The 144,179-nt window shown below is 35.0% G+C and overlaps 1 protein-coding gene and 1 pseudogene across 3 annotated transcripts; one reads left to right on the forward strand and one right to left on the reverse strand.

Moving 5' to 3' along the window:
• The first annotated feature begins 41,536 nt into the window (after positions 1 to 41,536).
• Positions 41,537 to 113,826, forward strand: GNAI1 (G protein subunit alpha i1). Of its 3 annotated transcripts, none has more exons than XM_016159621.2 (9): positions 41,537 to 41,554; positions 42,068 to 42,232; positions 86,505 to 86,547; positions 86,646 to 86,787; positions 94,838 to 94,995; positions 98,453 to 98,581; positions 104,332 to 104,461; positions 105,794 to 105,947; positions 111,774 to 113,826. In XM_016159621.2, exons 2-9 carry the CDS (start codon positions 42,115 to 42,117, stop codon positions 111,962 to 111,964), a joined length of 1,065 nt encoding a protein of 354 aa, XP_016015107.1. In that variant the 5' UTR covers positions 41,537 to 41,554; positions 42,068 to 42,114; the 3' UTR covers positions 111,965 to 113,826. The 3 variants fall into 3 exon arrangements, with proteins under 3 accessions (XP_016015107.1, XP_016015106.1, XP_016015108.1); XM_016159620.2 differs by lacking the exon at positions 41,537 to 41,554 and adding an exon at positions 41,567 to 41,581; XM_016159622.2 differs by lacking the exon at positions 41,537 to 41,554 and adding an exon at positions 41,800 to 41,885.
• Positions 105,096 to 105,214, reverse strand: LOC118611011 (annotated as a pseudogene).
• Positions 113,827 to 144,179: the final 30,353 nt, after the last annotated feature.

Genomic DNA, 144,179 nt, shown 5'->3' on the forward strand with positions numbered 1-144,179 from the left:
ACCTATAAAAGTATTAGCTCCCTGAGGGACAGGATCATATTTTGTTCATCTTTGCTTTCACAATGACTTGCACATGGGAAACAAATACGTATTTAGTTGTATTCTCTTAATCGTCCGTTACTCATGAATTGCTTTTCAATGGATTTTTCATTATCCTGTTTTTCTTTTTATGTGCATTTCTGAAAGACATTGACAAGATGTTTCTGAGTGAGCTTTGCCAGGTGTTGGCACATTTGTGGAGTCACCATGGATACAAGTTCTGCTCCTCAATTTTTAAGTCAAGAATCTAAATTTTACCAGTTAATCTAGTGGCCAGGTTCTACTCACAGCAACCAAGTTTACCAAAAGGAGATATATATATATGTATATATATATTTGCATGTTAAATATTCTAAATTAAATAATAGTTTGCATGATTCCAAAATATAGAAAAATAATAAATATTTATTATTTTCAACTTTTATATAATTTCCATATTTAATGTTCTGACAAAAGGAAACAAGGTGAAAGAGAAGACAGAATCTATAGATACAATAAAGCTGTGTGATAAAGTGGGACAAACACAGTGTTTTTTAAGTCAAACAGACCAGGGTACCAATTCCAACTGTACTTCTTATAATCTTTACCTATGAACTAGGAAGAATGAAACCTACCAAATAAAGTTATCATGGGAATTAAATGAGCCAGTTCATGAAAAGTCCCTAAAATGCTATCAGTAATATTAGATGAAATGTAATATAAATATTGATTCTCATTCTTTCAGCCTTGTTTATATTAATATATTATATGTCCTTTTGTCCCAATTATCCATTTATATGAGGAAATGTGTATTTCTTATTCACTTCACCTAATTTTCTAGCTGAAGTACTATTTATCTATCAATGTTTTCCAGAATCGTTGAAGTAGCAAATTACAGAGACTCTGCTGTAAAAGGAGAGCAAACATTACCTTCTACAGTCAAAATCAAATGTAAATAAATACACAATCAGTCCATCCTACCTGACCTCTGGCCCAGGTCATTAACACCTGTTAGAAAATCCAGAAGTTAACTTTGGCTGGGAAGACTCTGTGCAAGTAAATATTTTAGACTTTTTTATTTTGTTGTTATTATCTAGAGAAGCAAACTTTGGGAGAATATTGTGAGAGGATGTGTTAACACAGTCTCTCAGGCTCTGATTCTCACTAACCTACTATGGTGGTTAATTTTATGTGTCAACCTGACTCGGTCACAAGATGCCCAGACATTTGGTCAAACATTATGCTGAGCATCTCTATGAGGGTGATTCTGGGTGAAATGAACATTTAAATTGGTAAACTGAGTAAAGGGGATTGCCTTCCTTAATATGTGTGGGCTCATCCAGTCATTTGAGAGCCTGAATAGAACAAAAAGGCCGACACTACCTTGGGTTAAAACTTCTCCTGTACAATTGATTGCTTTGAGCTGTCACATCGGTTCTTTCCTGCCTTCAGACTCCAACTGAATTATTGGCTTTTCCTGGGTCTCCAGCCTTCCAATTACAGATCTTAAGACTTGTCAGCCACTGTAATCGCATAAGGCAACTCCTTATAATAAATCTCCCAATAGATAGACAATGCATATATCTCTATATATAAATCCTATTGGTTCTGTTTCTTTGGAGACCCCTGAGTAATACACCTATTTTGGAGAAATTAGAAAATGATACAGCTTAGTAAGTAGCTTCTCTGTGGCCCAGCTAATGAACAAACTCACTGTAGCTTATCTTCAATATTTACTATCTCAAGTAATGTCTCCACCTATCTCGACTAGTATAACATGTTAAAAGCATATAATTACTAGAAATATTTAGAACCTTTGGCCAGAATTTTCAAGTAAACAGATTTCTGAGTTGTTTCTGCAGAAATACACATTGCAGATTTTTTCTGCTTGATGTATTCAATAGTAACTTGATTTTTTTTTAACCTTTGTAAAAAAATGTTTAACTTATCCTGAAAGTATTTATTAAAGACACTGTAAAAGCTAACATGCTTTTTGAAATTCAGTTATTTTAAAAATGTCACTTCATGTAGTCTACTCTAAAAATAATTTGAAGTTTGATCAATCAACTGCTGTCAAAATCTGTACCACACATTTTTTTTGGGGGGGGGGGGTGGGGAAGGGTAGTTTATTAGCTGTGAAACCTTTTTTCTGTATAAAAAATAAAATAAAATGTTACCAATGGTTTATTTTGCACAATATTTTGGAATTTTAGTAACAAATGAACCATAGTATAATTTATTAAGCATATGTTACATATATGTATGTGTATGCGTGCATGTGTGTATGTGTGTGTGTGTGTGCTTCAGTTGACAACATAATCCTTATTACAGAATAAACTTTCTGATGTGAATCTTATCCTAACTGGTAAACAGGGCTCTATAAAGAACAAACTTAAAAACATTCCTTTTGTCTCCCTATCTAAAGGAAAACAAAATTCTCTTGTCCTTGCTAACAGATAATTTTCCACTTTTAGTAGATGTGCTGCCAAAGCAAACACTACAGATAATTTTCAAAAAAGATAAAATCATGATTCTCATACAGATATAAAAATGAACAGATATTAAAGATGTTACTTAACTTGTAATCAATGAGAGAACTAGGCAGATGTCATAACTCGATCAAATGAGAATCCAAAGCTTAGACACATTTATAGATCAAAAACATTAAAGTAAATATGTAGATGGGTGCAAAATTGGTTTTTCCACAGAGAGGGGAAAAAAGAATCGAGTCAACTGAACTTCTACCCAGACAGGAAAAATTTCTTTGTCTATAGACAAGAATTATTTTGCATTGTAATCTACAATTAATGCAATTGCAAAATAGCTTCTATAGAATCATAATGAGATAATTCAAAGAGGTATCCTCTAAGATCTAGACAATCCAGTTTTTTACTAAAACATAAATTTTTTTTACATCAAAAAATGTAAACTTAGCCTGGTTCCTATAGCTGTTGATGAGCAAAAATATTGGCATTTATATCCATTTGGGTTGTTTCAGCTTATACCAACTAAAAATTTCATGGAGCTTTAAAAGAACTCCTTATCTATGGTCTCACTCCTCCATGTCAGCCACAGGTAGCCAGTAATTTAAGGGCCCAGATTAAGTCTTTTTTTTAAAAAAAAGTCTAAATGCTTAATTTTGTCTGGTTGGACTCAGAAGAGTGGGCAAGGTATCTGATGAGAGCTCTGGTTCATGAGAAAGAGAAAGAAGGGAGATTTTGATGCTCTCTCTCATTTCTCTACCCCTCAAGAACTAATCCAGTTTAAAAATATGTAAATATAAACATGTTTCATTATTTAGCACAATCATATTTATGTGGGAATCTATTCTACACCCAGTAATCTATTTTGTAAACTGTGGTAAAATATATATGACATAAAAATTTTCCTTTTCAACCATTTTGAAGTATAAAAATCAATGGCATTGAATACATTAACATTGTTTTATAATCATCACTCAATAATCCATTTTTATCCTAGATGTTTATAGGACATTTCTAAGAGGAAACTAGAATGAGGTAAGGAAAAAGAAGGAAGTTATATGTTTAACATATAGAAATCTTATCAGCATGTGCTTTTAAAAACATCCGCTTATCACTAATATATTATCTTCTGTGAAATTTTATATTTCCACTAAAATTGGCCTGGAACAAAAGTAGGCTGAAATTTTGAAAATTATAACAGACTTGGGATAGAAGATTTATTTTCAAGTGACAGTTTTTCTATAAATGCACCTTTAAAAGACTCCCAAACATGTCTTTTGTCTACTAATATAAAAGGATAAGCTTACTGCTATACAATAATAAAAAATAGCTAAGACTCTATAACAAAGATCATGTATGTGACTGTTATTGGCCATAATGATGTTTCCTATTAACCTTGGTAGAGTACCATTTAGGACCTGCCATCATAGCTGGAGGTTTACTGTCTATGCTTTCTCTGTTGCCTGTTTGGAGCCCACTACATACAAATGTATCTCTAAACAGATTGATATCATTTATTTAAAACAATAATAATAACAGTTCCCATTTATAATGTGCTAAACATTCTCACAACAATTTGCCAAGCAGATAGTATTGGATTAAAAATGTAAAATAATGAAATTGGGCCTTTAATTACCTAAATTATTGACCTTTGTCATGAAGCTTTTAAGTGGTTGAATTTTAACTGATAAATTAATTCTTTCATTTCTTCACCCAGGCCTTTATAAAATATTTCAACTAGTCACTGATTAGATGCTAGAGCACACAAATAGTAATAGAAGAACCATTTGAGTTTTAAATGGCTCAGTTGCGTATAGAGTCAAACATGATTAATCAGGTACTTGATGGATCTGGACTGGAAAAGTTGTGATTTAAGGAATTTATAACCAGTTTTTCCCTTTATAGTGGATGCTAAATTTCTTTATGTAAGTTCTTCACTTCGTTTTTAAAAATGACCCTTTGATGCTATCCTGTAGATGAGAAATTAAAGCAATTCCTCATGCATTGTTCTTACAAGTTCTGATTATTAGCAAGCTGATTTCAAATCAGATGCTTTAAATACACATGTAAATGTAAATAATGTGTGTCCTTGAATATTTAGAAAATATTTTCTACTTAAATCTTGATTTAGGTTGAACTATATCTGAAGATCATTATTTATTCTTGGAACATTTTTGAATTTTTGTCCATGAATTTTTTCAAGTGATAGATTGCTCTAAATTGGTTACCAGATAGATGCACAAGGATCTTTTTTACTCAATAACAGAGCAAATATTGCAACAAAGAATTGAATGAGATTTAGAGAAGGACTACCTAGAGTGAGTGGGTTTCATCCTAAGATTAGTGTTATTAAAAGCTGTATTATGCGGGTTTTGGATATGTAATGTGAGTCATTGTGTTTGTGTTGATCAATTCACTATGGTAAGACACATTCTCCAAAAGAAAGTAAATAGACCTAATGTTCATCTTCTCAGATAAGCATTGGACACTGGTTCAAAGGGTTGTTGGACATAGGCTGTAGAATGTATAAATGCCTGCAGGTTCACACTGGTGGAACGTGACCTGCAGTCTGTAGGTAGTGACCCTGTACATAGCTTTTATCTCATGTATTCTAAGACTCACAACTTATTTCAGGAGATTGGTTGTTCACTCTAGATGGTGCACTCTGGCTATTCCTAAGCCTTTTGTAAAACAGTTACATTTCAGACCGCAGTCTGAGTTGTACTGTGGTGAATAGGCAACATTGCTATGTCCAGAAAGCTGGATTGGGAAATAATTTGCAGAGATTATCATCAGATTTTGGCTGTCTCTATGGAGCTCAATCGCAGCTTTTAACGTGTTTCTTTTATTTGTGTATTTTCATGCCTATTATTTTTTAGTTTATATTTATGTGTTTAATTCTTTATTATCTTCCTCTGCTGACCAGACTGTAAGACTGTAAGCTCCTTGAAAGCATTATCAGTGAGTCAGGAAAGAAAGAGCACATTGCCTTGATGGAGCTAGAGGGTATTACGCTAAATGAAATAAGTCATATAGAGAAAGATAAATGTTGCATGATTTCACATACATGTGGAATCTAAAGAACAAAATAAATAATGACAACAAAAATGGAAATAAACTCGTAGATACAGAGACTATTTTGAGGGCTACTAAATGGCGGGGGGGCGGGGGTTGGGGAGATGCTGGAGCCCACTGACAGAGATCAAACAGCACCTGAAAGAAGGGGGTGAAGCCTAAGGGGAAAAAAAAAAGACAGAAAAGTTCGTACAGGAGGGTGTACAGTCAGAGCTGCAGCCTCGAGTTTATTTAACCCAGCCTATTTATACCTAAACACAGAGTACATCACCATAGGAATGCTGACATTTACATAAGTTCTTATACACCCTTCTCTCAGGGTACAAACATTCTTGCTTTATGGGCTGTAAAACATTCCACCATCTTAAAAGGATTTCTTTAGGAGGCAAATCTCCTCACCAGGGTCAATAATGTTTAACTTAAAACCCTGCTTAATCTCCTCACCAGGGTCAGTAATGATTAACTTAAAACCCTGCTTCCTAAAACCATCGTTTAAACAGATTTAGCAGCTGCTTCAGTGCCTCTTTATGGCTCCCGACAGGGAAAATGGCAAAAAAAAAAAAATGCAAAGGCATTAAGAAGTACAAATGGATAGTTACAAAGTGGACATGGAGAGATAAAGCGTAGCATAAGAAAACTAGTTAATAAGTTGTAATGAATATGTAAGTGGGAAGAGGTGTATTAAATTTAGTGGGGTGATCACTTTGTGAGTTATAGATCTCTAATCACTATGCCGTTCAACTGAAACTAATATATTGCATACCCTCTATAACTGAAAAAAAAAAAAAACTCATTGAATGGTATAATGTAAATACAGCAACTAATTGTCTATTACATTTCGGTAAAGCCAGGAAAAGGGGGGGGGCAGAAATTGTTCCTTTCAGGATAATAAAGAGAGTGGGCAAAAGGATTTTGCGGACAGAAAGGTTTATTAAAGCAAATCTTGAAGTACCAAGGAAGCACACTCCAAAAGAAAATGGATGAGGCTCCCCAAGGTCAATTGGCATACAAAGTTTTCATGTTCGTGGGGTTAGGGCCTGGTTTAATTTTAATTAAGGGGAGAAATATTCATAAGTTTCCCTGAAATGGCATGAGGATTTCTGAGAATTGGGTTCCCACCCACTCTTTGGCCTTGTATGGGCCGCTCTGGATCTATTCTGGTACTGGTGAGTACGTTATTTAATATGGGAATGAGAATAGGTCAACCAGAAGACTGTTTCTTTTGACCTCTTCTGCAGTTAGTGTTTCAATCATTTTGGTTTCTTATCTGTGGGAAGATATGGCTCAAGGTTGCTTCTCCAGGAGCAGGTTGCAGCTGTGCGAAGAAGGGATCATTTGGGTTTGCCTAGCGTACTAACAATAGAGAAGAGATGCTCCAAAAATTTCTTGAATGAGTAAAGCAGTGTTATTTACAGCACAGGTGGCAGTAAGATGACAGGAAATCAGCAGTAGTCCACAACCTTTTTGGCACCAGGGACCAGTGATGAGAACCTAATGCCTAATGATCTGAGGTGGATCTGAGGAGTGGCTGCAAATATAGATGAAGCTTCATTCCCTGGCTTGCCTCTCACTTTTGCGGTGCTGCCCAGTTCCTAACAGGCTGCGGACAGGTACGCATCCACAGCCTGGGGGTGGAGAACCCCTGAGCTAGAGGAAGAGAGAAAATCTCAATTTAAAATCAAGTTTGTTTAATTTTGGAATCAAAATGGGAAAATGCCTACAGGGGTTTCAATCACCAAGAAGTCAAGTTATAGTTCAATATAAGTTCGCATCCATATGCAAGGGAGGACATGGTCCCACTGAATAAGCTTAAATGAGTAGTGGAAGTCTGAATAATAAAATTACTTTGTGATAACCTTGCATGAAATAGGACAATTCACTGTGCATATAATAAATATACATATACATGTATGAGGCTAAAAAATTGTATTCATATTTTATACTTATTATCAAGTCATAGAGCATACTAATAATTATAATTAGTAGATAGCAGGAACTAGTGTTACCAAACTCAAGAGGTTCATTTTGCTTACACAAGGCAATGTCAAAAGAGACTGAAGACAGGAGTTTGCAGCAAAGAAAGTAGAGGTTTACTTAAAGAAATGGTACCAAGCCCAGAGATACAGGTGAACTGGCACTCAAAGTCCTGGCTTCCCCGATGGCCTCTAAGGGATGGGTTATACAGGGGAAAACTCATTAGTAGCTGAGGAAGTTGGGGTCGCGGGCCCTACCAATGGGTCAGGGCTAGGGTAGGAGGCAGTTGATCATTGCATCCTGATGTCAGTCATGGCGTCATTCTGTCTGGTTTTAAGGGGATGCTGTCAGGGTCTTCCTTCATGGGTGTGGAGCTGCAAGATTTTACTTTAGTTAGATCTAAAATTTGTTTCTGTGGTGAACAGACCTGAGGCTTTGCTCCTAAGACCCTTTGATGCTAGCCTGAGGGCTTAACGATTAAGGTAGTAGTTACAGCAGTATGCAGGAGGATAAGGAAAGAAGCAAGTGAGCCCAAGGCCAGTTTGAATCAAGGAGAGAGAAAAAGTCATTTTAAAGAAGTGACGATTTACAGGGTTACCCTAGGTGATTACTAGGTGATTTAAGAGAAGACAGTTGACCTTAGAAGAGCTCAGGGATTAGGGGAGTCAATCCACTCGCCCTGCCCCGCCCCCCTGCCTTTCTATAAACATTCACGCTAAAGCACTTGGTTTTGCCATAAAAAGGAGGGTTAGAAAAGTAAAAAAAAAAAAAAAAAAAAAAAAATTAGGGCAACTTAAAATAACCACAATATTTTACGGCCCAGAGAGGAGCCACATCGATGTTTTCATCAATAATAGAGTCAGTCGACAAAAATGTATCACTTGAGGCCAATGGAAGCGTACTTCAAGTGACAAGTTGTCCCCCACTCTAAAACTACAATTATAAATTCCAATGTGATTGTGCAGCCATTGCAACTACTGACTAAATATATGGAGAGAGGGAGGGAGGGGGATGGAGAGAGAGAGAGAGAGAGAGAGAGAGAGAGAGAGAGAGCGAGGAAATAGTTTTTGCTTTGTTTCTTTTGATTTTTTCACAACCTCGTATTCTGAGTATTTGCATTATGGGCTTAGTTGTCACACTGAGAAGTGAGAAGCAGCAGAGAAATTCATGTTAAAGTTACAAAAATGTAAATATAAAGATTAGGTCATCTCATCCAATCTTCAAGGAATTTCTGAAGAAAAGAAAACTGTAAGGGAATTAACACCAAGGGCATTTGTTTCCTGAGTCTAATTCACCTCCCTTGTTGCAGGCTGTCTTGTAAACTAGATGGAGTGCAGAGGTTCCTGCTTCTTCGGATCCTGACATGTGGAGCTTTTCTGGAAATAACACCTTTATTATCCTCAATTACATCTTTTCTTTTCATTTTTTTCCCCCTTCTGTTTATTTGTTATCTCTCTAGTAATTCAACTGAGTCTTCCATGCTCTATAAACTAAATCACGAAATATGATTTGGTAGGTTACACACATGGATTATTTTGTGCAATGTAGAAGCAGAAGTTTGCCACCCTCTCCTCACTCCACCCCTTAACAGGTTTTTCAGAAAATCCATCCCCAGAAAAGCATTTCTCTTCTGTGGCTTAATCTTCTTAAGAGTTCCATCAACAATCTGAATAATTACCATATTCTAGTTCACTTGTTTGATTGCCTTTTGTACTCTTTGAGGAAGAACAATACAGCCTGTTTTCTCTTAGTGTTTTCTGAGAGCAATTTTGTATCTTTAGAACAGGCTTCCAAATATCTTCTTGAACACAAAGAACTCTATTCTTCCATTCAATGTGAAAGAATTATACAAATAACCACCCATACACATTGCTGGATTGTGAAGAATAAATAGCACCCTTAAAATATCAAACACATTATTTAAAATTACTCACGTCAATCATGGAAAATCTGTTGTCACCCTTCAAACATTTTAATTAAAAAATTTAAGCATTAACATTGTAAAATATTAATAAAAGTCCCAATATGAACAAAAAAAATTATAAAATTTGAAGTCCGCAAAGTTCCAAAAGACTTTAGAGTTTGTTCTATAAATTTTCATTGTGACAGAATTAATACTTGTAAAATTGAACTTGAAAGATATCCAACAGAACCTGATATCTTTTGTGAATTTCTAATGCTCTCTAAAAAACAAATGAATTGGGCCCTGAGTTGCTGTCTATTCAGACATAATTTTATACATTTCTAAACCTCCTTCTTAGGTCACCAACATATTGACAATATTATTATAGATTATGTATTTAGATTCAATATTTTTCTATTTTAGTCACTATATCATTTAGTATTTATATTTATAAGATGCTAAATCTGATCATAATATTTTTCTATTTAATTGTTCAATGAGCCTTACTTAGGTTTATGTCTGTGTTAGCAGAAAGCTTATGTTTGAATAATAAAGTAAATATTAGACTAAATATTGATTGTGTTTGATTTTTAGCTGTCGGGAGTCACATATAGCTATTTAAGGTTTTGAATTTTTTATTATTTAATTCATTGGAAGTTTACTTTAAAAAAACATTTTTATCTATGTGTGTATGTTGAAAACCCAATGGACTTTACTGACTAAACCTCATTGTCATTTCTTTTCAAAATAAAAAAGGAGGTGGAATGAAAAGCACTTTTACAAATAAGAGGTATTTTTAAAAATGTGTTTCAATGGAAAACTATGCATCTTCTATAGTATCCTCTTCTGGCTTATCAAGTTCCAGCCCTGTTCATTGTCTTTGAGTTATTTTGCACTTCTTTATAAATTGTAGCTACTGATAATTGGATAGTCTCTCTCCTCCAGAAATGATTTAATTGATTTCCTTTACCCTGTGAAAAAGCTAGTTTTGTTTCCATTTGCAATTAATATTGACATACGTTTATTCTATATTAAATTGTACTGTTTTGACTTGTACTTTCTATCAGTTGTAGCCTCTGCCTCATACCATGAATAAAAAAAAGGTTTTTTTTTTTGTTTTTTTGTTTTTTTTTAACATCTGTTCACTTTTATTGTACCAGGGTCATGATTTTACCATTTTGTGGAAATTATTTTTTAACAGAATTTTCTAAACTAAGATTATTGCCACAAATTGGATTATCCAGAAGCAAATGCAGAGGCAGAGGTTGGGGCATGAGAGATTTATTAGAGATTATTAACTAAAAGGAAAAAAGAGAAAACAAAATTGGGCTAAGGAACAAACAGAATTACATAGCAGGCCCATGATTACCTCTGCCAATCTGGTGTGTAACTCTTTAAAGAGTCCTAAGTGTGAGCCACTTACCTCCTCCTGCCTCAACTCCTAGAGGGAGGCTGTCCTGAGGAGGGCATCAGGCAAGGAGGCTCTCTGTCACTGACCTAGACCCTGCATCCTTTTTCCTCTTCCACGCACAAAGACTTGACCAAAAGACACCTACATATAACTGTATAACTACTGATCTGCACTTTGGGGATGTTTCACAAGACTGGGTGAGCCTACACAGGAGACAGCTGGAAGCTATTTCAACATGGAACTACTAGGCTAACAATAACACAACTGCTCTTGGAAATGACTGTGAAGCACATAAATATAGCCTACTAATTCCAGGCTCAACATATCACCTCAGTCAGATCCCAGAAACGCCTGCAGCTTCCCTGAAACCATGGACACTGGAGAGATGCAAAGTAAGAGAAGGTGGAGTGAAAAGAGAGGTGACTTATCCAATTGGTTTTTAAATATCTTATATTTGTCAATATCACAAAAACATATAATCTCATGAACATGTAGTAGGGTCCTCCCTATGGCTTGGAAAGGCTTCATCTTGAAAAGTAAGGATTATTCTCTTCATAGCCAATCTATTTCCAAGTATATGTTTGAATGCAGTATCATAAGGGAGCACAGAAGACAGAGTGACTAATCCTGCCTTAGGGAATAAGAGGAAAACTTTACCAAGATCTTGCTGGCAGAGAGGAGGCAGCAGGTAGAGAGAAAATACTGGTCTTAAAAATCAACAGAAAACACTTAGGATGTAGCTTGAAATATTTGGTGTGGATAAACATTCTGAATTTAGTTCTAAAATTCTGAAACAAATTCAGAACTATTTATCTTAACTCTAGCTGTTTTTTGAAAACCAACTGTATTTAGCAAATGGGAATGTAAATATTCAGAGAGTAGACTCTTTCATTAGATTATTTATTCCTCTTTGAACTTTTGCCTTTTGCCTGAAGAACTCTTGCCTTGCTTTGCAGTAAGGATGAGGCAATAATCTAGGTTAGACAATTTTTTAAAAGAAGACACAAGTTATCAATTGTTTGTTATATGGATCAAAGAAATCAGTGTATCTTTAATTTGCCTCCCAGACTTTCTTCTTCCTTTACTGTTCTTGTGTCTCTACTTACCATGCTCCAACTATTTCCTTCCTTTTTAATACATATTTGTTATGGATTGAATGTTTTTGCCCTCCGCCAAATCCATATGTTGAAACCTAATCCCCAATGTGATGGTATTTGGAGAAGGGGCCTTTGGGAGGTAAATAGATCATGAGAGTAGAACCCTCACGAATGGAATTAGTGGTCTTATAAGAAGAGGCCCTAGCAGTAGCTCTGAAGCTTCCCCCATGTGATGACATGATAAGAAGTTAGCATCCTGCAACCCAAAAGAGGACTTTCACCAGAGCCTGACAGTGCTGGTGCCCTGATCTTAGACTTCCAGCCTCTAGAGCTGTGAGAAATCAATTTCTGTTGTTTATAAGCTGTCCATTCTGTGGTACTTACTATAGCAGCCCAAACTGTCTAAGACATCATTAAATAAGAATTCCACTGCTCTTCCTTCCCAGGGCTTTTCTAATATGCCCTCTGGAAAACCTCCTCCAAAACAAGAAACTTCTTTAAATTTTCTTGCCATAGTTTTGCCCTGAGATATATGATTTCTTATTCTATTGAGGGAGATCATTGTTTTAGCTCCTACACTTAGGATAACCACACAGATTATTGTACTAACTGGAACACTTAAAAGAATTAAAAAGGGGATGAGGGAGCTGTATTTATTATACCAACTGTGTTGCTGCAGATTCGAGGTACTGAGGTAAGGGGTACGAGGCTTGGGCAGTTGGAACAAAATCAGGGGAGCCGTAGGCAACCATGACATAGCTCTTTATTCCAGCAAGGGCACACCCAGCCTCGCAAGGCGGAGGCACCTTTATATACACAAGTTAGACGATATTAGAATTAAATTCATTAAATCCTTTTGTACTATTAATGTTAGTAATCAGAAGAAACCCAATATTCCTAGATTATCTGAGTTGTAATGCTCCCTAGTGCCTTTTCTGACCCTATATTACACTCCTACCATCTCTTGTCATAGTGACTACTGAACTGAAACTCATGATAGCTTACTAAAAAATTAGTCTATAGTCTCAGACTGTTCTGCGAACCTTCACTTTACCACCTTGCTTTGACGAACTCCTGGATTTTCTCTGAGAACCTTCCTTATTTACAGTCTTCTCAAATGATGATTGATTTCTTTTCCACTCACTTCTTTAAGTGGGCCTAGTGAAGTGGTAGGTATCCTCTTTGCTTCCGTTTGCCACTTTCAGCCCATTTTCCTTTTCTCTGAAAGTACCCAGCTTCAAACTTGTGTCATCAGTTCATGCCTTCCATTATATGCCCTGGTTGCGGCCATCTATAACTCCTAAGGTCAGTTCGTCTCCCTTTATCTTTAAATAAGAATCGTTCTCTCCTTTGATCATTGTCACACTCTCCAACATTACTCCTGTCAAATTTTTTTGTTGATTTCAATATCCATGCAGATGATCTTTTTGTTGCCCTGGGCTTTTAATGCTGGATTGTATGGTTATTTCAATTTTAATTTTTTGAGGAGCTTCTATACTGTTTTCCTTAGTGACTGCACCTATTTACAATCTCAGCAATAGTACCCGAGGGTTCCCTTTTCTCCACATCTTTACCAACACTTTTTGCTTGTTGACTTTTTAATAATAGCCAACATGTGTGAGGCGATAGCTCATTATGGTTTTGATTTGCATTTCTCTAATGAGTAGAAATGTTGAGCATCTTTTCATATAAATTTTAAATATCTAATCATAAAGTAATATTTTTCTTGATAAAGTTTTCAATTTGAACTCCTGCAACAAGGATCCTTTGTCATTTGGGTTTCTACTCTTTTTGATACCAACGGAACAGAGAATATTTTTATGTAAATTAGTTGTGAGATGTACACAGATTTATAAAAAAAAATCACTGTTAGAAAACTTATTTTGGCGTTAAATTTTGTTTCAAGCTACTACTAAGTGGCAATGTTATGTCTTTAAAGTTACCTCAGGGATAAATGTGCTTACCTGAGAAATTTAAAACCTCAAAATTTGGTTACAACCCAGTGTTAAATAAATAAATAATTCTAAATTCTAGGGATAGATTAATGTTAAAAGACATACAAGTTATTTTTCATACAAATAATTGAGTTATTATCTATGCAGAAAGTATAAAAATAAATGTTAAAATAATACTGATAAGAAAGTTTTAATATTAATTTTTAAAAGAGATTGCAATAATCATTTCAAAATATCCTCTACTAGGCCTGTAAATTTCAAATCATGCTTAAAATGCCAAGATAAATAAGTCGTGTGGATATAATGTACAGCATATGAAATATACTCAATAATATCATAATAGCTTTATTCAATGACAGATGGTTACTAGACTTATCATGGTGATCACTTTATAAGGCATAAAAATATCGAATTATTATGTTGTACAATTGAAACATATAATATTGTATGTCAACTATGCTTTAATATAATAGTTAAAAATTAAAAAATTTAAATTAAAAAATAACTTTCTAGAAATATAATCAATTTTTGCCTCTCCTAGTTTTTAATGTAAATTTTATTTATATATAATATGCATGTTATGAATAATATGCAAGTATATATCTCAATGAATTTATACCAAGTATAACCAACCTCTATATCAAAAAAAAGAGAATATTATAGAGTTCTTCTTGTTTTATATAGTAAGTGTGAATATGAATATAAATTTATTTAAATGAATAATTGCCATTAACTCTGAGTTTATTTTCAGTCAGAATTATTTAAAATCATTTTAGAGTTAGGGCACGGTGATAGTAAGATGTGACTTTCTAGGTGATAAACTAGATAAACTATGTGAAGGTTTACATGTAATGTTTATATGAGTGAACATAATATTCTCAAACAAAATGAAATCTTTGGATTTAAAAGCAGTTTCATATTATCTTTTTTGGCTATATCATGCAGATAAATATATATAAAAGAATTGTGCTGATGGAAAAGTATATTCTATTGTTACTAATTAATTGGTTTACATGTAAAAAACAGTATTTCATTTGCCTTTCTTAAACCAAATTGGTGCACATCATACTCGGTCCTAACAAGTAAAAGATAATGCCAACTTCTTTCTTCTAAGGAATGGTATTTAAGAAAGTTGAAAACATTTTATGGTCAGGTTTATAGACTTTTAGGCAACAGATGAAAGAATATTTATATAATATTATTACCAAGTAGTGATAAAATAGTTTATGTTATGTTTTTCTGCTACATAAGTTAAAAAGTCAAATTTTATTACTTCCAAAGGTGAATCTCTTTTTATAGCTCTTTGTTCTAAGGTAGTCTATTGTTTGATGTTTCAAAAATAATTTACCTATTTTAATAGCAGTAATCATTAGCACTATCTACATATAAAGATCTGTATTAGAATAACTTCTTTAGTAAGAAGAATGACACTGTGTACATTAGGCTAAGTACACAACTGCTAAATAAAAGATCAATTTAACACTGCAAAAAGTTTGAATCAGCAAATCTAGTAAACCATACTGGCAATTGAACCAGCTGTAGGCAATTAATGCCAGATTCACACTAGTAACAGACAAGACAGAAATAGCTAAGAGGAGGATTTTTATAGACCACTAGTTCCACTCTCATGAAAAACTCATTAAATTATATAAATGATCTCTAATTCATACCAATTCCTCTTTTGAAAATCATATATTGAATTGGGATACAGGATTATCCTATTATAGTTCTAAAATGAGTATATTTCTTTGCCTGGGGTTAGTCAAACTCACATCACAATAAAAGCAATACAATATTTGAAAGAAATAATAAAGTAAAATCTTACCATTATCAAGATAAATATTTGGCTGTTTGAGCTGAACTATCATTGATCAATAGCCAAGGGATTTATGAACTAAAAACTTAAGTGATTTGAATATATGTAATTAGATGGCTGCATGAGCATTTTTAAACTGTAACATATTGCTCAGTTCCAAAATGCTTTCTTTTCCTACACAATTGCTTATACAAAATTAGGAATGGGATCCTACATAGTTTAATGTAAGAAAATTTCTTTCAAGTAATATTCTATAATGTATCAATTGGCATTGACCCAAAATTGGATATAAATAGATCCACACCAAAACTAAAAAGAGTAGATTATTTTCAGAAGTAACCAACCCATTGATAGCCAAATACATATGACCCTTTTCTTATTTATGTGCTAAGTTTTAAGGGCTATTTTTTCCCCTAAATGCATCTAAATAAAATTATTACTACAATCTCTTAGTGTCAAGTAAGACTGTCTGAGTTCACTGTTTCTCAAAAAGGAAGTGCTCTGGTATATAACATGATATTTTAATACCTATGGAATTGGTGGAAAGTTGTAAACAGATGAGTTTTTATACTTTCTAAATAACTCTACAAGATATTTGTAATGTATTCCTTTAAATAGACTAAAGGTTTTCCAAATCTAATACGCTAATTGCATCAACTAATGTTGACTAAAACCTGTAATTTTATTAGACAACTCATGTCTAATAAGCTGTCATTTAATTAATTTTTTAAATATTCAAGGTAATATTGTCATAGCACAAGGATACCAATTTCATGGAGTCTATAAAAAAGAAACAGTGAATTGATTCTGTCATTGTATCTTTATACTACTACCCATGCAGTTTCCTTGACTAACAGAAATAACTCAATTAGGATACAATAGTTTGATTACATTGTTGTCTGAAATCACTTAGCTCTCTTTACCATGAATCTGTATATTGCAAACAATATAATTTTGGCAAAGTGATAGTCTATTGCAATCCTGTCTAAATATTTGCCTTTTATTTGAATAATACGAAAATTCCTGACGAACCCTCTTAAAATATGATTGTTTAACAGCTTTATTTCTTAATAAACTAGAATGTGAGGGAGATCTGTTGTCCCATGATTAATGGCACTGATTGGATAGTTTTTCACACTTTGAGGGTTACCTACCTCCCCAAACTGTGACCTGGGGGAAGGAGATTTCTCCAGAAAGGGCCATTTAAAACTTTTACTTTTTATTTTATTTATCTCTGGTAATTCATATGAAATAATTTCCCAAGATCCTAATAATCTCTGAGTAATCCGATAACATTATGACTGGTATGTAATACATACACAGTAACTCTCTGGAATGACTAAACATACAAACCTGAAAACCAATTTTACCATACGTACCCTTGTTTCCCCTTATTTTAAAAGACTTCTAACATCCTTAAAAAATATCTGAGTTTTTTTTTTTTTTTTTGCTTGATAGTTGCTATAGTTTCAGAGTATATCTTACTATAAACACCTAGTTGTCCCAACAGGCCCTCCAGGACACAATATGAAAATGGAAGCGTTTTTGTAATCTTACAAAATTAGAAAAAGGTATTGGCTCGAAAAGATAACATTTGATCCTACTGAATGTTGTGAATATTGCCTGATAGTTATAAATGTCACGCAGACTAAATTGAACAAGGGTGAAAGAGATCAGCATTGTTTCACTTGTCCTTGCCTCCTTTGTCTAAACCAGTTATGGCATGTTCGTCCCCAAAGTTAGCAAAGTCCAGCCAGGTTCAGACCAGCACTAGCCTATCAGAATCAGAATAGCAAGGTAAAACACAGTGGAGGAGACAGAATTTAAAAAGACAGAAAAAATAAATAAAGAAGGGAAAATGTGAATGGAGCTTTGGTAATTATACACAAAACACACATACACGTAAAGAGGGCTGCCATTGAGAGGGGAAGAAGGAAGAATCTTTGTGTCCCTTCACACCCACTTCAAGGACTGACATTTGTCCATGTTACTTTTCTAGCTATACTGAAATTACCTCCCCTTCTCAGGAACAACTAGGAAAAAATTATAGCTGTATTCACTGTAGGTGAAAAGTAAAATTAATTGACCTTAACTGGGTTCCAGATGGTAAACTGACACTATCAGTTTTGAATAAAATAAGAAGCCACAGAAGAAACTGATATTGTCTTTTGAAATAAAAAAAAAAATCACAACTAGCAATGTAGAGGGTGGTTCTTGAAAACACACATGCGCGCTCACGCACACACACACACACACACACACACACATAAAATTTACAGTCCCAATTATGTTCTTTTAGAATCTGTGAATGTGACCTTATTTGAAAATAGAGTCTTTGTAGATACAATCAATTTAAGATGAGGTCATGTTGGATTAGAGTGGGACCTATAGCCAGTATGTCTGACGTCCTTATGAGAGAGGGAAATTTTCTCTCAGAGACGTACATACACAGGGGAGAAGGAATGTGAACACAGAGAAAGAGATTGGAGTGATATATGAAACAGCCAGGGACCATCAAGGATAGTGAGCAACCACCAAAAGCTAGAAGGGCTAGGAAGAGATCTTCCCTAGAGTCTTCAGAGGGAGTATGACCCTATTGGCTCCTTGATTTCAAATTTCTAGCCTCTAGACTGTGAGAAAATAAATTTCTTCTTTTTAAAATCACTGTATATATATATATATATATATATATATATATATATATATATGAAATGTATACTCTTTCTCCACTAAGAAAAATGTAGAATTTAGCAGGAGCAGAAAGACTAAGTTGCTTTTTAAAAACTTGTCTCAGATTAGTACCTTTTAAGCCTTCCTTTTTGAGAAACAGTGAACTCAGACAGTTCAGAATCTAACACCTATTCCCTATAATCAATTATACAGTGTTGAAAGAGGTCGTTCAAGTACCCAATGATAAGTGCAGAGAACAAAACAGTTTTTCCTATGCTGATAAGTAAAGATAAAATTATAGTTTTATATAGTTAGCTAATTATAAGTATAGATACTGAGTGATCATCATATGTAATTATAGGATCTGGTCAATTTGATGCCTTTTTATGTACAATGAGATTGGCACTCATTTCACTTTTATACCTAAGAATTTGTTTACCTATGCATATAATTTTATTTAAATATTTTTTACTCAAGACTAGGTAGAGATAGATGGAAATGTAGAAACAAAAAAGACAAGCCAAGGGAAAGATGTGTTCAAGAAAGGAAGAGTCAACTTGATCAAATGCCACAGACCCTGAGTAAAATACTGACTGGAAGCTATTTTGTGTGGAGTGAGTTCTTGACATCTTGGGTGCCTTAAGGAGTTCTGTGAGCAGAGGCCAAACTGCAGTAGGCTCGTGACTGAATTAGAGGTGAGGAAATAGAGAGTGAGTGCTCTGTTCTATCAAGAAGTTTGGTTTCGAAGGGAAGGAAAGAAAGGGGACAGTCATAGGATATTATTTTTAAAACAGAGACTAGAAGTGTTTAAATTCAGAAGGGAAAAAGTCTGAAAAGAAAGAGCAGGTGAGAAGGAAAGATAGAGAAGAGTTAGAGATAAGAACAGAGAATTAGAGATGGGAGGTAGAGGGAGAAGGAGAAGCGGGAAGAGAGAGGTGGGAGAGGGAGGGAGGAAGGGAGAAGGGGAGAAAGAAAATGAGAAAGAGAGAGAGAATTAGTAAAGACACTAATATTCAAAAAACAGTATTATTAGCATTAGCTTTGGACATAAGCACCATCCCTGAGACTAAAAAGCAAAAATAAGTGATGTGGATAGAAGCAGCATTGTTTTCAGGGAGGTAAGTGAGAAGGAACAAGAATTTGAGAACTCTTGATTTTTTGTGAAGTTAGAAGGCAAAGTCACGTGCTCTTTTTATAGAAACAACTAAATTTAATAAGCTAAAATTATTGCTTTACTTTAACATCAAAACAGGAGAAAAAAATGACTAAATAAATACTCTAAGGGCTGTCTTTAAAACAACATGGAGAGAGAATCATTGAGTAACATCAAGTGTCCTAACACATGGCTTCTTAGCAGGCCATTAACAGAAATTATGGATTCCACACAGCTCATCAATCTTTTATTTTTAGTTCATTTACAAAACAATATATGACAGGTACAAACTGTGGTTTCAGATGCTAAGAGACTGGTAGGTTCTGTTACTTTATCTCTGAAGGCCGTAAGTATCATGTTTCAATTTTTTTTTTTTAAAGTACTTCCTCTAAAAGACCTCCGTTGAGGATGTGGCTTTATTAGGCACACATTTACTTTATTTGGCTAAGTGCTTGCTTTTCAGGGTGTAAGAAAAAGCTGCATGGAAATTCTATTTGACTTCATCTGGTAACACTGCCTTATTTCAGGAAAAACAAAAACGAATAAACAAAACTAATAAGTATGTCATACCTATACATAAACTAAAAGTTCCTGACACAAATTTCAAAATCAGTAAAATGTAGATAAGTGACTTAACAAAGTATTTTACGTCAATCTGCTTATTTGGAAGAGTGCTTTCCTCAACTAAACATATAACTCATTCTATCCTCTCAATTAAATGAACACATTCACACTCGAACATGACACAAATATTTACTAGAATGCCAAGAGATACACAAAATAAGACTCTTGTTTGAAAAGAAATTATGTAAAGATATTTGTGAAACACACAAATCTAAGGGGAAAAAAGTATTTGAGCATTGCTGTTCATATTTGCAACTTTTCTGTTAGATTTTATCATTATATTTATGATTTGGCAAAAAGGGAACGTAATGGCACAAGTACAATATCTGTGCTCAGCCCAGGCACATAGCTACTTGTAGCTGGTTCCATTTCCAAGTGAAATCACATAGTACTCGGTTTGAGCTAATTTAAACTTGGTTGACAATGATGTCTATTTCTAGCAGATTGATCAATCCTGCCCTTATGGTGAACTACTTTGGATGCTTTTCCTTCTGCACATTGGGTTAATGATGAAAGAGCAAAGCTGCATTAAATGTAGTGCCTGTCTTTTCAGTTTTTACTTTTTACACCTAGGATTTTGATTTCTGAATGGTTTTTCATTTTGCGAACTGTAGCACAGCGTCAGGTTCAAGAAGACCAAGGAAGATAAAATATATATATATATATATAAAATTATGGAAATGATCCTAGCCACACTTAAAAACATTTATTATGCTCACGTAAATGAGACTGCTTTAACTCAAAACTTAGAGACTGAGGTTTCCGATTACCATAAAAATAGAATACTGTGGGTTTTAAATATTTTTTTTCTTGATACAGCAGGGTACTACCAAGGCATTTCAAGATTTACTGAGAGATAGAAGAAGTAGTATGTGGTATGAGAGATCTTGTACACTTTAGTCGACATAATTAATTGATAATAACACATTATATTTATGATATTTTGTACTTTTATATTAGATGTGTGTCATTTTCCTTTAAAGAGAGCAAATTTATTTTTTAAACATTTATGTTTAAAAAATGGAAACACAATGGAAATCTTATTCTAAATATATAATAATTAAACCCGGGGGAAAATAACAAATATTAATAGAATATGTTAAATGGTTTGTAATAGAACAAGAGCATACATATAGGATATTAATAATGCTACCTTTCTAGAATTTTTGATTATTTTGCATATTCAAAAAATTTTCCACAAGCATAGTGAATTTTATGTTTAATTTTATTTAGGCAAACTGAATTTTATGTTTTCAGTTAAGAATCCTAGATAAGCTATAAATGTATCACTTATACTGATTAATAGGGTTATATATACCTAAATTTCTGATAATATGTAGCATGATTAACTTACTGGTTTTTAGTAATTTAGATAAACTCTCAGTTTTTAAAACAAAGGACTCATTTCTATGGTTCCATATTCCCAGCAATGCTGGGCACACAGTATAGGCCCTAAGGACACAGGATTATTATCAAGATTATTTATCACAATTTGCATATGTTTTTATTTGTAAGAATTCTCTTCACAAAACATTACAAGTTGTTACTATCTTGATCTGTCTCCTAGGGCCTTATTACTCAAATGTGGTCCCTAAATCAGCAGTATCCACATCTCCAGGAAGCTTGTCAGAAAGGGAGCCTCTTGGACTCCATCCCAGACTTGCTGAATCATAATTTTCACTTAATAAGACCCTCAGATGATTTGCATGCACATTAGAGTTTGGATAGAAATGTTCAAGGAATTAAAACTCTAGTAATATAGAAGCTTTAAAGGTCCCAGGTTGTATGGGGAAAAAAATTCCAAGGAAATGTAGCTCAATTATATTCAATTTTACTTTTCATAGCTTGGATTTTCTTTAGAATCAATATATTACAATTGAGTCATTGAGTGAGTCAGTTTAAACAAATAGGTACAGACCAGAATTGGGTATAAATACAAGGCTTTATTTGCATAATACTCTAAGTTGGTAAATGTAAAAGAAAATAAAAAAATATATCAAGTGGTTATTAGTGACATATTTTTTAGTTAATATTTTATTATTTAAAATCATAATTTTAATAATATTCAACATGTCACTGAACCAAATGTAAAACCCTTAAATATTTAAGTGATTGTGTATGCAATTCACTTTCTTTATGTGACTTGAAGATCTTCAAATCTAAAGAACCTGTAGGAGAGTGGAAAATTACACAGGACTCTGTCTTATTTTGGTAGTTCACTAACTGTATATGCCAAATGGTTTTCTCCCTTTACATATTGAGTCCTCTACCAAAAATTCATTGAATAAATAAATTGGTGATGAATCAGAGACAAAGACTATTCTTTCTAGAACAGGCTGTAACAGAAAAATATATAAGGCAATATCGAAAAGAAAGATATATCCAAAGTGTTTTTGTTATTTTAAAATAAGAATTACATTATCAAGACAAAAGGATACTCATGTTTACTGGTCAGCATGTTCTCTTCCCAGGGCAGATACATGTGAGAAACAATATTGTAATCAGAAAGTTATTGTGAGCTACAGACATTAGCTGTATGAATGATTGTAATGGTTGCTGCCATTAAGCCTGAAAAACTGATACATAACTTTTTACCATAAGAATATGCTGAACCCATGGAAAAGATATGTGATTTTCTGGGTTCAAGGCAAATCTTCATCTGATCAGTATATGAAACATTTTGTTATTATTTGCTTTTCTGATTCTTCCTTTTATTTCCTTCCTTTTGGAGAAATGCTTTGGATGGAAGGAAGAATGGATTGAGGGAGGGCCAATTCAATTAGAAGCCTGTTGCTCCAATATGTGCGTGTGCGTGCATGTGTGTGTTTCAGCCCAGTTTGGCTGAAACAGTCGTCATTTACACCTACTTAGCATTTTTATAGAAATTTTCACTTTTCTCAAAGTATTAGTATTAATAATTATATTAAAATACTCAGAGATTCATTTGTAAGATCTACTCTTTATATTTCGATCTTCTGTCATCGTCCATCAGGAACATGGTTATATGGTAGTAAATATAATAGAAATAAAAAGACTATTGTTACATATTAATTTTGCCTGAGACCTATACAAATCAATTATGAGTCTAGTAAGACAATATACAGAAGAGAATTTTGTAGTTCTGTTACTCAGTAAACATAATACATAATTAAACTAAACAATAAATCCATTGAAATTAAGTGTACTAAGAAAATTAAAAATTAATATATTTTCATTTTCTATTGACTTATTTTATTACATACTTATAAAAAATAACACTTTGTTTTGTCATATGCAAAAAAACATACACACACATGCATATACTGAAATTACAGCCCATATAATTTCCCAGTTGAAAATGTATGGATACAACATACAAAGCTGGGTCAATTTGGTATTTTAAGGGCTTAAAAAAAAGACTATTTAAAATTTTAGCCTGGTTAATTTTATTCATTTCATATATTTAGTAAGACACTAGATATTGCTTTAGTACATATTAGGTTTATTATTTATCTGATTTTATTATTGTTACTAAAATCTGGTTTTGTGATTTTTATTTTTCAAGATCTCAAATTATTTTATAGTTTAATTCATTCATTTATTTGAATATTTTGAAAAAATTTTTCATGTATGTTCATATGTGTGTATTTTGGAAAATCCTTGTGGAAAATATGATGTAGAATTCTTCTTCAATAATATAACATCTGCATTTATAGAAAGTAAATGGTAGTTCTAAGACTTCTCATCATATCTTCTCATATAAGGGTCTCTATTTAAATATCACTCTTTATTGAAAACATAGTCTGGCTAGGTGCCAGTCAGTATAGACAATTGCTTCCCAGATCACTAAAAGTGGAACAGAAAATAAATGACTAAATGGAAACAGAATCAATTAGATTCTAACCATTATTAGAAAGCTATTTCTAAAATTTACATGGGTCCTTGTTTTCCTAAACCCTTGAAAATGTGTCAGTCATATTACTTGATGTGTTCATCTTTCATGTCTTGAAAAGTAACCCATTCGTTATGACATTAAAATACAACAGAAACATCTCTTTCTGCTCCTGGTGAAAATGTCCCCTCCCCTACTCCACCCCCAGTTTACTGTTGCCCACGTAGTCCTTTTATTTGCCCCTCTCCCTCCCAGTCTTTAACTCTCAGCTGACATACACTCCACTTCATTATTCACTGAGAAAAGCGACTACAGGGAAACTCCCTCACATTCTATTCATTTTCTCTGCACTCCTACATGTAAAAGAACTAACAGTCCTTTTAATTTATTTTTATATGCAGTGAATTGCATTCCCTCTTGCCTTTTCAAGGACTTCACTTCCTCAATAATTCCTCCTCTCTCTTATTTCCTTAATTTCTTTGTCTCTTTATCGACCTCTTCCTTTGTACTAGAATAATTTTATCAACAGAAATATATTTTCTACTACAGTATTTCCATTTGTAAATGTTTTACCTAATCCATTATCTTCTCTAGTTACTGTCCTATTTTTCTGCTCTTCTTTCTAGCAAACATTCTTTAGTCGTTTTACTTTTTCTCTTCAACTTCTTTTCTCCAACTGATTGATCAAACTACATATATTTGACTTTATTTTTCCCCTTTCCACTGACTCTGTTCTTTTCAAAATCAACGACTACCTCGAAGTTGCCTATTCCAACAGGAATTTTTCTGTTTAACCTACTTGGCCTCTTAACAGTATTTAACATGTTGCAATACTGATCTTCTGGAAACCTCCCCTCCCAGATTCCTTGACCTAATAGTTTTGTGCTTTTCCTCTTATTTCACTATATACTCAAACTCATCTGTGATTTACTTCCTCCTGTTACTTCTGCCCCAAGATTTGTTTGCCTCTTTCTCTGCATTAACCACATCTTCTTCCTAAGGTATCTTTTCATTCTCATAGATTTAGATAGCATTCCTGTGCTCCCACATCCCAAATCTGTTTCTCTATATTGGACATATTTCCTTGGTCAGAATTCTAACTCGTGAATTCCAACTCTTATTTCACCTGTCTGTCTAAATTGAAATGTTCAAAGGATAGCTGATGATTCCCTCCACAAATCTATTTCTCTCCCTGTTATCCCATCTCACGCAATGGCTCTGGCCTGTTACTCAAGCAAAAAAAAAAAAAAAAAAAAAATTAAAAATCATACTTGATTCTTCTGTGTTCCACACTGTCATTCCTGATACCCAATTGATTATCAAGTCTTGTCAGTCTAATTGTAAAATATTTCTTGAACTTAACTAAAAGATGTTACTTCTAAACTGCACCTGCTCTAAATTATCTTCTGGTATTTCCTACAATATTGCAAAAACCTCTTAATTATAATCCCTGCTCTCAAAAACAGATTTCCCATTCTCCAAATTGTGGTAAGACTGATCATTTAAAAAAAATACAATCATATCAGTTCTCTTTATTCTCTTCTAATTGTTTCACATTGCGTTCCTCATTGTGTCTTTTCATGATCAAACTCCTATTTACCTCTGCAAACACAGGTCTTCCATATTATTTTTTGGTTACAATCCATGCTTCAGCTATCTGATCTCCATATTGCTCTCCTAGTATCCATGTTACCTTGCTTTGCTTAAAATAATCCTCCTCTCTCCCCTCCCCTTTACCTTGCTCATGCTCATCTCTCATATTTCAGCTCAAATGTCTCCTTTTTGAAGAATTCTCTCCTCCCTCCTATATATCATTTAAATTGGCCTCTGACTATTATTCTTTTTTTAAAAGAAATTTATTTATTTAAATTAGTTTCAAGTATACAATACATTGGTTAGACATCTATAATGTTCATAAAATGACCTCCCCCACTTTGCTCTCTCCCTCCCTTGGCCCTCCACTTAGCCATCATATTAATGCTAACTGCATTCCCTCTGCCCATTATTCTTTATCATCTCACTCTGTTTGCTTAATCCTACATTTATCACCACCTGAAACATTCTATTTGGCTTCTTGTTCACTACCCATTTGAATGTCCATTTGAATGGAAACTCCTGGAGAACAGAGACATTGTCTCCCTAAAACAGTTTTGTTTTTTCTTAGGCCCGGGCCAGTATCTGCCTTGTATAGCACTTGATAAATAGATAATTGTTAAATATATGTAAGACTAAATTAATAGACTATTTGTAAAGTATGTTATATAAAAATGATCAAGGGTTGTGAAATTAGATGGCATCATAATCTAATCCAAATTAAGCAATCCAATACCCTCAATTGTCTAGAAAATTCAGAAAATAACAATGCAGGGGTTAGGGGTGTCAACCTTCCATGCAGTCAAAAATCCACGTATAAATTTTGACTTCCCCAAATACTACCAATAACCTGCTGTTGACCAGAAACCTTACCAATAACATAGTTGATAACACATTCCCCCCCCCCCCCCAAGGGAAATTTGGGTCCATGCCAAATAGTAATGGAATATTAATTATCTTCTGAAAGAAATTCAAATTATCTGGGCCTACCAGTCCCGGGGAAGCATCTGAGCCTTTGCAGGGGGGGTAAGAAGGGGCTTCCCAGGGCATTTCTTTCTGGGGCCTTTGTGGGAAGATACAGCTCATGGAAAAAGTCTGAACCTCACCAGTCTCTGATTGAGTGAGGCTAAGGGAGTCTCTGGGGTTACTCGTTGATGCTTAGAAGGAAAGATGTCAAGGCTGCGAGGTCATTCAGCCTCTGTACACCTGGTATTTTGTTTTGGGTGGCAAAATTATGCTGAGAGGTTGAGATTGTCTTTGCCAATAGTTTATTTAACACAGGTTCACTGCAGAAATAATAATTCACAAGTTAATAGCATACAGGATAATGTCTCTTAATCAGCCAATACAGACATAATATTCTTCAAAACAATGATAGACTAATCACACTGTCATTCCAGCAAGGAGAGATAAAAAATAATAATAATAAAGTCCAAATTTGGTTTGAAGTGTACATTTTATGAGTTGGTATTCGGGAGAGATGACTTAGACAACTGAGAACTGACTTCCAGCTGCCAGTGCAAAAATCTCAAAGCCCCTTGTTGCTAGAGCACGTTGCTAGGGAACGACATTGCCGGTGTTGATGAGTAAGTGGATGTCCTTAGAGAGGTTGCCACATGGCTTTTACTACTGCCGATAAAGAGTAGCCTTTACCAGGCGAGAGCTAATACCCTGAAGATCTTTAGAGAGCTATTTAAGCAACGAAGAGTTGCCTTGCCCAGAAGGAAATTCAGGTATGCCTCACAAACTATGATATTTAAAGTCTAAATGTCCCCTTGCCAGAATTGCTTCTCCACATGTTCTTATCAATAAGCCCCCAGTGGGGCCTCTCAACAACGGAGTTTCTGAGTGCTTATCAATGGCAGTAGATGAGATGATGACATCTTGATACAACTTACTTCATTCTTATATCAAAACTACTAAAAAAACCTTTTATTTGGTCTTTGTCATAAACAAATGGATTTGAAATCATATCAAATCAAAACGCAACACCTGAGAAAAATAAGTCTTAAGAAAGAAATGATTTCAGTCACATATTTTGGATATTTGTATGTATTATATACAGTAGTCTTACAATAAAGTAAGAGAAGAGTGTTAAGAAAATCATAAAGAAAAGAAAATACATTTACAGTATATATTGAAAAAAATCTGCATATCGGTGGACTCGTGCAGTTCAAATTCATGTTGTTCAAAAGCCAACCATATAAATAATCCAAGAAGACATGAAGCAATAGCACAGCTCAGAGAATGAAAATAAATATATTAAGTTTAAAGAAATGCTTTTGTTCCTTTTTTAAAAAAATTACAAAGGAATGTTTATACAATTGTAGAAATCTTAGCAACTATATATAAGAAAAAATAATCTTAGATTACCAGCTCATCAACTGAATAAAATCTCAGTTAATATTTCGTTATCTAATTTTTAGATTTTATTCTTTTGAAGATCTACTTACGGTTATTGAGTACTTGTGGCTAGTGCAAATGAGTAAACTAAATTTTTAGTTTACTTATTCACTTATTTATTTTTAATAAAATTAAAATAAAACGGAACCAATATAAAGCATTTTTTCAAACACAATTTTATTATTTGGTATGACAACATTTTGCTTTATTGAAAATATAACATTTAAATTAAGATGTGCTATAAATGTAAAATATATACTGGATTTTAAAGATACAACATAAAAAATGCAAAAGTTCTTAGTAATAACTTTTATGGGCTATGTGTTGAAATAATATTTTGGATATAATGGATTAAATAATATATTTTTAATTTAATCTATTTTTATTTTTCTAAAGTGGTCATCAGAAAATTTAAATTACGTAAGTGGCTTACATTATATTTCTATTGAGTAGCACTTCTATATACTTCTACATATGTATATACACATATATGGTTTCTTATAAGTCATAATCTTTTATAGACTATTTCCTAGACTTAGTAAAATACAAACATTCTTTGAAGTCAATAAATACAGATCTATATTTATTTAGTCTTTTTGAATGATTGTTCAGTATTTCACTGTGAGGAATATTAGATAGGTTCTTTATTATTGGACATTTAGATGGTTTCTAAATTTTCACTTTTAGATGCAATGCTAAGGAAAACACATTAAGGAATATTTTTATTCATGAAAGATGGCTATAAAGGCCAAGTATTTTCTATGCTAAATTTTGGAAGAATTGGAGAAAGCCTAAGAATATTTTTAGAAAATTGTTAAAGTAATAAGAATATGGAAAACAAAAGCAATATGGAATTATTGTGTGTAAAAGTAAAAGAATGGGATGGAGAATCAGTCACAATGGGTTCCAGTGGGAGCACAAATAGAGGCAAGAAGAGTTTTCAATAATAATGGAAGCTGTGACAAACAGAAGATAGAAGCATCTTAAATCAGGGACATTAGGGCTTTCTAAAGACATTGGGTCCAAATGATCTTACCTAATTCCTACACATGTTGTTGTAATAGAAGAATATTCTTAGGATATTAAACAATATATCTAATATGTTTCATACCTTCTGTTTAGTAAGACAGAAAGTAAATAACATATTATGAAGATTTTTATCAACAATTATTTTTTTAAATTGTATTTAAGGAAGTTCTAACTTTCTGGAAAAATACATTATATGATGATTTCATTTCTCTGAGAATTCTTTTATAATTTTAGGTGAATGAAATACTATCATTTAAAAAACAATAGAATACAAGCTCATGGATATAAGGGCTGAAAGCTCTGGCCTATAATCTGTTATTTTTGCCTGTGTCTGAGAAGATAGCCTGAGCATAGTTTTAGAAGACAGAGAGCCTACATGGACAGGTAACCTGGATCAGCCCTCCAGAGAAAGTGTGTGTTATCTCTATTCTGATGTTTACCCATCTGGACTGCCCCACGAATGTGGAATGAAATAGTTCTTAGACCAGTTTGAAGGCTTTACCCTTTGTGCTCCAAACTGTGAGACCCGTTGCAGGTGTCCAGAATCCACAACAATGTTGTTTCTAGAGAATTTACAAGACACTCCATATTAGGGGAAATAAATAGAGTAAAACTTTCTTGTTTTTCCAAGTGTTCTGAGTACACGATATGTTCCATGTTTCAATATTGTGTAAGTTAAATATTCTTGTTCTCAAGCCACTGTTAGGCTCCTAGACAGCAAAAGATTCACGTTTAATATAAAGAAAATTATGGATGCAGGAGAAGAAATATTTTATGGTTTTATAAGGAAACAAAATATAAATCCCATATTTAGCATTGTTAGAAAAAGTATTTTAAAATATGAACCAGTAATGGTACCAATTCTACCAATAAAATCGCACAACGTTCTTAATTAACAGTGCAATTGAGTCTTTTTCATTTATTAGTTCATTTCATCGAAAGGGTTTTGACTCCTATGTCCTACATTAAAATTTTATTACGATTTTAAACACTTTAAATGGATAAGTGGATCTAAGCATTGTTAAGTTTCTAACAGTTACATCTTTTATATAAATATCTTGGAAATTCAGTTAGAAGCCACTCCTCTCTATATCATTTCTGTAGTGTCAGAGAAGCAGCGCCTAGAAGCTCTGTCCTCCTTTCTGACTCTTCCAGTTACTGAATATTTTACAAAGGGTCTGTCAATTAATCTCTCTGAAAGTCAATTTTTTCTTATATACTATGGGAACAATAAATCTTATACTACCTATGTCACAGGGTTGTCATGAGAATCGAAGGAGCTAAAATATATAAAAACACATTTTGAAAACCAAAATATATTTCTGGAAGCTTAGAAAAATTTTAATAGTAATAACAATAATTCCTCATTTCATAAATATTTATTATATTGGGAATGTTATGATTGCAAGAAACAGAAATCAAGTAGCTTAAGGTGGAGAGCAGAGGGAGGGGAGTAGAGAAAAGACTGCTTTATAAAGATAGAAAAACATCTCCTGGTATCTTAAACCAGAAGCACACCAAAGTCTCTGGAAAAAGTCTAGAACTGGTTACTTTTCCTCTCTCTTCTCTTCCATTTGTTTTGTTTGTCTGAAGCATTTTTAAAAAATATCTAGAGAGATTTCTGCTGATTCTCCTTGAGTGAAAATTTGGCTATCCGTAAATCCAGAGCATATATTTTATAGATCCAGCCACCTAAGGGCATTGACATCTCTTTCATTTCCAACTACCAATACACAAGGAATGTGGTTATGCTTGGATTATATGCCTGTCCATAGCCCTGTATGGTGAATGATTAAGGACAAGATGAGCTTTTGGTGAATACTGCTATTCTCAATAGATAAGAAAAAGATGCCCTTTTTCCCTCCCAAGAAAAGGGGTTGTAGAATATAAAATCCCTTAAGTATCCACTACTCTCTTTACACATTTCCAAAGTACTTTTGCATATGAATAAAATGGGGGGGGTGCCGCAGGGGAAGAATTATCTTAACAAATAGAAACAGTATTTCCCTGAGGAATTAAATTTTTTGTTGAGGAAGAAAAAACTCCTCGGCAAGCTATTTGAAAGAGAAGTGAGATCTTGAGGGTATGGGTGCCCGCTGAGTCCCAAGAACACAAGAGTGTTCGAGGGTACTCTGCTTCAGGAAATGAAAGGCATTGGATTTTGCTCCTAAGAGGAATGGAGGGGAAAAAGAAGAGACTGGGAGGCAAAAAGACCAAGAAATGCTTTGCATCAAAGCCGCCCGGAGTAAAGAACATGTGAAAAATCTTCCAGATGGTAGGATACCCTCAGCACTTCTCTCACTCCAAAAAATATAAATTAAACAAACCAACCAACCAACCCTTAAGAAATATCACCTATTTGTGATTTGCAGTTGTTTCTGTGTAATTTGGGTGATATGTCTGCTCTGTGGACATTGCATGAATGAAGTAAGAGAGTGAGAGAGTGCATGTAAATTAAGTATGTAAATTAAGTATGTCTGGACTGAATCAGTACAGAACAAAGGAAATGTGTGTGAAAGCAAAAGCAAAGGCAGTACACAAGCCAGAAGCTTAAGGGCAGGGAGGCAGCAGCTGATTCAGAGTTATAAATGCATCATTCCCTATGATCGGCCCAACAACTCGTCAAGTAATTAAAACAGATATAATTACCGTTTGACAGATGAGGAAACTGAAGATATCATTTATCCGATGTCTTATAGCAAATTAATCTCGGAGAAGGACTCAAACCTATATATCTCCTCACTCCTTGGCTCATGTTACTGGATTGAATTTACTTTATTTTCTTCAACTGTTCCGACGACCACAGAATAGTGGTAGCATACCTTAGTGGCAAGAATCAAGAAGACATTTCCTTTAATGAAATGCTTTTAATGAAACCACTAAGATGACCTTTCATTCATTTATCCATTCATATAATATATATTTATTGAATTCCTACCCTGTGCCCAGCAGCATGATAGGTGATAGCTCTTTGCTTATGAGTAAGAGTAGTTTGACCAAAGTGAATCTTAAAATTGTGATAGAAGAAGCTAAATTGTAGTAAAGGACCATGCAATTCACAGTGTTCTCGACCTTTAAAATTTATTTATTTATTTATTTATTTATTTATTTATTTATTTATTTGGTACTCTGAAATTACAGTATCACATAAAGTCTTATCTGGTGTCAGGAACAGAATTGAATAGTTAAGAATCCCAAACTAACCACATCTACCCTTATATGCTGCTGGTGGGAATGCTATGGTGCAGCCGCTTTGAAAAACAGCTTGGCAGTTTCTCAAAAAGTCACACATGAAGTTACCATATACCTGAGCAATTCTACTCTTAGGTGTATGCTCAAGATAAATGAAAATAGGAATTCAGACAAACATTTCTACACAAATGTTTATATCAGCACCATTCACAATAGTTTCAAAGTGGAAACTATTCAAACGTCCACCAACTGATGAATGGATGAATGGAAAAACAAAATATGGGATATTCATACAAGGGAATGATATTATTCAGCAATAAAAAGAGATGGACGCTAACCACACTGCAATCACAGTACTTTCATTGCTATATTTTCCTTTTCAAAGTTTTTCTGTGCTTTCCAAAATGTGTTTTAGTCAGCCACTTTATGTTAAAAAGGAGTCTCGATAATCTAATGGAAGTTGAACTGTTTAGATACTGTTCTAAGAATAAACTTGTTGCTGAAAAAGCAATCGTTAGTGGTTTACCTTAGTACAGATCAGGTGTTCATCTCTGCTTTGAGAATTGTTAGAGGGTAAGGGTCAAGCTTTGATAATTATTTTCAATTTTACTTTCTAGGACCATGAAATACTTGGAAAAGTGCCCTGCCAATTCAAACACTCTTATCCAGCAGTTCCCAAAGAGCTATTTAGAAAAGGAGCAGGAACACTCTGCGAATCAAAAAACCACTCCTTCAGTAGCTGTGCATCCCCTGACATCTAAAGTAGAGGTTTGTAAGGATGAGGTTAAACTTGTGGCTAACGTGTGAGAGGTGAGCTACACCTCCCAGTCAACACAGTGAACACATGTTAAACATTTGTGGGCCAACATGCTCAGCCTTGCTTGTGAAAACTGTGCCCCAGGCAGGCCTTTTACCCTACAAAGTGCATCAAATGGAAAAAAGAAGCTCTGCAGAGGCCTTGCCTGCATCTGCCCACTCCATGGAGATTAGAAGCACAATGTGTAAGGAGTACAAATGGATCCCAGAGACTGTCTTAAAGAGGAAATCTGTGTACTGGAACCCATTCCATGTCTAGGTTTCTGGACTACTGAGTTACTTACTTATCTTCCTGGGTATTAGGGGGAGAGTAAAAGCGAGCTGAAAATAAGGGGGCAGAGATAGGCCAGGCAGAGGAAAGGTAACAAAGATTTTCTTCCAATTCACATATTTTCCCCTCTCACTTTTCTCACAGGAGATTTAGAATCTGATCTTTAGCATTTGACTGATTGACTCTCCTTTTTATATGCTACTGTGGTTAGGTATATGGAAATACAGATAATTTCATGTCTTAGAGCTCCTCATATGTGACTATGACTCTGAATTCTTACAAAGAGTTCCTTAGAACTTAGTATGAAACATAATTTACCCTCTTTATCCCCTAGCCCATACATAGCCAAATAAGGTCTTGAAAGTTAACAGATGCTTGCTAAACTCATTACTACATTATTTGGAATAATATTGCCAATAACTGTAATTAACACAGTAAAGCACTCAGTGCTTCTCTGAATCCCTTTGGCCTGGCTCCTACCCCCCAGTCCTGGATCAATCCTTCTGCTGCAGTTCCTGCTGGGCTGAACAAGAGATACACATGTCAGTTTCACAGCTTAAACAGAAAGCTACAGTGAAAGAAAAACAGCTGAGCCAGCAGGAAGCACAAACTGAAGGGGAGGTGTTAGTACAGCTATTTTTTTAATCCAGCATAGTAAATAAAAACATAGACTCCAGGTATCTCTTTCCTGGACAAACTAGCTTATGCTGCAAGCTTGGCCCAAAGTTTACACGATCCTTTATTAGAACAGCATTTTGGAAACATTGTTAGTTAAATAAATATAGGAGAGAAAAAAAAGATATGTCCTCATTCTTTGGCTTATTCTCAAAAAGAAAAGGAAGAAGCTTGTGCACCATGAAAAGACAAGGCAGATAGAAGTCACAGAAATATGAGCGTACAATATGCCAGGAACTGTGTTATGCATCACAACACGTCTGCTGATATACCCAATTTTGATAAAGAAACTGAGGCTTAAAAATTCTAATTTAGAATGAAATTAGAATAACTTTTGACTACTGTAGCGTGGTCTGCGTGGCTCTATAGGATCTGGCCCCTGCCTACCTTGCAGCCCTCACCTCTCTCATCCCCTACTTCTCTCATCTTCACTATTATGCTCTGTTAAACTGACCTCTGAGCTCCTTGATTAGGCCAACCTCAGTTCTACCCTAGGGACTTTGCACTTGCACTTTGCCAATGAGAGACTGAAATCTTCTTCCCCCAAATCTGGTTTCTTCCAGTTCTCAGCTCAAAAGCTTTTCCTCCTCAGGATAATTTTCCTAAATATTCTGTGGAAAATACCTAATTCTTCCCTCACAGAAGCTCTCTGTTGTGTTGAGGTATATCACTCAGACTGTGGCCGTGAAGGTGTATCACTCAGATTGCCCTTTAGGGGAGTTTTGTTGCCTGATTGCTTCGAACTGCCCCACCTTTAGAGTGCTTACACATAGGCCTGAGGCCTCTTTCCAGGCTGTCCAGAGTCTCTGACTGAGCAAGGTGGGGGTTCTAGACCCAGGCCATTTCTGCCTAAGGCATGCTTCCTCTAATGAGCAAATTTACTAGGGGGTTAGGGAAGGGGTTCCTAACTGCCTGGTCAGGTAGGGTTACACCTTAGTTATATCAAAGTCTGAGGCTCTTCCTAGCCAACTTTTTCTCTTTTTTTTTCTCCTTCCCCAGGAGTCAGAGCTGCATCCCACTTGATGGTTCTCCCCCATCTCTTTCTGTTCTTCTCTCCTTTTTATCCTTTATAAGCACTTTCCCCAATAAATCTCTTCCATGTCTAATTCCTAGTATCTGCTTCTCAGAAGACCTGATCTGATACATTCTCTTGTAAACAGTCTGCCCCATTCATTATCTTTATAGCACTTAAAACTATGTTTAAATATATCTTGTTTGGTTCATTTACCTATTTATTTAACATCTCTCTCCTATTACTGCCCCCATCCTCACCCCAATCTAATAGGTCTTATTTACCACCTTATTCCTAGTGCTAAGAACATTGCTTGGCTTATGATAGGTTTTCAATTAATATTGTCAAATGAATGAATGAGTAGTATAGATGCCTGGATTTATACTCTAAATCCAGCTCCCGACCATTTATTCATGTACACTGCATATTTACTATTCTAGCTTTTGAAGATTAATCAGTAAACAAAAGAGAAAACAAAGTCTCTGCTCTTTTGAATATATCTTCAAGTGAGGGAACATGGGCAATAAAAAAAATAACCACCAAAATGTGTTATGTGGTAAGAGTTACAAAGAAATGGCAATGCATAGTAAGGGAATGAATGTGACAGGTGATTGGTTAGGATGTATATCTCCCTTATGAGGTGATATTTGAACTGACATTTGAATGAAATAAGGGAGTAACCAAGTAGATCTAGTGGACGAATGTTCCAGGCACGGGGAACAGAAGTGCAAAGATCCAATGAAGTGCACACTCCAATGATGGAGTGTGCTGGCAAGTTCAAGGAATAGCTTGGAGGTCAGTGAGGCTGAACCACAGGGAGCTAGAAAGAGAGTAGCAGGAAATAACAGGTGAAAGAGGTGAACTTGATAAATTAGGTACATTCTTGAATATTATCATAAGAACTTTAGGTAAGATTTTTCTCTAAGTAAGATATAAAGTGTATGGATAGTTCTGAGTAAAGGAATGACAATATCGGATTGAAATTTTCAAAGGATGACTGTTGTAGCTATGTAGAAATTAGTAGTTGATAATGGTGGAAGCACAAGGACCAGAAAGCAGGCTACCGTGATATTCCATTGATGTCTTGAACTAGGGTATATCAGTGCATGATGTTATTTGGCAAAATTCTGGATATATTTGAAGGTAGAGTTAACAGGATTTCCTGACAAATTGGATATACAGGGTTTGAGGGAAAGGGAGGAATCAAAGATGACGCCAGTTTTTTGGGCCGAGCAAACAGAAGAATGGAGTTACTGATGACTATGCTTTCCTCCAGTCAAGCTTAGTTGTACAGGAGCAGACACAGATAGGCTAAAAGCTGATTTTTAAAAAGTTGAGGCTTTTCTTGTTGACTACAATGATGGGAATGTTTTGAGGGTATTTCCTGGTGGGAGATGGAACATAAATTGCAGAAGGTGAGAAATTAGCATGTGACAGGGGTGAGAGACAGGGGAAAGACATGTGGTTAATAGATGGAAGGTCTCTGTGGTATTGAAGAATTAATGGTAATGAGGTATCAGAGGGAGTAAGATGGAAAAATCAGTGATGGAGGTCAGAAAGTGTGGCAGCCATGTTCTTTCCTTTGTACCATAACGATTCCCTTTTCTATCCCTGCACAACACTTGAGAAGAAGAGTCATAGCTAAAATGAAACAATAAAAGAATCCCAAACCCATTTTTCCATCCACCATCCCATATGTTTACCATTCTTCATAGTTAAAATTCTTAAAAGATTTCTTATTAACCTCTGCATTCTCAGCATTTACATACTTCTTAATTTTACATGGCATGGTTTCCATTCACGACAGTACATTGAAATGCTTTGGTATATTTGCCAACTATCTCCTGTTGTAATGATAAACTCATAGGAATTAAGAATTATTAGGACCTTGCAGATGATCTAATTCAACACACTCACTTTTATAGATAGGGAAATTGCATTTTATAGAGGTTAAGGGACCTTCAAAGACAATGACAGGCGGGTGAAAAAAGAGCTTTGAATTGGTCTAAGGTTATCTGATTACCTGCCTAGAGCTTCTTCTACCATACCACTATTGCCAATTCTCTTTTTCTTTATACTTGTATCTGCGGATATTTTCAATGCATATGAAATTATGTTTCACTTTTTTTCCCCCTTAACCCCTCTCTTCTTTACTTACATGCTGTTATATTCTTCGATACCCCCTGGCTTCATCAACAATGATCTCAAAACTTACCTGCTTCAGTAGGAAATTAAACCTCCTGTAAATATTCTCCAAATATTTCTGAAAGTCCACCAAGGTGGCATTAAAGTCACATGTGCTCACAAAACCAGTATGTTGGTTGAAGTCACTGCCTAATATCTTGCATGTTTTTCTTCTTTTTCGGTTACCTTTTGTCATAGGCACTGTCTGTGAAGCTACTTGAGGGAGACCAAATGTAGCTAATGGTGACGTGCCCTTCGGGATATCCAAATCCGAAGCTCTGTCTTTAGATGGATTGAAAAATCCATTAATGTTTGGGTGCCTGAGAAGTGATATGTTTCATGCAGAGACAATGGGCTCTACTTTCTCTCTGTCTCACTATGTTGTAACCTGCACACTCAAAGAATGCTGCTTGCCTCAGTAATAATTCAATGAGCTTTTGTTTTTCGAACTTTGCCTAAGAATATCATAAAATGGTTTTGTTTTGGGGCCCTTAGATCTATAACTATAGAAAGGTACAGGTACCATGCTACCCTGTCTAGTCTCCTAATTATTCCTAGCCTCACCTCAAACCAAATTCTCTTCTTATTTAGAAAGCTAAAACCTCAATGTAGGTAATGGAGAGGTGTCCATATGCCACATCTGCTCCCAACTTAGCCAGCCAAAATACATACTGCCCTTCTGATCTCTCTCTCTCTCTCTCTCTCTCTCTCTCTCTCTCTCTCTCTCTCTCTCTCTCTCTCTCTCTCTCTCTCTCTCTCTGTATATATATGCCAGGCTGTTGTCCTGTCTCTGTCTTCTATGGTTCCTCCTTATCCTCACACTAATCCATCAACACACCATGCCAACACATCTCAGATACACAATCCTTTCCTACTTGTGCTTGTTTGTCTGATGGCAGGATGAATAGGGATAAATTTGAAGGCCAGAAGTTTCTGAATTTTAATCTCATGTCTGACACTAACTCCATTAACTTCTGAATAATATAAAATATCAAAGGCGGAAGAGATCCTAAAAATTCATCTCTAGATCATTCCCAATATGCGACCATCCTGTCTAGATTTTTACATCTTAGTCAAGAATTAATGTGTTTCTGAGGTTCCTTATTTTCCCTGGAGGGAATTTCACACTGTGTTTTCTCACATCAAGGTAAAACTTGTTTGCTATAGCTTTCTTCCTATACTTCTAAATCTACCACCTTGAATCTAGACAGAAAATGTCTATCACCTCTGATTTATGATATCTCTTCAATCACTTGGAAATGTCTATCATGTCACTTTAGATCTTCTCATTCCTATATTAAATATCCCCAGTTTCTTCAATTACTCCTTATGACACAGTTTGGAGTTACTTTAAGACCTAAATGCTTTCAGCTGAATGTGTCCCAATTTATGTTTTAATATATGTCCCTAATTCCCTAATACATGATGCTCAGTATTATTCAGCCATAAAGATAAATGAACTACTGACATATGCTACAACATGGATGAATCTTGAAAATATGCTACATGAAAGAAGCCAGTCAGAAAAAACCACATACTATATGTTTCCTTTTACGTAAAATGTCAAGAATGGGAAAATCTAAACAGACACAAAGTAGAGTCATTGTTGCCTATGACGAGGGGAGCGGTGGTGGTGAAAAGATTGGGAGATGACAGCTATGGGGTATGGGGTTTCTTTTTGGGGTAATGAAATGTTCTAGAATTGTCATGATGGTTGCACAACTCTATAAAATACCAAAAGCCATTGAATTGTACACTTAAATGAATAAATTATATGGTATGTGAATTATATCTCAATATAGTTGAAAAATATGATGTCTAGGAGGGAATCAACAGTAATCTGAATTAGGATGCTTTAATCTCTGTATTTCAATTTCATTCTCTATAAAATAGGTGAGTTAAGAATATCTGCTCCACCTCCTTGACAAGGTTGTTGAATCACATTTTGCAACATCATAATTATGTAAATTATTACTTTGAGTGACTCTTACTACTTCATATCTGGATTATTAACATAATCAACTTGCTCGTAACTCATTTGTTTTGTTGGGTAAGAGAATTTTTAAACACCTATTACCCAACTAAAGAGGATGTAAGGAACATTTTGTACCCATCGTATAAATTCCAAATCTGCTCCTTAATATTTAAACCTATATTCCAACTTTGTCCTACACTTCCTAGCATTCTTCACAGTGAAACTACATTTCAATTATAAAACAATTGCTTTCTCCAACATCTTCTTTGCATATTAACCTTTTTAGCTGGTTTTCCATCTCAAAATATACCTTGTTACGAGCTGAATGTTATGTCTCCTTGCCAAATTCATATGTCGAAACCCTAACCCCAATATGATGGTATTTAGAGATGGGGCCTTTGGGAGGTAATTAGGTTTGTATGAGATTGTGAAGGTAACCCCCCCACCAATAATGGGTTTAGTGTCCTTAAAGAGGAAGAGAGACTAGAGCTCTTTCTCTCTGCATGCGAAGACATATCAAGAAGGTAGCCATCTGTAAGCCAGAAAGTCCTCATTGGGGAACTGAATGGGCTAGTACTTCGATCTTGGACTTCCCAGCCTCCAGAACCATGAGAAATAAATTCCTGTTGTTTAAGCCACCCAGTTTACAGTATTCTGTTATGTCAGTGACAGTTGATCAATACATACCCCTTGAAACTCCCAACAAATCCCCAGTCATGGCTTCCTTCAAAAGTTTTTTAAGAAACTTTCTTCTCTTGGAATTCCCTGCCCCTGCCCCTCCCCCTCCTCCACAGTACTGATTACTCCATTACTCTGTATTTTCTCATATAAAGCTAATTTTCAGTTCTTATTCAGCCATGTATTACATTTTAACTACTTACTTACTTACTTGACAAGCTTCTCAAATGAGAGGTAATGTGTATAATTTTGTTACACCTTTTTTTTTTCTCTCCGAAGAACAAGTTCTGTAGTCATTTACCAGTACTCAATTATGATTGCTTCCTCTTTTCTCACAATTGTTGGTCCCACACCCTACATGGCTTGAAGCTTCTAGGACTCACAATAACAGATAATCCAATATGGCTGATACACAAAGATTATAAATTCACTCCATCAAGTTTAATTTCAGAGTTTCTGCTGAACACCAACATTCAGAATGCCAAGAAATACAAAGTAGAAGGTGATTAAGTACAATTTTAGGCTTGCTCTTTTTTGTTGTTATATTACAAAAGGTCATAGCAAAAGTTGAGGCAGTTCTTGAAATTGTATCTCTTGAGTCCAGCAGATTTGACTTTCGTAGAACAGGAAAGGACTTGTCCAATAAGGAAGAAATTGACAATTTCTGCTAGCTCACAGGCTTGGCTTAAGTGACTCACTCTAAAGTTAAACTGCCTGTAGCATCAGCTCGGGCTCATCTTCATGGAAACAATTTTTACTAATCGTTTTTAGAAAATAAGACTTCCAGATGGGAACCAAAGAGCAATTTCTTAATTTTTAATACATTGAAGAAAATCTTTTTCTTTACTACCAGCCCCATCTTTTAATCAATGAAAGATTCCCTGCAAAGACTGTAAGGGAAAGGTAATGTGACTGACAGGCAGAGAGACCAGACCTTAAACCTAGGTTTATTCTTTTGCTGTTGGTGCTGCTCCCCCAGAGTAGTGAGCTAGAAGAATGTAGCAACAGTATGGATCAACTTCATCTCATTTTATGGGTGAGGAAGCTAAGGCCTACAAAAAGAAATGACATGCCCAGTGGCTTATGATTTACTAACACATTCATCAACATTGGTTCAAATTCTGGCTTGGAAACTTAAATGCCGCCCCAGAGGAAGACGGTTATGGTGTGGAGCAGATTTGTGTGGGTGTGTTTTATTCCTCTTGTCATTTTAAAATATACTCTTGATTCTTTGCCTCACATTTTTTCAAGTTATGAGGAAATCCTTCAAAAATGTTCTCTGCTTGTGAAAAGAAACGTGAGGATGGAAGGAGGGAATGTTAGAAGGAAAGAAAAACAACAAGAAGGAAGAAGGTTGCCCTCCTCCAGTCTGGAAAGACTCCCCCTCTCCAGACTTTTCAGTTCCCCAGTGTCCCCATCTCTGCTTTCTCTGCTTTCGCCACGGCTCCATTCCCTTCCCAGCTCCTTCTATTTCCCACAGTCCTGAAGGCCAGCCGACAGAGGTTTACATTTCGAAAACCGGAGCTGGGCATGCTCAAACGCCCAGGACTGGCTTTTTTCGGCTACCAACTTTGGCAGCTCTCCCACCCTCACTCCGAAGGGTCAGGCAGGTCCGCACAGCTCCCTGGGTGTGAGTAAACGGGAAGAAATTATCCCACTCCGGCGGAGAGAGCGAGGTAAGGGTGTTCGCTGGACAGTTCGAGGTGCGGCGGGCTCCTACGAGGAGCGGTCCCGGGGGTGGCGGGCCCTGGGCCGCCGCGCTGTCAGGGTTCCGCGGCAGCGCGCGCGCCCGTCCGAGGGGGCGCTGTCCGAGGGCACGTGCGCGGGAGCGCGCTCTGGGAGTGGTCCCCGGGCGGCGGGAGGGGCGGGCAGAGGCGGGCAGGGGCGGGGCCGCGGCGGCGCTAGGACGCCGATCTCCGCCGGGCTTCTAGAGGCTGCAGCGCGGCCACGGCTGGGAGGGCAGCGTCCGTTGCACCCAGAACCTCCAAAGCTGGGACTTCGGGGACGGTGAGGGACGCCGAGGGACGCCAGGCGCGGAACCCGGCCGCGGGGAAGAGCTGCGCGGCGCCGCTTGCTCCTTCGCTTTCCTCGCTCGGGTTAGGAAGTGGGTGGGGGTGGTGTGGCCAGCGTCGGGAGGTCCTCGAACGCCCGCGTCCAGAGAGCAAGAATTCACCTGTGTTCCGCGACAGCGCGTCGGACTTGAAGGGAGCGGCAGCAGGCTCTCGCTCCTGGCACAATGGGCTGTACGCTGAGCGCCGAGGACAAGGCGGCGGTGGAGCGGAGTAAGATGATCGACCGGAACCTCCGCGAGGATGGCGAGAAGGCGGCGCGTGAGGTCAAGCTGCTGCTGCTGGGTAAGGGCGGCCGGGGCGGACGCAGGGGCCGCGGGCGGAGACCCGGGGCGCCCCGGGGGCGGCCGCTGCGCTGGGGTCGCTGCGGGCCCCTTGGCCTTCGGAACCCCGGAGGGGACGTGTCTCGTAGCGACCCAGAATGGTTTCCGAGCGTGAGCTTGTCTGGTTGGGTGCGGAGCCGAGGCGGGTACCCATCTCCCCGGTCCTCTCCCTGCCTCCTCCTGGCCAGTGAGAACTCGCCGGCGGTGGGGCGGGAGCTTCACCTCACTTATGTGCCTCGGTGTGGACCCCGTGGGGAGCCGAAGAGCGGATCGCGAGTAACCTCTTTTCTTTGAAGTTAGTTCAGCTTTATAAAGATGAAGGGGCATTCGCGACAAGAAAATAAAAGCACCTCCCCCCCCTTCCTTTCCGGAAACCTTTTCGTACGAGATGTTTCGCGGTTGTGGTTTTCCCATGTCAAGAGTGCCACGTTTGGTGAAATCAGTGCACCTTTTGTGGGGCCTCCGTGGGATTGAAATGTGTCTTTCCTCTTAACTTCCTATGGCGCTTCTGTAAATGTTAAACGAGCACTAATTATATTTACCTGATTATGTTGCGTAAGGAAGTAGGCTACTCTGGATGCTTGGTTTTTTATTAGTGTGGGGGCATGGAAACCACCAAAGTTGGGTAACATTTGCTCCAGTAAGATAGATACTCGAGCGGTAAAATCCAATGTGAAGGTACGAAAGGGTCAAGCCGGACTACACAATTCTCTTTTCGCTGCCATGATTTCTGATGAATGAGATTTGCCAGGTACAACGCCAAGGCTTTTATTTGTTCTTAGTATTGTTCTCTCGGTGAACGCTATGTGGAGGTCTTTTCCAGTTGTTTGATGGATGGTAATATAAAAAGAGTAAGCCAGGGTTTTGACTGAGGGATACATTAGGAAAATATTCAGCACGTAAGATTTGTGGATGTCGTGAGTTAGGATTTTCTTTTGTTTATTTCCATTGCACACCGTATAGGTCTTAGGGTAGATGAAAGATTTCTCAGAGTCTTCATTTACACTCTCAGGGATTGCTTTTATTTTTATAAGTTATAATAAAAAAAAAATTGCACGAAACCTGTTTTCAGTAAGCGTCTGTTTCATTGGTTTAGTGACTGCAGGAAAAATGGTGTGTGTGTTTTTTTTTTCCTCCATTACTTGTAGGCTTAGAAGCAGTAAACTTGGCATGACTAAAAGTAATAATGATCTGAGTCATTTTGCAAGCAAACTGTGAAATAACTTTGCATTTTAAAGACCTGCGTGGCTTTCTGCACCCTCACTCCCAACATAAATACTCCGTTAATACTGTTTACCTAAGTTTTTACATTAATGAGAAATATTGTATTTCACCAAGGTCAGTGTATTTTTCAGTGTATAGAGCATAGAAGAGAAAGACCTTAATACAGAAACATGTGGGTGCTCCTTTTATGAATTGAATGTGCTTGAGACAAAAATGAAACAAAAGAAGGGTTAAAAGTTATTTTTCTACATTTCTGCACTCCTGATAATATAATTTCAGTGTATTTTAGTTTGAGCCAGTCATCCACCATGTTTAAAGAAATTGAAAAATGAGTCCTTTGGTGGTGTCCTATGCTTTAATTAGGTGTCTGTTAGAGAGATGACTAGGGTGAAGGTCCAAGTTGGTTTTTGCTAGTATTCAGAAAAGATCAGTGTTTCTCAACCTTGACATTGTTGGCATTTTGGACAAAATAATCCTTTGATCTGTGCGCTGTCTCGTGCATTGTAGGTTGTTCAGCAGCATCTGTGGTCTCTAACCTGTTAGATTCCAATAGCAGCCCCCTTAACCTGTGACCCTTAAAAATGCCTCCAGATATCCCCCAATGACCTGTGGGGGCAAAAATTAACCTCTGGCAGAGAACTATTGTTATAGATTAACAAATATAGCTGAATGTATAATGTAGAACCAAGAGTTGCATCTCTACAGCCAACTAGTGAGAATTATGAGAAGAGTGTAGTGAGTGGTGATTTTCAGAAGAAATTATGGAATTTTTACTTCTCCATACCAGTAACATTAGAACAATTTCAAAATGATTTTTAAAGATCTTTAGGTAACAATTCCTTAAGCTGTCTTTTGCAGCTTTAGTCTTTTGTTTTCACCTTTTCTCTATGTGGAAATTCTGTCTTATTGGCCCACTTCTCCTCCCTCCTCTCCTTATCTGTCTTACTCTCACTCTACCCTTTTGCCCAGAGTTCCAACACCCTAATTCCTACAAACGGAATGCTGGCTTACTTACTTATTTCATAAATCTCAATTCTTAGACTGTTTGAAAGCATTTTCCCACCTAATTTGACTTTGGTAGTGAAGTGTTGACATTTAGTTCTTTCTTGGATGTTTAAAGTGTGTAAGCAGCTCAGTGAAATCATTCTCTATAAAACAGCAACTGAATCAATTAGAAATATAAAATGGTTTCTAAGTAACCTATAACCAATGTCAGTTCCATTTACATTAGATCTTCTTCCTCTTCAGTTATTTTGTTTTTCTCACCAAAAGATTTATCTTTTAAGACAAAATGCTTCCAAAGTACATTGAAGATGGTGGATTAGTTTATTTTATTGCATTTTTTTCTTAAGATATCTATTATGTTTTTAGACATCTGAGTTGAGTTAGTAAAAAAAAAAATTTGGTACTGGGTATCTATTATAATTTTTTTTTTTTTTTTAAATCAGAAGTATTTCATTATCTTTATTAGGAGCAGGACCTAGTAGTGTCATCACTGACCTACAGGAAATTAGGTTAGGGTTTGGGTGTTTCAAGTCTTAGGTTTAGTTTTCAGACTTTCGTATTAGAATAAGATTAGTAAATAAGAGAAACATTTTAATAAGGAATGTTTTCTTTCCATCATATATGGGTAATTGTCTCAGAGGAAAACTTTTTTTTATTGTTATATCTTCGAGGATGTTACAATTTATTATCCTTCTAAGTCTCATTAGGCCTAGCCTGTTGTTTTTGTGAGGCTATATTATAATACGGGTACTTATTAAATATTATTTTATTATAATTTTCAAAGACACGGGAGTTAGATGTGTAAATTTTTATGAATTTTTTTCATAAGTCATTTAACTCTGAAGCTTTCAGTTTTTATTTTCTTTCATTCCACCTGATTATCTTTTCCTGCACTCATCCTCACACACAGAAAAAAATAAAAATAAAAATCCATATCCTTATCTCCTTTAGTTTGGTTTAAATATTATAGGTTGAGTGAATATTAGATGAGAGATTAGATTTCTTTTGCTTGGTGAATATTTTTCTATTGCTACCACTAATTACCTCTTTGAAAAGCTATATCATGAATCTTTTTGCTCCCTTTAAACTTGCCCTATGACTTCTTAGTTGAGAAATTCCGGCATTGCAAGACTTTTGCATTTTGAATTGCTTTAGTTATTTCCTTAGAATTGGCTCAGGATCTTAGATGTCAGAAAATCTGTTTCCTTGAATAAATGAACCTGGTATTTCAACATGGGTTACATGCTCCTTGTTCAACTCACTTAGCTTGTATTAGCAATTAGCCATTACTTTAATAAGAGCCACAGGTGGTGTAATGGGTGGTATTAAAGTATGTTTTAAAAGGGATGATTTTTCTGTATTTTCTGTCTTTCATTCTCACATTCATTGTTCAAGTTCTCTTTTGCCTCTGGCAGCCTAAATACAGGTAGGCTTTCCTGTTGCTGTTCTTTGCTTTGAACTGTTCTTCCTACTATAGGTATCCTGTTCATTCCTTGCTTAGAAACTTTTGTTGACTTCTCCTTTGCCCGCAGAATAAAAACTTTCTTCTAGACCTGGAATAGGCATATGGTAAAGCATATTTGCACTCTGGTTTCTAATGTTGGTCAGCCTTCTGCTCCACCTACTTCCCCCACTAATATGAGCACTTCAGAGTCAGAATCTTTGTAAGTTATTCTGTATCCCTAATGACCCATTTACTTTGTCATGTGCATAATTAGTTCTTAATTGTGTTAATATTTTGTGTAGGATAAGATTTACCTGGAATATAAACCGTATACTCTGCCATTTTCAGTGTCGATGAGGACAAATAACTACTCAGACAAACAGTGAACAAAAAAGGAATAGTAATAATATTTGGTGACCAAAATAAGTGCATGGGATCTAAAAGCAAATTGTTTGGATTAAGATTTTTTCCCCATATTTAAAAGAAATTTTGACAGTCATTGTATTGTTTGATAAATTAGAGAAAATGACATTGACTATTTTATTGGAGTGTGCTTTGTTGCAGTTGTAGTGTTATTCCTTTTTTTTAGGATGCATTTCATTTTCTAATCTTATTTTTGGCCTCTTTTAAACATAAAGATCATGCATCTGATTAAATTTATGAATGATAGGAAATATGTCTATCTTATAGGATTTAGTAGGAGATATTATTTAATCCTGGAAAAGATTGTTATAATATTTTAAAACAAAAATTGAATATTCAACCACAATCTTAATTTTTATTTGTTATACATCTCTCTGTTTTGGAAAATTCAAGATACCACACATTCACATGGGAGGGCCCGAATGTATTTGTCACGTTTCTAGGTCACATATTTCTTGGTAACATGTTCTAGAATGCAATTACCTAATGTGTGCCTTCCCAGAGTGTGACATTGATGAAGCTCAGATCCCAGGTGGCATTTGAGCCTAATGAAGTAAGGTCAGTTGCACCCAATCTTACAGTGTTTAGGCTGCTTTCTGTCATAACTTGTTAAATACTAGTTAAAAACCTTAACAGAAATAGGGCAAAAATAATTTTAAAATGAATGTTTGTTACTGTAAACCTAGTGGCTTAAATAACTGCCAAATTCATTCATTCATACATTCATTTATTCATCCATCACTTATTCATTCATTCATTCTATTTATTTATTTATTTAGCATTTAACATTTAACATTTAACTAACATTTAACATTTAACATTTCTGGGGGCCAGAAGTCCAAAACGGGTTTCACAGGGCTAAAAATCAGGATGTCAGTGGGGGTTATTTTCTTCTGGAGGTTCTAGAGGAGAATCTGTTCCTTTGACTTTCCAGTCTCTGTTTAGAGGCCACCAGCTTTCATCTGCTCATGACACCTTTCTCCATCTTCAAAGCCAACAATGGCTGGTGGACTCTCTTGTAGCGTCACTCTCATACCTCCCTTTCACTTACAAGGACCCTGTGATTGCATTGGGCCCACCCAAATAATCCAGGATGACAATTTCATCTCAAGACCCTTAACTCTAATCACATCCGTAAAGTTTCTTTTTGCCATGTAGCGTAACACGTTCAAGTTTCCAGTGTCTTTGTGGGCCATTATTCTGCCTACTGCAGTCTGCCCTCTGGTTCCCCAGAATTCATGTTTTTCCCATATGCAAAATGCATTTACCCTTTCTCAGCATCTCCAAAAATCTTAACACATTACAGCATCAAAAATCTCATCCAGATCACATGATCTTATCCAGGTATGGATGATATTCTGTGTATAAGTCATTCCTGGGACAAAAATTCTTCTTCATCTGAGACCCTATGAGACTAGAAAACATGTTATCTGCTCCTAGGCTAAATGGTGGAGAGGCAGAGTATCAGTTACAGACATTTCCTTTCAAAGACAGTGAAAGTAAGAAGAATAAAAGAGTCATTAGTCTCATGCACTTTACAAACTACATTAGGTTTTAAGGCCTAGGAATAATCATCTTTGACTCTCTATTCCACTTTCTGGGCGCTGGACTCCATCCTGAGAGTCATCCTTTCTTTTTAGTGAAAGGTAGCACATGTTTGCAGTTGAGTCATTTTATCAGCCTGTTTCTTGCCTACAGAATCATGGTGATTTGACAGCATTCTTTCATTTTGTACTTTCTTAATTTATCTTTTTCCTCTCCCTTTTTTGCTATAACCATAAAAAAAAAAAAGAGGTCGTACTTTCTACAGTTTTCTTGGAAATCTCATTTAAACATCCAGGTTCATAGTTTGGAAGCTCTGCTCCTCATTACTGCAGGAGATAATTCACTTAAGCTTTCTGCCACTGTGCAAGGATCCTTTCCTCTTTTTTCTAATCACATGTTCCTCTTTTTCATTCAGGTCCTCTTCAGGAGCACATTTAAAGTTCATATTTCTATCCATAGCCTGTTCTTGACAGCTTAGGTATTTTCTAAGATCATACATGTTTTCTCTACCCAGTTTTTCAGTTCCTTCTGAGCCCTCACTGGGGCTTTCTTTCAAAAAGTGTGTCAAGGCACCCTAGGCTCTTTCCATCATGCTCCTCAGAATTTTTTCAGCCTCTGTCCATCACCTAATTCCAAAGCCATTTCCACATTGTTTTTGTTTGTTGCAGCAGCATCTCACTTATAGATATTCTTATTAATATCTCTTGTTTAACTTTGGAGACTGCATAATGACTGTAATTTTATGTTCTTCAATTCTTTGCAAATTATATGACTTGTGGTAACAGCAAAATTACCAGTTTCTGGTGCTTCATATTGAACCTATGATGTTTCACTTGAGACGTAGGTGAAAGAATAAGACTTTTTTTTTTTTTTTTTTGTCTTCAGTGAAGTTGTACCTGACCGTCCAGTCTAAATTAGTCTTCCTTCCTCTCCTTTCATAATTACACCGTTTTGAAATCATCTTGTGCATTTACATTTTTATTATCTGTTGCATTGATGGGGTTGGCTCCATCACAGCATGAATCTGTCTGACTTTTTTTTTAATCACCTAATGGGGTGGTACATAGTAGTCCTTTCATAAATATTGATTAAATGAATGACTAGGTCAGTGGTTGAACATTAATTTCGACTAGTAGTCCTTTAAAGGGAAAAAGTTTCCCTTGTCCCTTGGGTAATTTTAGTGAATTTTGGCCCAGTGTATACCCATTTCTCTCATATCTTGCTGGTTAGAATAACGGAAACCTACATTATATGTAACGGATCTAAATAAATGAAATTAATTTGGGGACCAAATTCCTATTACATAATCAGAAAAATATTGTGACTCTCAGTGAATTAAATGGTAGGGTGAAATGCAATTTTTATATTTGAATATTCTGAACACTTTGTTTTCAACAGGATTATTGCATTGCAACTTCAAATGTTATTTGACTGCTTTCTTAAAAGGGATACAGTAATGCAGTGGGCCTTAAATATAGGCTCACAATCATATCTGTTACACAGGATGATGTGATGGTGAGTAACTTTGGCTTTTGGGAGTCAGCAGCATGCTCAGAAGCTCACCACAGTCTGTTCTTTATGTCTTGCTTATTCTTATGTGGTGAGAATTATCATTGGTGGCATTTACAAAGGTCATTCCATATTCTCGGTGTCAAGTTTTGTCTTATTGTGTTGTCAAATTTTGCCTTAGATTTACCAAATCCTTAAGAGAATTTACAGTCTACATACAATCTACAATCTACTTACAATCTACTGTAAAACATATACACAAAAATAATTTCTCATAATGGCAAATAGGGAAGAAATGGTATTATAATAGATACTTGGGATCTTGATTGTTGATCTTGTGGAATGAGGGTGGCGGTAGCATGCTTCTCAGAAATCACTGTGGTTAAATCTGCTCATTTCCTTCATGTTATTTCTGAGCTGACTTTTGATACTTATTGGCTGTAAACTCTGTATCGTATTGTAACTTACAACTTAGAAGAGACTTTGTTGTCTCCGAATTTAGTTTCTTACATTCTCTACACATAAGGAATTTTATCCCTCCCAAATTTATATAGCTCTGTAGGGAGACCCTCTAGTTAGGGAAAAGCGGTTGATCCAGAACTCTGGCAGTAAAATGTTTTCCTTGAGACCTTGGGCAAGTTATTTCAATTCTTTAAGCTTTAGTTTTCTTTTCTATGAATGTCAGATAACAAATGTTCCTACCTCATAGGACTAGGGGACAAAGTAAACTAATGCATCTGAAGTACTTGGAAATAGGACATGGCACCTAAGTTCCTAATAAATATAAGCTGTTATTGTAAACACAGCTTATAATAAATATTATAAAGGTTAGAGACTCTTTGCGGTGAGTCTTCCCTCTTTGCCTCCTTGCAGGTTCATCATTTATGGCCATGGACATTAAACTCTTTTGTTGGCTCTTCTAAGCAAATGCTGAGTGCATACATAGCAAAGGCTTCAAGAAATATATATTACTAGTTTCTGATCACATCATAGCTTCTTCATGGGACTTGGATTTCTGTTAACAGTTTCTCAACTGAGAATAGACAAGGTAAATATCTGTGCTATGTTAGGAATTGTATAGAGAGTGAATTGTAAGTAACTGCAAAGCTTTATAGATGATTTAAAAGTAATTTTCTATTTTATTACCCATTTTTAGAATAAATGCAGTAATTTTTGCAAACATTTATCTTTCTTGAAAATAAAACAAAGCTATTAGTGTAAATTATGAAACATTATTTGAGTTGATTGAAATGAATGTGCCATTTCTCAGGGGAATTTATGATTACTTTCTACAAATTTTAAAAACCTTTTTGAAATTCCCTGTACTCATGTATTCAAAGAGATTCCTAATAAAACTCCAGAATTTCCATGAATTTACTTTTAAATTCATCTCTTGCAAAGTAGTAGTAACGTTGATATAGAAAAAACAGAGCACAGAATCTGTGATCATATTTATGACTTAATAATTTTTCAGAGGAGTCCCTTAAGACTTGGCCTTAAATGACCTGGGAATTCTTCTGTTTACCTTGCCTTTCTAGGGAACAGTCCAGAATTATTTTCTAATAATTATCTAATCTATATTATGTTTTTTCTTGCTTGGACATACACTTTTTATTTGACAGCTTTTCTCAATAAGAGGCATGGGACCTATAAGTAAACAGCACTTAAGATCAGTATAATATGAGTTAGAAGAAAAACTTCTTTCTTATTGGAAGTTGGAAGTTCTGAAGGTAATCTGATTTCGAAAATTACATTTATTTCTATACAATTTAAAATTGATCCACTGAGGTTATTCAAACTGAGCACATCAATATTATAAGCAACCAGATCAGGAAATGTGTGCAAGATATGCGTTGGAATTGTAAAAAGTCGTGATGCTGGTCAGTAAAGTTGCCAGAACTGATGAGATGGTGCTCCCCTAATTCAAGGCCAGCTCTCTGCACTTGCTCACACTCGTTTTATTCTCTCCTTCCTCTAGACCCTTTCCATCTACCCGGATTCTCTGTGCCATCTTCACACTTCTTTAAGGCATGACTTCAGAATGTTTATGCCTAGCATTAAAATTAATAAAATCCAAGCAAAACTATTCATGCCCTCCTTAAATTAATTTTAATCTCTCATTTTTTTTTTCAGCTAAACTTTTAAAAATACTTGTTTGCATTCCCATTTTTACTTTTTCACTTTCTATTCACTCTTTAAATTTTTATTTTAAAATTTTGGACCTTTTCAATGGTATAGAAATATTGAGAAATAGACACGTAACCCACACCAATATGTATTTTTTTAGCAATAATATCTTGTGGCTATTATCTTTTCTGGAGTTTCTTTTATAATTAGGTTGGGCTTCTCATTTTAACATGTATTTTAAAAATCTCTCCAGTTTTTTATCTCCTTGTCTTTTTGTGCTACTTACATATCTTCTGGTTCACTTTCTTTATTCAGTAATAACGTAATCTGCCTTTTAATAGATTAATTTTTTAATTTTAATGATGTTTTCATTTCTAGAAAATATTTCTAATTTTTTAAAAAAATTCTTGTCTTCTTTTTTCTAGCTTTTACAAGAAGTCACTTTTATTATACCATATTTAATAGTTTTTGAAAATTTATTATTTGAAGTTCTTGGGATTCAGCTTATAGTGTCTTGACTGTAGCATGATAGGTAGACTTGTCTTTTACAATTTTTTATTGTGAGCATATATTAACCAGTACATTGTCTGTGTGAATCCTGTCTACCCTATTTAGGTTGGCTGCAGTTTTCCTTTCAGTCTTGAGGGTTGAGGGTAGAGGGCAGGTTTATTTCTAATTTACTTCAACACAATATTCTAAAACAAAAGGCATCGTCTCTCATTCAGCCACTTTTTTTCACTTCATGTTTTTTCTTTCTTAGTTGGTGGCACCACCCATCCTTGACTTATTTGCCTTCCCACCTAATTAGTCACATCTTCATTGATTTTATTTTCTAAATATTTATTTTCCTGCCTCACTTTTTGTCATCCAGCGACACTGAACTTATGGTTTTTCTTTGTTTCTGTGCAGTTTTTGCCTCCCTCTACTCTTCATTCATATGGTCTCTGCTTAGGATGAGAAGTGAGTGAAAGGTGTATGTGTGTTTGTGTTTGGGGTTAGGGTGGGGGAGAGAGGGAGGGAGTGAGGGAGGAGGGGAAGGAGGGAAAGAGGGAGAGGAAGAGCAAGAGAGAAAGAGCATGCCTGTGCCAAAGCCACTGAGGCTTGAGCAGTGGGGAGGCTTTCCAGGTATTGTGCTGGGCATCCTCATTGACTTCCGTCGTCGTGCCTTTGTACCCGACAACCAGCTTGTTTCTCGTCTGCTGGTATCCACTGCTTAAGTGTGAATATCCATCTTGGTCCACTGTGTCTCGTTTTGGTCATAGCTGGGACCATCTCTCATGCTGTCTTGACCCTCCTTTTTCTCTCGTGGATGCTGTGGACTTCCTAATCTCTGTTGTTCCTGGCAGCCCTTTGCTGTAGAGCCAGTATGTGGTAGCCAACCAAGCTCTTTGATATCTTGAGTGCTCTGCCTTCTCTAGTCACCTTAAGCATATGGAAAATAATATGTTGCATCCATTCTACAGTGGTGTCAGGGTGCTGTGGCAAGATGAACTCAGGTGTTCCTTCTGCTTAGCGACACTTTCCACCAGGCTGCTTGGATGTATTGCTGCTTAGATGACTTTCTTTTCCCAGGATCCAGCTAGCACTCTCTGCCTTTAGCAATCTCTTCATCTTCTTTGACGTACCTTTCACCTCTGAAACATTGGCCCAAAGAGGAGATCAGGATAGTGATGGCTCCCTACCTCCCATATCTCTGCCTTCTACAGTTTCTACCAGGCCACTGATTACCCAGTGGCTGCCAGGTTTATAGTCTCTATCATGTAATACCTGGAGAGTAAGCCACTTGTAGTCATCCATTTCTTCTATGTAGATGTCACTAATGCAGCCTTTCTGCCTCTTCTCCCATTATTCATGTAAATGCAAAGGATAAAAAAAACACATTAGTAATTTTCAAATTATTCCTTGCATTACATTCTCTTGTTTTTAAATTTCTGCTTTCAATTAGGTTGTTTTCACAGTTGTCCTTATTGTATGATATTGCAGCTCCACGTGTCCTCACCTTATTTTCCTAAAGCAGCTCTTAAACTTTTATATGTATAGAAATAAGTTAGAATCAGGGATTCCCATTTAGTAGGTCTGGGGTGGGGCTTGAGGGTCTGCATTTCTCACAAGCTCTTGGAGGATGATGCCTTTGCTGCTGATCCACAGCCCATTCCTAGGGTAGGTGATCTTCCTGGCATTTTTCCATTTATCCATTTTATGAGCAATACTTACTCCATCTTTGCTACATTCATGAAGCCTCTCATAGCCTTATCAATAAAGAATTTAAAACAGTACCTTGCACGAAGTCACCACTCATTATCTTTATACATTTACATATATGTACACACACATTTATAATGCCTGTCACATTATTATTATAAACTTATAATGTTAAAATGGAGTCTTGTTTTATAGTGCATTTTGAGAAAAACTATTTAATATTATCTTGCATGGAAACATGCTTCCTGGTGAGTAATCAAAAACTAATTAGTGATAATGAATCTTCTGTGTACTTAGCAAGAATTTTTAAAGTGCATTTCTTTTGATATGATTATTCAGGTCAGATTGAAAGTGACCTTATAATAATGTTTTTATGAACGTTTTCATCTAGTAATGTTCATGATGAATTTCGTTTGTCAGAAGTAAATAAAAAGTGATTGCAAACTCACTTTTTGTAGTAATTGGACTTGAAATAAGTGATCATGCTATTTTTATATAACCTCAGTTCTAATCTATATGCACATGCAACAGAATGACCATTGCCTTTAAAGGGAATTCTGATCTTAGTAAATGTCCTTCACATTAATATTTACTAACAGGTACCTACAAAATGTGAAATATTTTGTCATTTATAAGTCTCTATACTGAAGTTGTAACAGTGGATTGCATTAAAGCATGAAACAATCTTGGATCTGTGTTCTGTAATCTGTTATTAGTAGAAGAAACATGTTCAGAAAATTACTATAAGAACAGAAATGCGCTGACAATGCTTCAGTTTAAGGCACACACATATCAAGTTTTAGAAATGTATATAAACTAAACCTTTACAATGCAACAAATGCAAATGATATATACATTATTAAAAAAACATTTCGCCAATATGGAATATTTTGTAATTAAATATAGCATAAATGTTTTATAACTTGTGCTTTCATTGTTGTATCATTTGTGGCTTGGGCTTACTTTCACTTAGTTATGACATCTGGTTCTTATGAAATGTATTCTACAAATATTTATAGAATGCCAACCCTATGGCCTGCATTATCTAGGTATCTAGGAATGGAACAATCTTTGGGAAGCTGATTTTAGTTAAAGTAAAAAAAATGTTCTTTAAGCATATAACCATTAGATAAAAACAATATGGTTATTTTGGCTAGTTTAGTTAGAAGTTTAAGTACAGAAGATGGGTTCTGGTTTTCTTTTCTTGTCTGTTTGCCTTACTATGCCTTCGTAGTCCATCATTGTAACTTTGTTTTGGATGATTGCATTTTATATGTCAGGTTGAATTTTGTTTTTTTTTTGCCAAGAACTATTCAGAAACTTTCAGAGCAAAGAATGAGTAATGAGCTGTATAGTAATTTATACTGTGCACATGGTTATGTTTAGTATTTCAGAACTAATATCCTGAAAAGTTATCAACCAAGAAATGTGGTCCAGTGTATTGTAGCAGTCACATCTGAAATAAGTTATGCTCTAATATAAAAGTAACTAGTATAAAAACAATGATTTTGAAAAATATGAAACTCTTAACAGACTCTTAATAGTGGCAACCTTTGGAGAATCAGTAAGACTTAATGCTTTATAATTCACAGACTTGTATAGATTTTGAATTTAGGTATGTGGATGATTTTGTTCATCAGTGAGCAAATGTTATTTTTAAAAAGCAAAAATAAAATATTATAAAATAATGAATGTTAGATAAGAAACTTAACTTTTTATGAATGATGTAGAAAATGCCATGAGGGATTTTTACAGTGGATCTGTACACATGGGGGAATAAGTTGAAAGTTGAATTTTAGTATTTTTAGAATTAGTAGTCTAGAAATCATTTGGCATAATGTTATGTCTGGATTTCTTAAAGTTAAGATTAGATTTTTAGTTTATAATAATTTTAAGTAATGTGTATTACATGGATAAATATGTAGCCAAGACAGCCAGCTTATTCGATAAAACATTTTAAGTAAGAATATAGAGATATAACTTACTTGCCATTTTCTCTCCATATATGTAGTCTGTGATTGAAGAAAGGCTGGATTTTAATAACGTATATCTCATTTACATTTGTTGCATTTTAAAGTTTAGTTTAAAGTTAAGTTTCTAAACCTCGATATATGTGTGCCTTAAACTGAAGCATTCAATCAAAGCATTTCTGTTATTATAGTACTCTTGTGAGTGCATTGCTTGTACTAATAATGAATTATAGAATATGGATCCAAGATTGTTTTATACTTTAATGGGATCTACTGTTAAAATTTCAGTATAGAGATTTTATAAATGACACATTCTGCAACTTTCTTGGGCATAAAATATTTGAAAAGTGTTTTTCTTCCATTCTAGCTGTTTCTCTAATTTTATATTTAATGTTTACATGTCATTCTCTTATAGTAATTAATTGACATCTGTGTTGGCAGATATGGGAAATAATAAGAGTGTGAAGAACCCTTCCGTTTTTAGGTAGGGGTCTCTCCGTGCTAGGAAGAGAGTCCTCAAGCTAGCCCTAGCCAGGAGGGCATTATTACTCAGAAGACTCAGGGAAACGTGAGACTGACACTCTTTGAAGCTAGTGGGTCGAGAACCAAGCAGGTAGGTACCTTTGGCTCTGGAGCTGCCTGCTATTGCTGCAGTGATTTCCATCAGCCTTTTTGTTTCCTCACTTAATGAGCTAAAGCTCAGTTCTCAGCGCTGCCTCAAACTCTTAAGTAGTTTTCCAGAATCAGCCCATCTCAACTTTTGCCTCAAGCTGTGGAGTCCTAGGCCTTTGCCAGGTGAAAATTGGGCTTCCTTTTGGTCAAGTATTTACCCCCTCTGGTTCAGGCAGCTTTGGTTGGAGAACAGTGCAGGGTTGCTGAGCCTGCTCCTCAGAAAAGCAAGGGAAAGGGCTGTTGAACTGTTCCCCCCACCCCAAATCCTTTGTATATTTAGTATCAGAAAACAGTTTATTATCTTTTAAACAAAGAAATAACTTTTACTGAATTATTCCATCAATGGTGATGTATATGTTCATTGTCTTTTATGTTTTAAGTTGCTCAGTCTTGAGTGATACAAGAATTATCAGAATTACTAAGAATCTCAGTGTGACCTGAATATCCTTAGTTATGTAGAACATGGGAAGAAAATATAGTTATTGTTCTCTTTTGTTTAGTATTATTTTCAAATGTTGATTTTCTAATTATAAAGTATTATGTGTGCACTTTGGACATTTGGGGTAAACTTTTTGAGTTTATTGTGTGCATTTTGAATAGTTGACATGATCATGTATGTGTATGTAACTGTACTTTTTTTGGCTTAAATGTTTACCTATTGTTAAACATTTTTTGTAAATCTCAAGTTTAATGGCTACATAATGGTCCATTTTATAGATTTGTCATAAGTTATTAGTCACAGTAATGTTGAAAATTGATATCTTCCAGTTTTAGAATCTAGAATGGTCATATTTTATGCATATGTGCTTGTGTTCCTGGTTATTTTCTTGAATTACTGGGTAAAATTTTGATCTGTTTTAAGTCTTATGTGTACAGGTTTCTTACATCAAATGTTTGCTTTTCCCATATACGTAGCAAAAGTATAAAATATACGAGGAGGATAAACAACAAATTGAAAGTGTTGCTCGTTTCTGAGATGGGAGAGAGAGAAGTGAAAGAGGGAGAGAAGTATCAGGGTGCTTACTGCTTTAATTCTTAACCAGGACAGTGGACACACAGAGGTCCCCTTATTTTCTAGATATTTTGTAAGACTGAAACATTTCATAAGTAAACAGAAGTTTTGTTATCATAGGCTAATTCATGCCAATTTCGGATCTTATTTTTCTGTGCTTTCACATCTGATTATTTCCCAAGCCTTGTTTACTCTCATTTCCCTTACCTTGTCCATTATCTTTTTTTTTCAGTTTTCACATAAATTCACCTATTGTAATAGCCTCCTGCCTGGTCTTCTTACCTTCACACTTTCCATTCTTAATTCTAAATTAATCCTCCTAAATGACAGCTCTGATCTTACCAAAGTAACTAGAAGTCTTCAGTGTTTTGATTATTTATGGAATGTCAACCTGTTAGTAGCCTTTTCAAGAGTTTCTGTGGTTTGGCTTCCACCCTGTCTTTCCATAGTTCTCATGCTATTCCTTGGTACCTCTGAGTATTTCCTTTGCTTTCCCATCTCGATATCCTTGTTCATGCTGTTTCTCTTTCAAGGAATACCCTTCCATCCTCATCCATTTCCAGTCTTGCCCTGGTATGTTTATGGGTAGAGTTTGGGATGGTTTTTATCAAAATTAAATAATATCTGAATCCTTAATAAAGAAACAGTACTCATATGTTCCTAATATCGATTTAACTATATTGCAATATCACTTAAATATATACGGTTATGCAAACACATAATTAGATGTAAAAATCATACATTTCTTATTGCTAAGTAACTGTAAAGCCAAAAATTTTACAAACAAAACAAATTACAAACTGTACAGTTTTCATTAAAATTTCTTGCTCTGCAGATTGTAATATGAATCAGGTATATACTACTTTTGCATTTGGCGTTTCTATACTACCAAATACCATAAAATGTCTCAATTCTCTCCCCTTTCTCTAACTGAATTATTGCAAAACTCTCATTCCTGTGGTGTTTCCACTTACATTGGAATAAATGTGTCATTGTGGCATCATCTGCAATATCATGAATCATAAGGCTCAGTAGCGTTCCCACCACAGTAGCCTGATTTTCTATGTGGAAAAAAAAAATATCTCTGCACCTAAATGCAGATGGCATTCAATAAACACTGCCTTAGCTACTTACTATCTGCTATGGGCTGTGTCAAGTGTGTGGGTCCAAACAAACATAGATCCTGCCCTCAAGGAGTTTAGTGGCAAAATAAAGCCAAAGGAAATATTATTTATGGGAAAGATAAATGCTGGGGGTAGAAAGTGAACTTATGCAGGGAGGCAGTTTCAAGTTCAGAGCTGTTAACTATTCAGCCCTTCAGCTACTCAAGGGCATAAACAAGAATATTAAGTCGATCTGTTTATTTTGAATTGATTTCTCTACTTTTACATTATTGTTTTTCTTTCTACTTTCATTACCTCTCCCATTTCCTTATCATGGACCCTATTTCCTTAAATTTTCTAGAACTAAGGAAGGTAATATTAATGTCATGTTATAAAGCAGGATTTTGAGACTTAGGTTTGTAATTTGCCAAGGCTATACAACTAGAAAGTGACCGGGCTGGATCTGTAAATATCATTTAATTCCAGGTTCTTAACCCCTCTTGGTGTCCTGCCTGTCGGTACTTTCTTATGGTTGGATCAAAGTAAACTTCTGTCCTTATGTTCTTTCATATGGGCTTTTGCATTTGTGAAAATAAAGGGTGTTTTTCCCCTATTAGGGGGAGAGGACCTGGTGAAGAGTAGACATTCAGTAAATATTAGTTGAATAAATTAATTAACAATTATGTCTTTATTAAAAATGAGTAGGAGAAATCAACTTCACGATACAGTCTGGAGTTAGTATAGATTCATTCACATCTCTTGTATCTTCTCTATCTAGAGCTGAAGTATTTCAAATGAAAAATGAAATTTATTTTAAAAACCTGATGCAATTAAATACCCCAAATCTTCGAAGAGTTCATTATACTTACTACACTGTATTTACCAAAGAAAAAATGTGGACTTGTATATTAGAAAGACTTTTTTCCACATCAGTGACTTTCTCATTAACCAAAGTAACTAAAATAGTAATTTTTTAAGAATATGACACAATGTAAAAAATATTGCTATCATTGACAAAGTGGCTCTGTATGATCAAGAGAGCAGATTGAATTAATCAAACTTGTCATATCTAATGTATTCTTCAAGAAGAATCAAAAGATTCATTTTTAACTTTGCATTCTTTTTTTCCTTTGATATAGGCGTGATACATGGTTTAGCAACCTTAGTTTAAGGTTTTGGTTATAAAATGTATACCGTAAAGATTGGTAAGTTATATAGTTGATGGTTATATTAATAACCTTGTAAGTATATTTGAAGAGTGATGTCTAATTATCGAATTGGAATTAAAACCATTTTGTTTCTACAGGTTATTCAGAGATATGTTGGTATTTTTGCTCGATACTGTATGAGAAAAACATAGAGATGATTAATAAACAAGTCAGAGGTTCCTGGGATAGGATGCTCGTTCCATCCAAAATGCTAAAATATTCGAATGTACAAAGGAGTATTTCTGGTCAGCTTATTTTGAGGAGGGACTGTTTCAGTTAATGGTCTTAACATTCTGAACTATGGCCCTAGAAGCTTTACTCCAGGAGCATTCAAAAAGAAACACATCCTTGGTGACACAACCAAAAGGCAGAGGAAAAAGTTTTTAGTGAACGAAAGTAATATTTTTGTCTTGTATTTAGAAGATTGTCTAGATTTCCTAATCTTTTGTGACTTCTCTTTTGTTTCCTTTATTATAACTTCTAGAACTATTTCAGGCAGTCAACTTATAGACGTCTCTGGGAATCATGATTATATACTTACTAAACTGATTTTTTTAGGAAAGTGGAGAGGTGCATCTTTATTTTAATTGTTATTTTTGCGGTTATAATGTTTTTTGTTGTTGTTGTTTAATTGAGTTCTGGATTATAAATGTGTTCAGAGGGTGTATTTTCAAGCCTCTGTGAATGTGGTGAATTTTGTATTTGATATGGTAAACTAGGATTGAACTTGGTGCATAGGGACTTTGAAATAAAGCCCTGATCTTCCCTGGAAAGCAGGGCAGGGATAGGGTGACTGACTCCCATTCTGTGAACTCTCGTGTATACATTACTTCTAGACTGAAGTTATTTGGGGTGTTTGATTTTTATGTGATACTTCTTAGATAAACAAACTTCTACCATAATTTATATTCTTTACTAGAATAACTTTATTTAGGTTCATGGCTGACAAATAACATAGCTCGATTATTAAATTACATTTAGGATTGTTTCCTTTATTTATAGTAAAGCAAATGTTTTACATTTAAGAGAAAACTGTAAAATATCTTTTGAAAATGGCATTTCCTCCAAGTGGCAAGAATTTAGAATGATTTTGATGATTGTCTTAAGATTCTTTCTCTTGTCTTAAATTAATTTCTTATATTCGATAAGGACTTATCGTGTGCTTATTATGTGCTATGCATCCGTTGGAGAAGTGAAAAGCCAGGAAAGAGGAGGTTCTTGTACCCCTGATCTAGTGGTGAGTGAAAGATTTAAGGTACCCTTCTGTAAGGTGAAACTCCCCTTCAAGTATATAAGTATTCTTATTCCAAAGGAGGGCTTTCGAGTACTGAAGTGAAATCATTTCTTTCTGTTCCTGAAACATTTAGAATGATTCCAAAAACTTAGAGCTTTGGCCTCAACAGCAATTTTCTGGTCTGTGCCACAGAATTCTATGTGAGGTCTAATGTGAAAGACTTGGATTTACAATTTACTAGATCACAGATATAATATTTTTTTCCATAAAAGGTGATTAATTGCTTTTAGATAAAATGTATTTTAAAAATAGGTTATTTTTAAATAAAATATATTTTCCTCTTTAATGAGATACTCCTGCAGCAAAAATACCTTTTATATGTTATGAAAAAATAAAATAATGTATCTGTTATTCTTTATTCCTTTTTAAATCTGCTCTTAAACTCATTTTTAAGTGATTCACTATAAATGTATTTCTAACCAGAGATTTTTTAAAATTATTGACTCAGTAAGTGGAATTATACAACTTTTGAATTATTGAGTTTTTCTTGGTAAAAGGAAAAGTTTAATGCTTTTAATAGAGTCTCCTTACAAGAATAAAGACAGACCATTCAGAGTTAATACTAATCAAGCACATGAATTATTTTGTTTTTTAGATATTTTAATTATAACTGAATTGTTTTTTCATTAAAAAAGGAAACAATTTTATTTTATAGTATTATTAATTTTGAATTTCTAATTTTATATTTTAGATAATACATGTCTAAGATATTAAAATGATTTTTTTTTTTAATGTGTGCTGGGTCTGTAATAGTTAAAGGTTTTAGTGATTTCAGAATTTGGTCTTAGGGGTATTGTTTTTATTCTGAAATCAAATGATTTCATCATGGTTAAACAAAAACTCCTATGTGCTTACCTTCTTTAAATATATTTTATGTAGACTAGTTTTCAAGACTTTGCTCTCTTAGTCATTAAGGTGTCAAAGTCAGTGAGTAGGCTGGTGTCTTTATTATTAAAGATCAGTGATTATAATTGAGGTTTTGAAATTTTAAGTAGCAATGGCATTCCGGAAAGAATGATAGCAGAGTATGCAGATAGATATTTAAGGAAAAAAATTTAATGTGTCACCGAGCAGACTATTAGAAAACTAATGTACATATGAGCAGGCAAATCTGCCCCTTTTCTTGGCGACATTAAAAAGAAAGAGCTGTTGGAACAGGCCTTAGTTGTGGAGGATGCCGTGTTCATTTACATAATTCTCCCAAGTACTTTTCCCATTTTAAATTTGTGGTATTCAGTAAGCATTTATTATGTGCTTATGATGTGCTGTGCATCTGTTGGAAGAAGTGAAAAGGTAAGAGAAGGTTCTTGTACCCCACATCTAGCGGCGATCGAGAGATTTAAGATGTCCTTCTGTAGGTGAAACTACCTCCAAGTATATGTCATAAGTATACTTATTCTAAAGGAGATCTTTTGAGTACTGAAATGAAATCTTTTCTTTCTGTTTCTAAAACTCTTAATGAGGTTTGCATACTTAATCAGTATGTTAATATTTAACAACGTTTCTAGATATTTAAATTTTCCTTTCCCAAACGCGTGACCTTTAAATAAGGAGTGACAGTGTAAATTAAATGGAGGAACACTCTTTTCTCAGTAAGGAGGATAGCCGTCCCTTTCCATCCATCCTGGGATTTGTCAGGGAGAATCTCCCAGCTGTGTTTGCTTCCACGTTGATTCCCATCATTTTCCTCCACTCTTGCTGTGGCTCACAGTGATGATGTCCTCTGAAACTATTGATCATAGTGGTGGCCTCGCTTCTGCCACTGCTCACTGTCCACTTCAGACATGTTGGAACTGCTGGTGTCCAGGCTTGAGTTTGCTTGCTGCATCTGTCTCACGTCCTCACCAAGTCTCTTGTGATGTTTCCCGTGTCAAGTTTAGAGTACTGTCTTTGGCCACAGCTGCTGGCATAAGGTCTGGTGTCTTGTCCTCTCACAGTCCCACGGAGACTTTTGTGAAACAGGTCTTTTTAGGTTTTACTTGCTCGTTTATTGCAGTGCCCTTGTGTCCTATTCTGGCCCAAGTCCAGATGTGCTCAATTGAGTGACACTATGCCAAGAACCATAGCTCTGAGTCTGTTTCTTTCTTTTTTTTTTTTTTTTGAGCCAGACTATATGGATTTACTTCTCTTCACCACCTTATTTCGTTTGAAATGTCATCTTCTAAATGTCTAGAAAAGCCTAAATCCTAGATGACCACAGCTCAAGTTCAAGCAATATACTCAGTGGGTGGTTCATAGCAGACACTTGAGACATTTCTATTTACTGTCTTCTTTTTCAGCTAGCATTAACATTTTGAAATGTGCTTTATTTCCTATTTGGATGGCCATATCTTTCGTTGTGGTTATCTCCTGGTAGATTTTCTCTTTCCCTTTTCCGTGCTAAAATATTCTAGTCATCTAGAAGGCAGAATTCAGTTTGAATCTCAACTTTAGCACTGGTGAAATGACCATGGCACATTTCTAAATTTCTGGAGAACTGAATCTCCTGGTCTGTGAAATTGGCAGAAAATATCTATTTTACAGGGATTGTTGTGAGGATTAGATAGATATGTGTCAAGTGCTGGTTACAAGCCAGATGCTCATTACCTGAAAGCTAATGTTGACCTCCCTGAGTTACTTGGATCACTCATTAACCCTCAGTAAATAAATGAATCCCTTTTGTCACTTTGCTTTATAGATCTGTGCTTAGAGGCAGCTCTATTGCAGATCATTTCCCTGCAGCCTCTCTGGAAGATGACTGCTTCTCTTTTAAATGATTCACCGATAACCCATGAGTGATTTTTACAAATTATAGCTAGCCCCTCTTTTAGGTTAGCTCACTGCAGACAGTTTTTTCTTCAAAATGTGGTGGGAGCATTAGAACTGTTTGTACATGATGTGAGTATGTGACAGTCAGCAAAGCGTAGATTGAGACAAAACAGTGCACAGAGCCCAACCTCTCTGTACTTCTCTGGACCTCAGTTTGATTAAGAAAAAGAGGAATGAGCCAGGTGATTATTTAAGAACTTGTTCAAGTTAAAAAAAAAAGTCTAACTCTGTATGACAAGGACTACTGTGCTAAAGTTTGTATTTTAGACAGGTGGTTTGCCTAAGTAGGATCAACTCTGGTATTCTCATCATGTAATAAGTGTCCACGAGGAAATCAGTATAAATCAGAGTTTGGAAACTGATCAAACAGCTTCTAGCCCCTTTTGGCCTTCAGAGATTTTCATTACACTTTGAACCTCTATCCATTTGCAAATCAAAGGCTTCAAGTTATTTGCCAGTTTATTATCTGGAATGATTTCACCAATTAATACTTTTAAGAAGAATAATACTACCTTCAATTATTATAGCACATTATATTTTTGAGAGCAATGTGAAAATCTTTTAAAGATATCTTGGTAAAACAATTCGAATATTTCCTAAGGAAGGCAGAAAGTATATTTTTATGTTCTTTTAATTTAGAAATACTATTTTTCAGAAGAAATATTTTGATAGTTAACATAATTGTTTATATTATTCAGTACATCTTCAAAATCATTTTCTCCAGAACACTGGATTTCCAAAAATCAAGTAAAATGGCTCCCCAGTTAATTACATCTAAGAAGTACTGAGTTAAATTTAACAGGCTTTTTAATGTGGGATACTTCTGAATCTTTAATATGCTAATCTGCATTGTGAATCCTTAAAAAGAAAGTATTGTACACAGCTTATGTAGCCTGGTATTCACAGAACACCTTTTGGCGTTCTTCATAATGTTAGTGTTCCAAGGATACCATTTGGAAGAAGCTCATGCTTATATAGTACTTTACAGTTTATAAAGCACTGGTGCATTATTACCTCATTTGATTCTCACAACTTTGTTAGATATTGTTTTACTGGTCAGGTAATGAGCGTTGGGAGAAACTGTGGCTACATTTTGAAGGCATATATTTACTCGGTTGGAGATTGTTTATGTTGAGAAGGAAATTAGATCTTAAATCAGCAACAGAATGTTGTTTTGAGAAGTATTTGAGAAGTGAATTGAGTACAGCTTCGGTGATAAAAGAGCAGTCTGTTAGAAGACATTGATTTAGAGAATGAGAATTTAAGAATGTCAGCTATTTACCACTGGGCATGCTAGTGACATTTTCCACTCCTTAATTATGTTTGTGTCAACAAGAAAGAATTTCTTTAAATGTCATATGTTTTTAGAAGTGCATTATGGCTCTGTAGTACTAACTCTCTGGTTCTTATTAAGTTACATTTAAAACTACAAGTTAATCTATAATATTATTTGTTAAGGCAGGCTGTGTTTATTCCTGAGTACATCCTACCTTTCAAAAAGGTGAAATTATCCCTGCAACATTCCTACTGGATCATGGAATTGTAAAAGGTGGTTGAAAGTCACTGGAAGGTGCTCAATTGCTTTATTTATTAACAGTACTTATACAATGCTTAACCATTTGCCAGGCTGTGTTAAGGGATCTATAAATAGCTTATTTTCTTGGTAGTCATTGAGTGTCTGCTAATGTGTCTGCTAGTTTGCCTGGCTCTTGAAGGTATTTTATTAAATCTTACAGCAACTTGCTGAGAAGGTTTGTATCATTATACTCATTTTATGCATGAGGAAACAGATACCCTACTCATGCATCTCAAACTGAGGGTACATACTTGGATGCCCAGGTTAATACAGTATAACAGCAGAAAAATAACTAGGCCGCATCTTGTGGGGTTGGTGATGCATAAGCAAAATCAGTGGAATTCTCTTCAGCTTCATGTTTTCAAAGAGATTTTGCTGTTAGAGCTACTATTTCAGTAGCAGTGAGAAATCTCTCTACCTAGAAAGAAAAAGCTCTTCTTGGGTTGAACGAATACTTTGAACAGCTTCTAGAGATTGGGGTAGAAATGTTTAAAATATCTGAGAGGAATTAATAAATGGTACTTATTCAGCCACATGTACTAGGATTTGATGTGGCTAAGCATGGTTGTTCTTGAGACATCATGTAAGAAGAGGATAGAAGAGAGTTGAAGTGACGTTCAGTGAAGAGAAGTTGGAAGAATGGATGTGTGTGGTGGTGGTGTTAGGTTACTGGTATGCATGGTTTGATGTCAGTTTTAGTCCTTGTTTTACCACAAAGTCTTTATTAAACTTAAAAAAGAATTGTGAAGCTGGATTTATTTTAAGGATTGTGGCCAAGTGCCAACTACAGCTTCAAGGGAGACCGAGAGCTGACTTGCTGAGACCACTTAAGGGAGGCTGACACATCTACGTTGCGCTTGTCTCTGTGGCCCTTGGGTTCATTCCCCGCTGGATGTCGAGCTGTCAGTTCTCTTTTATAGAGCGTCTGAAAAGGTTTTAGGTGTTTGAACAGAATGCTTCCCACCCTAGAACCCCTCACTCTTTTATTTAGATTAAGTAATTTTAGTTCTGTAATTATGTTTATCTCATTACCCTCCAGACACCTTTGCCATCCTAGTAACCCTTCTGTGGGTGGGCCCATACTTATTAGCAAAATCCTGATATTTGTACAACAGCATGTACTTAGACCTTGCTTGATCTCTGCATGTCCTGCAGTAACAGGATCTGTTTAAGGTAGATTCTCTATCACTGTTTTGTGTGTTGCAAATTCTTCACCATTGACACTTTAATTATATTCCACTGAAATTCATTAAATAATTACTTAGTGCAAACCAGTAACATATTTGAGAAATGGACATTTTGAAGCTAAGTTCTGTATTTTAAATCCATTTGAACATATATGAAGATAATTTGGTTTAGTCCATTATTACTGAATTTTGAGATCTTTAGAGATAGTGGTTTTCCTTCTGTCTTTTGCCTACCTCATGATTAAAGTATGCAATTTATAGTATGTTATTCACACACTGATAGTAATTCATTAATCAGCATTCTTTAAGTAGATACCAGATACAAACCCACCAACGTGATCTAGAGTCTAACATTGTATTCTTCTATTAAGCACAAGAATATTGTGGGATATATAGTTAAAGTCACACTGAAGTTAAGTTACTCCAGGTCTCAGATGTAGTCATGTCTTTTTCTTCTAATAATCTTATCGAAACTGGACTAACCTTTTTCAGTGACCCTATGCTACTTCCTCATGTCCTTGATTTCTTTTCTGTGTGCTCACAATTTACCTTTAATGAGTTGTCTTCAAATTTATCGGAAATTGATTTTATGCTTACCTACTTTTCCCACTCCTCCTTTCCCATCTCTTCTCTAACAGTCTCGTGATGTCTCTGCTTTCATTGGGTTACTTTACAAAGATACTAGAAATTGGAGAAACAAGAACAATGATTTAATAATAGCTGGTTGACATTTTCAGAGCATTAGAGGACCACCTACTTCTGCACTTGGCCTTATAAGAGTAATAGTGAGGCGTCAGAAAAAAGGATTTATAACAGGTTAGAAAATAAAGGTTATGAGAACAGCTAAAGATGGTGCATTTGTCCCCCAAAGAGAGAAATGTATTATAATGGTCAACTGTTTTGCACATTCCACAAAGACCAAACAAAAGGAAATGGATTTAAGCTGGACTATTTAAGGATTTGGTATTGAGTATAAATAGGAATTTTATGATTCTAGATATTGTCTCTGGAATGACTTTTTAGAGGAAGTTGGATTTTTTCCCTCTCCTCTAAAGTCTAAAAATAACAGATTTTCATCTTTCAGTAATGGCATAGTCTTATAATGCTCCCAAAGACTAACGGAGCTACTAGATGACCTTTGCAAGTCCTTTCTTGCTGAGTGATTTTGTCTTTTCACAAACTCACCTCACATCTACAGATCTCTTGCATTAGAGTCACTCTTATTCGTTCTCTTTCTGTCATTTAAAGTGCTGTTTACATTCCATCATGAATCTGCTAATGGAAAAGTGACTATGCAGTTTTGTGCACTATTCTGTATAAAAATAAAAGTGTATGTTTATATAAAACATTAATACTTCATATACCATTTCAGTGATTTAAATGGAAGGAGATATTTGATAAATTATTTTTAATGACAGTATGTTTCAGTTTAATAGTTTGAACAGACCATTTTTTCTGTCTGTTGTGAAATTGAATATGTCATACATTTATTTTTACTTTCTCTTTCAGATATTTCATTACCATTTAATTCTTTAAGCTAAATTGTTCTATAACTGCAGGTATTTTTCACTATAGTACTTTTTAAAAACTAAAGTACTGTTAAGCAGGTCATATTATCAATCCCAAAAGAACAAATGCAATTTGGGAATCTCATACCTAATTCTTTCTGATTTGGAAGTAAAATAAATCATAGATATAATCAAAATGTCAGCGTAAATATGTAAACTATCTCCATAACAATTACTGTATCATTGGAACAATGTCATTCCTTTTGACCTTCATTACTTTGTACTTTACTCAAAGACAGAGAAGGTAAATTAATACAAACCTTTGGTCCTTGGCTCTTTGATTACAAATGGTGTGACCTTGGGGTAATTTCTTTAAATTTTGTTAAGCCTCAGTTTTACCATTTATAGTATAACATGGTAATAACACAATGCTTATTAAGACTTCTGAAAAAAAAAAAATGAATGCAGAATGATTTGCATAGTGCCTGTCACATAGTAAGAACTATAAAGGTAGCCACTTTTATGCATTAACAAAGACAAATGGTGCTTACTGCTGTAGTTCACTAGACATGATAGGCACTGAGCAAGTAAGAATGAAAGTATTCAGCTCCTGCTGTGGGAGGAGCTCTTGTGTTTACATGGGAAACATTAGGTAGAAACAAGTAATTGTGATAAAAGAGTGATCATAGAAATGCAGATCTTTTAGAAAGTGGAATTGGATGATAACTTATTGGAGAAATCAAAACTTCCAAATTATTAGAAAAAAAGAGAGAGTATTATTTAGATCATTTTTCTTTGTGCAAAATAGATCGATGCATTGTTCTTATAAAATTAATAGTAGAGATTCATTTTGCATTTGATTGACTATAAAGGATTTTGTGTAGAGCACTATTGGAGGAAGCGGAGAGTCTCACAGATGATCCCATTGTAAATACTTGCATGTTGATATTTAGTATTCTAGGTTGCTTTATGATTACTCATTGAGTTTTCATTCTAATTTTGTTTCTTTAACTCTGCATATTATAATTTAGTTCTAGTCCTTTTAAACTATGTGGGAGTTTTGACAATAATACATATACTTAAAAAGTTAGTTTTATTCCCCCCTATCACACACACTCTAATAAAATTGGTTAAGAAATGGATCTTTTTCTATAAAAAAAATGCTATATGAAACATATACTTGTGGTTCTTAAAAGTGATTTGCTGGAGTTCCCCAAGCAGATTTCAGCTGCTCTTTCCTTTTTAGTCTTCAGGTTTATAAGTTGACAAGGTCTATAAAGGTCGTCATGACAGGTTTATTGTCACCATTGGGGCATATCACCTAGGGCATCACGTTGCCTTTGAGATCTAACAAGACGGATGGCATCACTGTAAACAACCTATGAGAGTGAGTGGGTTACCAGGTTTCTATTTATTAAGGTGTTCTATAACCTAAAGTCACCTGAGAACCATTGGTAGTTTCATAGACTTCTTGGTATTGGAAAGAAATTTGTAGTTGACCCTTGTCCAGCCTCACAGGTAATGTAAGGATGACCTTTGTCATTCCATATCTCTGACTGGTGAGTATCCTGCCTCTGTGTACTGCACTTGAATGGATGGAAGGAACAGAAGAGAGTTTGCCCTTGTAGTGCTTGGCGTTCTGTGGGAAATGTCTGTAATGTGTATCAACAGGCATATGGAGTTAGCTTCTCTTTTCTGTACTTGAGATAGAGGTCTGGGTTTCTGAATTGAGGATAAAGTCAGGTGTCTGGCAAAGGAAAAGAGGTCCATATTTTACTGGCCCCAGAGCAGTGGTTCCCATCCTTATCAGAGCCAGTGCCCCCTTTTGTAAAACAAATAATTTTAATGTGCCCCATAAACACACAAACAGAATTGTAGGTAAAACAAACACCAGATACACTTTTTTTTCTCTATTGTGGTAAAATACACTTAACATAAATTTTACCATTTTAACCATTTTTAAATATGCAGTTCAGTGGTGTTAAGTATATTCACATTGTTGTTCAACCATCACCACTGTCATTGGAACTTTCACATCATCCCAAACTGAAACTCTGCCGTTAGATAATAACTCCCCACTTCCAGCGCCTGGCAGCCACCATTCTACTTTCTGTCTCTGTGAATTCGACTACTCTTTATATCTCATGTATAAGAATTTCCTTCCTTTTTAAGGCTGTATAATATTCCATTGTGTGTATATACCAGAGTTTGTTTATCCACTCATCCACTGATACACATATTAGTTTCCATCTTTTGTCCACTGTGAATAATGCTGCTGTGAACATGAGTGTATCAATCTCTTTGAGACTGCTTTCATTTCTTTTGGGTATATACCCAGAAGTGGAATTGCCGGATCATATGACTGTTCTATTTTTAATTTTTATTTTTGAGAATAAAAAAATCTATTTTTAATTTAAAACTGCCATACTGTTTTCCATAGTGGCTGTGCCATTTCACATTCCCATCAGTAGTGTACAAGGGTTTCGATTTCTCCACATCTTTCTCAATACTTTTTAGTCTTTCTGATAGTAGCCATCCTAATGGGTGTGAGGTTATGATATCCCATGGCAGTTTTGATTTGCGTTTTCCTAATGATTAGTGACATAGAACGTGTTTTCATGTACTTATTGGCCATTTATATATCTTCTTTTGAGAAATATCTATTCAAGTCATTCGTGCATTCTTTAATTGGATTGTCTTTTTGTTGTTGAGTTGTAGGAGTACTGTATATATTCCGGATATATATCCCCTATCAGATGTATAATTTGAAGATATTGTCTCCCTTTCTGTGGGTTGCCTTTCATTTTCCTTTTAGTGTCTTTTCACATACTAGTTTGAAATTCTAATGAAGTCTGATTTAGCTATTTTTTTCCTTTTGTTGCTTGAGCTTTTGGTATCATATCCAAGAAGGCATTGCTAAATCCAATGCTTTGAAACTTTTCCCCTGTGTTTACTTGTAAGACTTTCATAGATATAGTTAACTTTCGTATTTAGGCCTTTGATCTAGTTTGAGTTAATTTTCGTATATGGTGTAAGGTAAGGGTCCAGCTTCATTCTTTTGTATATGGATATCTAGTTTACTAGATTTTTAAATTTTCACTTTCAGTCTTATTTATAGTCTTAGCTATATTACCATTATAATGTCTTAAATTTCCTTTCATGTATAACTTTTTTCTACTAAATTTTATACATTTTAACAGTATAAAAACAGTACAGTCAATGTAAATATCCAGGAATAGGAAGTTCGTTAAACAAATTATGGTACAGCCGTATGAACATTTTTGTACTAGCATTAAAATTGTGATGGCTATGCCTGAGTTAACATAGAAAAATGTACAGGATACACTATGTGAAAAAAAAGCAGGCTACGAAAGTGTATGGATAGATTACAACACATATGCACGATACATATATATAATCAATAGTATGTGGAAGGATATACAACAAATTGTTATTATTCCTTTTGAGTACAGGATTATGAGTGTTTTTCATTTTCTAACTAGACATCATTTAGGGTAAATTCTTTTTATAATAAGCATATTTTATAATAAAAATAATCTTATAATGGAAAAATAGCATTCAAACCAAATTAATAATATATCAAGTAGGCAGATGTAGGAGATGACATATGATGGTTAAAAATAAGTAAGACTGAAAAAACAAAGTAATATTTAAGAATAAAAATGACCATATAACACAAATTAGACAATAAGTGCAGTCAGAAATGCTACACAGTAGAAGGGGAGATAGAGTGAAGGTTCTATTTAGAAAAGGTTTAGTCTTATCTGAGCAAGGAACCAAGAGTTAGTCAAGGTTTCAGGATGATTTCATGGGTAGGAGATAAATGGAATATCTGTAATCAGGCTTTTAATCTATCATTCTTAAATTATATTTTTAATTATAATTACTGATTACTGTTATTAACTTTAAAAAATATTTTTATTGAGATATAATTCACTAACCATACAATTTGTCCATTTAAAGTGTACAATTCAGTGTTTGTATATTCACATTGCAGGGCAGCCATTACCATAATTAATTTTAGAACATTTTTATTAGCCCAGAAGAAACCCTGTACCCTTTATTATCTGATTTTTTTGATTATAGCCACGTTAGTAGGTGTGAATATAGTATCTTATTTTGATTTGTATTTTCCTAATAAGTATCAATAGTTGATTTTCATGCTTTTTAACTCTATTTACTCTTAAAATTGAAGTTTGTTAAATCTCTAATGGAAGTCCTAACCTGGCATTTATATCCATTAGTGAGAGTCAATCAGGGGGACATTTATTAATTCTAGGATATACATTTTTCACATTTAACATCACTGAAATCAGCACATCTTTTAATAAATATAATAAGGCTTTTATAAAGATCGTTTTTGAAAAAAGAAAATCCAATAGTCATTTAAGAAGTTTACTTTCTGGTTGCATACTCCCAGAGCAGCTGGTTTAACTAGAAACTGAAGTGTTCTCAAATTGGGACCAAACAATTCTTCCTCTTATAGTTCATCAGATTAAATTTTTAAATAACTCACGATGTACAGCCTCTCTGCTTGTATAAACCTTTTCAGATTAGTGTGCCAATACTTGCCAACCTATTTTATCATGTCCTAGCCAATCATGAGGTATTCGATGCATTATTTATCTTCATTTTTAAATAAGTAATTCCCTGTTTCCTTGTAAGAAGTCGATTTACCAGATATTTACTCAGGATTTTTTCCTGTTTCCTTTTTTATAAACTTTAGGTCTCTGTATGTAAATTTTTGTGAAGGCATGCAGGGATTTATTTAAAGCTGCCTGTTTATCGTTTTTAGACTCTTTTTTGGTGGAGAGAACTGATGAGAAAAAGCAGCGAAGGCTTGTCTTTTATTAATCTTCATGGGACTTTCACCCTGTGCAGAAACTGGCTATGGTCAGAATGTATGAATTTAGCAAAGTCTTTTAATGTTGTTTATAGGAAACCTACATTTTAACACAACTTAATGAATTAGCATAGTAGAAGTAATTTTAATGATTTCCAGTAGTATAATCCTAAATTCTGTATTTGCCCCATTTCCTCCGTGCCTCCTTCACTTGTCTGCCCCCTTCTCCCCACCATTGTGGTAAAAACACTTAACTTGTCTGCCCTTTTAACAAAATGTTGTTTGGTAAAGTATTGTTAATTGTAGGAAATGAGGAGTTGCCCCATTTCTTTTTAACTTACATCTTAATGCTATAAAGTGACAACCAGTGAAACAGGATATATATGACTCCTAGAATAAAGAACTGGGCAGGGTAGGGAGGATAACAATTCTATTGACAGATGATGATATTTTTTAGATTTTGGCATCATATTATTAATAGATTTTTTTTTCCCTTTTACTGAGCCTAATTTGCTTCTGTCTCATTTCTGTTATTGATGTTAATTCAATGTTCTTGAGTGTCACACAGTATATTTTCGCTTCCTGTGTGAGGGCTCTTCAGCTATTTATCAGACATTCCGTTTTCTCCTAGTCTTTTTCTTTTGTTAACATTCTTCCCTCCTTCAGCCTTTCTTCAAATGAAGTACAGTAGTTTATAGTCTTTTATGCTGTCTTTCTGAACATACACCCATTTTATCATTGTCCTTCCTAGAAAAGAGGTTAAAGAGGATATTTCAGGTGTTAGTAAACCAATTAAAAGAATAATAGGGCTGTAGTTCTTGTAGTTGGGAATTATATGCACTTGTACACATTTTGTTTGTATTAACTTCTCTGTAAATTTTTATATTGTCACTTTCTTTTCATTAATTTGGTTCTTCCAGAGAATTACTGATATTTTAAGATACATTAGTAGCAAGTGTTCATATTTTCAGTAAACTGCTCGTTTTAATAACTTCCTTTAAAGCAGCCTTTCTGTACACCCAATCTAAAGTGTTTCCTGGCACCTGTTCCTCCCTCTCATGAGACCAAGGACAGCTCTTATTCCCACTCATTCTGTCCTTAGTGTGTGCTGTTGTGCTTACAGTTCAGTGGGTACTTCATACATATATTTTGAATGAAAGAAAAAAATGTAATTGTTCATTTCCTTTGCTATCTCCTGATATTCTGGATATTATATCCTTCTAGAATCAGGATCCATGACTTACTTACCTTTGACTTGATTGTCTAACATAGTTGTTGACACGGAGATGCTAGAATTCTGGCTGTGAATTAGATTATTTTGAAGGTAGGTTGATATGGCTAGAGAATAGTTGCAGGTATGTAAAAGAGGTGAGATAAAGGCATTTGGATCCAAATCCTAAAATCCTTTGAATGCCTTGCTAAGAAGTTTGCACTAACGAGCTGATACAAATTTAATCATTTTAGAAAAATAGTTTTGGGAGGAGCGTAAAAATCGGGAGAGCGAATATGTTTTGAATATGTTGATATGCAGGGAGAAGTTTTCTCTGTACTGATGGGATTCGAATTTATCTGTCAAAAACTTAAGGAGAATGCCTAAAAAAATGTGCAAACATGCCTTGAATATTCTTGTTGAAAATACATAAATATACTTTTATTCAGCAATCTTTTGATATAAGATCGCTGCCCTTTTATTTTTTTTTAGTATGATTGTCTAGTTCAGACTTTTTTGCATATTCATAATGGACCCCTTATTTAAAGGTACCTGTAAAACAATCTGAATGAAGAATAGTTTCAAATTTTAAAACCTTTTCCCTCTCTCTATTTAACATTGTCTCACATTTATCTAATTTACTAGCCTTTTTTATCAGCTTGTTTCGACTCTTTCCAAGGCATCTAACTTAGTTTTTGGGAGGAAAACCGAAAAATAAAAATAAAAAACAAAACTCAAACTCAGCTCTTTTATTTTTTATACATCGATTGTCATAATATTTCATTTAAAAACGTTTTTAACTTTAAGATGGAACAGCAAAAGAAAGAAAAGAAATAGACTTATGAAGTACAGTGGAAAATTCTGGTTATACCTCAATAGCCAATACCCAGTGTCCCTTGATATTTATTTTCCGGACACACAGCTAGGTGAGACCAGGAGGCTAGGTTCTAGTCATGGGGATATGAGTGGGAATGATGGTTGCAGCTTTGGGGCTGCACCCTTAATGCGAAAGCACATTCCACCACTTCCCCAACTTATTCTCCCTCCCACTGACTGCAAGATTCATGTACAGGTGGGATCATGAATAATTATCTACACCTGAGTTGGAAACCATGCCACGAAGATGGCAGAGCAACAAGGTAGAAGGCACTTGGATCCCTAACATTGTCAAGCTGACCGTGAGCCCCAGACTGTTCACACTTCAACTGCTCTGTGAGAGATGGCATTCTTTCTCTCTTGTTTAGATCACTTTCGTTGCCTGAACTAGAATCCTAGTTAAAACTTGAAGGTATATGTGTATGTGCCAAAAGCGTGATGTCAAACGGAATTGGTTTAGTATGAGCTGGTGAAAATAGAAAAAGGGAATGGTGATACAGCAGGTCCTGGAATAATGTTTCATTCGAAGTCATTTTGTTTGCTGTTGGTGAGATGCCATAGGAATTTAACTCTTGTTCATATCAATTAGCTTGTGGTAAAACTGGTTTCATTATATATCATTAAGTTTAAAGTTCCAGAAACTATTGATGGCATTAAATGAGATTTACTGTGTATGCTTTGGATTACTTCCTGAAGGGAAATGCTTAGAATGGTGAGAGGATGACATTAGCTCACATCATGTTTGAAACACATGGGTCACCCAAATCTGATTTGATAATTCCTCAGAGCCGACGATGGAGACAGTATTTACAATGTGGGACGTTTGATAGGGAAAAATATATCTGTGTCTCTTTTTAAATATGCTTAGAAACCATTGCTTATGTATCAATAATGAAGGTTGTAAGAGTTAATTCACACTATTTTTATTTTAATTTAGCCTAAAATCAACCTGTCTCCTGCTCACCCCTACCTGCTGATTAGTAGGGAAAATTATAAAATGTACTAAATTACAAAATATTGGTAAAGCCTTAGTTCAGTCTGATCATTTAAATAGTTCATTTGTATAGTGTTTAGATGAAAATGTTTCATAATTTGCCAACCTTCCCTCCTGTTGTTCTCCCTAATTGGCACAGAAGACAGTGGGAGTTGGGGAGGAAGGGAAGAGTGACTTAAACTCATTGTAGCAAGGACAGAGTCTAGTTTGTTAGATGTGATGTGCTCTACCTCCTCTCTGGTCTTGGAGGTGATGGTTCTCACCTGGGTGCTCCTGGCATTGCAATTGAAGTCTCACTTAGAGCCAGGCTGCTTTAGCTGCCTCTAGGTGCAGACCCCAGAATTTCTCACTGGAGTCTCTGTTGGGTTATGGTCTTGGTGGTTGTCCCACCTGCTATATTAGGCCAAGTAGGAGGCCCAGTGTTGGTTAACTCAGTTCCCACACTCCCTGCCTTGGCTAGGAAAACTGAGCCCCAGAGGCTCCCCTGCATAAACATGGTGTGGTCCTTTTTAGTGCCCATGTTAATAAGAAGCTCCACTTTGGAGTAGCAGTGGAGAGGAATGAGACAAGAATTATGAAACTTGGGAGTAAAATTTGCTGTGATAAGAATGTGAGATTTATATACATGAGTAATGAGATGGGAACATGAGTTGACGCAAATAAGATTAAAGATGATGATTTTATTCAGCTTTAATCATGGAAGAGATATGACCAAAAATTACAAAATTTTGATCCAAACTTATGTACAGTGTAAAAATTTTGGAATTACAAAAATGAGGAATAAAATTGCATTACTCAGATATGAACCTTTTCCAGTCTATTTCTTTCAGTGTACTTTTCTTTGCATGAATATATGTATACAGTAGATCCTTTTTATCTGCAGGTTTCACATTCACGGATTCAACCAAGTATGGATCAGAAATATTTAGGAAAAAAACAAAGTTCCAAAAACCAAAACTTGAACTTGCCATGTGCTGAGCACTATGCTGAATTCATACAAAGGAAGCCATGTGTAGGCATACCCTGCTATAGCCTGTATGCAAATATAGTTTTTATGCAAATATCATGCCATTTTATATAGGGGACTTGAACAGCTTTGGATTTTGATGTCTGAGGTGGGGTCCTAAAACCAGTCCCCCTCAGATACTGAGGGACAGCTGTATTTATGTGTATGTGTATGTTCATGTGTATATACTTACACACACATATATATAGTTTAAAAATACTACATATTTTTGTTTTTCTCTCTATAAATTATGTTTATGTCTTTTACCATTTAGAATATTTGTTTTTTTTTTTTTTTGGTCAATGTTAATTCATTATGAATTAAAGAAATGTACACTTTAGATAGTTGTTAATTACTAATATTTTTTCCTCTTATGTAGTTGGCCTTTTCACTTTATGGTGATTAAAAAAAACATTTTTAGGTTTTGGTACTTCTTTGTGTTTTGTTTCTATATGTTTATATTCTTGAATATTTAAATCTAGACAATGTTTTAAAAATCTATTAGCATAAAGGCCAGCACTGTGTCAAAGAAACCTAATCTGACTGTGGCCTAACTAAGATAGATGTTTATTTCTCCCATGTGATAAATCCACAGTTAGGTAGTGCTGGAGTGCTGTGCCTCACATGGGCATTCTGGGACCATGCTCCTGCCTTCTCATTGCGCCACTGTGCCCTGGGCATTGTTGGAACAAGATCATAGGCATACCTGTTTTCCAGTTCATCAAAGAATCAGGAGAGAGATAATCCTTGGCTGTATTTTCTTTTTATGCACACATCACACGTCATTGGTGAGAAATGTGGTGATGTGGCTTATACCGAGCAGCAAGGGAGAATGAGAACTGTAGTCTCTACCTGCCGTGTTGGAAGTCATACCGTTAATACGATAGAAGGAGAGAACCTTGTTATGGGCAGTTACAAGTCTCTGCCACACTTTTTCTTTATTTCTCATGGTCCTCTGAAAGAATTCTCCTTCCACAGTTCATCTAAATATTCACTTAAATTCTCTTACACTTCCTTCATGCCCCTTCCTCTTTCTTTCCTGCCTTCCCAGTTGTCTATCCAGTGAATAAATATTTCTTGCTCTGCTGCTATGGGGTAAGTTTAAGAGTAAGCTTTGGGGATATCATGGTTATGAAACCAAAGGCTGTCTTCCCTCGTAGTTCATAGCCATTCTAGGGGCAATCCATAGATCCTGGAGGTTCCTGAGACCATTTTCATAATAACACAAAGATGTTCTTTGCCTTTTCTATTGTAAGCAATAGAACAATCTGATGGTACCAAAGTAATAATGGGTCACACTGCCAAATCAAGTCGGTAGCACCTACTTGAACTAATAGACATTGTATTCTTCACCAGTATGTATCTGTGATAAAGAATGCTGAAGTCATAAAAATCATTATTTTTATTAATTCCAGATCATTCAGTACTCAGCTCTTTAAATATTCTTTATGGCCAGATGTGAAATACATCCAAAGTATGTATGCTGAGATATGTTGGTTATCTTAAGGAAAAGCAGTTGTGTGATTGAGTTATGAATTAAACTAGTTGCTCTTTTCCTGGAATACCATTACTTGAAAGAGTGAGATAGATTATGGTTAGTTCAACTTGGGGATTTGGCACAGTGTCTGTCATTTCTAGGAAAACAGCTAACAGTATTTGTTGCTGGTAATAAAATTTGAACCTTTGTGCTAAATACATACATACATACATACACACACATACATACATACATACATACATACATACATACATACATACATAATTGTAGTTTAAAAAACTTGTCCCCACCACTGGGGCTTGACATCTTCCTAAGACCTAAAGCCACTTCTAATGAAATTATGGGTAATATTTAAAAAGGTGGTGTTTTCATACATTGAAATTATGTCAATATTCAGTTCCGTATAACTCATTGAACTAATTTACAAATCAGACATGGGTCAAAATTTCATTCGAAGTACAACATAGACCAATGAGTTTTAAAGTACCAAAGTGTGAAAAGTTCGTAGAAATGCGTTATAACCAAACTTTCAGCTACTGCTTTCAAATTTTGGTATAGAACCAAAAAAAAACTCTCCACAATGATCTGTAAATGCTATTGAAATGCTCTTTTCTTTCCTAATTACATAATTATTTGGAAATGGATTTTCTTTATATACTGTAACAAAAATAATATATTGCACCATATTAAATGCAGAAGTAGATATAAGAATCTAGTTGCCCTTTAATAAGCTATTGCAGAAATATAAATCAATGTTACTTCTCTCACTTTTAGGGAAGAGGAGAGAATTATTCATAAAAGTAATATATTGGTTTTATTATAGCTAGTGAACAACTAGATGGCTATAATTATTCTGATCAGTGATCAAGAAAAAAAAAGGAGTTGACCTTTCTTCTACCTCACTGCTTCTCAATCTCTGGCTTGCATCAGAATCACATCGAGGGATTATTAAAGCACACACTGCTGGGTCCCACTCACAGTGTTTCTATTTTAGTAAATTCTGGGTGGGGAGTGAGAATGTAGATTTTTTTAAATATTGCTAATACTGTTGGTTTTTAGACAATACTTCGAGAACCACTGTTATGTTTGTTTGGATTTATTGGACAAATCTGTTTGAGGTACCATTTGGGAGAAGGAAAAATAAAGATTAGGTACAGGTTTAGGGACAGTGGCTGAAAGTGTTGCCTTAGTTGCCAGAAATTTAGGAATTATAAATCGAGGAAAGCATTATGTCCAGAGCTGTTCAGTGTCTGAGGCTCAGCTCTAATTACAAGCTAAAAAGTTAGCCTAACGTAGTTTCATGAATTCTAGCAGAAGACATGAGATTCCTGATTCAGAGACAAAAAGGACTTCATTACAACAATTTTAGTTGCTAGAGAGTCAGCGTTTGTGGTAATTTACCAAGCCCCAGTTCCCCAAGGGCAACATAAAGGGAGCCTGGTGATGGCTTCACAAGCAGTGAGTTATGCTGCAATGGAGGAACCCTGAACTTAGCGATCGCCTTTTTTTTTTTTTTTTTTTTTTTTTTTTTTTTGGTAATATGCAGTAAGCCTACCTGGACTTTGTCTCAGAGGATACATTATCTTTAATATACTGACAGTAAACAGACCTGCTCTTAGCTCCAGCAGGAGACATTGTCTTCTGAAACTGTTCTCTATATACATTCTTGAAAAGATGGTTTGGAACAAAGGCAGTCATTTGCCTCCTCTCACACATGTTCAGAAATGTGAGAGAGACCCATGGAGGATTATAGGTCAACGCAGGAAAAATTGAGAAAGTTGGTATTTGTTATTTACTAGTCATTATCGTAGATAGCTGAGCAAAAACCATGAGAACAAATAGAATTGAATTTTAGAAAAAGCGATGTATGGTTCCCTTATGGAAGAGAATGTTTTCCCCCTGTGCGGTTCTAATTTTTTTTCATAAATGTGTATAACTTTTATTAGGAACAACATTCCTTATGTTTATAGGACTTAACAAACAAAACAATTATATGAATTTATATATACATTTAAAAACAAATTAATACTAATTTAATATGATAAATAATGATATGTTAGCTACAATAATTTGCACTTGCAATATGTTTTTATTTTTTTGGGAATTCGCATACCTCTTCTACTCTTCTACAGTGTGCTATATAATGACTAATTTTCCCACATCTGTCCTCTATTTAACTTATGTAACTTTCTTTTGTAAAGCATACAGTAATTATCATTTGATCTTCACTTGGCCTAAATGCATCATTAACCTCCATTGTTTTCCCTCATTAGCTCAAGATAATTAAAGTAATACTACTTGGCCCAGGATTAATCCAAACTTTTGGGTCTATGTTACAAAAAGCAAACTCATAACTGGCTGTCGTAGCTTGGAAATCAAGGTGAAATTATCTTCAATTATGACTAGCGTAATAACTACCTGTTTTGCCCAGCTCAGTCCTGGTTTATGCTTGTGCCCCCTCTAACTCTCAGAAGTGTTCCAATTTGGATGGTAAATTGTAAATATTCTCCCTAAGTATGACTTTATCTAAAAGTTTAAGTGTTGCCATCAGGCTTCTCTCATCCTTGCTTTCTCTTAGCATCTCACTGCTGCTGCCCTGTGTTTTGGCCCCTTGTTTCAATGGTGTCTTCCATGACATAATCATGGAAAATGGCTTCCGTGGGCCAGATTTCACATGATTCTTTTAGTGCTGTGATTTTTCTTGCTAGCTTTCTTATAAAAGGCTAGATCTCGTTGGTGCCTTGATCTCATTCCTTTTGGGGGGAGGAGGCAGTAAATCACTGTGTCCAAAATGATTATTTTGTGTGTATATATACATATAACACATAAATATATTTACATATGCTAATTTGTAAAATGTTTTCTTTGATGGTTTGTATAAGATCTATAAGCCTAAGGAGTTGTATTCCCTATGACAAACTGGCCAGCTGGAAATACATGACCCCTTTGGTGGTAAGGGGCCTAGTGATTGACAGCCAAACCAGATAGAGTGGTACATAGATGGGTCCCCACTCAAGGTGAAGTGTTCGGCACTTACTTAAGTATCATATGCACCTCTAAACGCAAACTCAAATACAGACCCTGAGATTGTATGGCTCTGTTCAGTCATATGGAGTCATTCAAGTGACTCAGAATTTCTTATATTGTTTCTTGTCAAACGAATAAAAATACTGAATTAAAATTTTTTGAAGAAAACTTGTAGACCTCTAAGAATATGCTTGTGGCCTTCAGTCCTCCATTCTTCCTCATCCTCACCTTGTGACTCTGTAGACTTGACTTATAGAAACATTGATTTCTCAGTTCAGTTGGCTGGTGTTTGTGGTCTCTTTGGGCTGCTAGGAAAGAGCCCACGATTGTCCTTTCTTTTATCTTGCCTTCCTAGAGTAGCCTTGTGTGTGCACTCATTCTTGCTCAGTCTAATAGTATGATACCTATCTCAGGCATAAATGGCTTAAAGGGTAGTTTTTTTTTTTTTATGCGAAGATTAGAGAAAGTGGGTCATTTGAAGGATCTAGATTCTTGTGTTTACCATCAGACATATGCCATAAATATGTATAAATGTATTTAAACATAAATTCATAGCTTTTTGTAGCTAAATTAAAAAGATTTTTAGATTACTACCCCTGTTTAGGAATTATAATTAGGAACAAAATCGTCTCCCAATCCAGCAATCTTCTTCATAAAGATAGTAGAGAAAGAGAACACTTTTATTATTGAATAAGTATGGAACCAGAGTGTGATGTGCATCACAGGCAGTCCATCAAAGGTTGCAGAGACAGGAAGAAATCTCATCCCTTATGTAGCCAAGCTGATACAACCTATTACATATATGTTTTCAAGATAAACTAATCCTTAAGTAAGAGGCTTGACAGCACCTTATGTCATACCTTGTAGTTCATCCTAACTTTACCTGTTAACTGGGGAGACCATCTGTGTCAGTTAATTGGCTTTATACAGAGGAGAAATGAACTTCTCATAACTTTATGACAGGAGGTAGTTTGCAGTTTGGAGCAGGCATTCACCCTAGTTAGGATTCTACCCTTTCACTGAAACTGCGAGATGGGCACCATCTCCTCCCTTAATGTTTACAGTTCAAAGAAGTGGCTCCTAGGTCCTGGAGAAAGACATTTTGAGTTATAAATATGCACCCCCCCCCCCCCAAACCCTAGTTAGTTTCCAAAAGTATGGAATGCACATACATACACACATACATTTCAAAGGGAGAAAAAGTTACATAAAAGTATAATTTTAAAAAAATAAATGCTCTCAGAAGGGGAGGTAAATCTTTCAACAGAGCTAATTAAGCCTCTTATTTTTAATTCACATTTGCTCTTGTGCCTTTTATTTGTTTCTAAAATATAAGGACCTTGATCTTGTTAATCTTATAGTAACACTATGATAATCAGAAGTGACTTTAAATGTATTTGTAATTTGGTTTAATTCCAGTTTAAGCTAAATTGTAATTTAGGTTTATTTAGTGTAAAAATTTTTAATTGTTAAATTCTACATAAAAAGTAGGATTTCTTAAAAATAGAGTAGTGGCATCAGGAATTCAGCATAAGATAACTTGAAGTCAGTATTTTAATAGCTTTTGAATAGCCCGTGATGTTGGGCAGTTTATAACCCTGAAGCCAGGAAAAATAAATGATATAAATATGACCCTAAGCAGAGAATTGGAAAAAGAATCTTCTTAGAAAAAAAGTATTTTTCTGCGCTCAGAGGTTTTCTTTTTTTTTCTTTTAAACTTTGCCAGCAGTTAAAACTTGAAATTTCCTATACTGTCCCTCAAAAAATCAGGGGTAGGTACAATTTGATTATCATTTTTATAATGGTAACTTGGCATAATTCTTTTCAAGGAACTGGAATCTAGCCAAGGGTTACTTAAATTAGATCTCGATTTATTTTGGTCCCCCCGCCTCCCCTCCCCCGCCCCACCGCCACCACCACTTGTCTGAACTTGATGCATTTCCATTTTCTAGTCCCTGAGACCCAGAACTGCACCTGAGGTCCCTCTCAGTGTTACTCGGAGGCTCCTTTGCTCTTCCACCATCAGCATGGTGTCTTATTATCAGATGCCAAGCTCCACTTCATACACCTGCTGGGCTGTATCTCAGAGATACAATTTTCTATTAGCTACTGCCTCCTTAGAGACCTGAGGTATGCCCTTAGTGATCCTACTCATGCCTTTATAGTCACGGTCCTACCATGGCCACATTCCACACGTTCTTGACTCTTTGGGAGTTACTGTTCCTTCCCACTAAAGTCTCACTTCTTTCACAGTGACCAGCTTGTTGAGAGTTACTTTATAAGCCACTTAATCACCTTGACCAGCCTGACCTTGTGACTAAGCAGTGGTTACACACTTTGATCTTTCCTGACCAATACATGTTATATATTCCTTGTTTCTTCTTGAAAGAAGCGTGGGTAATCTAACCCCTTTAATCCCGCCTCTGGATCTAGGTGAAAAGCAATAGCTGCCTAGCTGAGCACTGTTAGGAAAATTTACCTTTTTCTCCCTTCCCAGCCCCTCAGCTACTTTCCAATTGTTTTTTGTTTTTGTTTTTGTTTTTTAATAATATTGCTTCCTGCCAGTGTTTCAAACATGACTGTGCTTACTTTATTTGTAGAGAACAATCTTTAACTCTTTCCTGTACTCTATGTGGTAACAATGCCGGTATTTAGAATGTTGAAACCATAACCATGCAGCGTTTGTAATTTTCCTATTAAGACTGTGGAAGCGAGAATTAAAAACTAATTAGAAACATTGCTAAGCTTTGAAAAGTATTTTTTTTTTTTCAGCGTTTCTGCCTCTAGGATATGTATTCCACACAGAGTACTTGTGACTAGCAAGAAATTAGGTAGAAATTTAATTAATAGGAAAGCCGTCCCCACTTTTTAATGTTAAACAGATTTCAGGATTTTTCGAACCACAAGCCCTGACTAGATGCTCATTGCAAAGTAAACTAAGCTTCCCATGCCACTTTACTATTTTTTATTTCTTCCTTTATATGGCTCTCAGACCTTACTAGTTTATAGCATGTGAGTCTTTCTCTAGGTCTTTTAGTTGTTTCACTTGATAGAATGGACCGTGGCGCGGCTGTTCATTGAATCTCACTGTGCTTATGGAATCACCACCTCTGTATGAGGCTGCATGGATTTAGAATGTCCCATGATCGCAGCATGGCTGTGCTGACTCAATTTGCAATCCTCCAGAAACCCAGAGGGCCTTCTTGCAGATAGCTTTGCTGGAAACTGCCTAGGATGTGTTTCTTGGAGAGGACCTTTAGAATCAGAGAATGTGTGAGCCAAAATGTCTATAATTATGCTTTTCACAAAACCAAGTACTCTTGTTGATTAATAAATAATGGGTTGTTTATATTGGAATTGTTTTTATTGGCAGATGCCCCGAAAGATTCAAAGCCTGTCTGTAAATGAAGAATGCCCACATTGTTTATTCAGCTCCTGCTTTTCTACTTAATGCTCCCATATCTTGGGAAAATTTTCTTATATATCAGATCGCAAGTAAAATTTAAGCAGTATTTTTCTCCAAAATTTTCAAATAAGACATTTAACTATGACCTGTTCTCACATACCTCCGATTTGGATGTGTGTGTCTGTGTGTAGCTGGAGGGAGAAAGGGGCCGAGGGAATGAAGTCCAGAAGTTTACCATCTAATTGTATCAGCCATAAATAACTTAAATAAATTTGAGTGTATTTCTGGTTGATTGACTATGTCTAGTGCAAATTAGCTGCTGAGAATTCAAATAGAAATATGTGCACAGTGAGAGGCAACAGGGATCACGTGGGCAGTGGGTCTGGAAAGCTTGAAGAAGGAGATACGTTCGATGGTTGATAGAAGAACACTGTGGGGGTGGCAAGAGGAAGTAGAGCAGATTACACTTTGCCAAGGGAAACAGTACGTTTGAAGATTTATGGTGTGATCAGTAGTAGGTGTTCTGGGAACTGTAAGTTGTTCAGTAATGCTGGGAGTAGAAAGCACTGTAGGAATGGCACTGGGAAAATGGGAATATGGGCCCAGATAATAAAAGTCCTGGTCCTGTCTGTCAAACAGTAATAAATACATCCACGATATATAGCTCTGGACAAAGAAATGTGAAGCCAAATGATAGACTTGTCATATCTCCTTTGTTTTGTGTCAGTATGAAGATGTCTCAATATCTACCAATCAGGCGGAGCCAGACATAATTGATCAAATTTATGTAAGGATAGCAGCTACTATTACTTGTGAAAGATAAGAGGGCTGTACTTTATAAAAGGCCATTTCATCAGTAATATTTTTTATGTTACGATGGCATAGTACTAGGGACTCAAACTGTAAGTAGAGCTGTATATGTAGAGAGTGAAGGAGAAGAGTTATGAGAATGGGTTTATGACTTGGGTTACAGAGACGCTAGAAAAACGGGGAGACGTTTCTGCCCTGCGTACCATTGCCTCCTGGTGCTAACAAATCATGTTGGCTATATGTTAATAATGATATTGACCATAATTGCATGAGACATGGCTATTTTAACATGTAATATTTTAAAATTATTTTTTATGTAGCTTCTTGGCACCACTGCCATCTACTTTACAAGAGGCAAAAGTAAAATTATGATGATTGGCTAAAGAGTTTAAACATCTTCCAATGGGGAGCAAAATCTTGAATAAAACTAATTTATAGTACTTCAAGTTATAAAAGATTGAAATTTTTAATGCTTTGGAGAATATACATAAACAATAATGAAATTTTTTTTCAGTTGAGTTTTATTTATTAAATTTAAATATGAAGTAATAAATACGTGGGACTTATTTTTGAGAACTTCTATATGTTTGGAAACCAACAAAGATAGTTTTGATATGAACAATTCAGCTGTAAGAGAAAGTGTGTATGTGTCTGTGTGTGTGTTTAAGTTGAATACATATGTGATGAAGTTAGAAATCTCTTATTCTATACTCTTACTTTTTTTAGGTGCTGGTGAATCGGGGAAAAGTACAATTGTGAAGCAAATGAAGTAAGTAGATTTAAAACAAATTTATTCTTTGTGTTTAAGTGTACTTTTCCATCAAAGGAAGTGTTCTCTCTCTCTCTCTCTCTTTTTTTTTTTCTCAGAATTATTCACGAAGCTGGTTATTCAGAAGAAGAATGTAAACAGTACAAAGCAGTGGTCTACAGTAACACCATTCAGTCAATTATTGCTATCATAAGGGCCATGGGGAGATTGAAGATAGACTTTGGTGACTCAGCTCGAGCGGTAAGTTATTAAATTCTTTGCAGCATGCCTGATGAGTAAAAAGAATCACTTGTATGATAATGTCATGGTACATGACAGATTTATCAGCTATCTCAGGCCCATTTTATAAAAGAAGTCAAAAGGATAGTAAGTGAAGTGAGTCAGAAGCTTTAGAAGTGAGTGAAATAAGAACATACAGGATTGTGTAATTTTTCCTTTATAGCTAGAATACTTTCCTTATCTATCAGATGGTTTGGACAACTCAGTAACCATTCCAATCTTTTCTCTATAACAAGTGATTTTGGGTCCCCCCATATCTCCATAACAATTTTTAGTCTGTACTACCAAGTTTAGTAAACTGCCTACACTGGCACTTGTCAAAATTGGTTTCTGTAGTTTGGAATACTCAAATGATCTAATTATTTGTATTCATGCCTGGAATAAAAAGCAATCTAATCTCTTATGAGAACAATAAAGGTTTGCATGTTTTTGGAATAGGAAAATATTGGCTCTTAGGAAACACATACCAGAATTTCAGCACTAAAGGGACAGGAGCCATAGGGTACAAGCTAGTTCTACCCCCTATTCTATCAGTAGAGAAATGGAATCCAGGAGAGATTACATGATGGAAAGATTGCCACCCAGTGGGTGGTTACCAGGGCACTGTTCCTATGCTTCCTTATTTGGCTCAATAACTTGTTTTTCAGTTTGATTGGAAGTAGCCCTGGCCTAGTCCATATGACACTTTCCTTTTCCTCTTTTCACCTGTTTGCTTAATCTGTTTATTTCAAGTTTTATTTTTTGTGTGTAGTTTTTTTCACTATTCTTTTTTTAATAACTGGTGTAAAACTTGACCTCAGAAACCTTTAACTGAATATCCCGCTTAATTTTTATTTTTTTGTACATTGTAGATGTATTATTATTTCTGCTGCTACTCCTATTTTTTATAGTTCCTTCTTGTTTTATGTATTTAATATGTGTGTGTGCTATCTCACTACTAACACTATGAAAATTTTTTGAATAGAGACTGACTTTTCTTTTTTGTTACCTTAGTGTTTGCTCCATTTTTTTTTTTTTTAACATAGAGACTTAATTCATGTTTAATAGGAAAAGAAATGAAAGAAAACATTAGAAAATATACATTGGAGAAATCTGTAAAATAAATGGTTTAATTTTTTTGAGTTAGTCTAAAATTTCTTTTTAAGTTACTGGGACATATTAATTTGCTAAGATCTTTTAAACAAAGATTTAAAAGCTTAGTGTAATGAATTAAAAATTTCAAGTAGATTTCAAGATTATTTTTAATAATAATTTATAACATTCTTCTAAATTGTCGTTTCCGAAACAAGATTTGATCATATCCAGACATGTTTTGCATTATCTACTATCCGTTCAGTCTGTAACTTACTCATTTATCATGGATTCATTCAACAAATGCTTTTTAAGCTTAGTCTTACATAGAAGGGAACCGCCCTTAGATAAAAGAAGGAATTAGTATAAATTGTACTTTACACCAGTTCCAATTATGTTAATTTAAACCTTTTATCAAATTTGCATATAGTATTCTGCATTTATATCTTATATGTGATTATTAGAAAGGTTTTGTAGCCTGTGTTTTAGGAGGTTGTGAAGGGTCATTGCAAGCAGTTAGGAAGTCTTTTTATATTTTTCCCTCAAGGAATGTTGCCATTTTCTGCTTTTTTTTTTTTTTTAACATTGCTTGAATTTAGTTTTAGGACTGACTGAGAGAGTAACTGCTCTCACCATAACCTTTATTCATTTTAGACTTTTCTCTAGCTGTAGCCTAGTAACTTTTTACCTGCAGACTATTATTTGCTTTAGCTATTGTTATTAACTCCTTCACACAAATTCCTTTTTGCTCCCACACTGGTTTTGATGAATCCTCTCTATGTCTTGTGTTGCCTTGCTTTTGCACAGTCTTTAAATACTATGAGGCTCTTGGAATTGTGCTAAGGAATGCGAAAATGAATTAAACATGGTTTACACAGGAGGAAGGGACATTGGAGCTTGGTAATGAAATGTGTAAGAGTTTTCTAGAGAAAAACAAAGAAAAAGCATTCTACAGATAAGAAACAATTATAGTCAAAGAGTGAATATTTTTTTAGGATATCAGTTCCTGGAAGGATTTTCCTTGAGTTGATGGGTAACCAGATATTTAATTTTGATAAGTACCAGAGGTTTGGTTCAGAAGAAAAGCGATGTGAATAACTTTTTCTAGCTACCATGCATCAGTGTCTACTAGAATCTCACCAACTTAGATATTATCAACATTTTAATTTTTAGTATCTCACGAGTTAAAAATCTTTTTTTTTTTTTTTTTAGTTTTTCCCAATTTTTTTTTTACTGAGGCGGAGAATATTTGTCTTTTTGTATCTTTTGTGAACTCCTCTTAGTATTTTTTTCTCACCCCTGTTAAATTACTTGTCCTGTTCACATTGTTTCTCTTTAAATATTAGAGGTATTAACCCTATTATATTTTGCAAATATTTTTGCTCAATGTTTTTCTTTTACTTTTTTGAAATATTTTTCTTGTTATAGAACTTTTTTTTTTCCAGTTGATTCTGACTTCTGTGTCTGTGTTACTACAGAGACGTCTTCAACTTACTATTTTTTAAAAACTACTCTTATTTTTTTAGAATTTTTATAGTTTTCCTTAATTAAATTTCTCTCTTCACTAACCTGGAAATGTTTATGTCCCTTGAATTGTTGCCTTGAATTGACTTAAACAAGCTCCTTTCCTCCCCCAAGCCTCGGCATGCTCCTGGATAATGGCCACTTTTCTGTTCCTTTAATTTTGTAATTTATTTCACTAGTTTCTGTCTGTCTGCCAGATTTTCTAGATTGCTTTTGAGAAAGGTTATATCAATTTACATTTACAGCAGTAGTTTAGGAGAAGACCCCTTTTTTAGCACTCTGGGTAGCCAAAATTTAGGAGACTTTCCATTTAAAAAATACTGGTTAATTTATTAGTAAATTTTATTTCAATTTCATTTGCATTTTTAATCTTTAAGTGTAATTTTACAGTTTTTAATTCTTTATTGACTATATTTTTTCTCTCTGATAGCGGCATATTTCACTCCTTATTCATTTACCTGTTGGAGTCTTGTTTGTTTGATTATCTATTTGCTTGTTTTATGTACATATGTATTAACCCTCAGTCAGTCCTAAAACTAAATTCAAGCAATGTTAAAAAATGTGTTTTCTCACATTTTTCTTGCCATTAATCTTTGTTTCCGGTTTTCAAATCTTCCACTATTATTTTTTTCCATTATGTTCAAATTTAGAAAACTTTTTCTCAACCAAAGAATATCAGATATTCATACTATTTTAAAATATTTTAGGGGAGTGAATTTTTAACATTATTTCTTGTTTTCTGTAATCCCTCTGAAACTTATTTATTTTGTATGCATGTAATAAGGATCTACATTTTTTTTCATCTTCTGAAGACTATCTGATTATTTATTAGTGCCTTTTAATAATCACATCCTTTCCTACTAATTTATCTTGCTGCCTTTATCATAATAAGTTCGAATTTAGAATTTTTTTCCCTGTTGATCTACATTAATAGTAGGCATATGGCAGACTTTTAATATCTGATAATTTTAGCCCTCCCCAGTATTCTGTTTAAAAATGTTCAGTTATTTCTACTCGTTATTTTTCCAGATGAATGTTTGAATTAGTTTTGTATTCTAGCTTATGTTTCAGAACAAAAATGAGGTAATAGAATTATATTGTTTTTGATTCTGAGAAATATCAATTGATGTATATGGCAAAGTGATATTAACCTTCATTTGAAATGTAGTATGTGCCTCCAACACAGTATTTTTCTATTTCCCTCAATCATGTATCAGTTATCCCATGTTTCTGTATCTCTCTCTCTCTCGTATGGACATTAGAACCTGTCACTTTTTTTTTATTAACTTTAAAAATATATTTATAAGATTCATAAATACATAACAGTTATATTTGAGTAACACATTTATTACAATTTCCCTTCTTGATATAATGAAGCTCATGCTCACTGCAATTTAGTCAGAATTTCTGCTGTCTGCAATTTAGTTAAAATTAACTTATTTTATTTTTAGGCTTTTTCAAACTCCTTTCAAGCATGCTATGGGAAAAAGGAAAAATGACATCCTATTTCCTTGCCTCTTTCATTTTTTACTTAGAGTATGTTTGTGTTTTTAGGAGGAAAAATGTTTTACATTTGTGTATTATTCAAAGCAGCTCTTTAGTGTCTGGGATCGGCACCATGAGCCATGGAGTAGGGACTCCATTACATCTCAGGATTTCTCTAAGGGTACACGAACTTTATTGAAAGCCATATAGCTGCCTTAAATTTATAGGCATGATTATATGCTATAGAAATGTGGTAGATGAAATAAGTACCTTTCGCATATGGTGTTTAGTATTGATAGCTAATGTTATTAGTGAAATAATTGAGCCAAACCATTGAAACAAAAGTTTCCATACATATATCAGTCATGACATCAATATATTATTCCTGTGGCCAAAAATTCATAGGTGTTGCTATTTTTAAGACTCTTACCGTAATTTTTAGTCGCTATTTTAGAAGGGCTTTCTGATATTTTCTAATTAAACTCATAATCTCATTCATAAAACCTTCTGCTACATCAGAGTAAATAATAATTTTAGCCTGTGCTTGAAAACTGCAGTCTCTCACTTGCCTTACCCCCTCTTTTTTAGATGGCTTTGATTGTTAAAAAGTGTTCTTATGGAACTGAAATCTGATATTTTTTGCCCTAAAAATTCTCCTTTTTCTGCTCTGTTCCTAAACACGAAGTCTGCTCTTTCTTACCTTTAATGATCCTTCCTTAATATGTCATAAAATAGCTATCAAAGTCCTTTTTTCCATTGAGGACAGACTTTCAAATTCTTATAAAGTGGGTGACAGTTTCAAATAAAATGTGCTGTCACTAAAGAAATACAGTATGTCAAGTGTTCCTTGGCCGTCAGTGGAAAAAGATACTATATTATGTGTCTCTTGACATGCTAGCATTTTTATTTCCTTTCCGAGTTTCCCAAAGCATGCAGTTATGTGAACTAAAACATACATTCTAAAACCATCTTATTTTAATTTAGTTCGTAGTAATTCAAAAACATATTAACTTGGTTGGATCCATGGATTTTCCTTGCTTCTCACATATAATTGCCTGGCAAATAACATTTTTTTCTTTTTAGCATCACAAAGAGTACCTGTAAACTAGTTTACTAACCTGTAGCCCTTCTGACTAAACTCCAGTCATTTCTTCAGTAATCTCTATCCTTTTTTTACCCTATGTCACAGTGTTTTGGCACAATCATGTTTATCTTTCTAAATGTTCCTTAGTAATGTTATTTTACAGGAATTTTGAAAAGACCTCATTTCATGGCAAGATAAGGATAATTGTCATCATTCTGCAATTTTTAAATTTGTCCTGTCTTAGGCAATTACTGCTTACTAATTGTTGACCAGCGGATATATGTGAGTGAGTTACTATTTAGCTATGGAACTTTAAATAAGTTACTTAACCTCTCTGTGCCTCTGGTTCTTTTTATACAAAACCAAAAATTGGGTAGAATAGTGTCCAAAGTATCTTTCTGCTTAAATTTGATACCTTAACTGTTCATCTACAGACATCTGAATGTCCTGCTAATGACATGGAAATGAATTTTCTCATTAGTTTTTTAAGGGAAGAGACTACTTTACATTTTGTGAAGAAGAGACATTTTTGAATGTCATGGAGACTGCAGTTTATAAATATAGCTTCCAGAGTTTCTCATGTCTTTTCTTCAGGCTTCTTCCTAGAAAATGTGAAGAAATTGTGATCTTATGACCTATACCAGGAGATATTAGTCCTTTGTATCAAGGAATATTACTGTAATTAAATAAATATATTATAATGAAAAAACTCATTTAAAAACTCACTAAGTGAAAAAGTACTTTTCTAAAATGGATGGAGAAAATTGTTTGATGTTGTTTAATTAAAAAAGATGACCAGATTTAGAAACTTCTCTATGGTAATTATTTGGAAAAATGAGTAATTGTTTACTGGGATTTTGGTAAATGGTGCTAAGAATGACTTGAAACCATGTTGCCTTGAGGTTTATTGAGGATGTTGAACATGTGTTACTTGCTGCATGCATTTCTCATGTGACTTACTAAAAAGGGAAACATATGCTCGACTAATATGTTCCCATGCTGAGAGACTTAATTATTTTTCATGATGGTTCCATCTGAAAGAAAATGTTTCACAAATTGGCAGCAGAATGAATTTATATTGTCAGCTAGTACCCTGTGCTAGTCGGTGTCACCAAATGCTTCTCTTCTGCACACCTTATGTGTGCTACCACTTTATAAACATCTACAATAATATTTTGGAAAAATGCCCCTTGAAAAAAATAGGGATTATCCACCCAGTAAACAAAGCTACAAGTCTCAGTCAAAAGAGAATCTCTTATGAAGACAGCAACTTCACATCTCCCCTATTTTTGGACCATGTTATTAACCCGAAGAGTAGAGTTGTGTTGTCCAGCACTGTAGCTACCACCCACATGTGGTTAATGAGTATCTGAAATGTGTCTAGTATGAATTGAGACGTGTTGTCTGTATAATATAGACACCAGATTTCAAAGATTAAATATGTATAAAAAATAATATGAAGTGTCTCACTAATAATTTTATATTGATAACATGATAGGTTAGATAAAATACATTGTCAAATTTTACCTTTTTCACATTTTGAAATGTGGCTATTAGAAAATTTAGAATGTCATCAGTGGCTCACATTATATTTCTTTGGACAGCCCTGACTTACTGTGGATCAGAATAACTGTAAATATTTGTAGCCTCAAAACTTAAGGAAAATTTAGCTTTTATATACAGTATTCTTTTATTTAAATTCTTTGCATGCTGTCTTCTGTATTCATCATGATTATTTCTGTTCCAAAGTTGTGCTTACTTTGTTTCCTATACCTGTGTCAGCCAATCGTCTGTTCCAAGACCCTCAGTGGATACCTGAAATCTCAGATAGTACCAAACTCTATATATACTCTGTTTTATCTTATCCATACATAGCTATGATAACGTTTAACTTACAAATTAAGCATAGTTAGACATTAACAATAACTAGTAAAATAATTATAATATAATAAGTTATGCGAATGTAGTCTCTCAAAATCTGTACTGTGCTCACCCTTTTTATGATGATGTGTGATAATATATATAATGTCTACATGCTGAGATGAAGTGAGGTGAATAATGTAGGTATTGTGATGTAGCCTTAGGCTACTACTGACCTGATGATGATGTCAGAAGGAGGATCATTTGATTTGGGTGATCCTGAATCCTCCAGCTGTGATGATGTCATGTTTGGATGTCAGGAGCAGACATCCGTGGATGGTGAAATTTAATATTTTGGGGCCTCAGTTGACCTTGGATAACTGAAACTGCAGATAAGGGATTTGTACACTGCATACATATATTACGGTCTCCTGAAAATCTCAGATTATTCTGTGAAACTCTTCTTGTTTATTCCACATTGATTCTTCCCTTCTATGAACTCATTTTGCTTCTATAAAGACTATCAGAAAGCTAACATTGAACTATATTCTTTCTTAAAATAATCTCCAATGTTGTTAATGTATTTCTTAGATAAGAAACATTTTGGGGGAGAGGAGCAAGGCATACATTTTTATGTTTTCTAAAAAGTGATTATCTTCAGTGTACAACAGACCATCAGTGGAGATAGTTGGTTTAATATCACCTCATAAGCTGCAAGTGTAGTCATTTTTCCAAGTTTTCTTGTGCCTTGATAACTTTAGAAAAACCACAAAACATATTCCATTTAAGATTATGCTCTTTTGGGTGAGCCGACTTTTTAAAGCAGTGCTTTAGAGAAATAAAAGTTGTGACACTAGTAAAAAACATAAAAGAAGTTTACTGTTGTACTTTTTATCATTTATAATGCCCCCACCACCCTTTTTACTTTTTAACCTGTAAAGAGTCCCTTTTTACTGTTATAAAAAAAAATGGTCTTTGAATGTTCAGGATGATGCCCGCCAACTCTTTGTGCTTGCTGGAGCTGCTGAAGAAGGTTTTATGACTGCAGAACTTGCTGGAGTTATAAAGAGATTGTGGAAAGATAGTGGTGTGCAAGCCTGTTTCAACAGATCCCGAGAGTACCAGCTTAATGATTCTGCAGCGTAGTAAGTAATCATAACTTCAGAACTAAACTATCATGAATAATTACTTGCAAGTCAAATATACTTCCAAGTCAATTTTATTGCAGAATTGGCTGACACATTCTTATTAAATTCAGGATGACAACATTTGAAAACTTTGTCTTTGTGTGTTTGTAGATAGCAATGCTGTTATTTTCTTTGTGTTTAAAAGTGCCTCAAGAGACCTATGCTTATGTAACTCTAATTGAAACATGCAGAATGGGACTGTTTCCAATATATTTCCAAGAAAGTAATTGGAATTTCCCAAAGTTCATTCTGAATGCGGGTTTCTCTCTAGTTTGCCTGGGACTAGCCAGAAAGGAAGGTAACTGATTTGGGTTCTTTTCATTATATTAATGGTGCCTGAAAAGAGTTAATTGTCCAATAACAGATACCTTGAATGATATGCTGGAGTTATAAAGAGATTGCCTCTTTTAAAGGGGCACATGGTGAGCCCATGTTTCAATTTTATGTTCCCTGTTGCATTAGATGTTGTTTATAGATATCTAAGTACAGTTTTTTAGAAGAAAAATGTGCCCTTATTTTTCAGACAGTGGCCCAGCAAGTTTGTAAAGCAGGTTGTGATAAAACCTCATCAGGGAGTTTCGGCTTGGTGATCTACATAGAATTTAAAAAATTAAGTAATTTTTCCCCATAATTTGGCACACATACTCCAGGCAGATATGAGTAACATTAATTAGTCTTAAAGCATTTTTTTTTTTTTAATTTACTTTCTAAGTTTGTTTCATATTCTTGACACAGCTTTTGGTTCTTAGGGACATAAGTGAGGATTAGATAGGTGATAATAGGCTTTGGAAAGTCTAGGTAAGTACACACACACACTTTATTATATGGTATGTTATTGCACATCAGAGTATTCAGTATGTGTTACATGATATAGTGTGGATGAATAAATAATCCACGTGATCGTATAACCCATAGCAATTTTTATAACACTGTATTTCTTAATCTGTATTTTTAATGTTTTACAAATACATAAATCATATATATTATTAAATATGTAGTTTCTATATGTATATGTAACATCTTATTGAATGGGTAGCCCATCTCTCCAGCTGGTGTCTCACTTCTAGGAAATATTCCTTCTTGTTTTAAGTACTCATAATATATTTTATTTCTTAGCACTCACAAGTTTACATTTATTTTGGGGTAACTTAATTTATACTTATATTGAGACTATTTGATTGTTTTCTCTCGCTACTGGTGTACTGTAAATTCTGTAAGGTCTGTTTTTGCCCAATTTTCTTCTCCATTGCCTGACATGTTATAGTCATCACTCAGTACGCCCTTGTTTAATAATGAACGAAATACTAAACCAAACTTTACAGAGTCTTGAAATTAGAAGAAAAATTTTTAGAGCAATACACAACTCTTAGACTTAAAATATGCTTTGGCACCACCAGCACCTGCAGAAAAATATAAATAGGAGCCACTGTTAAGGTCGGAAGAATTCTCTGAGCTGAGCCCAGCAAGAGAAACTGCTTCAATAATTAAGGAGTGCTTCTCAGGGACAATAGATTGAATTTTGTTTCCCCTTTTAGGGGAACTTCCCGGACCCCCTCAGGCTGTTGACGAATGTCCTCTTTCCTGTGCGCAGTGCTTGGACATGCATAGAGAAAAATATATCGTTTTGACTCCCCATTATTTCATTGTTAGTAGTTCTGACCTTAAGATGGCAGTAATGGAGCCATTTTCAAGAATGAAGTCATAGAAATCTTTTTCTCTATAGTGCTTACAGGGCATTTTGATTTCTGAGTTCTTGACTAGAGATAGGGGATGCTGCCAAGTTGTCTGTTAAGACTATCTAAGTACCAATTTACACTTGAAATTTCTGATTATTTAAAACAATTGGCATTTTTCACAATGCCTATTTTTCTTTTTTTTGGTCCTGTTAAAATGCGTAAATGAATTTTTTAAGAGTCTATTAGAACTGTAGCAGTCTTAAGCAAAGAAATTATGAGTAATCAGCACATTTTAAGTAACAGTAGTTAGACTAATTCATAGGGACAATTAGTAAAATCTTGCCATGGCCTTTTTAGTTTGTTTATTAAATCAGATTTTCTTAAAATAAGGTATATTGTTATGTATGTGGAATTAAAAATAGGTCAAGTGTTGGGAGATTATTCCCAATGCAATAAGATGATAACATTCTTTTAAATTTAGTAAGTACAGTACAATAACTCAAGCTATTATCTCTCTATGTATTCTTGTGTGTCAACAACATATATATGTACTCAGCTGTCTAAAACATTTTTGGTTACTAATTCAGTGTTTAGATATTTTTCTAGCTCCAAAAATTCCCATCTTCAACAAATCAAGTATTTATTGAGCTCTTTTTGTTTGCAAGACTCTGTTCTAAATGCCTAAGGACAGTTTCAGAGGATAAACATAGTTGTTTCCTCTCTGTACTTTAATTTATTTTCTAAATACTTTCACAACCTCCACTAATACTACAAAGCATTGCAGTAATGCTCCCCACATTCACAGGACATTAGGATTCATTCCAGACTTCTTGCATTTTTGGATGTGCATAACTTTTCAGTGGCCTTACTTCCTGAGAAACAAGATGTGACCCTTCCTTCCTCCATACTGTTACACTGCTTGTCCCAATATGAATGTCATTTCTTTTTTCTGTCCCATCATTCAGATTTCCGTTTACACCTCTCACTATCCATAAATCCTTCTCTAACTACTCGGGTTCACATTAATCTCTCTCTTCCTCTACTTTCTATAACATTATGATCTCTACTATATAGACACAAAACTACACAAAATTATTTGCAGGGTATGTTATTTTCATATAACATGTTTGGCATCACTGGCAGAGAGGGTTGAATGAATGACTAAAATCTGATTTAGAGAGCCAGTAAAATGCAGAGCGAAGGATCACATATAATGTTTTCCTGTCTGTAACGGAAGGCTGGTAAAAAGGAACATCAAATTCAGCCTTTTGCCAGAGGTGTCCTCATTACCTTCTCAAAAAATGAGACTTAAAATCCTCAACAAAAGACTAACGTTTAGAACATAAACACCGTGCTACATTAAAAAAAAAAATTAAAATGAAGAATTTTAAGAAACACATGTATACAGTTATTTTGGGTATTTAAGAAGTTATTATTAGTCTCTTTTGTTTCCTAACAAGGAGAATTACTAATTAATGTCTTTAAGATACAAAGTACATAACATTTTAAAAATGTTAGAAGAGTTTTGTGGCTGGAGAAGTATAAACATTTTCATTTCAATGGGAGTTGTGTAAGATATAAACTTAAATTGGTTGTATTATGTGATTACACAAAAATGTAGAAACTTCTAGTAACTTGGAATATTGCATGCATCAAAATGTCTTACTCTTTGATTTAGATAATCTTTATTGGCTATATTAACTATTAGCATATTGTTTTTGTTTGTTTATTTTTTTCAGCTATTTGAATGATTTGGACAGAATAGCACAACCAAATTACATCCCAACTCAACAAGATGTTCTCAGAACTAGAGTGAAAACTACAGGAATTGTTGAAACCCATTTTACTTTCAAAGATCTTCACTTTAAGTGAGTAGCTTCAAAGCATATGATTTACAAATTTAGATATAAAACATTGTTTAGGAAAAAGTTATAAAAGTTTTAAAAAATTTGGAGTTGGAATTATAAAATATTTTCTCAGATGATTGGACAAAAGAATTTTTGGGTGAAAAAGGGCAAGAAACATTCTTAGGAATATTTATCTTTTTATTTAAGAAAAATAGCCATGCAAGTTCATTATGCCTATATTTTTCACAGTGACAAAAATAGTTTTGGCTTTTATTTCTAAATAGGAAATACTACTCTAATGTATATTTTGGGAATGTGTTGCCATCCATTTTCAGGTAGAAAGCTATGAGTTTTACTGATAGGATATATGCTTACTTATGGAAATTATTAAAAGGTACCTTTTAAAATTTTTTCAGGAAAATTCTTATTCATGCAAACTGATATTTACACTATTTCTTGATGAAAAGTTTTCGTTTAATTTAGAGTGTACTGATTATTAACTCTTTGAGGCCTGAGCAGGGAATCACTGAATTGTAGTAGCCTTTAGAAGTGGAGAGATCTTGGAGTTTATTTTGTAGAGTTCGCTCATTTTATAATGAAGCAGGCTCAGGGAAGTTCAGGCAAACATTATATTCACATTTACAGAACTACATTTTTCTTTTTCCAGTAAGTAACAATTTTCAAAGTATGTGAAAAACTGCTTCAGTTAACACTACTGCTGTGAAGCAGTAACAATAAAGCGGTTTCTCAAAAGATCTTAAAAGAAGGTTCCTAGTCAAAGATAAACAAAAATAACCGTTAACTCACTTCATAAAGAAGCTGACAGTAACCAGTTGTGGAAAGCACAATTAAATATATGCAACTATACCTCTGATTCCCTCCATAAATATTTTAAAATACATTTGTTATTATCATTTATCACCAATTTATCTCATGTTCAGTGGTTCATATAATTGAGCTTTCCAGAAAAATAAAATTCAGTTTCAATTTTCCATAGCAGCTTCCCTCCAAAAAAACAAACATTGCCATGCTTCTTAGAGATATAGACCATAATTAGTTTATCTGACCTTGTAGCTTTGTGCTTTAATACACAGTATGGTTTGGCATCTGCTTTTTATATTTTTCTGTTTAACTATGTTTTAAAATGAAAGTGGGATTTTTTTTTTTTTGGTCTCATCTCTTATTGAAATCATTTACCGCTTTGATCTGCTTCCTACTTCTAGAATATTAAATGACTACACTCAGGAATATTAAAATATTGTTATTTTAAATAATCTGCTGTGTCTTGTCTGAGAAAATTATGAAGTGATTGTAATTATAAGGAAGTTCACTGTTAGAATGAAGCTTTAAAGTTTTTTTTAAACTCTAGTACACCTTAGATTCTGATTTTTTGCTTTTTATTTACCTTGCTTTAAAGACCATATTCTATAGCAAACTTAAATTGTTATGTTCAGATAATGGTTTTGTTCTAACTGCAATGCTTGAGGAGGAAATGCGTGGGTATGGGGTTAGCAAGTAAGGATTCTAGATCCATGCCCCTGTAAAGTAAGTGGGCAAACCTGGTTAAGATTCTTAACAAAGAGTGTTACTATCTTGCACATTGTCAAAGGTTTAAACATCAAATGAATTATTACCTATAAAGGAAGTGATGTTGAAAGGAGAGTTCTGTAAATTGTGAGAAATGGCAATAGTAAATACTAAGTCAGTTATTTGATACTTAAGGCAATCTAACTGTGAAATTCACTTTCAGTCTAGTTATGTTCATCTTAAGCATTCATTTTCAGACCATACTGTTTATTGTCAGCCTAGATTTCTCAGACTTGTCATTTCAACAGCAGGCAAGTACGAGGATTCAGTAAAGTTGTCTCTCACCATGATCCTTCCAGGAAGTCCATTTGTCTTGCTCTGTTTAGTCTCCTTTGGTGAGGTAGAATTTCACAGGAGGTATTTAGTTACTGTTTTCACTTGCTGACTTAAACATAGGTTTGTCAGGAACTGAATTCAGATAAACTTTATCTTATTTTGGATTAGAATTCTTTGAAATTACTATCATTGCTAACATATGGTTCCAGATTTGCTTTTTATGTGTTAAATGATCCTCAGGAGAATGAGGGCATAAATGTACTTAGAATAATTCTACTGGGGACTTGAGTGTGTTTATCATTTTTTTGTGTTTTGTGTTATAGTTCATTGTCTGATTTTAACTGCTGATGTAAAATTTCAATTTCACTTATTTTGTGGTATGATTGGAAGTAAATTCAAAATGTGGCAATGAGGCATTATACTTTAAGAATATATGTTTTCACCTCTGACTAGGCAATTATGGTAGAAAGTGTCTACATGGATTATTTTGCTTTAAAGAATCAACAGTTTTATTTTATTATGATATTTTTGCCAAATATAGAATTATAGCATCTCTTCTATTATACTATTATCATAACATAAGACATTTGTATTTTTTTCTCTAGGTAATATAAATGTATAATAGGTTTTGGAGTGCAATGTCATATTTATAGGGTTGATCTCTATATATGTGGTCAACTAGCTTTGTACCAGTCTTGGTCACAAAGGTATTAGATAACAGTTAACAGTTTGAAGATAAGTCAGTACATTTCATGATCTCCAGTATCCCCTTTCATCTTCCCTGATTCCCTCTAAAAAAAAAAAAAACAAAACAAACTTAAGAAAACCCAGATTCAGTTCCTATTAGATGCTAGTCAAAAGTCCCATCTTTTCATATGAAGAACATATTATACTTTTGTTCTGTTTTTGTTTTTTAATAGAAATGAAGATAATTTCTAATGTATACGTGAAACAATACTCTGCACAATCCAGTCATTATAATATCAGTTCTTAGGCATTTTTGCCCCTTGACTTATGAATTCTCAAAGTATGGTCCTCAGATCAGCAGCAACTGCTCGCACCTGGTGGTTCTGATGCACACTAAAGTTTGAGAAGCATTGGCTTAGATGGACTGTTCTTTGTAACCAACATATCAGTGACCCTCATTCATTCTAAAATAAATTGAAGAGATTTTTTTGTGTGTATGTTAAATTACTTTTCAAGTTAAAGCTCTTTATTTAACATTCTAGATCTTTAAGGTGGTAAAGCTAGTCTATTATTGTTTGAAAGTGTTTAAAATATTCTGCAGACACAGTTCATTTATTTATTCAACAAATATTTATGAAGTACTTGTGTATGTCCTGTATAGGGGATATAAAGTGACCAAAATAAAGTTTTTGTCTTTACATTGTATATGTGGAGTGTGGGGAGTGTGAAGTAAATAAATATTTAATACTCAGGGGACGATAATTGACATAGTGAAAAATAAAGCTGCTGTAACAAATTGTCACAAACTAGGTGGCATAAAACAACAGAAGTTTATTCTTTCATAGTTCGAAAGGCCAGGGATTTGAAGTCAGTATGTCAGCAGGGCTATACTCCTGGAGGCTATAGGAAAGAATCCTCCTTTGCCTTCTCCTAGCTGTTCGTTGGCAGTCCTTAGTTTTCCTTGGCTTATAGCCGCATCACTCCAATTTTTGGCCTTCATCACATGGTCGTTTTCCCTGTATGTCTGGTTCCTTTTTGCTTAATAGCTCATACCATAGTTTCTCTTTCCTTTTACATTTCACTATAACAGCAAGAAGAAATGAGGCATACTTTGCTTTTGAGAAATTTTCTCAGCTAAATAATCAAGTTCTATCTTAAATCCAGTATGAGAACACAGCTAAGCAATGTTTCTGCCATTTAAAGAAATTGTCTCTTCTCCAGTGTCTAATAACATGGGTCTCATTTCCTTCAGCGATCTCATAAAAAGTATCTTTAACATACATACATTTCTCTCCTAACATTGTGTTCATGATGATATATATTTTTTCTAAGAGATTTTCTGCCATCCTCTTCTCTTAATCCAAGTTTCACCAAAATCTCCTTTAATGTTCATATTTCTAAGCAGCCATCATTTCAAGGCAATTTTGGCCTATTCTGTCAAGTAATTCAGTATTCTTCCAGTCCTTACCTATTATCTAATTCTAAGCCACTTCCACATTTATAGGTATTTGTTACAGTAGCACCCCACTCTGTGTACTAAAATTTGTATCAGTCAGGGTTCTCCAGGGAAACAGGACCAGTAGGTTCTCTTTATTTCAAGGAATCGGCTTACATGACTTTGGAGGCTGGACAAGTTCAAAGTTTGTAGGGCAGGCTCTGATGGAAACGGATGCTTCAGTCTTAGGCAGAATTTCTTTTTCCTCTGGGAAACTGGTTTTTGCTCTTAAGGCCTTTATTCTGAATAGATGAGGTCTGCCCACATTATCAAGAATAATCTCCTTTGCTGAACGTCAACTGATTATAGATATTAACCACAACTATAAAATATTTTCACAGAAGCATATAGATTCATGTTCATTCAGTGAAATAGCTACATAGCCTAGCCGAACTGACATATAAAACCAGCTATTATAGAGGGAAAATGTTGAATGGGGTGGGTGTGGGTGTTACTTTCTATTGAGTCGTCAGGAAATATGTGACGTTCGATCAGAGAAGTTATCTAAAATATATTAAAAATAATTACAAAATATCTTTTTGGTAAAGTTCTTTTCATATTGTGTTCCTTGGCAGTTTAACAAACGTGTAATCATTTTGGTTTATTTTGTTCTTGTTTGATCTTTATGACCAGCCGTCCTTTTCATATCTTACCCATTTTATTCTGTGGTAGAATCATTTTGTTATATAGCATGCTTAAACTTAATGCACAGTTTACTAAATCAATAAAATGAAGGCCACTTAAATGATAATAAATGCTAGTTGATGTACTCAGATTTGGATTATAGGCCAGTACTGCAGGGAAAATTCTTTTTGCTCTCTAAGAATTAAATAGGGACTCTTTTAATTAGTGCACCATTTAGATAAATGGAGCCTTTAAAAATGTACCAGTTTGCATAGTGTTTCCATTATATAAGCGATTATTTCTAGGTTGCATAACATGCTCTATGCGAATTTCAACTTTAGTTTAACTTAGTAAACTCTTACAGAAAAAGGGGAAAAACCATTGTCTTTATACGTTTTAATTGTGTTGCTTACCCTGTACACTAACCTACTGTGATCTGCTGTTGAATATTATGTAAACATTGAATTTTTTCACTAAATTTTAAGACTATTCATTAGGGCCACCTATGTATCTCATATTTCATCTCTCACATTTTTTTATACCCTGGTTTACTTTTTAATTTAAGTAATCTATCGGTCTTTATCTTAATATGACTCACTCACCTTTTTCGTATCTGGAATGATTTCTCTTTCACGTCAAAGTCCTGCGTATTGCTTCTAAGAGAAAAGATTTCCCGAGAAGAGGGGACTTTGTCCTCTGCTTCAAATATTGTGTGACACTGGCAGATTGACTATTCTATTCTCTATTCTCTCTGCATTTCCTAGTTGCTTCTTGTGACTTCTCAGTGTTTACACATAGTGCAGTCCATTCATTTCTATTTGTTTTAATGTGTTGTGTTCTCAGGTATTAACGAATGTGTTGTTTTGAAGGTTTTTTGTTTTGAAATAACCCTACCTTTAATTAAAAAATTTTAAAAACCAGTGGAACTATTTTTCCACTTTAAAAACCAATTTCTGACATTACTTTTCTCCCAGAAAAGTTCTTTTCTCCTTCCCATCTTACATTCCCCCTGTAGTTTATAGCATGTTTGTTGATATTGTCAAACTCCTCAGAGTTTTTAGACATTTGATGTGATGTCAGATTCATTATTTTTTCACTACAGAATGTTTGATGTGGGAGGACAGAGATCTGAGCGGAAGAAATGGATCCATTGCTTCGAAGGAGTGACCGCCATCATTTTCTGTGTGGCGCTGAGTGACTATGACCTAGTTCTAGCCGAAGATGAAGAAATGGCAAGTAGAACCACTTTTAAAGATTGAGCATGAAATATGAAGAGCTGAAAGTGTTGCCAAGTATTTTTCTGAGAATTATTGAGAAATTTTTGCTGATGTCTGAATTATTTGAAAGTTTGAGCTCTTTTCTCCAACTTTTCTCTTTGCACACTAAAGAAGCACAGATGGCTCTTGAGAAAAAGGAAAAGACTGAGAGAGTTAATCTCACCTCAACCCCATGTGCTTAACTGTACATTTCCTATATCTGGTAGTATCTACATACTGAATGAAAATAAAGTTGGTTCATAATAGTCCAAGGCTTCTCTTTCTTAACTTACTACTTCTGCCAGTTCAATAATCTTGATCCGTGTCATACTTTGCTATTGCTATCTAATTTTCAGGTGTTTTCCAATATACCATTAATCTTGGGGAACTATTTTTAAGTAAAATATTAAAACTATCAAATTAACTTCAGTACAAAAAGGTGGAAATATCAGTGCATGTGTGTGTGTGTGTGTGTGTGTGTGTGTGTGTATGTATGTATATATATATATTTTAGGCAAGGCAACACTTGGTGGACCTCACAGATTACAGACCTTGTCAGCTTACAATCTCTTATCTTTTATTTTATTTATTTATTTAAAAAAATTTTTTACACCTATAGTACCTGGTCTTCCTAGGTGGTCTCCCATCCAAGTACTAACCAAGCCTGACCCTGCTTAGCTTCCAAGATCAGACAGGATTGGACTTGTTCAGGGTGGCATGGCCATAGACACAGTTTTATATTTTTTAAATCAAATATGCAGTTATGGTGCAATGTATTATCATATATTCATTTCTATAATTTTGACACTATCAAACATATCAGTACCCTTTTTGAAACCAGATACTGGAAGGACAGGAAGCAGGATTGGAGGTTTCCTTCCTTAACATACCTTTATATTTAGGGTATTGGGCTAATTGCTTCAGCTTGTACAGTTTAATTTATTAATCTTTAAAAACTTCCATTTCTAATGGAAACTTCAGTTAACTCTGTAATAATAATATCTTTTCAAATGTTCACACTTGGAATCTCTAGAGTGCAAGGTCCTGCAGCAGGATATTCCCAGGCACAGTGACACGTAGTAGACACTCAGCCTGTACTGATTGACTGCAGAAGTAATGAGTGATGTGGACACTCATCTCACCTAAAATCAAAGTGTTTGATTTTAAGTGCCAGAAATGTAATTGTGTGCTATATTATCTATTTTTCAGTTGACTAAGCTCTATTTTGTTACATTTATTTTTTTATCAGTAATGTTTCTCAAAATCCTTGCCATTATGACAAACCGATTATATTTTTTTCTATTATAGAATCGAATGCACGAAAGCATGAAGTTGTTTGACAGCATATGTAACAACAAATGGTTTACAGATACATCTATTATACTTTTTCTAAACAAGAAGGATCTCTTCGAAGAGAAAATCAAAAAGAGCCCCCTCACTATATGCTATCCAGAATATGCAGGTATTTTACTTTCTGTAGATAACTTGTTGTGTCATGTATTTCTAAGTGAAAAGTTCTCCTAAGGCAAGATTTGTTATTGATTTGAATCCCTTGGCTTAATAATTCTTACCTTTAAGAGAAATTACTTATCAAACTACATTCGAGCACAGGTAGTTACTTGATGTTCAGATTAGATTATTTAAAATAACATTCATTTTATGGAAAAGCTGTTACATAATTTTCAGCGATGACTCAAGTCTTCATAAATTTAAAATACTGATTTCTTCATCTTGTTAATAGATCTTGTGTCAAGTACTGTGTGAGTACAATAAATAAGATCTCACTATGTAATCTCAGACATATGTATTCATAAACAATAGCAGTGCCACATGCTACTTCAAAGGAACATGAACAATAACTAAGGGGAAAAAATGAAATTTGCGAGTAGCTAACAACTTAGGAGCTTTAGAAAAGGTTTCACAGGAAATGTAAACTTTGGTAATGAGACTATTAATGGTACTTGAATTTTACTACTATGGAAAATGGTCTGCAGTAAGAAAAGGAGACCTGAGATACAGTCCTGGCTTTTCCATAATTAGCTGTTTGATCTTGAACAAGGCAGTTAATTTACCTAGGTTTCAGCACCCCATCTTGAAGATAGAAGTTGGGGTAAAATACTGGTTATGGTTTAGTTTAGTTCCTTGGAACACCTGGGCTGCTATTGAAAGTGGATGCAAGGAGCCCCCCACACATACACTCACACAACTGCTCTCTTATTAAAGCAGAGAAACTTAGTTTTCATTTGTTTTATATATTGGGTTTCTGAATAGATTTCATTTTCTTGAAGAGAGCTTTGTTCCTTAAAAAAAAAGTTTGATTGCCACTGGTTTATATGAGCTAAATCTAAATATTCTGAAGAGTTTGGTTAATTTAGCTAATTGACAGAAGTTCCCTCACTCCATCCTTCTTGTTTAAAAAAAAAAAAAAAGTCTTAAGAATTTGTTTCATTGTAAACAAAATTTTAATCTTCTATTGAGTAAATAGTACAATGAGTATTTACTACCTTTTCACAGGTGATGTTAGAACAGTCCTGTAATATTAGTGCTCTTATTTTCCATTTATAAAGGTGGGAACACTGGGACATAATGAAGTGACAATCCAATTCTAGACCTAAGTCTGTCACACTCCTGCACCCACACCATTAACAACCAGACTACATTTAATTAAATTCTCATTGGAACCAGAGGGTGGGGGAAGTTCTTCAATAAATATAATCATAGTACTCATTTGTATACTGCAAAGTTATATTTTAGTTCAGAATAATTTGACACAGTTGCTTATGTTAAAATTTGTATTCTTTTGGAAAGTCGTATCCTAGGTCATCTTATTTAGGAACATTTTTAGTGCTTATTAGGAATAAAATTATGGTTCTAATTCCAAGATTAAAGTTATCCAGAATCAGGGTAGCTCAGTTTTATTCTACTTTTCATCTTTCAGTTTATTTTTGTTGTTTCCTATTATGAAATGGCCATTTTGTATAAATATTAGAGTACCCAAATGAGTCCATAAATAGCACATACCTACAGAGATTTCAGAGCAACCAAAAATATACTTGTTAGCTCTTTCTTTGCCAGGTATGCAGTGTATACAAGAGTTTTCCTTGTGTAAATAGGAATTCCTGATCTCAGAATCTTTGAATGAAGAGAGTATCATATTAATCTTTCACTTTCCATGTGTTAAGATTATAATTTAATCTTCACTGCATGTTCTAATTATTGATTCAGTCGCCTCTTGCTTCAGCCTCAACTCTTAATTTCTTTGGCCGTTGTTTTTTAGGAAGAATGCTACATAGCCTCCTGCCACTCAGTTTATCGCCTACCTCTGTCTGCTCCTCTCTTCTCTTCTTTTTACCTATATGTTGACAGTTCTCCACATTCCATCTGTGGTCCTATAATCTTTTAGCACTCTAATCCTTTCATAGTCACATTTATTCACACCATGTTAAATTCTACTGTCAACTCTAATTTCTCCCTAGAGCCTCAAGCTTGCATCACTAACTGCTTTTTTCAGCACCCGAAACTCAAACTAAACCCATGATATATTTTTTCCCCTCAAATCTCTATTTTCATATTATCATTGACCACCCAATTCTCCATTCTGGAACCAGGTTATCATCTATACTTACCTTTATTTAGGACAGTTCTATCATATTTGAAAATATCTATCCCATCCCCCCCACATTCTTGCCATTCTTTTTTATGACTGAAATCAGATTGAGAAATGTGCTCTTAGTTTATTTATGTATCTTGCTGCTCTTTGGATTAAGTAATATAACTAGCTACCCAGAATATATACAAGAAATTAAGTTATACACTCAGTGAAAGCTGTTTTCCCATAACATTTTTAATATAGGGGTCACATTAACTTCTGTGTGAACGAGACACTGTTTACTGCTTTAGAATTTTAGAGCACCAACCTTATTATGATTTAAGAAAATAAATGAATTTTTTATTTGTAAAGTTGTCTGCTAGCCACTTGAGTTAAAATGTATTTTGACAACCTAGAAAAAAATTGATAAATTCCTGGAAACATATAGCTTACCAAGACTAAATCATGAAGAAATAGAAAATCTGAACAGACTTATTACTAGTAAGAAGATTGAATGAATAACCAACAACTTTCCAACAAACAAAGGTCCATAACCAGATGACCTCACTGGTGAATTCTATCAAATATTTAAAGAAGAATTGTTATCAGTTCTTCTCAAACTCTTCCAACCTAGAAGAGGACAGGACACTTCCAAAGTTATTTTATAAGGCCAGCATTACCCTGACATTTAAATCAAACAAGGATACCACAAGAAAAGAAAATTACAGGCCAATATTTCTGATGAACACAAATACAAAAATTCTTTTAAGTGTTAGCAAACTGAATTCAACAAAACATTAAAAGGATCATATACCATACGTGAGAATTATTCTAGGGATGCAAATGTGGTTCAACATTTGAAAATTAATCAGTGTGTTATACCACTTTAACAAATGTTGTATAAAAATCATTATCTTAATAGATGCAGAAAAATCATTTGACAAAATTCAACACCCATTTATGATAAAAACTCTTAACAAAGCGGGTACAGAGGGAATGTACTTCAATATAATATAGGCCATATATGACAAGCCCATAGCTAACATCATACTCAATGGTGAAAAGTTAAAAGTCTTTTTCTCTAAAAACAGGAACAAGACATACAAGGAATCTAACCCTCACTACTTTTATTCAACATTGTATTGGAAATCATAGCTAGAGAAATTAGGCAAGGAAAAAAAAAAGGCATTTAAATTGGAAAAGAAGAAACACTCACTATTTGCAGATGATTTGATGTGCTTTTAGGAAACCCTAACTACACCACAGAACTGCTCAAACTAATAAATGATTCGGTGAAGTTGCAGGATACAAAATTAATATATAAAAATCAGTTGAATTTCTATATACTGGTAATGAGCTGTCAGAGAAATCAAGAAACCAATCTCATTTTCAGTGGCATCAAAACAGCAAAATACCTAGGAATTAATTTAACCAAGGAGGTGATGAAAGAAACTAATAAATGGAAATAAATGGAAAGATATTCCGTACTCATTAATTGGAAGAATATTTTTTAAATATTTATACTACCTAAAGCTGTATACAGATTTAATGCATTTCTTTCAAATTCCCAGCAGCATTTTTTACAGAAGGAGAATAAACAATCCTTAAATTTGTATGGTACCGCAAGAGACACTGAATAGCTAATGCAGTCTTGAAAAAGAACAAAGCTGGAGCCAGCATGCTCCCTGATTTCAAACTATGTTACAAGGCTATAATAATCAAAACAGGATGGTATTGACATAAAACACATAGGTCAATGGAATAGAGTAGAGAATCTAGAAATAAACTCACGCATATATAGTCAATTATATGCAATTATAGTCAAACCAAAAGGCTTTTTTGTACAGCAAAGAAAAGCATCGACAAAATGAAAAGGCAACGTACAGAATGGGGGAAAATATTTGCAAACTATATACCTGCTATGAGATTAATATCTAAAAATGTAAAGAACTCATAAAACTCAATGGCAAAACAAACAACAATAAAGAAAAAAAACCAAATAACCCAATAAAAAATGCACAGTGGATCTGAATAGACATTTTTCCAAGAAGACATACAGGTGGCCAGCAGGTCCATAAAAAGGTGTTCAACATCACTAATCATCAGGGAAATACAAATAAAAGCCACAACAAGCTGTCAACTCACACCTGTTAGAGTGGCCAGTATCAACAAGACAAATACAAATGTTGGTGAGGATATTGAGAAAAGAGAACCCTTGTGCACTGTTGGTGTGAATGTAAGTTGGTGCAGCCACTGTGTAAAACAGTATGGAGGTTCCTCAAAAAGTTAAAACAGAAGCACCATATGATTCAGCAGTTCCACCTCTGGTTATTTATCTGAAGAAAACAAAAACACTTAAACTTGAAAAGATATAGGCACCTCCATGTTTATTGCAGCATTATTTACAGTAGCCAAGATATGGAAACAGCTGGCGAACTGACTGGAGGGGAGGCACTACAGTAACAGGTGGCAGTTTGTATATTGGGTTCGCATGACATGGAGTGAATCTCAGACATGGAACAGAGGATCTCAGAATGGCTGTACAAAGCAGGCTGAGTATTAGAGGACCTTGAAAGCCAGGATAATAATTTTGTGTTTTTATAACAATTTTTTTTCAAATGAACATTGGTTGAAGTGAGATATGTACATATATAAAATATATACACACACAGCACAAATGTGAAGCTTCTCAAATTTTTTAAAGTGAAAATATTGGTGTATTCACCATTCAGGTGAAGAAGTAGAAGATTTCCAGATACCCAGAAGCCCCATCAGGCACCTTCCCATGTAACTGATCCCCGCCCCACCCCCCACCCCGACACGCACATATTAACTTTGATTGTTGTCAAACTTTTATTTTGAGTCATACAGTGTATACTCTTTGTGTCTGGCTTTATTTGTTCAACAGTATGTTTATTAAACTGATACACGTTATTGTGTGTAGCAGTAGTACTTGCATTCTCATGACTGTGTGGCAGCTTGTTTTATGAATATGCTGGAATTTATTAGCTGGGTTCTTTCCTAAATGACTTTATGCTATTAAAAGTTGTTATATGTTGAACATAAAAGTCTTTATATAGTGAATATATTTATATAGTTCTGTCAGGGACACATCTAGAAATAATTACTGGAGTCACATTATGCATGTGATTATCTTTAGATACTGCCAATGTCTGGAAGTGTTTGTATTCAGAAGTCTTTAGTCAGTTACCTGAAAGCAGGAGTGTGTCATTAACTTTTTTGTAACATCATAGCCATAAACCACATTGTAGACCCTTGTATAATTTTTTAACAAAGTAAAATGAGTAAGGAATGTTAATGATCGGCCAGCATTTCTTGACCAGCCACTAGGCTAGAACTGAAACAGCATGCCACCATCAGGGAACTGAGTGGTTCATTGTTGTGATGTAGAGTACAAGAGAGAAGAAAGAAGGGGAATCTGGCACTTGGAATGTGGAATACCATGTTTTTGGTTCGGGGAGTTTTTTTAAGGGTAACTATTAGTCATTAAAAGGTAGTTAAAATTGGATATTTTTCATTTAGAAGAAGTAGTTTCTCTCATTCCAGAAAGGAAAATAAAATTATAGAACCCACATATTGTATATGTATGAAACTGATTTCAATAATTTAAGGTTTATTTTGCTTAGCTGTATACTAATTTAACTTGTCACCTATATTTCTTTCCCCTTCCCATCTCAGGCTCAAACACATATGAAGAGGCAGCTGCATATATTCAGTGTCAGTTTGAAGACCTCAATAAACGAAAAGACACAAAGGAAATATACACCCACTTCACATGTGCCACAGATACTAAGAATGTGCAGTTTGTTTTTGATGCTGTAACAGATGTCATCATAAAAAATAATCTAAAAGATTGTGGTCTTTTCTAAGTTTTGCAGTTAATGGTAAAATGCATTTTCAGACCAAATGAGTACTTATGTGTGGATCTCTCTAGACTAGAGTCTTGCAGCAACACAGAATGTAGCTTATGGCAATTGCACCTGGGACCAGACCAAAGTTGTTGTTTTGTTTTGGTAACTGAAAGTAACAGAAGGACCTTTCTTAAATGTTAAAAGGTGGTCCTGCAGTGTGAAACTAAAGGCAGTGTTAAAGCAGGACTCTAGTATATTGATGAATATGCTTTCTATGTAAGTGTAAATATGCAAATGTTGTATACATGTATTTATAACTTTAGTTTTCCACGTTACTTTAAGGTTTTAAGAGTGGCAACTTAACAATTCTAGCGTGATGGCTTTAGAAATAACAAACATTAAGTACTTTGTACTGAATTACAGACTATTACCGTGTTTGCCAGTTTTAAACAGCTTTATTTATGTTCATGTCCTATAAATTTTTAAGTACAGTAATTAATATTAGGAAACATTGCAGCCCTTATCTTGATTGTATGTATACCTGTAACCATAAAAATGTTATTTGTACAAACATGGCACAGACTATTTTACTAACATGATTTCATTTAATGTTCTTAAAGAGAATTCAGTATACCTGCCTTCGAATCAATTATTTAAACATTGTATGCATTTCATTTTTTCTTTTAAAAGTGCATGCTGTTCTGATTCTACATTGGATTTTGTTTAAAAAACAAAAATTTCATATTTCGAGGATATACTGTCTTAGACTTGTACTTAATTTTTATTCAGTTGGTTTGTTTTCACTTTGAATTTTAATATTGGATGGTATTCATGCATTGCCTTAAAGGTGATGCCAGATTAATTTTTATACACTTTAAATAACTACCTTTTTATTTATAACTAAGTTTAGGTGGATGATGAGAGATATTTGGGGTAAAAAATATGTCAGCATAATGAATTTTGAGACATTCATTTGTGTATTTCCTTTGGGAAATCCCTTGTACCTAGCATATATGATAGCTCTTTGGAAGATAACAAGAAAGACCTTTAAATATCCTGCTGCTGATATAATGCAAGCTTTTAATTCGTATATGTAGTTTCAAACTTAATTATCAGATTAAAATTACTTTTTTCTCTTACATTGTTCAAATTTCCTCTTGCTTGAGTTTATATATTTTTTTTAAATTGTGCTATTTCTGAGAATGAAAAAGACAATTACACTTAGAAAATGAGTAATAGTGTTTAATAATGTCAGTGATTGTATGTATACTCAAATAAGTGTTACATATTAGCTAGATATCGAACTTCAGTAGTCTTTTTTTTTTTTTTTTTGATGAATCACAATGTGTCTTGTGACCTCGTTTCATCAAAATTCCTCACCCTGCTCTTTTTTTTTTACTCATCTTGAAAAAGTAGCTTTTCGGTAAGCTTTGTGGGTAAACAGTTTCTTAACTACGTGCTGTCACTTGTTGAATTTTGTTGACGTGTATTTTTTGAAGTATGTGTGTATGTGTGGGAAGTGGGTAACCACAAACTTCATTTACATTCGTTTAATTTTGGGAATTTGTTTTTCTTCTTTGTAATGTAAAGAAATTCAAAATGATCAAAATTCCTTAAATGTGTTAGTTTAGATTCTTTATGTGCCTTTCATAAAAGATATGTTTTCATTAATTTTACCAATGGAAGACCTGTAATATCCGTATTGTGAAACTATGTATGAACTTCAGTTATATTATGAATAAATCTAAATCATGAGAAATACAGTTTAAAAAGCCACAAAGAAGCACATATTGGTGAACATCATTGATGAATTCCTGAACTTTATTCTGTGTGATTGTGTTGTTAATAAATCCTAATAAATTTAAATTTTTAAAATTTTACAAACCTGTTGGCTAACCACATTTTGCACTAAGATTTAAGTTTCAGTCTATATAGTACATTCATTTCTTTATCTGTGCTATCTTTTTACAGTTTTGTCTGATCCAGAGGATTGAATGTTCCTTGCTCCAAGTTTTTATGATATGCTGTCACATTTAGAATTGCCTACTTGATATCTCCTTCCAAAAATCTATTGCCTGCTTCACCTAAGTATGCCCCAACCTAAATTTACCATCACTCTCCCTTGAAACCAGTTCTCATCCCCTGACTTTCCCTTTGTAGCTAGCTACTCAGTACCATCATTCATTTAATCCCTCAGTGGGAAGCTTTATAGCCATTTACAACTCTTCTTAGCCCTCATCTCCATCTCTAATAAGCCATCATTTTCCACATATTTTACTTTTCCAGTGCCTCATCTGTCTTTTTGTGGTGGTATTTTTCCTTTCATCCCCACGACCACCTACAGAATTCAAGTCTTTGCCTAATTTTTACTTGAAGTGACTTATTAATGAAATTTCTACCTGCCATTTCTCTTATCTGTAATCCAGGTTAGTTATCCTAATACATGACTATGTTACTGCATTGACCTACGTTGGCTCTGACTTGTCAATAAAATTAAATCTAACAGCCTCCCTCCCATTCAAGATTCTTCATCATCTGAGTCTATTTCACTATATCTTCACTTTTCTCCCACAGTACATCCTAATAGTGCTTTGTGCACCGCTGGGACTTTCTTCCAAGTGTTATACTACATACTACCTGAGATATGCTTAAAACAATGCTCAGAACATGGGCAGTGTCCACCTGTGTCTGTTAATGTTATTTATTTATTAGCATATGTGGTTTTGATACCTTTTTTTTTTTTTAGATTCAACTGGCATTTGTCCAGTCTGTCCTTTTGGGAACTGCACAGTGCTGATAGGTTTGCCAGTCACATTTATCACCTCCCTGGCCATAGGCTCAGGCGTGACCAGTCCTATTCCTCTGTCACTAGCAAGTGACCCAAACCGAACCAATCGTAGCCCCATTCCCATTCATAAGGTTTCTAAAGCTGTTCTAGTTTCTAAAATGCCTTTCATTCATTTCAGTACCCTTCTGAAAAACTTTATGTTTAATTATTCAGGTTCAATCTTATATTGAAAAAGTCCTGACTAAAATGTATATGTTCTTACTGAAAGCCAACATTAACAGATCAAAAAAGGTTCAGAGAGGATAATTCACTTGAGCAAGAGCAGATCAAGGTTTCACACCTACGACTTCTGATGTCATATCTTGTTAGAGTACTTCAAAGAATGCTACCTTATTTCCAGAAAATGAACAAGTAGTCTCTTAACTATCCTCATTCTCACCTCAGTTTATCTGAACTATAATTCTGTTTTATAGTTGACTGTTGAATAACACGTGTCCACTATGCAGATTTTTTCAATACTGTAAATGATTTTTCTTATTTAACATTTTTTCCTCTTTATTGTAATATAGTATGTAATACATAAGACAAAATGTATTTTAATTGATTATGTTATTTGGTAGGCTTTTGGTCAACAGGCTCTGAGTAGTTAAGTTTTGACCTGGGTTCAAACTCTGGCTCCAGTCTCTTATTAATTGGGTAACCTCTGACACGTTTAATCTCACTCTGGATCCTTTTTGTCATTTGAAAAAATAGGAATTAAGTAATTAGACCATTCATCTTAATGGTTTTCGTCAGTATTTAATAAGTTCACAATGCATGTTGAGCACTTAGAAATGAGCCTGGCATGTGGTAAACAAGTTTTACTGTTATTCAATTATGAAGACTTTAATTTGGGGTGCCTTTAATTCATAATCAGGCCTAAGTAATAGTTTTTGATATGAGCTTTAGATGAAATGCCTCAAAAAATATATTTTATAATTTATAGTTAAAACTGTTGAGTATCTCACATTAATATTGATATTGGAAAATGTAAAGGAGAAAAAAATGCATCTAATCAACTTCAGGACACTTGTCTGTTATTTTAATGCAACTAAAATATGGGATATTTGTTGTTTTAAAGTTAGTTTTAGAAATTTTTTCTTGCAGTTGCTTTTTAAAACCCCATCTTAATAGTCAAAATGCCTTTATATCAAGAGTTTCATATTTCACAATTTCATGGACCTATGTCCCACATATTTTTTCCCTAACCAATAACTGCTTGCTTTGTCTATTGTGATTTCTATTATTTACTTCTTGGTGTTTTTTGGGTTTTTTTTGTTGTTGTTTAAAAGTTATGAACCACATTTCACCAAGTCCAGAAACACCCAAATATGTACAGTCATGAATGTGCTGCAATCATGCAGACCAGGGCTGAGGAGGCCTGGACTGGGGCAGTCCTACCATGAAATAAATCTTGAGCACTACATATATGGTCAAATATTTCCAGCTGCTTTGATTACTGGCCATCTTCCTGGGTCTCTCCATACCACCAAAGTGAATGGAAACATTGCCTTTGCAAAGAGATGCTTCAAAGAATGCATTGTAATCGATTAACAATGCGACAATGTTGTTGAGAAAAAGCATGCATAGAAGATCAAAGTGGATTTGAACTATTTTCGTAGCAGTGTCACTTTTAGTAAAGAAGGTGCTGCTTCCTCCTGAATTGCATAGGGCCTCACCTAAAAGAAAACACTTAAAGTAGAACTCTTGAAAACCTAAGAATCAAGGCCTAAGAATCAAAGACAAAGAAATTCCTTCTCCACAACAGTGTTTATGAAAGGTTTCTTTATTCTTGCACAAATACACTATATATGTATTTTCTACCTTACCAGAGTTCTTTAAAAAGAATTTAGGTTTATAATTTTGCAGTTAACTTTTACTAATTGACAAATGTTTATATGATTTAAGTATAATACTAGAATTAAAAAGAAAGTCACTGTGAAGATTGGATATTACCTGAAATTTTCTATTACGCGCTCTTGGATTTTAATTATTTTCTGTGAAAACCAGTAATTTCAGTTTTGATCCTTTTCATATGATAATCAAAAAAGAGTGAAGTCAAAGCTACTTCAAGACAACTTTGTCTTTAATTTTTATTAAATAGTACTGAATTCTGGTTCAAGATGGTAACCTAGGAAGATACTGACCTCACCTTCTATGGACACCATTTACAGGTACATATAGAACAATTTCCTCTTATGGGGAAGAAAAAAACTGTCTTCTACACATCAGGTGAATGGGGAAAAATATATCGAAGTGGGTAGGAGATACTGATGTCAACACAACATAAACCCCACCTCCCGTGCCGTGACCCACAATCATGAGAGAACTCAAAACCCAAGATTGCATCTTGAGCAACAGAAGGTTCGAACCTTACACTGAGCATCCCAATTTGTAAGACCTGCATCTCAGAGATAAGCCCCCAAACATCTGTAATTGCAAGACAGTGGGGCTTGGCTCTGTAAGGTCCACAAGACTAGTAAACTGAGAAACACGTCTTAAGGGCTCAGGCACACTGATTCACTCACTCCAGGGCCCAGGGAAGAAGAAGTCCACTGAAAACCACCCAGACTTTTTATGAAAGAGGCTTCTTTGTTTATCTTTAAAGTATCAGTCAAGGGTTCACAAACTATTCTCCAGGGACAAGGTCGGTGCATACCACCTTTGTGCTCTCCCTCTGCCTCAGGTGAGCTGGCTTGTGTCTCCTGGAAAAGAGCTTGTACCCTTATCTGGAGCCCTAATTTTTGTGGCTGCCACCCAGGGGACACCTCTAGAACACCTGGCTGTGGTGGCCAGTGGGATTTATAGTTCTCGCAGGACTGTGAGACAGAAAGAGTTCTTAACCCACTACCACCCACAGAGCATGGCAAGAGGCAACAGACAGGTGCCTGGCAGGTCTTTTTGTGAAAGGAGCCTATTCACTCATCTTCACTATATCCTGAGAGACAGGCCTTTAATCAAGGAACACATGTAAGGAGCAACTGTAATCCTCTCCAGAGACCCTGGAGGGCTGGCACTTCTTTGCACTCTCCCTCTGCTCTACTTCTGAGTGACAGTATCTCCTGGAGGGGAGTTTGTATAGGCATCTGGTGTCCTAGTTTTTGTGGCTGCCCTTCGATCATCTGTCTTCAGTGGCCAGTAGGATTTGCATTCACGGGTTTCATGGAACTTTAACAAAAAGGAAAGAGAGTTCCTGGCTGGTTACGAAGAACAGGGCACAGCACAGACATCAGGTGAAACACACCCTTAGTCTTTCTGTAAAAGAAGCTTATTTGCTTGTCTTGGAGCTGGAACCTAAGGGGCAAACTTCTGATTTGACACACATCCAGGCAGGGAAGATGGTAGATGCCATATTTATTTTCATCCTCTGCTTTATACCGGCTTCCAAATATATTCTGGAAAGGGCCTTGTACCCCTGTCTGGCGCCCAAGTTTTTGCAACTACTACCCAGGGGATACTGGATCAGTTGGCTCTAGTGGCTAGTTGGAATTAAGACTGTGGCCCCACAGGACTGTATTTTTATATTTTAAAAAAGTTGTTACCTGTTGGAACTAACAAATGAATTTAGTAAAGTTGCAGGATATAAAATCAATATTAAAAAATCTGTTGCATTCCTATACACTAACAACAAATTATAGGAAAGAGAAATTAAGAAAACAATCCCATTTATAATGGCATTGAAATAACAAAATATCTAGGAATAAATTTACTCAAGAAAAGGAAAGACCTGTACACTGAAAACTATAATGTAGAGGAAAGAAATTGAAGACAAAAATAAATGGAAAGATATTTCATGCTCATAGATTGGAAAAAATATTGTTAAAGTAGCTATACTACCCAAAGCAATCAATCTATAGATTCAATACAATCCATATCAAAATTCAATGGCATTTTTTTACAAAAATGGAACAAATAACCCTAAAATTTGTAGAGAAGCACGAAAGACCCTGAATAACCACAGCAATCTTGAGAAAGATGAATGAAGCTGGAAACATCATGCTTTCTTATTTCAAACTATATTACAAAGCTATATATGGTAATAGAAAAAGTTTGATAATGATATAAAACAGACACAGAGATCAATGGAACAGAATAAAAAGCCCAGAAATAAATCAAACGCATATGGTCAATTAATGACAAATGAACCAAGAATATACAATGGGGAAAAGGCTGATTCTCCAATAAGTGCTGTTGGAAAAACTGGACAGCAAAAGAATGAAACTAGAACACTATCTTACACCATGAAAAATAACTTAAAATGGATTAAAGATTTGAGTATAAGACCTGAAACCATAAAACTCCTGGGAAAAAACATAGGCAGTAAGCTCCTTGGCATCAGTCTTGGTGATAATATTTTTGGGATTTGACCTCAAAAGCAAAGGCAACAAAAGCAAAAATAAGTAAGTAAGACTACTTCAAATCCAAAGGCTTCTGCACCACAAAAGACACCATCAACAAAATGAAAAAAGCAACACACAGAATGGTAGCAAATATTCACAAACTATGTATCTGCTAAGAGATTAATATCCAAAGAATATAATGAAAGAAAATATACAATATGATTTAAAAATGGGCAGAGGATCTGAATAGATATTTTTCTAAAGACATATAGATGGTTCATGAAAAAATGCTCAGTATCACTAATCATCAGGAAAATGCAAATCAAAATCACAATGAGGTATCACTTCATATACGTTCTACCATCAAAAAAGTAAGAAATAACAAATGTCAGCAAGGATGCAGAGAAAAGAGAGCCCTTGTGCACTGTTGGTGGGAATGTAAATTAGTACAGCCATTACATAAAACAGTATGGAGGTTCTTCAAAAAATTATGATCCAGTAATTCCACTTTTGGGGACATATACAAAGAAAACAAAAACTCTATGTGGAAGAAATGTCTGCATTCTCATGTTCATTGCAGCATATTTCAATAGCCAAGACATGGAATCAACTTGTGTCCATTGATGGATGAATGAATAAAGAAATGTGATGAATGGATATATATATATATATATATATATATATATATATATATATATATTTTACAAACATAAGTACCTGTCAATATAAGTGTTAATTTCTCATAGCAATCGACTTCAGGAAGAAATTAACCTTTAATAAATAGAACTTTTTGCAGGCTTAGGTATACATTTCACTCCATTCTTAAATTCCCTATCATAGTATATTACCAATTAATTTTAACTGTGTATTTTTTTCTTGAAAAAGAAGCTCACCTAAAGACTAATAATTAAAGAGATTTCCTGGCTCAAAGTGGAAGGGAATGTTTAGAGCCAGTATAAAGTACTCTTTCTTCGATCTGAAACTCCCATCTTGGATCTGCACCTAAGGCTTCTTTCTACATGCAGATTTAAAATGACATAGTTCTGAATTTAGTCAGTTGAAAAATTTTACTAATAGGATTCATTCAAAACAATAAGTTCATACATAGTTTCAAATATATTGCAGATAATCTATCCCTCCTAATATTATATAGAGAAAATCCATAATAATACATTTACTGAGTGCCTCCTGTGTGCCAGACACTTCTCACGGTGCTTTACTATTGCTCTCCTTTAGTTCAGAGCTGTCCTGCAATGTCATCAGCAAAAGTTCCATTTTTCATATAAGGAGAAAAATTTAGAAAGGTTAACTATGTGGTGTAATGTTGACTGGCTAGCTAGAGGCAGAGATGGGAATAAAATCCAGGACTATAAACCATTTTGTTAGCCACATCTTCAAAATTCAGTGGCTTAAAGTTTTACTTCAGAGAGCCACATGGTGTAGCTTAGCATGTCCCAAGTGGTGTTGCCGAAGCAGAAGTTAATAAGTGTGTCAGTGCCTATTAGTATATCAATGGCTATGAAAACTCCTACGGTAAAGAAGCCTATGTGTGTTAACCCATTGTTTTACAAACACTACAGCTGCACTAACAGCAGCCACTATCTACATGTGACTAAAGAGCATTTGAAACATAGCTAGTCAAAAGTGAGATGTGCCTTAAGTGTAAAATACAGAAATTCAAAGACTCACATGAAAAAAATGTACAAGTTAAACTAGCATTTTAGGTATATTGAGTTAAAAGAAACATATCTTTAGAATTCTACCTGTGTCTTCTTACATTGTGGCTACTGAAATATATAAAATACTCAAACATCTTGCATTCTATTTATATTTGAAAATCAGAACACTTCTATCACAACTCTATTTGCAGTCCATGGAAAAGTTCCCAAATTTTAGAGAAACATATCATGAATGAAAAGCCAATATTTGAAGACAGTGCTAGTTCTTAAACGCTATACTTTGATTTGATGTAATATAGCCTTTACTGTGGGGGGAGAGAGGCTATTTCATTTTTACTTCAAATATGTCAACTGTAATAAAGAGAGCAATACACGTTTTAAAATATATACTCTAAAACTAGTTTTTAAATTTGCTATATCTTTATTTTTAGTTCCAATACATGGAGTAGGAGTAGATCCAACAGGGTACTGGAAAATTACTAGGCCCCAGCTTACAAACTCATCTCTTTAGTGTTCTTTAGCCAATTAGTTTTTTTTTTTTTTTAACTTCTGTTATTGTGTTGTTTTGTTTTTTAATGTTTCAGTTTCCCCAGCCAAATTCCTTTCTTCCTCCATACCTCCCACAGTACTGAGCTGAGCACAGTCGTGCATTTAAAAAGCTTCCAAACTTTTTTTTCAGAAAGTGTAGCTCCCTGGAGCTGTGGAGGAGGACAAGAATTTTATATTCTGTAGGACTGAAGTCAGGATAGGATATCAAATATTCCAAGGTCTTAGATTCATATTTTGTTTTTTGATAAAGATGGAAGACAGCCATAAACCACATCTGTTCTTTAAGTTTCAATAAAATCACATCTGTTGATCTGTATGGTTTAAGCTTTCTACATTCCCAAAATTCCCTAAGGATTTATTAGTTTAATATTATCAATCTGAGAAACATCGTTATATATGTGCATATTTTAGCTATACTACTCATTAGAGTATACATATATGTATATATAAAATTGTTCCACAGGAAATATGATTTTTCTACTTGGCAGAATGTGCACCAAAAAGAGTTAACTATATTAAAATATGTTAATTTCATTTATAATTAGTTAAAATGATCAAGACACGCTTTAGAAATATGTCGTTTCTTTTTTGAGTTTGGAAGAGCCTAAATTATTAAAGCTGATTTAAGTTCTTCTAACAGTTATGAAGAAGAAAAATACTAGGTTGTATGTCAACTTAATTATCATTTTATTAAATGATTGTCTTCAATAAAAGCATTAAGACTGATGTAAATTTATATCCATATTTTTTATATCAAATAATCTAATACTTGAAGGAATCCAGTTTTTTAAATCAAATCATGCTCATACTAATATAAGTTCTATCTTCATTCCAGTAATTCTACCTGTTTCTACCCCTCATATCACTAAATCAGCAGAACGCATTTACCTTTACTTAAATACATCATGGTTCACATTGGAGCAATACTTTCCCACAGAGAAGTGGTATTAAATCAATTGTTATTCTGTTCACTAACCAGTAGAAGACTTCACACACTGGCTGGCAGTCCCAACCCAGGGCTCTTTCTCAACATGACTTATCTCAGATTTGGTAAAAGAGTTCACTTAATAAGCTATATAAATGTTCCAGATTTTTAAATTAAATATTATCCCTCTTTTCATTAAGCTTTTGGCAAAAATGTTCTTTCTGTTTAGTTATTGCCAAGGACAGCTGAAAAGCATTTGACCTCTTAAGGAAAATATAGATTCCAGCTCCACTTATAGACATGATGGTTAATCTCTAAACAAAACACAAATTAAAAATGCAGGCGTGTCAGTGCTGAGCTGATAGAGAAGGGAAAGTTTCGGTGGTGAGACACTCAGTTGGAAGAATGCACAAGGGGTTGACATGAGAATGAAATGGCAGGCATCAACTTTATTGTGGGGAGCATGATTCTGCTGTGGGAAGTGTGCTTCTGCTCTTCTGCTCCCCTTCTTGTGCACCCCTGCTGTTGCCCAGGGGACTGCATGGGCTCCACATATGTCAGAGTACAGTAGAGGCATTCAGCCACACATGCGTGGTACAAAAAGCTGAGTTGTGTTTACATATTTTAGACACAGGCGCCCTACTACACTAATGTAACATTCTAAATACAGGGTCCTATTCTCTAGCCATGAGCTTGGATCGCAGCCAGACCTGGGACCCATCAGGCCTGGGACCCACACTCCACCCCTATTTGGTTGAAGCACAGGATCTTGTCTGGAGGGCACTACTTTGGGCCCACAATCCACTTACCATTCCTGGAGTGGTTTAGCCCTGTGGGGCATCACTCCCAGGGTACTCTTTACCCACTGTCTTTCTAGGTGCTCAGCACACCAGGGGCATTGTGACACAGCAACTTGTGCTCGTGCCCACATCAGCTACCTATTCCATGGTAGGAGCTGTCTGTGTACCAGGCATCCTCAGGGATGGGAGCTTGACCCTCTACATAGGGACTTGATATGTCTCCTATCTCCTCAGGCTTCCCAGGAGCTCTGCTTAAAACTGCACTGATCCTAATAGGGAGCGCAGTTGATCTGACAGGAGTCTCACAGAGAACTGCGCCCACTGCTCCAGGTACATCCCTCGACTTGGACTGTGTGGGGATCTGTGCAATTCCCATATAAGGAGTCTTCCCTAAGACTGCAGCCACCCCTCCATGGGGTACGTGGACTACACGGTTATGGAATTAGGGCCAGTGAAGGCCTCACTGGCCAGAAGGGCTGCATATATGGCAGCCAGTTGCTTCTGTATCAGAGAATACTGCACTTCCGCGCTTTTCCACAATTGGGACCAGAAGCCTATTGTCACCTTCTGGGAACTGTGCTTCTACCACAAGCCCCATTCGAACCCTGTATTATCCACCTGCACTGTAAGCAGGAATGTGAGGACTGGATCTACTATACACAGAGTTTGGACTTGTGCTACAGCTTGCTTTATAGCCTTAAAGGCTTCATCTATCACAGGAGTCCAACCCCACCGGGCAGCGCATCACACTAGATGGTACAGACGTTACATCAAGGAGGCCCAATGGGGATGACAGTCCAAAATCCCAGCAGTCCCAAATGGGCTTGGAGCTGCTGTTCACAGCCTCAGGTTGGGGATATGCCTGTATCTTGTCAATCACTGCATCTGGCATTACTTTTGTCTTAGCCAACTAGACAACTTTCAAGATTTTAACACAGAACCCAGGTCTCTGGATCTTGTCCTCGTTGACTGCCCAACTCCAGTTGTCAAGAGCTTCTTGCAGGATGGTTGCCGCTGCTTCTAGTTCTGTAAGAGAATCAGAGGTTAGCATGATATCATTGATGTAACGATATAAACGCACTACAGGCAGTCATTTCCATGTGGCTAAATCTTGAGCCACAAGACCATGGCACAGGGTAGGGCTAGAGAAAAAGGCATTTGCCAAATCCACCACATCATGGTATCGTCCAAGTTCATGTGACAATTGGTTCATGATGTATGTGACGTTTGGCATGGCAGCATGCAGGGATAGCATAACCTTATTCAGCTCCCGGCACCTCAGATAAACCGGCTCAAACAGGTGTCCCTGTGGAATCCCTAATCAGGGAGATAATCGGCCAGCTGCACCTCATGGGTTGTGGCTTTCCAGGGAATAAGAGTAAATTACTGGTCAGGGTGTAGCTGACTCCATAGCATCAGCAACACTTCATTGGGTTGAGGCTCAATCTTTTCTGCAGTGACCCCTGCTGGTAGGAGATCAAGCCACATTTGCCTGCAAATCACTCTCATTATTAAAAGGGCTGGACACTGCTCCTCTCCACATTTCGTCCATGCCTTCCTCCATGCACTGGCCAGTCTGGTAGTGTGGCAGGCAGTAGGGCATGCATTTGGGTGGAACGTTCTTTGCATTTCATTTCCACATCCCTCAACCTAGCCATAGTGGACATCGCCTCGTGTATCCACCTACCCATGGGGCTAACCACTCCAGAAATGGCAAGTGGATTGTGGACACAAGGTAGCATCCTCCAGGCCAGATCCTGCACCAAGACTCTGATATGTGTGGAGCCCATGTAGTCCCCTGGGGAGCAGAAGAGGAGCACAAGAAGGAAAACAGAAGAGCAGAAGCAGAAGCCCGCTCCCCACAAAAGAACTGTACTGCCTGCAATAGAAGCCAGCTCCCCACAATAAAGTTGGTGCCTGCCTTTTCATTTTCATGTCAGCCTCTTGTGCATTCTTCCAACTGGCCGTCTCACCATCAAAATCTTCCCTTCTTGATCAGCTTGGTGCTGAAAAAGAGTGATGTCACTAAGATGGTGACATAGGTCATTCCCAATTATGTTCTCTTTCACAAGAACAACTAACAACTATTCATGGAAAAGAAACCACTGAGAAGATCCTAGAACACAGGGGTGGTGATAAAGCACCCCTCTGTACCACAGAGACCCAAACAGGCTGTGTTAGAAAGGTAAGAGGAACAGCTACATGTACTGCTCCTCCCTCAGACCAGTGCAGCACCATGCTATGAGGCCTTCCCTGAGCCCACCAATCCTCTGGTGGGAAACAAAAGCCCAAGGTAGACATCCAGCTCCCCTAGTATTGTGAGTTGCTTCTTGGGAGCCCCCATTCTAATCTTTCCCCAGGGAGGTTGTGAGAAACTACAGGGCTTGACCACTGGGAATCTGATTATGATGGAGAAAGGAAGGGGAGCGGCTTGCAACAACCAGCACTTGGATCTTGATAGACTGAGTTTCTACTGGTAGTACCCAAGGAGAAGTCCCAACTAGAAATTTTGTTCATCTGGAGTCAAAATAGTGGTGCAATCTGACCAGAAGAACTTGACAAAGTTAACTTCCTTCTGATTCGGGTCCTCAGATAAAGACTTTGTTGCCCTGAAGTCTAGTACTCCTACCCAGACAGGACAGCTGAGTCATAACTAGCTCATAGCTTAGTATTGCTTGCAGCCCTGACTGACCAGAAAGCCTGGCCAAAACACCTTGAAATCTGTATAGTCCAGTGATGTTCAAACAGTAAGTCTACCAGGCAGAGTTAATTGTTCACAGAGCAAAGCCAGTGGGACTACATTCAGCCAAGGAACTTGGGCACAGGTCAGCTTGAATTAAGAGCACAGACAAAGAGCCTTTCTGGTCTTGGAGCCAGTTCTCCCACTCAGCCCAGTGAGGGAAACCTTCCCATTGATGAATATGGCCTACAGCCCTCCTGAGCAGGTGATCTAACTAGAGCACAAAGAAAGCTATATATCTCCTCCAACATCCCTGTTACAGTGGTACTTAAAACAGATTCCACAACCTGGAGTTTTCTCCATCTAGAGAGCAAAAAGGTGGTCTCATTTGGTCAGGGAATTCAGTTCATGGTCTTGCCTGATTTAGTACTCAAACAAAGAGCCATGCAAGCCCTTTGGGCCTGTTCTGCTGCCCCTCCAAGGCAGGAAAGCTAATTTATAGTCCAACCTACTACTGAGTATAGTACTGAGTCCCCACAATCTAGGAAGCCTGACCAAGAACCCAGGCAACTGTGGGACACATCTTACAACCTCACTTGGGCAGGGAACCAAGGCAGTAGTCTTATCCAACCATTCTCAAAGAATGGCACCCACTGCCTCTTCTCCCACAAACTTCAGAACTCAGGCAGTGTCCTTACTCAAAAGTAGACTCTGACAGCAAACTCCACCTGCTGAAGAATGTTATAAATAGACACATTCACATTGTCTCTGCCAAAGTGAACCTGTAAAGTCTAGAAGAGAAGATCACTAATTTAAATGCATAGATACCAATGGAAGAAATCAAGGATCCTGAAAAATCAGGTAAAATTACACCATCAAAAGAAACAAATAAAGCTCCAATAACTGATATTAAAGAAATAGAGGTCCGTGAACTGTCCAATAATTCAGAAAAATCCTCTTAAAGAAGTTTAGTGAATTACAAGAATGCACAGCCAGCAAACTAAACAAAATTAAGAAAACATGCATGACATATGAGAAATTCAACAAATATAAACCATCGAAAAGAAAACAAAACAAATAAACAAAGCCCCCTAGAAATCCTAGAGCTGAACAATACATTGACTGAACTAAAAAACCTCAATAGATAGCTTCAAATGCTGCCTTGACAATACGGAAGAAACAATCAGTGACCTTAAAGACAAAACGTTGGAAATTACCCAGAGAAACAAAAAGAAAAATAAAATAAAAAAGAGTGAAGAGAGTCTATGAGACTTGTGGGACATAACCAAAAGACACAATATCCACATTATGGAAATTCCAAAGCAAGAGAAAGAGACAGAAAGTATATTTAAAACAATAATAGTTGATAACATCTCAAACCTGGGGAAAGAAAATGACTTGCAAATTCGTGAGGCCCAAAAACTTCAGGTAGGTTGAATTTGAATACAGTTATATCAAAACACAGTATAACTAAATAGTCAAAAGTGAAGACAAAGGAAGAATTTTGAAAGAAGCAAAAGATAAGTTACTTATAAGGAAACCCCATAAATCTATGAGCATATTTCTTGGCAGAAACTTTTTGAACATATCATTCCATTGTCCAGGAGACAATAAAATAATATAGTCAAAATATTGCAAGAAAAAAAAACTACAACTAAGAATTCTACACTCTGCAAGCTGTTCTTCAAACCAAAGGCAAGGGAGTTTATCATAACTAGAGGTGCCTTGCAGAAAATGCCATAGGAAGTTCTTTTAGTGAAAGTAAAAGGATGCTAATTAACTTCACAAAAACATAAGAAGGTAGTATAAACTCACAGGTAATAGTAAGCAGTCAATCATATAATAAAACTTGAAATAAAATAAATAAAAATGCATATGTTCCTTTCAATAACCTTTATTTCCCCAATTCAATTCTGAAAGTTTTACTTTAGGTCTCAGAAGACCAAGGACAACATATTGTATGGATTGTCCTTTTTTTTTTTTTTTTTTTTTTTAAATCTGGCATAGAGGTTTTAGATAGAACACAAATTATTATATTGAAATTATTGGATTCTATATTTTTCATTAATATTTAAAATTAGGTGTTTAAGCCTTTAAATCCAGGTGTCCTTTACTTTTCAAATGATTACTCATACCTTTTCTGTGAAAACTCCTATTTGGAGAGGCAATAGTGACAAAAAGCCAAACTGACTAAAACCAGATCCTGGTCCCATGTGTGACCCTCAGCATGTTATTCACCCTCTCGACACCTCAATAATTTCTCTATAAAATGAGAATAACATTAGTGCTATCCTCCTATAGTTGTTGCAAGGATTAAATCAGATATAACACATAAAGTGCATGCCGTGATATAAGTATGATAGAAGTTCTAGCTATTATAATGATCATGAGAGTAATAATAATGATGATAACAATGATGATGATGAATATATTATAGGGAATAGGGACGAAGAGGAAATCTTCTCTTACCTCTGGCAGAAGGAGAAAGGAGCTATGGGAGACAGACAAGTATTTAATTGTCATTCAAAAGCAAAACAAAATGAGTACTGCAGTAGAAATATAAGTAGGGTGACCATCTGTCCCAGCACAATTCCAGTTTATTCCTATTTTCCTAGCATAATTATTAATTTAATTCCATTAAATTAATGGTCACTGCAAATAAAAGCAACCTGATATGAGAGGCCAGGGAATCGCCTTAAAGCCTCATGGAGGAAAAGACTTTTAAACTGACCCATAAAAGGAATAGTTAGAAAAGGAAAGTCATATCTCTGCTTCTTGCTAATCGCCTTCTGAAAGGGAACTGGATGGGGGAAGGTTTGAATTTTCAACAGAGTGGAAAACAGAAAAATTCCAAAAGAGACTATATTGGTTTCCTCTTGCTGCTATAGCAAATTACCAGCAAAGTAGTGGCTTAAAACAGTACTAGCACGTTTTCTTATAATTCTGGAGGTCAGAAGTCTAAAATGTGTCTACAAGACTGCATGTCATCTGGAGGCTCTGGGGGAGAATCTGTTTCCTTGCTTTTTCCCCACTTCTGAAGGCTGCCTACATTCCCTGCCTCATGGCCCCCTTTGTCCAATTTCAAAATCTGCAGCCTAATTTCTTCTCTCTGACCTCAGTTTTCACCCCTACATATTCTATAAATGTTCTGACCATTTCGCTCCCTCCTCTAAGGACCCTAAGGACCCTTGTGCATGGGGTCTACCTGGATAATCCAGGATAATCTCCCCCATTTTAAGATCCTTAATGTAACCACAACTGCGAAGTTCCCATTACCATGCACACTAAGGCAGCTGCTGGTTATGGGAATTGGAAAATGATATGTTGGGAGCCATTATTCAGCCTACCTTAGAGACACGTTGTTTTCACTGCTCTGGTGGCAAGAGCACAGTGCTTAGAGCTGAATACCATCCTATCGAACAAGAAAGGTTCAATATTTTAACCATCTCAAGTGCATGGCTAAGTCAGCTAACTACAATTTCTAAAACTAGAAACAGAAATTCATTTACTGAGAAAAGGCTCCAAATTTCAATGTGTCCTTTAGATGTATATTTAAACTAGGAGAATACCAGTATAAGAAATCTTCATTATCTGAGAATAATTTCCAGTAGAAAAGGTTTTTAAAGTAAATTCCTTTAAAATAGGAAAAAAATATATCTCTAGTAAATAATGATAAACAAGATTGACTAGATGTTTTCTTGGGAGAAAAAATTTATAATTCTAAATATACATATGTTTAACATAATTTAGATTACATTTCAATGTGATCTAATTTGTTAAACAGAGTACAACAAGTTGACTCTTTTGGTATAATATTTTTCAAAAAAAAATTTAGTGTTTGACTACCTCCATATTTGTTTATTATATTTTTTATGGAATGATCTTCGATTTATTTTTAAAAATATATTTGAGGGCTTACCAAATTTATCAAGTACTGCTCTTAATGATTCACCTCTCATTTTTATTTGTTAACAATCCTTATTTTGCCAGATCTTCATTTCTTTATAGGATTTGATTATAGTATTTTTCCATCATTATTTTCACTAATTGCATTAGATCTTATATTCTCCATGACATTGTTAGTTTTACTTCAGAGTTGATTTGAATCATATTTGCATAGAACATCAGGTCATCATATGCAAATACAATCATTAAAAGCTTATTTGGGAAAAATGTTGCTGTCATGGTGATGCAATGTACTCCTAGTAACAGAAGAGGAATGTTTGACCAGGAACTAATTGAATCAAAAGCTCAAAATGAATTTTTATCATATGATTTTTTTTCTTTCCTTTGCAGTATTTTTATTTACTATGGAGAACTCAAATAATGAATATCTAAGTAAAAAATTCAGGCATTTACTCGAAAACAGTTGTAATAATTTGGGGGAAAAATAGGAACTAAAAATCACATTAAAGTTGCCTTAAAATTGTTCCTTATTTTACTTTTATATTATACTTTTATATTAAGCACATTTAATAAAGAGGTGATTAAATTTTAATTATTTTTTTCTTACATGAAAGCTCTGAGAGGGCAGTAATTATGTCTATAGTGTCCACTATTTGTCCCTAACACTGTTACTATCTAATATAGAGTAGAGCCTCATTCAGTATTAGGGGAGAAAGCACAATGCAAAAAATTTTTAAAGGGGATTAGGTTGAGAAGACATTCACTAAACTGCAATATTAACCATGGAGAATTTGTTATATCCATATCAACTGAGAATCCATTGTACAAAGAGGGAGGATTCAATATTTTATTACCAATATTTAATGCAGAAAAAGTACAATATTTACCTTCTCCTTTTATTTTGAGAGCATTCTTGTCCATAATTCAAATTCAGTATTTCTCGTAACTTTTCCACTGAACATAGTATTATTCAAGATAGGTACTTGGACAACAGGGAAATTATTTGTAAAACAAATTTGGAAATAAGCATCATACTATAGCTTCTTCTTAGAGTTTTAAAGACTCTAATGAGTTCTGTTATAAAACAAAACATTTTTTTTTTACAATATTTGCCATACTTATTAGTAAGAGAGGTTCCATTCCCCTTAAATGCCTGTAGAAATTCAATGAGTACATTTAGAACAGTTTTTTAGAAGTAATTCCTTTTTTTTTTCTATTGTCCATCCTATCTCTTTTCTATTACTTTGAGCATTAAGAATAGAGAACTAAGGTAAACAAATAGGCAAAGAAAGAAAGACAGGAAAAAGAAGTAGGAAGAGTAGGCGAAGAAAGAAAAACAGGAGAAAGAAGTTGGAAGAGTAGAAATATTCAACAATGTGGAGTATATGGGCAGACGAGAGGCTGTACTCTGGAGTCATGGTTGTCTTGAGGGGAGATGCTTGGAGGTAAAACTGCTGGAAGGAGACAGGGGTGGTGTCATTCGCATCATCCACAGGGAGGCTTTTGAAGGAGGAAGCTCTTCCAATATCTAAAGTCTCTGGTTGTTTGCAGAGAATAGCTCAGGAGGAGTTGGTATTTTGGTCTTTCCTCTCTTAGAAAGACCCTGGGATTCTATGCAAAAGGTTCTTCACCTCAAAGAGTTTTGCAAGCTAGGGAGTCAAGAAAGAGCCGTGAAGATCTACTGACTGGACTTGTACCTGTATAAGTACAGAACCCAGTTAAACTTTAACTAACATTTTTTAAATTATAGAATTATTCATGTGCTTGTATCTAGCTAAGTGTGCACAAACCAATGTATATGAATGGTTTAAAGAATAAACATCTATGATGTCTATAATATATAAAGTTAATAATCTCTTTGGAACCGTCTATATGCAGGTCTCTAATCATATCTCTCCTCCCCTCCAGAGCTAACTAGGATCCCATAATTTGTGTTTATCATTCCCTTGTATTTGTTAATTTACCACACATGTACACGTATTTTAGCTATATGTTGTTTAATTTTTAAATATGTTTGAAATGATATATAGCTTCAAACTGCATGTGTTTTTCTATGACTTGTTTTTGCTGTTGTTATTCAACTTACCCACGTTGACATATGTAGCTCTTGTTCATTTATTTTTACTGCTGAATTTTAATCCATTGTGTGATATCAATAACTTAGGTTGTCATTTTCTGTATTGGACATTTCAGTAATTTATTCTTTTGCCAATACTGCCATGAACATGCTCATCTTTTTTTTGTTTTGTTTTGTTTTTTTTTTTTTTAGTTCATTTTGAGCATATACTTTGGGAGTAGAATTATTGAGTACAGTCATATGCCTATCTTGATGTGAAATTGCTTTTCAAGGTAAGTGTAGCAATTTGCACACCTACCAGCATTCTATGAAACTTGCAGTTAATTCATATCCTCAGGAACATTTGGTATTGTTAAACTTGTAGCAAATTTATAGCAGGGCAGCAAAGTTTACTCCACCATCAGCTCCTGGGAGGCAGAACTTGCGGAATTTTGAGTTTACCCTCTAAGAACATCTCTGTGCTCTTACTTCCCTGTGAACCAGCATAAGTTCATACCCAGCCACTGTGGTATGGTGTTCTGTTTTAGGAAACAATATTTGAGAGAGTAAATATTTACCTTAATCATTGAAGCTTAAAGACAGTTACCACTCCATCCTGTGCAGGTATCTGGACGAGCAAGGGCTTCCCTGCAGGAGGGGAGAAACAACATCCTCTAACTGTGTGAGATGCCCATGACCAATGGCAAATGTGGCAAACGTGGGCTAATTTGACTTCACAGTCCTTTTTTCCTGTCTGGTGTTTGGAAGCAGAGCTAATCTCCTTTTTGTTAAGTAAGCTTTTTGTTCTGGGACAATTCAGTGTGAGCGTCGGACAGGAGTGTAGGGACATGTTTTAAAAAGGAGAAATAGAGAAACTTATGCCATATAAGGAAACTTGAAAACTCAAGACTAGAAACTAAGAAGTCAGATTGTATTTATATTGTAATAATGTTAAACATGTGATGCTAAATTCACATTATTTGGTGATATAAAAACCTTCCTCGTATATCCGATTTCATACTAAACCTAATTTAAACTCTGACAAACTGCACCCTAACCCAGCCTTTTAAAAATAGCAGCCTTATTTCTCACAATGCTTTCCAAAATTTCTCCTTGTCTTGTTAGTCTGGTCTTCTCAAAGCCTTAAGAATATGAGTTTCATTGTCAGTATTTCCTTTTCTCTGGAATGGTCTCTCCTCACTTCTTTTTTAATATAAGTAGTCTGAGGTTACATTTAAAACTGTACCTTAAATTAAAATAGTTACAAGCCTATGACAACCTTGGTTACAGAAATTTCAGAGTCTTTAAGGATTTTCTTTTTTCTAGAAATTTCCAACATCTGCATGTGGTGAATTATGAAATAAAATATTTGTCAGATTCCAAAGGAGTAATACCTTAAATAAAGTACATAGATGTCAAATTTAATTTTCAAACTTCTTTCTTCCTTCAGTTGATCATGACCTATGTGGCATTGCCAGTGATTTATTGTTGTTCTTCCCAAAGGTGCAACTGGAGATCAAATGTCACTGCTAACTTTGCTGGAAGCCCTAGCAATTCAAGTCTGTGGCTCACCTAAACATCAATCACCTCTTCTGGAATCCTAGCGCCATTCTTTCCAAGAGCCTGAAGAAAACTTGTGCTAGTATCCTCATTTATTCTTTATCTCCTTCTTATAAAAAGGGTTGTCTATTCATTAGTAAAAGCCGTTCTCTAAAAACAAACAAACAAACAAACAAACACAAATTGAGGCTGGCTTATATAAGTAAGCAAATAAGTAAATATTGACTCATACACCTGGGCAGTCTAAGAAAGACCTTGAGTACATTTTGATCCAAGGTCTCTAACAAAGCCATCAGGTTCAACTTCTCTATCTCTGGATTCTGTTTCCCTCAATGTTATGACTTCATTGTTACACAAACTTTTGCACAAGGTAGGAAAGATGATTGCTGTCAGCCTTAAATCAGTATCTTCATTGTTTATGAACCCAAAGAGAGCCTCTATCTTTCCCAGTAGCTATCTAATATAATAAAGAACTGAGCTAGGTCTTACTTGGGGTGTGTTCCATCTCTTGTACTATCGCACTCATTGCTTAGGGAGATAGGTTATCCTGATGAGCTAGGCCAGATCTGGGCCTCAGGCTGGTGGCTAGGAGATGGTGGGACTATGTGACTGACTTCATGCCCTTAAGAAGTTTTATTTTTTCCAAAGCAATTTCAGCATTTTAGAGCACTGGGAAATTATTTTAAGATAAATAAAATTATAGACCAAAAAAAGGTCTGTAAGCTCAAAGAACCATTTATTGTTCCTTATTCAGATCATGCAGAAAGTGTTCTAAAAAGTTATTATTTGTGTCAGAAATAACTTATGGAGTACCTAATCATCACCCAAGAAACATTTACTAAATACCAATGCAAGACCTGGTACTAGATTCTGCTCAACAGAGATTTAGTTTCACTTTAAGTGCATAGATTGGAAGAGTGATATGACTAAGATGGTATCATACCTTATTCTTGACTTTGTTCCCCCTCGTAAGAACAACTGATAAACAGAAAACCACAGGTCCCAAATGGTGTTATTCATGCCAAAAGTCCGTGATGCCAAACCTGAATTTAAAACCTGATCTAATTGCATTTTCAGTGTCTTCCACAATCTTAATCAACCAATCTGGAATTTTCTGGTTAAGTACCAATAAGGTAATTGATCACATGGGCTCTATTTCCCGTGGATGGAAGAGGCACTCTGCATGATAAAAACCTTCCTAGTCCCAACCCCAAAGAAAAGATGTCTTGGCTCCCAAACAATCCATTTTTTTTTGTTACTAGCTCCCTTGACCCACCCTTCTTCCTGCAAAAATCTTCTATTTTGTATAATTCATGGGAGCATCCTTTGTTAGATGAATTATAAAATATTCCAATTCATGAATCACTTAATAAACACAATTAGATCTCCAAATTTACTCAGTTAATTTTTTTTTTTTAACACAACTAATAACTGTTCAAGAACAAGACACCATTGAGAGAACCCTAGAACACGGGGGTGAGGCCGAAGCATCCACTACACCTCAGAAACCCAGACTGTATTAAAACAGTAAGACAAGGGACTACACATTGACTGCATTGCCCTCTTTCAGTCCAGCACAGTGCCACAGGGAGAGCGCTCCCTGAGCCTTCAGTTACTCTTGTGAGAAAAGAGAATCCAAAGGTAACAACCAGCACCTCCTTCCAGCATTGTGGGTTATTTTGCAGGAGCCCCTACTCTGATTTCATAACAATGGGACTACAGGGGAACTCTGTGGGACTCAACCACAAGAAATCTGACTGACAGAGAAAGGTGAAGGGGCTTGCAACAATGAACACGAGGCTTACATAAAATATCTTAAACTTATAACGCCCTCTGTGATGGATGTCTTCAGGCCTCATCTGACCAAAATGGTTAGAGACAACTTCTGGAAGTTGTGTGATCCAGAGGCTCTCAAGTTGAGAAGTGAACTGCCTGAGCTGATGGTTTTCAGAGCAAAGCCAATGACCCTGTTTGTTCGGGGAATGTGGGGTGCAGGTCGGCTTGAGTTAAAAAAACAAAGAACTTCACTGGCTTTACAGCAGCTTCTCCCACTGAGCCCAGGTACTAAATCTAACTGATAATACTACTCATTGCTGAATACAGCCTTCAGCCTATTTGACCAGGAAACCTAATCAGTGCCCACAGAAAGCTGCCTAGCCATTTCAACAATGCTATGTATGGCGACACTTAAACAGAGTGCAGCCCATGGCTTGCTTCCCCTGCTTGCAGAGTAAAACCATTGGGAATTTAGTGCATACTCTGAGCTGATTCCTGTCCCCAGATAACAAGCTGTGCAGGACCTGGGTCTCATTCTGCTGTCCTGCCAGGGTAGGGAAGCTAAATCATAGCTTCATCTACTACTGAATGTAGTACTTAGTCCCAACTGTCTAGTAAACTTGAACAGAGAAACCAGAGAACTGTGGAGCTCATTCTACTTGGCTAGGGATCCAAGCCAGCAGTCTTATCCAACTGTTCTCAGCTGGTTGTACCATCCTCCTTTTCTCACTATCCTTAGAGCTTGAACAGTTACTTTGCTGTAAAACAGACAGTAGTAAGTCTCACATACCCAAAGAAATGACCAGCAGACACACCTAGAAACCCAAACCATGTTGACTGGTGAAGGCTGTTTCAGTCAAATATGTAGATACTAATATAAGAAATACAGAATCATGAAAAATTAGGCAATTATGACACTACCAAAAGGAAACTAGTAAAGTTCCCATAACTAACTCTAAAACATGGCGATCTATAAACTGTCAGATAAAGAATTCAGAAAATTTGTCTTAAGGCTTTTTAGTGAACTACAGTCATGTATCACTTAATGATGAGTATACATTCTGAGAAATGTGTTGTTAGTGATTTTGTTGTGTGCGAACATCATAGAGTATACTTACATACATCTATAAATCTAGGCTATATAGTATATCATGGTCTGTTGTTGACTAAGATATTATATGGCGCATGACTGTACAAGATACACAGATAGACAAGTAAATAAAATTTGGAAAACAATGCATTAACAAAAGGAGAAGTTCAACAAGGAAATGGTGACCATCGAAAAACAATACAGAAATCTTAGGGTTGAAAAATACAAAAATGCATAAAAAATTCAATAGAGTTACAACAGTAGACTTAACCATGCAGAAGAAAAAAATAGCAAACTGTTTGACAGAGCATTTGAAATAATTCAGAGGAGCAAAAAGGAATAAAAATTTAAAAGAGTGAAGAAAGCATATGGGAATTATGAGACAATAAAAAGAAATATTCACATTATGGAAATTCCAGAATGAGAAGAAAAAGAGAAAGGGAAAGAAAGCACATGTAAAGCAATAATGGCTGAAAATTTCTTGAATCTGGGTAGAGAAATAAACATTCAGATCCATGAGGCCCAAAGGATCTCAAATAAGTTGGACATCAATAGGGTCACACCAAGACACATTATAATTAAATTGCCAAAAGACAAAGACAAAGAAAAATAATTAAGAGAAGCAAACGAAAAGAGAAAAGTTACATAGGAGGAAACTCCTATAAGAATATAAGTAGATATCACAACAGAAACTCTTCAGGCCAGAAAAGATTGGGATGACATATTCAAAATACTGAAAGAAAATAACTGCCAACCAAGAATTTTGTACCCAGGGAAACTGTCCTTCAGCAATGAAGGAAGGATAAAGACTTTCCCAAATAAGCTAAAGCTGAGGAATTTTGTTACCACCAGAGCTACATTACAAGAAATGCTAAAAAAAATTCTTTGAGTGGAAGTAAAATAACACTGACATCATAAAAACATTAAAGGTACTGGAATTATCACTGCTAATGGTAAATATATAATGATAGTTATATTATGTGATATGGTAATAGCGGTGCATAATTCACTTACAACTCTAGTTTAAAAAATTAGAAAGAAAGTTATAGAAAAATAATTATTATAACTATAATATCTGTTAATAGTTATGTAATATAAAAAAAACAGGTGAATTGTAACTGCCATAACTAAAATGTGAGGGTGAATAGAAGTAAAAGTGTAATGTTTACAAACTATTGAGGTTAATTTATCAATTTAAAATAGGGTGTTATAAGTTTAAGATATTTAATGTAAGCCTCATGGTAACCACAAGGGATATCTTGTAGTAATTACACAAAATAACATAATAAAAAATTCAAAGTATGCTGATACCAGAGGACATCAGAACATAAAAAAAGGACAACAGGATAAGAGACATGAAACAAAATAACCTACAAAATAACCAGAAAACAGTCAACGAAATGGCGATAGCAAATTCTTACTTATCAATAATTATTTTAAATTTAAATGAATTAAATTCCACAATTAAAAATATAGAATGGCTGGGTAAAACACAAGATTCAACAATATATTGCCTACAAGAGTTTCACTTTAGCCTTAAAACACACATAGACGGAAAGTTAAAAAATGGACAAAGATATTTTAAGCAAATGGTAACAACAACAAAAAAGCACAGGTAGCTATACTTATAACAGACAAAAAAGACTTTTAAAATGGGAAAAACAGACAAAAAAAGATTATATAATGATAGCAATGTCAACCCATCAAAAAGATAAAACAATTGTAAGTACTTATTTATCAAAAACAAAAACTAACAGGGCTAAAGGGAGAAATAAACAGCAATAGAATAATAGTGGGGAACTTTAATACCTCACTCTCAACAATAGTTAAATCATCCAGACAAATAATCAATAAAGAAAAACATTTGAACAATACTATCTCTATCAAATGAATGTAACAGGCATATACAGAACATTTTATCTATCAACAGAACAATACACATGCTTCTCAAGTGCACCTGGAACATTTTCTAGAATAGACTATGCGTTAGGCCACAAAACAAGTCTTAGCAAAGTCAAGAAGACTGAAGCCATACCAAGTGTCTTCTACGGCCATAATGGCATGAAATTAGAAACCAATAAAAAAAGAAAAACTAGAAAATTCACAAACATATAGAGATTAAACAGCACTTTCCCAAACAATCACTGAATCAAAGAAGAAATAAAAGAGGAATAAAAATGTTTCTTGAGACAAACGGAAATAGCCAGAACTTGTGGGATGCTGAAAAAGCAATTCTAATAGGGAAGCTCATGGCAATAAATACGTACATTAAGAAGCAAAAAAGATTCCAAATAAACATCTTAACTCTATGCTTTAAAAAATCTAGAAAAAAAAAACAACAAACTGAGCCCAAAGTTAGTGGAAGAAAATAAACAATAATGATTAGAATAGAAATAAATGAAATAAATAACAGAAAAAAAAAACAATATAAAAATTAACAAAAGTAAGAGTTATTTCTTTGAGATAATAAACAAAACTGACAAATTCTTAGCCAGACTAACCAAGAAAAAAAAAAAGAGAAAATATCCAAATCAACATGTATAAATGAAAAAGGAGACATTATAACTGATACCATAGAATTTTAAAGGACCATAATAGGCTGTTATAAACAACTATACATCAATAAATTGGACAACCTAGAAGTAATGGAAAAAATATTGGAAACATATAATTTACCAAGACTGAATAGTAAAAAATAGAAAACCTAAATGGACCAAATATTAATAAAGAGATTGATTTAGTAATCAAAAATAATGCTCCGCCCCCCCCCCTCAAAAAAAAAGACCAGGAACAGATGGCTTCACTGGTGATTTCCAGACACTTAAAGAAGAATTAATACCATTTCTTCTCAAATTTCCAAAAAATTGAAGAAAAGGGAACAGTACCAAATTCTTTTTACAAGGCTAGCATTGTCCTGATACCAAAACCAGAAAAGAACATGACTAGAAACAATAGCAACAATAACAAAAAACATGCAGGCCAATATACCTGATAGATAAAGATCCAAACTTTTTAATAGAATACTAGCAAACCATGGATTATTCTCCACGATCAAATGGGATTTAACCCTTGGATGCAAAAATATTTCAACATGTGCAAATCAATCAATGTGACACATACATTAATAAAAAAAATTATATGATCATTTCACCAGATGCAAAAAAGGATTGGACAAAATTCAGCATCCATTCATGATAAGAACTCTTATCAAGATAGGCATAAAAAAAAAAAAATCTCAACACAAGAAAGGCCATATATGGCAAGTCCATTGTTAACATCAGACTCAATAGTGGAAGACTGAAAGCTTTTAGTTTAAGATCAGAAATAAGACAGGGATGCCCACTCTCACAAATTCTATTCAACATTGTACTAGAAGTTCTAGCTAGAGCAATCAAGTAAAAACAAAATAAAAATTATCAGAATCGAAAAGGGAAAAGTAAAATTGTCTATTTGCAGATGACATGATTTTATATATAAATATCATAAAGACTCAACTAAAAAACTATTATATCTAATCAATGAATTTAATAAAGGTGTAGGATGCAAAACTAACATACAAAAATCAGTAGCACTTTTATATGATAACAATAAATTTTCTACAGAAATAAAGAAATCAATCCCATTTACAATGGCATCAAAAACGATAAAATACTTAGGAATAAAATTAATGAGGGAAAAGATCTCCACTCTGAAAATTCCAAGACATTGAAGAAAAAATTGAAGAAGACACAAATAAATCGAAAGGTATCTTGCAATCATGGATTGGAAGAATTAATATTGTTAAAATGTCAATACCAAAAGTCATCTATAGAGTCGATGCAATGACTATTAAAATTTCTATGGCATTTTTTTTTATAGAAGTAGAGAAAACACTCCTATATGGAACAAAAGACCCTGAATAACCAAAGAAACCCTGGAAAAGAAGAACAAAGCAGGAGGCAATACATTTCCTGATTTCAAGCTATACTAAAAGCAATAGTCACCAAAATAGTATGGTACGAGTATAAAAGCAGACAAATAGGCCAAAGAAACAGAACTGAGGGACCAGAAATAAACCCAAGAATATGTGGTCAACTAATATTTGACAAAGGGCCAAGAATACTAAGGAGAAAAGACAGTCTCTTCAATAAATGGTGCTAGGATAATTAGATTTCACATGTGAAAGAATCTTACCCATATCTTAGACCTCTCACCCAACTTAACTCAAAATGGATTAAAAACTTAAATGTAAGACCTAAAACCATAAAAGTCCTAGAAGAAAACTTAAGAATAAACCTCTCTGACATGGGTCTTGGTCATGACTTTTTGGATATGACACATAAAGCTCAAGTAACAAAATAAAAAAAAATAAATAAAAAATAAACGAGTGGGATGACATTAAATTAAAAAGCTTCTGCACAGCAAAGAGATCATCAACAAACAAAAGACAACCTACAGAATGGGAAAAACATATTTGCAAACCATGATAAGGGGTTAATAGTCAAAATATCTAACGAACTTGTACAACTCAATAGAACAAAACAACAAATACCCCAATTGACAAATGGGCAAAGGACCTGAATAGACATTACTCCAAAGAAGATATATGAAAGGCCTAGAGGTACCCCTAAGAGTAATCAACATCACTAGTCATTAGAAAATGCAAATTTAAACCACCATGAGATATAAACTTATCCTGTTAGAATGGCCATCATAAATAGAAGAGATAAAAATGCTAGTGTGAATGTGGGAAAAAGGAAACTCCTGTGCACCATTGGTGGCACTGTAAATTGGTACAGCCACTATGGCAAACAGAATGGAGGACTCTCAGCAAATTAAAAATAGAGCTACCATATGGTATGGCAATTCCACTTCTGGGAATTTATCCAAAGGAAATGAAAATGCTAACTTAAAAAGTTATCTGCACCCTTTTAAATTTTTGTCTTTCTTTTCTTTTTATTGTATCTATATGAGAAATGGATAGATATTAGCTGACCCAATTGTGGTAATCATTTCACAAAATACATAAATCGAACCGTCAAGGCGTTTATCTTAAACTTTTATAGAGATGTATGTAAATTATTTCTCAAAAAAGGTATACAGGATTTTTTGATTATTACAGACATATAACCTTAGAACACATTTTAAACTGAAAACAATTATAAAAAGCCTGATTGGCTAAACATGTATTCATATTAGCAGTTAATAAAATATCTATATAGATTTTAGTTTACAATAAGAAATATTTATTACTAAAAATATTGAGATAAAATGGGATGTTTTTGGATGTTATCTAATTCTGATGTTTTCTTAAGTATTTAATATTTTTGGAAGTAAAATCTAATTTAGTCATCTTTTAAGATTGTCTAAGAATATGATTATCATTTTGAATATTTTGAGAAACAAATAACAAATTTGTGTGAAATAAAAGTATGAACAAAATATTTACAGCACTTCTGTGTCTTTTCCCCCTTTTGTTTTATACCAACATGGGTGATGGTATATTTTGAGAAACAAATAACAAATTTGTGTGAAATAAAAGTATGAACAAAATATTTACAGCACTTCTGTGTCTTTTCCCCCTTTTGTTTTATACCAACATGGGTGATGAAATTGAAATATCTGCCTCTTGCCAAAGTAACAAATAACACGGTTAAACAGGAGGCCCAAAGGAAAGCATATGACATTATTTATGGTTCTTGGAAGTGGCTATGATTACAGGCTGATAAATACACAATTTAATCATACTACTTTAGATCAGGAAGAGAAATCCGAGATAATTTACTTCCACACCCTCATTTACCCATGAAGAAATTGAAGCCCAGAGCTATTATAGTACTCTTTGTACATGTCCCTTTATCATATTTGTCTTTGTAGTGTAGATAGCACACGTTGTGATACATTCTGGTAAGGTATAGTATAAACTAGGGAAAAATTGCTTCGTGGCTCTCAATTTTTTGTGTGCTGGTGTGTTTATTAAGCATGCCGCACACTCAAAGATCCAATTCAGTAGGTCTGAATGGAGCTCAGTATATGCAATTTCAAAAGTGATTGTAATGAAATCTGTAATTGTAATGCAAGTCATCCTTGCTTAGTGCTGAGAAATACATAATCATAGAATGTAAAAGTTTTAAAAGGATTTTATGCTGAGGAAGCACACTTTTCTAAATAAGTCACATCTTTTTCATTAAAATATATGTAATTATTTTTTCCTTACTTTGTAACTATAAGGGAATGTTGTTTAAACAAGAAAGTGGGCACACCATAGAGCAATACTTAGCCAAATTCCCATACTTGACAAACAATCAGAATCACCTGAGGATACTTCTAAAACTCCAGGTTCATAGGCTCTTTTCCTGGAGAATTTTATTTATGGGGAGCTATGTGGTGTGACCCCAAAATTTGTAGTTTTCAGAATCACTCCTGGTAATTCTGATAGCCAGCCCAGTTTGAAAACTTCACCATGATTCATTGTATTAAAATAAGCTTCACTGGTTCTCAAACTTTGTTACGTAGGCTCCCTCAGGGACTCGGTAATAACACTTACCTCCAGAGCGTTTGGGTGTGTATGTCTGGAGCAGGTCCCAGAATTTCTGCTGTTGCAAGTTCCAGTTCCCATAACCAAAGGCTGAATTATGCTGTGCAAACTGAGGCAGATGATTCAAAAGAAAATGCCTAGAGGCTGCTGCAATGTCTCCGCCAAAACCCATACATCTGCTTTCTGTTGCCCAAAGAACAATGAGATGGCTTCCGCCTTGCCGCCAAACCTCAAACTCGTGCTTCTGATTAGTGGAATCTAAACTGAAATCTCCTGGTAGAGATTCTGGCAAATTCATTCCCAGACTTCTAGCTGTTGCAATGAGTGGGTGCAGTGGGGAGTATGAATGAGGTGGGGATGTAAGGATTAAAAGGGGTGGGAAGCTGGACGAAGGGAATTGTTTTCAATTGTCAACACAAAAAGTAGCACAAACGTGTTAGTTTATACAATAAAAATGTAGCACAAAGTTAGTAGTAGTAGTTTTGTCAGAAACCGTGGAAGTCAATCACTGATCATATTCAAAATATTCAGGGGTTAGTAGGATCTGAGGGTCTAGGAAAAGGAAAAAAAAAAAAAAAACTAAAAAGAGAGAAAAAAAATTGAAGTTTAAAGTAATCAGGATAGACCAAACTGCTCAATATGATTAATAATAGATGTAATGACAGACTAGATGCAGTTAGCAAGGCCAGAAAGTAACATTATTAATGAAAGAAGACACTGCTCTTTTGGCAATATGCCCAAGTGCAGAATCCACATGGATATCTGAAAACTGTCCTCATATGTACAAGTGACTAATAGAAAGAGTAGGCTTTGGAAGCAAAAATAGATATCACAAGAAGGGCCACAACTCTGTGTTGGGAAAATAGAGGCTTGCACAGAGTAAGGCATATTTCAAATGAAAAGACAAGAGTAGTCAAAAAGACTGAAATCTGTTCGAAATATGCAAAGGTAAGTCTCACATTCACCAGGCAAAAGAATGCACTAATATGCAATGATAAATAGTAAAATAAGGGAAAAAACAAACAGGGACAGAGATATAAACATTAAAGTTATAACAACAGGAGAAAACAGTAGCTAAGGCAAGAAGCATTGAGCTCGGTGAGTGGAAAGAAACATTATTGAGGTTGCAGTTAGCTTGACTGACTTCTGCTGGTCTGCATTTGTACAGATACCACTTTAAAATGGGCATTAAAACAGAACATACTTGGTGTAAAAAATTCAGTTTTACAAAATAACACTAAACAGTGTCATTGAAACTGTCACAGATTTGGGTACCTCAGGATAATCGGATAATCATATTAGTACAGAATCAGACTTCCAAACTTTTCAATTTTCTCATAAATCCTTATTTTAAGTTATATTTTGTGAAGATGAAAAAGCATATTATATGCTTTTAGTAAATTATATGGCCCACATTGTTACAATATCTAAATGCATTTTAGTTATCATTCAAACTTTTATAAATACATAGAAGAAATCATAAATAACAAATATAGATTAAATTAAGCATGATTTAATTAAAATTTAA

Source organism: Rousettus aegyptiacus, unplaced genomic scaffold (assembly GCF_014176215.1).
Source record: "Rousettus aegyptiacus isolate mRouAeg1 unplaced genomic scaffold, mRouAeg1.p scaffold_m13_p_13, whole genome shotgun sequence".
NCBI lineage: Eukaryota > Metazoa > Chordata > Mammalia > Chiroptera > Pteropodidae > Rousettus > Rousettus aegyptiacus.

What these genes read in the sequence shown, in the direction of transcription:
- GNAI1 (XM_016159621.2), top strand. Translation starts at nt 42,115, where the DNA reads ATGGGCTGTACGCTGAGCGCCGAGGACAAGGCGGCGGTGGAGCGGAGT. An exon ending in GGTCAAGCTGCTGCTGCTGG is followed by an intron (nt 42,233 to 86,504) that starts GTAAGGGCGGCC and finishes TACTTTTTTTAG; the next exon opens with GTGCTGGTGAATCGGGGAAA. An exon ending in ATGCTATCCAGAATATGCAG is followed by an intron (nt 105,948 to 111,773) that starts GTATTTTACTTT and finishes TTCCCATCTCAG; the next exon opens with GCTCAAACACATATGAAGAG.